Source organism: Tamandua tetradactyla, chromosome 7 (genome assembly GCF_023851605.1).
Source record: "Tamandua tetradactyla isolate mTamTet1 chromosome 7, mTamTet1.pri, whole genome shotgun sequence".
Lineage (NCBI taxonomy): Eukaryota > Metazoa > Chordata > Mammalia > Pilosa > Myrmecophagidae > Tamandua > Tamandua tetradactyla.
In genome coordinates, this window is record NC_135333.1 from 93,414,639 (window position 1) to 93,558,817 (window position 144,179).

The 144,179-nt window shown below is 38.4% G+C and overlaps 1 non-coding gene and 3 pseudogenes across 1 annotated transcript; 3 read left to right on the forward strand and 1 right to left on the reverse strand.

The window, feature by feature from the left end:
• Nucleotides 1–22,099: 22,099 nt before the first annotated feature.
• On the forward strand, nt 22,100–53,976 carry LOC143690533 (signal recognition particle subunit SRP72-like; annotated as a pseudogene).
• Nucleotides 53,977–90,249: 36,273 nt separating this feature from the next.
• On the reverse strand, nt 90,250–122,869 carry LOC143690534 (ubiquitin carboxyl-terminal hydrolase 3 pseudogene; annotated as a pseudogene).
• A 9-nt stretch (nt 122,870–122,878) lies between these two features.
• LOC143690535 (AP-1 complex subunit sigma-2 pseudogene) lies at nt 122,879–123,435 on the forward strand (annotated as a pseudogene).
• Nucleotides 123,436–135,462: 12,027 nt separating this feature from the next.
• Nucleotides 135,463–135,565, forward strand: LOC143642946 (U6 spliceosomal RNA). The gene has a single exon (XR_013156004.1). It is a non-coding gene; the product is annotated as a U6 spliceosomal RNA (small nuclear RNA).
• The last annotated feature ends 8,614 nt before the right edge of the window (nt 135,566–144,179 follow it).

Sequence of the window (144,179 nt, forward strand, 5' to 3'; positions counted from 1 at the left end):
TTAGCAAGGTTGACAAAAAGAAGAGAGAGGATGCAAATAAATAAAATCAGAAATGGAAGAGAAGTCATAACCACTGACCCCAAAGAAATAAAGGAGGTAATGAAAGGATACTATGAACAACTGTATGCTACTAAACTAAACAATGTAGATGAAATGGACAACTTCCTAGAAAGGCATGAACAACCAACATTGACTTGAGAAAAATGGCCACTATCAATAAAACAGAAAACGACAAGTGCTGGAGAGGATATGGAGAAAGAGGCACACTTATCCACTGTTGGTGGGAATGAAAAATTGTACAACAACTGTGGAAGGCGGTTTGTTGGTTCCTCAGGAAGCTAAGTAAAGAATTGCCATATGATCTGGCAATACCATTGCTAGGTATCTATTCAGAGGACATGAAGGCAAAAGGACACAAATGGACATTTGCACACCAATGTTTATAGCAGCATATTTACAATTGCCAAGAGATGGAAACAGCCCAAATGTCCATCAACAGTTGTGTGGCTAAACAAACTGTGGTATACATATACAATGAAATATTACATAGCTGTAAGATAGAATAAAATCATGAAGCACTTAACAATATGGATGGATCTTGATGACATTGTGCTGAGTGAGATTAGCCAGAAACAAAAGGACAAATACTGTATGATTTCACTGGTATGAACTAATATTAATGAACGAACTTGGAGAATTTCAGTTAAGAGCAGAGGCCATCAGGAGATAGAAATAGGGTATATTTTGAGTAATTGGAGCTGAAGGGATACAGATTATGCAACAGGACTGATTGTAAATTCAGAAATGGATAGCACAATACTGCACTGTTGTAGCACAGCAATGTTAGTATACTCAAAGAAGCTGAATGTGAGCACAAATGAAACCAGAAGGGAAGATAGATAATTGATTTGAACAGTGAATAAAAAAGTATTTGCAAAATGTCCTTGAGTGAACGGTGAGAAAGGGGGAAAATTCAACTTCCCCATTTGGAGAATTTCTGATGTTCTTGCAAGCTGCGGGGACAACCAAATCAATAGGCTGAGCCCTCCATCTTGGGGTTTGTTCATATCAAATGTATCCCCCCAAAGGATAGGCTATGCCTACTTAAAATTAGGCCTAAGAGTCACTCCCAGAGAACATCTTTTGGTGCTCAGATGTGGCCTCTCTCTCCAGCCAACATGGCAAGTGAACTCACCACCCTCCCCCTCTCTATGTGGGACATGATTCCCAGGGGTGTAAACCTCCCTAGCAATGTGGGACAGAAATCCTAGTATGAGCTGGGACTTAGCATCAAGGGACTAAGAAAACCTTATTGACTGAAAGGGAGAAGAGAGAAATGAGACAAAATAAAGTGTCAGTGGCTGAGAGATCTCAAACAGAGTTGAGAGGTTTATCCTGGAGGCTCTTCTTATGCATTTATAGATATTCCTTTTTTAATTTAATGTGCATTAGAGAGGCGAAAGGGAAGTGCTTGAAACTGCAGAGCTGTGTTACAGTAGCCATGTTTCTTGAAGATGAATGTATTATTATATAGCTTTCGCAATGTGACTATGTGATTGTGAAAACCTTATGTCTGATGCTCCTTTTATCTATGATATTGACAGATGAGTAAAAAAATATGGATTAAAAATAAATAATAGGGGGAACAAATGTTAAAATAAATTGTGTAGATTAAAATACTACTGAACAATGAAAGGGAGTGGTAAGGGGTATAGAAAAAAATAGGGGGAGCAAAGGTTAAAATATATTGAATGGATAGAAATACCATTTCTATCCATTTCTATCTCACTGACTAGTGGTCAATGAGAGGGAGGGTAAGGGGAATGGTACGTATGAGTTTTTCTTTTTGTCTCTTATTCTGGAGTGATGCAAATGTTCTAAAAAATGATCATGTGATGAATACACTACTGTGTGATGATATTGTGAGCCATTAATTCTACACCATGCATGGAACATTTGTATGTTAAGAACGTTCATGTTTGTATGTTGTTTTGGTTTGATGATAAAAAATAAATTTGAAAAATATATATTGAATACAGGAACACAAATCCTTTTGGGAGAAAAGTATTAACCATTATTTTACACATTAACATACAAATGATTTGGAAAATATGCCACTGTATTTAGTCAGGGTTTTTAGGGAAATGGAACCAACAGGAGATATCTGTATATATGAGATTTTATAAACTTGTTTCATACAACTGTGGGGACGCACAAGCCAAAATTCCATATGGCATGCTACAAGCTGGCAACTCTGATGAAAGTTTTCAATGATTTCCCCCAAGAAGAGCTGGCTGGCTGAAATAGAGATGAAAATTCTATATTCTAACTGCTGAAGTCATCACTTCTCCTTTTAAAGCCTTCAACTGATTGGATTAAACATCTATTATTGCTAAAGATATTGTCCCTAGTTCACTGTAGATGTAATCAGCCATAAATTCAATCAACCTCCTGATGATTTAAGTCCACAAAATATCCTCACAGTAACAATTAGGCCACTTGCTTGACCAAACAAATGGGCATCATTCCCTGGCGAACTTGACACGAGAGCCTAACCATCACAACTATGATCAGCAATAGAAAGACTGAATACCATAATGATATCAACTTTCTCAAAATTGATCTATAAATTCAATAATTTTGATAGAAAAGTTATAAATTTGGAACAGTCAACATCCAAGAATATCCAAGAAACAATAACAACAAAACTACTTTAAGGGAATCTATGTACAAGATATCAATAATTATTATAAGACTATAATAATTAAAACTACATGGTATTAGCATGGGAAAAGTAAAAATGGAACAAGAGATATATGAAAACTTCCTCCAGGACAGGCTGAATAATTAGTTTTTCACATAGTAAAAGAGCACTGCACTCTCAATTTACTCTATACATACACAGATGCAAAATCAATTCCAGGATATTCAAAGATTTATACATGAAAAAGAAAAACCACAAAATAAATAGAAGAATATTTCAGGAAGATATCTTCATGACTTGGAAATGGGGAAGGATTTCTTAAATAAGATACAATAAGTGCAAACCATAGAGGAATGGACTGATAAATTCCACCACATTAAAAATTAACAAGAGAAAAATATGGAAAAGATTTAAACAGACACTGCACAGAAGTAGAACACACATGGTAAATAATGGACATGAAAATATGCTCAATCATATTAGTATTTTTGGAAAAGCAAAATAAAACCCTCAATGACACACCATTTCACACTTCACCAAATTGGCCGCAATTTTAGTCTGACAGTATCAACTACGGACAAGGATATTGATCAATTAGCTCATCTTAACTCAGCTGATAGATGGTGCACAGTGTTGCAATGGCCAAGAAAAAAGATTTGGCCTACCCAGTAATGCTGATGTTATCCATGCTCTATGACCCAGAAATGTCAATCCTGGAATTAACCAGAAAAAAGTTCCATACATTTATATCAATTAGTATGTAAAAACTGTTTATAGCAGTACTTTTTGTGTAGCAAAGTAGTAGAAACCAAAATCTCTGTTGATAGCATTATGGATACATAATGGTACAGTCCTACAATGAAACATTATATGCCTTTGAAATTGATCAATTACCGCTAGAAGCAAATATAGTGGGATCTCATGAACATAAAGATGAGCTAAAAAATCATTTCCCAAAATAACTACAGAATAACTTGATTTATATCATGAATTTCAAAAACATGCAACAAAGATATATTGTTCAGGGATACAAAAACAATAAATGTAAAATTCAGGAAAATGTTACCTCTGAGGAAGTGAGAAAAGAAATGGATTGTGGGATGGGCACATTGAATATTCATTGTAAAGGCTTTTTAAATATATTTTTTAATTAGACAAGTTGTAGGTTTGCAAAAAAAGTCATGTGAAAAATACAAGGTTCCCATAGACCCTATTGTTGACACTTTTTAGTATAGTATGTTCATTATAACTAATGAAAAATATTGAAATATTACTAACTATAATGTATAGTTTATATTAGGTATATTTTCACATATATCACCCTATTATTAACATTTTGTAATAGTGTGATGCATTTTTTATTAATTCATGAAGGAACAAGCTTATATTTGTTCTATTAACCACAGTTCATCTTCCACAACAGGGTTCACTGTGTTATACACTCACATTTTATCTTCTAACTTCCCATGACCTGAAATTGCCCATTTCATCCACATTCACCAACATAATTCAGTACTGTTAATTACATTCACAATAATGTGCTGCCATCACCACTATCAATTTCCAAACACTTACAATGAAACTGATTAGAAATTCTGCACAAATTAAGCATCAGCTCCCCATTCTCCAGGCCCATTCTAGAGACCAGATTCTAACTCAATAAGTTTGCTTGTTATAATTAGTTCATATCAGTGAGATCATACAATACTTGCTCTCTTGTGTCTGGCCTATTTCACTCAACAAAATGACCTCAAGGTTCATTCATGTTGTTGCATGCATCAAGACTTCATCCCTTCCCACAGCTGAATATTATTTCATCAAATGTATATATCACATTTTTTTATCCTCTATCAATTGATGGATACTTGGGTTGCTTCCATCTTTTGGCAATTATGAATAATGCCACTATGAACAGTGGTGTGAAAACGTCTGCTCGAGTTCCTGCTTTCAGTTCTTATGGATATAAACATAGACATGGATTGCCAGATCATATGGCAATTCTATACTGAGCTTCCTGAGGAACTGCCAAATTGTCTTGCACAGCAGCTGTACCAGTTTACATTTCCACATCAATGAATGACTAATCCTCTTTATCAACATCCCCTCCAACACTTGTAGCTTTCTGTTTTTTTAATAGTGGCCATTTTCATAGGTGAAAAATATTATCTGATGGTTTTGATTTTCATTCCAAATCAAATGCTAGTGATGTTAAACATCCTTTCATATGCTTTTTTTTTTTTTTAGCAGTTTTGTACTTCCTCTTTGGAAAAATGCCCATTTCTTAATTGAGTTGTTTGCCTTTTATTAACAAGTTGTAGGGTTTCTTTATATACATTGAATAGCAAACCCTTAATAGATATCTGGTTTCCAAATATTTCTTCCCATTGGGTAGGCTGCCTTTTCACTTTCATGACAAAGCCCTTTGAAGCACAAAGTTTTTAATTTACATGAGGTCCCATTTATCTATTTTTTCCTTTGTTGCTTGTGTTTTAGGTATAAAATTTAAGATCTTGAAGATGCTTTCTTATGTTTTCTTTTAGGAGCCTTATAGTCCTGGTTGTTATATTTAAATCTTTGATCCACTTTGAGTTAACTTTTATATAAGGTGTGAAACAGGGATCTTCTTTCCCTTATTTGCATATGGGTAGTCAGTTCTTCAAGCACCACTTGTTGAAGAGATTATTTTGTCACAGATGAGTGGACTTGGCAACCCTCTCAAATATTAATTGTTCATATATGTGAGGGTCTATATCTGAACTCTTAGTTCAATTCCATTGGTCTGTGCATCTATACTTGTGAAAGCAGCAGGCTGTTTAAATCACTGGAGCTTTGTAGTAAGTTTTAAATTCAGGAAGTGTGAGTCCTCCAACTTCATTCTTCTTTTTTAAGAAGGTTGTGGTTATTTGGGGCCCCTTACCCTTCTAAATAAATTTAATGATTGGCTCTTCTTTTTCTAGAAAGGAGGCTGTTGGAATTTTTATTGTGATTGCATTGACTCTAGAAATCAATTTGGGTAGAATTGGCATCTTAATGGTATTTAGTCTTCCAATCCATGAACACGGAATGTCCTTCCATTTATTTAGGTCTTCTTTGATTTCTTTTAGCAATCTTTTGTTCTTTTCTGTGTACAAGTCCTTTACATCTTTGGTTAATTTTATTACTAGATATTTTAGTCTTTATTTGCTATTGTAAATGGAATTTTTCTGTTTATTTCCTACTCAGCTTGCTCATTACCCATATATAGAGAAACTACTGATTTTTGCATATTGATCTTATACCCTGCCACTTTGCTAGACTTGTTTATAAGCTCTAGTAGCTTTGTTATAGATTTACTGGGACTTTCTATATATATATAGGATTATGCCATTGGCAAATACTGAAAGCTTTGCCTCTTCCTTTCTAATTTGGATGCCTTTTATTTCTTTTTCCTGCCTAACTGCTCTGACTAAAACTTCTAGTCCAATGTTGAATAACAGTGGTGAGAGTGGGCCTCCTTGCCTGGTTCTCAATCTAGAGGGAAAGGTTTCATTCTTTCACCATTGAGTACAATGCTGGCTATGGATTTTCCATATATGCCCTTCATCATGTTGAGGAAGTGTCCTTCTATTCCTATCTTTAAAAGTGCTTTTTGTCAAGAAAAGATAATGGATTTTGTCAAATGCCTTTTCTGTGTCAATCAAGGTGGTCACATGGAGTTTTTTTTCCTTTTACTTTGTAAATGTAATGTACTGCTTTATTTGCTTTTCTTGTGTTAACCACCCTTCCATACTACTCGAGCATGGTGTATCATTCTTTTAATATAGCAGTTGGATTCAATTTGTAAGTATTTTGTTGAGGATTTTTGCATCTATATTCACTAGAGAGACTAGTCTGTAATTTTCTTTTTTTTTTTAGTATCTTTATCAGGCTTTGCTATTAGGGTGATTTTCACTTCATAGAATGAGTTAGGTAGTGTTCCCTCCTCTTCAATTTTTTGGAAGAGTTTGAGTAGAACTGGTATTAATTCTTGGAATGATTGGTAAAAATCACCTGTGAAGACATCTGTTCTGGGGCTTTTCTTTGTTGGAAGGATCTTGATGATTGCTTTAATCTCTTTACTTGTAATTGGTCTGTTGAGATCTCCTATTTCATCTCAAACCAGTGTAGGTTGCTTGTGTGTTTCTAGGAATGTGTCCATTTCATCTAAGTTGTCTAATTTATTGGCATACAGTTGTTCACAGTATCCTCTTGTGATTTCTTTTATTTCTGTGGGGTCAGTAATGTCCCCCATCTCATTTCTTGAAGGAAGGATATGGTTAAAGCATTTGTAAGTGTTCTAGTTTGCTAGCTGCTGGAATGTAATATACCAGAAACAGAATGGCTTTTAAAAAGGGGAATTTAATCAGTAGCTACTTTACAGTTCTAAGGCTGAGAAAATGTACCAATTAAAACAAGTCTATAGAAATGTCCAACCAAGGCATCCATCCATGGAAAGATATCTTGGTTCAAGAAGGCTGATGAAGTTCAGGGTTTCTCTCTCAAATGAGAAGGCATATGGCAAACACAGTCAGGGCTTCTCTCTCATCTGGAAGGGCACATGGCAAACACAGCGTCATCTGCTAGCTTTCTCTCCTGGCTTTTGGTTTCATGAAGCTCCCCTGGAGGCATTTCCTTCTTTATCTCCAAAGGTCACTGGCTGATGGACTCTGCTTTGTGGTGCTGCAGCATTCTCTGCTCTCTCCAAATCTCTCTCATTCTCCAAAATGTTCCCTCTTTTATAGGACTCCAGAAACTAATCAAGACCACCCAAAAGGGTGGAGACACATTTCCCCCAATCCAGTTTAACAACTCTTGATTGGGTTACATCTCCAGGGAGATGATCTAATTACAGATTCAAATATACAGTATTGAATAGGGATTATTCTGCCTTTATGAAATGTGATTTAGATTAAAACAATCAATGGCTCACAATATCATCACATAGTAGTATATTCATCAGCATGATCATTTTTTAGAACATTTGCCACACTTCAAAAAAGAAATAAAAAGAAAAAAGAAAAAACTCACATATACCATACCCCCATCTCTCCCCTTCATTGACCAAGTATCTCCAACTACTCAAAAGATTTTAACCTTTGTTCCCCCTATTTTTTGTCTATGCCCCTTACCACTCCCTTTCATTGTTCACTAGTGTCATTTGCATATCTCTCTGCTTTGCTTATCTGTGGCATTTGCTTATCTGGAGCATATCCTCCTACTCATGGGAAAATTCCTGCTTTGTTCTTAAAATTAAAGATACCTTCTCAAGGCAAAAGGAACCTCCCCTGCTGTTCAATGAATAGCTTAACTCCAAATGGCCCCATTATCCAATAAATAGCTAGCAGAAAATAAATTCGAGGCTCTGGATCAATCTTGGGATAGAGACTTCCTTGCTTTCTGACTTTGTGTCATAGGGTTTTTCTTCTCACACTGATTCTTTGTAGGACAAAGGATAATTGCCATAGGCAGTGTTGCCCACAATTTCTGATTTTATTTATTTGCATCTTCTCTCTTTTTTGTCAGTCTAGCTAAGGCTTTTATTGATCTTCTCAAAGAACCGGTTTTAGGTTTTGCTAATTCTATTGTTTTTTTTAATTCTCAATTTCATTAATTTCTGCTCTTATTTTTGTTTTTTTCTTCTGCTTGCTTTGGGCTTTCCTACTGTTTGCAGTTCTTTTTTTTCTAATTCTTCCTTGTGCAGTTATGTTTTTTATTTTAGTGCTCTCTTGTTTTTTAATGTAAGCATTTAAGGCTATACATTTCTCTCTCAGCACTACCTTTGCTACAACTCATGTTTAGATGTTGTATTCTTGTTTTCATTCATCTCAAGATATTTACTGAATTCTTCTTGACCCACTGATTGTTTAAGAGCCTGTTGTTTGACCTCCATATATTTGTGAATTTTCCAGTTCTCCACCTATTATTAAATTCTAGAATTCCATTATGGTAACAGAAAGAGCTTTGTATAACTTCAATCATTTTAAATTTATTGAGACTTGCTTTGAACACAACATGTGGTCTATCCTGAAGAATAATCCATGGGCAATTAAGAAGAATGTATAACCTGCTGTTTTGGGTACAATGTTCTTTAAATGTCTGTTAAGTCTAGTTCATTTATCACATTATTCAAGTTCTTTGTTTCCATATTGATTCTCAGTCTAGATGTTCTATCTATTGATGATAGTGTTGTATTGAAATTTCCACCTTTTTTTTTTTTTTTTTTTTGAGATATCTGTTATTCTGTTCAGGTTTGCCAGTGTTGGCCCCCTGTATTTTGTGGCAACCTGGGTTAGGCACATACATATTTATGATTGTTATTTCTTGTTGGTAGATTGACACTTTTATTAATATATATAGTGTAATTCTTTGTCTCTTATAACATCTTTCCATTTAAGGTTTATTTTATCCAATATTAGTTTAGCTGCCCAGCTCTTTTTTGATTACTGTTTATGTGGAATATCTTTTTCCAAACTTTCACTTTAAGGTGAGTCCCTTGTAGAAAGCATATAGTTGGATTTTACTTTTCTATTCATTCTGCCAATCTGAGTTTTAAGTTTGAGCTTAATCCGTTAACATTTAATGTTATTACTGGAAAGACAGTCCTTACTTCAACCAATTTATCCTTTGATTTTTATAGGTCATATCTTATTTTTGTCTCTCGTTTTACTCTTTTAGTTAACATTACTGATAATCTTCATTTCTACACTCTCCTCCAAGCCTTTCCTCTCCTCTTTTCCTTTCAGCCTGCAGAGTCACCTTTGGTATTTCTTATAGGGCAGGTCTCTTGTTGATCAACTCTCTCAGTTTCTGTTTTGGTGAATATTTAAACTCACCCTCAATTTTTAAGGACAGTTTTGCAGATTAAGAATTCTTGGCTGGCAGTTTTTTTCTTTCAGTCCCTTAAATGTATCACACCACTGCCTTCTTGCTTCTATGGTTTCTGATAAGAAATCAACATTTAGTTTTATTGTAGTTCCCTTGTATGACAAATCACTTTTCTCTTGTTTTCAGAATTCTGTCTTTAGTTTTGTCATTTAACATTCTGGTTAATATGATTAGTATATGATTTATTCTGTTTGGAGCATGTTGCACTTTTTTAGACATATATATTTATGCCTTTCATAAGTATTGGGAAATTTTAGGCTATATTTCCTTAACTATTCTTTTGGTCCATTTTCTTCTCCATCTGGGATACCCATGTCATATATGTGTGTGCTTCATGGTATCACTCAAATCCTTCAGGCCTGCTCAATTTTGTCCATTCTTTATCTGTTCTTTATTCTATAAGATTTCAATTGTTTTGTCTTCTAGTTTGTTGATTCCTTCTTCTGCCTTATCAAATCTGCTATTGCATGCCTCAATTGCACTTTTAATTTCTTCTATTGTGTCTTTAACTCCTATCATTTCTGTTATGTCTTTTTATACTTTCAAATTATTCTTTATGCTCATATGGAGTCTTCCTAATACCTTTTATTTCTTTAGCTATATTTTCCTTCATCTCATTGAACTGATTTAGGAGATCTGTTTGAACATCTTTGATTAGTTGTTCCAAATTCTCTGTCTCCTCCAAAGTTTTAACTTGTTCTTTAATTGGGCTACATGTTCCTTTAACTGGGCCATATCTTCCTATTCCTTAGTTTGGCTTGTAATTTTTTGCTGATGTCTAGACATCTGATTATCTTGATGAGTTTACTCTATCAGTTACTTTCTGTTACCTAGGGTTGTACTGTTGTTTGACTTTGTGTTAAGGTTCTTTCTTGACACTTGATTCAACTTATTCAAGACTTTTGGAGTTGCCTATGATAAACTCATCAGATTTTTCCAGCTCTTCTTCATCTGATTCTTGCCCTGGATATGCTGTATCACTTTTAAGATTGCACTGTTTGTGCAATTGTTTCTCCCAAAGGAGAAAGGGAATCTTCAACTGTTATGCTTTTTTTTGTTTTGCCTTTATATTTTTTACACTTCTTTCATTGCCTCTAGCTGCTCTTGCCTGGAGGGCAAATTCTGGGAGGAGGGTCACCCCCAGAGAGGATGTTTCCATATCAGTATTTACCAGCTAAAACAGGTCCTGAGACCTGTGAAGGGGGTGCAGAGCTGTTCCAGAGATGTTGCTGTTCAGCAAACTGTTCCCCACAATCACAGGGAGGCATTGTGTCTTTAAACCTCCATGCCTCTTCCCCTGTCAGGGGTGGGGTTGAAATAATGACTGCAGCTATCTCTACCTGGTGCTGGGCTGAAACAGCAATTCAGAGCAGGGACCCAGCAATATGAATTCACCAGTCAAAAGCTATAATCAGTGCTCAGCCATATCCGCCCTCCCATTCTTGGGGAAGAGGTCTCCCATGTCCTTCTCTGTCTGCAGCAGCCAGCTGCCTCAAAAGTAGGGGATGGACACCAGCAATCATGGAGAGAGAGTTACTCACAGTTCTTTAGCTCTTCCTCCCACTCTTTGCTGGAGGCTGTACAGTATTTTTCTGTCCTCCAGAGCCCCAGAACAGTGGTCTCAGACAGTCTCTTCCTGTCCATTAGCTGTTTTCAAGAAGGAGTGTGTCCTGGAGCTCCTTATTCTGCCATCTCCCTGGCAAGTCTCTCTCCACTGTAACATTTTAAGGCTTATAAAATGCTTTATTACAATTTCTGTTATTTATTCAATATTTTAAAAAATATTTTTAAGTAAAAAAAACAGATTACATAAAGATGCTTGAAAGAATGTGATTAAAGTGCTATATAATTTTTATTTGACATTAAACTAAATATCTATATAACGTGGCTATATCTCTGACAAGTTATAAATGTGGTCCTATCTCATTTTAAATTGTAAGATCAACATGTAATAAAAGCAGAATTGAAAGACTATTAGTGCAAAATCTTGCTTATAAAACACTGCATGCAGATGAATGCAAAGGGACCTGCGATGCCTGGTGGTTATGTATCCCAGAAAACTTAAGTTCTTAAACTTTACCCATTTCTATGGGTATGAACCCATTATAAATGGGGTCTTTTGATGAGATTATTCCAGTTTAATCATGACTGGTCTTAATCCTATTCCTCAAGGCCTAATAGAGAAGGCCACAGAGGGAGAAGCCACAGGGAACAGCCAGAAGCTGGAAGTCAGAAGAACCTGGAAGAGAAAGGAGAAGACACTGCCATATGCATTGCCGTATGACAGCAAAGCCAAGAAACCCCAGTTTGCCAGTCTGACAAAGATACTAACCAAGGGAGGAAGAAAGTCTTCCAGCCTACAAAACAGTGAGCCAATACATTTCTGTCGTTAGGCCAACCCATTGTAAATGCATTTCTTTTAGCAGTCAGGAACTTAAAACAGTACTATGAAAGGTATTATGTCCCCACAACTCTCAATTAATTGAATGCTCTGTGAGGACATGGTGCACCAATATTAAATTCGTTATTTTTGAAAAGATGCTCATTTGATCTATTTCACAACACCAGCCTATTATGCGTAAGCATATACCATAATCCATGCATAAAATTTCAGAGTTAGAAGTGTAATGGGATTGACTTGTGTGTCTGTCTAGATGATGGGGGGCTAACATATATGGGCTGCAATTTTTTTAAACCAAATACGCAAGTTCAAAATGCGAATATGTGTAAAATCATGCCAAGTGACATCTGGAGGAGCTGCATCTAAATCTGAATCTGAATACCTGACTGGTAGAGGGACACAAATTCCATTCTGCCTATTAACTTTTAGCAATTTAAGCCTTCATATACAGACCCACCTAGGCCCAAGATTTACAGCCTAAATTGCCAACTGTGGGCCCAAAAGAAAGAGGAAAAACCATAAAGTGTGTTCTGTGTTCTAATTTACCTCTGGGAAAACATTGTGCAGTCCCAGGGGACACTATCTGCTCTGCAATCCTGGAAGAGTTGCAGCCTGCAACCAGATTTCTCTGCTAACCTCTGCCTGTTCAATATGTGTTTTTGATATTTTTATTATAATTCAATAGCAATTAACATGAAAGCAACTTTCAGAGACATAGGTGATATTGAAATTCAATATTTACTCTTTTAGTAACAGGGACTCCACCATCTTCCCAATCTTTAAAAAAACCCAAAAAAGTGCTTCCTAGATTTTTAAAAGACTTCTTCTACCTATTTCAGATTTTTAGCTCAAGTGGGAATGAATGAAATATTCAACCAAGACAGATATATAGACAGACACAGAACTATAATTCCCTTCGTCCAAGAATTTTTGGAACGAACCTCTCCTCTCCATACCCATCACAAGCTTTAAAACAATTTGCGATTCCTAGGCATAACATGCCTAAACCACAGCAGAAATAATTCTTCAAAATCAATAGCACATAATAAAAACATCTCTGAACAAAGACCAGAAAACATTAGAAGGCTGAGCCATTCGATACCCCCAATATAGAGATCATTCTAAAGTTGGAAAGTCTTGTTTATATTAAGAGATTAAATGTATGCCTAGAAGATTAGTCCTTGCAAACATATTCATGACTTACTCTTGGATGTAGTTAAGATAAAATGAATTACATAAACAGGATCATAGAATAGCAAATAACCTTCTCCACAACTTGCAGCAGATCCCATGAGTACAGCTGGAATATAACACTGTTCCGTCCTGGTCAGGCAAAGAACATCATCAAATGCAATCAAATCACATAAAATGTCAAAATATAGCAAGGAAACCATAGCAAATAATGTTCCTATAGTTCTGCATCTCAAGACATTCTTTGCATAATTTATGGAGTTTAGGTTATAGCACCGCATGATCAGAGTAAAAGGAAGAAGAAAAGCCTTCTATCATGGACCCAGAACAAAGGTCTGAAACACAAATCTATAATTTGCATAGTGAGGATAAAGTTGTGGATTACAGTGAAATAGAGCCCTAAATCACAGACAGAATGCTTGGAGATTTAGGGAGCCATAACAATGAAACTTTCTTTGAAACTCAAGTTTTAAGAGGGTTTATGACTTCATGTTCATAGGTAGATCTTCACAGATAATTACAAGAGCAAAGAAATTTAAAAATTAGAGTTTTGAGCAGAATATTGGTATGCCACACTAAGCATTAAATATCTTCTGTTAATCTAATAGTAAAAAAATCTTTTTTAAAAAAGGACCTTTATTAAGATTGTAGAGATTTTCTTCAAAGTATCAAAATTTCTAGCTGAAATGACAGGGCACAAAATAAATCATACAATGTGACCCCCTAAGTATCGGGCTCCATTTTCAGATCCAGCTTCCAATCCCCTAGGACGGGGGTGAGAATCCATGAGACAAAAGGGAGCAGCAGAGCCAGTCTGTAAGATCTCTCTGACTTGGAGGGAAGGAACTGGTACCAGAGCACGCCCTGTCATTCCAAATGCTCAGAGCAGAGTTGGTATCTGAATTCAGCACTTGGGAAGCAGGAGGCTGTGTATACCAGTAACTCTTAACAATGTAGACTTCTAGATGGCCATGTCCAGGAAAACTGCAGCAATGAGAGCCGAAGGAAGCAACCCACATGCCTGACATCAGGGGAGCTCAGTAGCTCTGGAAGCTTGAATCAGTTTTAAAAACCATACAACTCTCTCGCTTTACAAAGAGATGAATTGGGTAATCCACTAACCTATAGGACTAGTTTTCTAAGTCTAGGTCCTCTGTCGCTTACCACTCATGGTAGACCAACAGCATGTGATAGAAATACAAACTTTTGGGACCCGTTTCAGACATACTAAACTAGGAACTATCTGTAAACAAGATTCCCAGAAGGTTCTTATGCACAGTAAGGTTTGAAAAACACTGTTCTACAACATACTGCTTTAACTCTATTAGTCCAGCAATGCACGCTCTTGAAACAAACTTCCTGTGTTCACAGCTCAACTCCTCACTTATTAACTATGTGACCCTGGACACTCTCTGTATCTCAGTTGTCATCAGTAAAACCTTTGCAATATCTACTTCATAGGGTTCTTGTGAAGGTTAAACAAATAAATTATGGAAAGTGCTTAGCAGGATGTCCAGCATAAAGTAAACGCTATATAAACTTTAGCAATCACTATTCTAGTATTATTTTTATTTATGATGGTCTGAAAAGAAAAGCAATAAAGTAAATTGACAACTATAAACTTCTGCATATGTATGTGTCTCCTTAAGTATATGGATTTTGCAAAGCTTTTAAGACTTGATAGAGTGAATTGCTGCATCTTCAGAGAACAATGGAAACTTCCTGGCTCAATTTTTGAAAAAAAAAAAAAAAAGGCTGTTAGCTCTCTTATTCTTGCTTTCTACTCCAATCTCATCTCTTACCACAATTCTCTCAGAATTCTGGATTACCCAGCAGGCTGATTAAACAGTACATCCACAAAGCAAGCCACACTCCGATCCCACCCACCCCTAAAATTAGGAAAGTACAGCTGTAGGAATCTAACTATAATTTTGTAATCAGAAAATCTAGGAAGAAACTATTTTAACTGTCACTTGCAGGCAAATTTAGAGTAATTTCAAAATGTAAGATCATTTTTTCCAATTTTTTTCCTTAGTTTTTTCCTTGCTTAATTACACTAGTAGATAAAGTTTCACTAACTAGAGGAAAAATTTATTTTGAATTACATGCATCAGAGGCATGTTTGCAGCTTCTCATTGACTTAGTGCCAAACATTGTGAGCTGCTTCCAATTTCACCACTGCACAAAATCTCTCCTCTCTATGCATCTTTACATGCTGTATCATTAGCCTTAAATCCCCCTTCTCATTCTTAACCAGTACCAGTACCCTCCAGTCAGCTATTACCAGAAATACACCTGTGGTTGAACAGGTTGAGTTTACTACTTATCGCGGTGAGGGAAAACCACACACCAGGAAGAATGATGAGATGTCTAAGAGGATGTTAGAATACACCTATTATAGGATTTGGTCTAGTACCAGGTGATTGTCAGTAGGCTCAAGGGAGAAGGGCTTTTTTCTGGACTGCAGACCATCAGGAAGTGGGAGTAAGTCTATAAATCTTATTAATAAGATGGGAGGAATGAAGTGACATTAAACCTGTAATTTGTAAACAAGTGGCAGGCAGTGATATCATCCACAATAGAGGGATGCTTGGTCATTTTTGTGTTTTGAAAAATATCCATGTTTTTTTCTGAGTTCAGATTATGATTACAGAGTGCTCTTGTGTTTGACCTGATCCATCCAGACCAACATTACCTGGTGTTGAGGTTCTGTAAAATTGTTTTACGTTCAATGGGAGAATACCAAAGACTAAACTGTGAGTGCCAGGTAAGTTCCTGGCTGTCAGGGGCTAGGTTTATCACCAAGAAAACTCTTCAGCACTCAAAATTCAGGAATGCCTCCCTTAAACCCCTCCAACCCCACTCCCTCTGAAGTAAATATCTGTCTTTAGAGTCCAATTGCCTGCAGTGGGTACCACTTCCAGAACTCACATCAAACCAGACTGTCAATGTGTGTTTACACCTCTGTCCCCTACCAGATGTGGAGCTCTTGCTGGCTGGACATTTTAACTGTCTTTTCTGGATATCTCTGTTTGCTCTTGAGATCCTTCCCCCACTCCCTGCTCCACTCTGCTTTCTGTCCAGGAGGCTTCCCTAGTTGGCTCAGCAATGTATTTCCATATTCTCTGGGTTCCAGTTTGATTTTAATGAAGAGTCATGACAGGAGATGGGAGAAAGGAACTGGAGGACAAAGTATATAATCTCCTGCCAAGTTGATGCTGGATGGATAATCATTCCTTGTTACTCTGAAGGGGACATTTCTCCAAGATTCTCTCCTTCCACATTTGGGTATCTGACCTTTCCTCTCTTCCCTTCAGGCATAGGGACGAGAATAGCAACTCAGCTCTCAAAATCCTGGAATATTGTATTCTATGGGGTCCTCTATCTGCCTTTGTGAATGAACCCTTCTCCAATTATCCTACTTTGAATATCCCTTCTCTTTACTGCTGGGATTCTGAGCCCTACACTGTCCCTCCATCTGATTATGTGTCTATCCTGTGCCAGACATGATTCCAGTCACTGAGAACATGGCAGTGAAAAGACAAAGACCCTGATCTCATGGATTTATATTCTGGACCTAGCCCAGCGCCTGCCCTCATGTGGATGGATGGATGTATTTACATTTTGTATTACATCTTTTTATTTAATTCTGTATTAACAGTGCTTTCCAGGTGAGTGGGAGATTCAGTTGGTTATATATGGCAGATACTGCTGAAAGAACTAGGGGCAGAGTAGGAGAATAAGCCACACAAGGAAAATGTCCCTGGAACCTGTGGCTGGGAGGACTCAGGGAAGGGTGCTATAAATTGAAACAAGAACTAATAATTATTATTTCTATCTAAATCCAATTATTCCTAATAAATAACAACACAATTTTCACCATCTTCCCTTTGGGAAGGTCTTAGGTATTTTTTTCAAAATGCATTTTTTAGAAAACAGCCTCACAACTTCCATTATCGCCCCAAGAATTATCCCACCTAAAAAAGTCTTAGGTATTTTTTTCAAAATGATTTTTTTAGAAAAAAAACCCCATTTGCTCACACAGAAGGCAGATGGATTAAGCAAAATGTGTTATTAGTAACATATATCACTTAACGTCTGAAACTGAGTGCCTTTCAAAACCACCTATCCATATCTGTCTACAGTTTTAACAAAATAATGCCCACACCTGGAGACTAGAAGATACTATCATGTCCCTTCTCCCACTTATCCTTTAAAATAAAATCAATTTGCTACAAGCAGGCAGAAATTCTACATTTAGAACCATCTTTGAGAAAGATCACTGGAGGATGACAGCACTGCCATCTGCAGCAGAGGATGGTGGGTATTGGCACTGGGAGGATTTAATTATTTTCTGATGCCAACAGAGGGTTCACCTGATCATTCTCCAGCTGTTCCCTATTAAAAGAAATTGCACACATGTGAAAGTGCTGGTAAATAGGATAATAATAACTCATGCTCTCAAGGTCTTAATAGTCAACTTTGTACAGAATCATTTGGGATACAAGTAAGACAGAAAGCACATTGAGAAATCCCACGTAATATTTGTTCAAAAGAGTTCTATTCTCTTTGAGAATAATATTTTTAAGTCCTTGTTTTATGCATGGTATTATGGAAATGATACAAAATAGCTACAATCCGCCTCTAAAAACAGCTAAGGCACTTGGTAAATCCTCAAAGAAGAAGAGCATATTGGGATATTTGGAGATTTCAAATTCTCTTGCAAATATCATGTGTGTTGTGAGGATTTTAGGAGCATATGCTACAAATTCCTGAAGGAAGTTTGGAGGAAGTTGTGAAAAAGAAAGTAAAATAATGAAAATTTGTATTGTGCAATACTTTATCAATGAACTCTAGGTCCTATTAAAAGAGAATCTAATTCAGCAGGCAGAGAAGTGAGTTGAATACTAGCCTCCATCTCTAGTAAAACAGATTTTTTTTTTTTAAACATGGGCAGGGACCAGGAACTGAACCCAGGTCTCTGGCATGGCAGGTGAGAACTCTGCCACTGAGCCACTGCTGCCCACCCCAAAATAGATTTTAAACACACATCAAAACAACAACATAATGGTAACACATCAGGGAATAAATATTAAGTTCTTAAAGAGAAAGAAAAAATTAGATAAATATTGAAATTGACATAATTGTTCAGAAATTACTGACTTTTTGTTCAGTCAAATACTGGAGGAAGACACAATAAGTTCCTAAATCTATATTTACATAAATGAAATCAAGTAATAAAATTTAAAAATCACACTCTAGGGCGGGCCACAGTGGCTCAGCGGCAGGAATGCTTGCCTGCCATGCCAGAGGACCCGGATTCGATTCCCGGTGCCTGCCCATGTAAAACAAAAACACACACTCTACATTAAAAGCACCAGCGAACACTTTTTGAGCCCTGCTCCATGCCAGACACTGGGCAACATCTGTTTTCATCATCCTGACAACCCTGTGACAGAGATGCTGCAGTCATTCCCATTTTAAATTTGAGAGAACGGAGACGTAGAAAGATTCCATACGTTGCCCTAAATCACAGATGTCGTGGTTGGCAGAGCTGGATCTGAACTAGGCAACCTGTTTTAGGCTTCTGCATCATCCTGTCCTTCTCCACCTTCTCAGAACCACTAGAGGGAAATACATTGGCCACCATCCGCTCTCCCAGGCCCAGGGCCCCGCTGATCTTAGTCAATTTCCCATGAGAAGGTCTTCAGTAGACATAAAAGCCATCGTCAAAGGGAAGTCCTTGTGTTCTCTAGGAAGTCAGTTACTTATATCCTATGTTTTATCCTTCAGGTCAGAGAGCTGCCAGCCCTCGCCAGTGGTGGAAAAAGGCCCTGGGAGTCAGCTAAGGTCCCAGCTGTTCTCATCACTTGCGTCTTCTTTTCCTTCAGAGTAACGCATTTTGGTTACAGTTACTGTCTTCTGCACACATTCGTCTCTCTCTCTCTCTCTCTCTCTCTCTCTCTCTCTCTCTCTCTCTCTCTCTCTCTCCCCTGAATCGTAGTAAAATTTGCACTCAGGTTGCCTTCTTGCCTGTGTGTGGGCCTGGACTTCATATGTACCTCTTTTCTGCTCAAACCGTTATATCATATCAGTCTTTCCCTCAGTTTCTGTGAGAATGGTAATTTTTCTGTACTCAACATATCCTGATTTTTTTTTTCTTTTTTTTTTTTTTTTGCCTAATTCAGTATTGCTTGGCTTTCTCTGATTTATTTTGGGGAGCTTCCTTTTCCTTTGCTTAACCACACAGGCTTATTTTATGGCAATTACCATAGAATATTAATACCTAAAACCATTCACTTACACATCTTTGAAGACATACATCGAGCATTTTACTGGCAAAAGATAACTTACTTCTGAGAATAAGTATGAGAAGAGGGCTCAAACCTGTCTCGGTACCTTGTTATAGTACAAGAGTAAACTATTCTCTTTTCCTCTAAGTATATAACAAATTTGCAATATATGCTGAAGCATCTATTGCCTCACCAAGCCAACAAAAGCTATCTGTTTAAACCATTATTCACTCCTTTCTGATCTGGTGTGACAATCTGTCATTTTCCTCTTCCACATGCATCTTGTGCTTTGGAAAAGAGGAAGTATGATGCCCTCAGGATGATGTATTTCTTTTGAAACCCTGAACCGGGTTGACTTCTCTCTAATAACTTCACATGCCTTTACTGACCTGAAGAAGAGAAGCATGATCTGATATTTGCACGTGGGCCTAAAAGACGGCTTTTTCTTTTTTCTATGAATGAACCCCTAACCCCTACCTAAGATATGAATATTTAAGTTTCTCTCACATTTCCTAAGTCCTTCCTTTTGGCTGCCTCAATAAGCAGATCAATGATGGGTGTCAATAAGTTCAACAACAGTAAGTTATTTTGAGAGTTCTGCAAGCCAAATGGGGGAGGGGAGGGAGTCTTTTGAATCACTTATGGAAATACATGAGGAATGAATCTTTTGGAATGAACCACATGTCCCATATTATTCATTTTACACTGCCAATAGTAATTTTTTATGAATCTCGATTTTATTTCACATCAATTTCAGTTATTAGTAAATTGGGTTTCTACTTTAATTTTTGCTCTTTGCTGCTGAAACAGATATAGTAGATAACCCTAGAAATCACAGATCCTTGTGCCCCAAGACATTTTGTAGTTTAATTACAATTGCTTTAAGCTATACTGTGATTATGGGGATTACCCGTGACCTCTGGGTTATTTCAATTCTGTGTAAACATTGTCAGAACATAATTTGGTGGGTCGCTGCGTGTGAACTTTGCTTCTCAATGATACTTGGCTTCTGTCGAAAGCATTAGCCTATTCCAGGACAGTTAAAAATGGATAATTGTTAATTACCAATCACATAATAACTTGGTCTCATTAAATGCAGAAACAAGCTGAGCCTGGGTTAAGAGGTAAAGCACAAGACAGAAAGAGATGGCACCATCCATTCTGCATATGGTGCTTAATCCTTGATGATTGCCAAGGAGGTACCATCTTTATGTGGAAATTCTGTCTACTTTAAAAATGGTGAGATGTCCTGCCATAGCTGGCTTTCTCTTTCCATAGGTCAGTGAAGTGAATTTGTTAAGAAGAGAGCCTCAGAAGCCAGGCTATAGAGGTTTGATATCTGGTTCACCACACATTTGTTGTGTGATCCTGAGCAAGTTACTTCCACTTACCATGCCCCACTTTTCCTGTCTGTATAATGAAGACACTGTTAGTACCATCCGCACAGGATTGTTGTGAGCATTACATAAGTATGAAAGCATTGAGAACTGTGCCTGGACAGAGTAAAGACTCAGTAAGTCTTAGCTACAATTATTATTCTCAAAATGCCTAAAATGTCCTGGAGAATTTTTATGGTAATTCAATTTTGCATCCGATTAGTAGGTTTTGAATAAATATTTGTATAATTAAACTAAAATAAATGACTATGTTTTGTAAAACACTCTGGCATAAAATGTGATGGGAATGAAAGGAAGTTAACTCCCACACAACTCAGATGCAAAGCCTCACAAGGTGAGACACGTCGCTTGGAATCACTGTTAGCTTGAGTGTGTTCTTCAGGTGAACACAATCAGGAAAGGTGAATCTACCTGTCCCCCACCCCCTGGGCTGAATGTGAGCTGTGCAGCATGTATCATCTCAAAGAACAAACCTTCTAAAAGGGAAACAATATCAGAAAATTGATCAGCATTATTGAAAAACAGAACTGAACATTGTACATTGGCTAAAATGACAAGGTAAGGAGAGATACACTTAAAAGGAAGGAAGTTTTGCGCTGAGAAGAATTAGGGTAGGGTATCATAAGCTTCTAAATCTCAGGATCATTCTAAAGGAAAAGGAGAGTGGCTTACTGCAAAGAATCAGCATCATTCTGAAGATAACTTAAAAAGAACAGATTGTGGTGGTTGGGGTGGGGGGGGTGACAGTTAAATGGTATCTCTACAATTTAGATCTGGATTTAACAATAAATTTGACAACAAAAAAATTGAAGCCCAGATTTGTTGAGAATTACACTGGCCCCAAAAGAGCTGTAGCAAACAGCACAAAGGCCCATGCATTTTGGTTAACATAAGATGCCTTAAAACTATCTAGCACCCCTAAAATATAATCATCTAAAAGTGAAATTGCAACATTCTTAAAATGTTGGCAGAATTGCTGACAGGTGCCAATAACATTAAGGACATTCTCACAAAAGAACCCAAAAGAAAGGACAAATGTTGGGTGTGAGAAGTCAATATTTATCTCACAGAGTCAAAGAAGGTGTCTTTCTCTGGAACGGAGCACACTAGAGAATTCTACTCAGATATGGATAATTTTTCATCCTGTATAAAACTGAAATATTCCAGGAACAATTCAATCTAATGTGATACTAGAAGAGCACCTTAGATAATGGTCAGTTACCAACTATTGTTTACTCACTATGACATCAGTGAGCTCTAATTAGGCTCTATTCTGGAAGCTGGGAGCAGAGAAGTTGACAGGAGCATCAAAGCCTCTGTTTTTATGCAGTTTACATTCTAGTGAGGGGTGTGAGCAACAAAGAAACAAGTAAGAAATCGTAGGTGGTGTTAAGTGGTAAGAGGAAAATACAGCAGGGTGATATAATAAAGAATGACCAGGAACTGCTTTAGATTGTATGGCCAGGGATGACTTCTCTGAGAAAGTTGAACTTTTAAGCTGAGAACTGAATGTCGAGAAGGAGCTGATCACACAAAGAGCCAGGGGAGAGCATGTCGGGTAGAGCGAAAGCCAGTGCAAAGGGCCCTGGGCTGGGAATCTGCTCTGCGTGTTCCAAGACCAGAAGGAAAGCAGATATGGTTAGGATGTTGTGAGCAAGGGAAAGAGTGACAGAAAATAGTGTCAGGGAAGTGTGAGATGCATTCATGGAAGGCCTTTTAGGCTGGAGGAGCATGAGAAACCAGCAGGAATATTTAAGCATTGTTGAGTTATAACACAGAGCTTTCTTAAAGACCACTCTGCCTGGAGGTCACATTCTTTTCCTCTCCAATCACAGTCATAATCTCACAGGACTAGGTATTCTGCTTGCATCTCATCACCTCTCCTCAAACTTCCTCCAAAAGGCCAGGGCCACCAGTAACTCTTCTGCTGCTTTTGTTAGCCAAAGTAGGCAAAGGCATAAAAGAGTTTGCTGAAGACAAGCTTGAGTACATGATGGAAGTGCCTGGGAAGGCATAGAGAGATGGGAGGACAGATCACATTAGGGGATGTCCAGAAGAGAGATGAGAATCTGCATGTTGATGTGTAACCTGGGAAACTTGGATTTCTGGGTGCAACAGAAACAAATGTTAATAAGAGGCATAATGGAATGGGTCCCGTCATTCTATTGCAAGGCACCACTGGGCAACTCTTCTTGCATGTAGTTACCACTGTCACGATGACCAAGGGACGAGTGAAAGCCACCTGGTGATCAGGTGCTAGGAACTCTGACAAGATAAAATCTAGGAATTTCTTCATTGTTATACTTGGATGAAGATGCTGAGAGAAGCTAGATATCTAGGGATAAGTTAAAGGGCTCTGAGACTCTTATAATTTCAGTGTCACTTCAGAAATAATTTCCTTAACTTAGCCGATCACTAAGAATTCAGAGCTCCTCCAGCATAGATGTCTCTGGGTAATTTGAGATCCAGAGAAAGTAGGTCCTATAAAACCTTACAGATTTAAGAGACCAAGAAAGGGGAGTCCTATGGTATATTTTCTTCTATTTCCATTTCATTCTCTAAAAGAGACCTGATTTCATGACCTCATTAACCGAGGTTAAAACGATTTGCTGGATAATTTAGAAAAGATGTACGTTCTCAGAAGTGAAAGTCATACACCAAAACCATAGTTGTTGTTCCTAAGTAAAGGGGAAAGGAGTAAGTTTTTTTTTTTTAATGGAGTTAAGGGAGACTTTAAATGTGTCCACAAAGTTTCATTTCCTGGGGAATCTGGAAGAATTTCCAAATATTCAGTTGTTGTTTGAGGGCAACAGAAATATGGTTGATTCGTTTTACTTTTCCTTCCTATTTTTTCTGTTTTTTACCTTTCCAAAAAAAACCAGGAAAGGCAACCACAAAACAATTACTAAAAAAATATGCTTGAATAAGAAATGATGTGTTCAATGTAAGGAATTTAAAATATACATACATAAAAATTAGGATTGCTGTACATTTCAAGTAAGGAGCCTGCTAGACTGCATCCACCTTTTCCTTTTGCTCACATTAACTGCCTCACTTTGTTTGTCTTTCAAAAAACTAATGAATCGCTAATGTACAACCATTCCAATTACAGTGAAACATTGCTTTCCCATGCCCATAGCAAATGCTTGCACAGACATGCATTCACTTTGAAAAGTCCAGCCAAAAACCAAGAACACAAAATGAACTCTGAAAAAAAAAAAAACATGCCCCAGAAATGTTACACATAAAGATATTTCACTATGAAACAGAACTACTCAACATAAAACACATCAGATATAATAATCAAGGTCCAGGTTCATTCTATCAGCAAGCAGTCAGCTGTCACTTTACCACTCTACAAAAATGTGTTAAAGGGCTGCTTAGAGATGAAATGAGACACATTTCACATTTCCCTTCAAGATGAAGAGGGTCCTTCTGAAAAGTGATGAGACCGAAGCTCCGGACAGTGAAATCCCACTTATCTCCGGCATGGTGATGGCATGAGTAAGAGCAGAACAAAGTAGCAGTTCCCAATACATGTAAATGGAAGCTAGCCCCACTCAGGCCACAAGATAAGGAGAAAATACATTAGAACAATGCCTTTAGTGTCTATAACTGTTTCCAGTTGTCTAAGACGTCACCATGAGGGGTTCAACCTCCAGAACTTGGGCCAGCTTAGATAGTGGAATCAGAGGGATCTGAGTTCAAATACTCGATCTTCTACATTGTAGCTGCATTACACTGTACAAATAATAAAATCTCCCTTAGCTCTGCTTTTCACATGTGTAAGTGTAGTAGGAAGACTTACCTCAAAGGGACACAGATGGCAAGTTATATCAACCTCCTGGCCCATAACAGGCACTCTGTGACATTTCCCTTTTCCCTCTCAATGGTAGAGAGGTAATGAAAAATTAATCCAAAACTGTCAAGAAATTGAAAAATAGCATGCTAGATGCATTAGACAGGAAGCTTATCAAAACTTATACTCTATCCCCCCAAGTCCCAACTCCCAGAGAAACAAATCAATTCCATGAGGGTTCTCATACAACAATAATAGCAGTATCAATGACTATTTATTGAATGCTTAGGTTGTGCTGAGCCTTCTGTACAACTATTCCTAGATTTTATCTTGTTTAAAACTTACAACTACCTCATGAGGCTGGTATAACTGTTATTTCTATTTTCCATGTAAGGAAATGACCTAGGCTCTTACCGCTTCTAATGATAAAGCTGAGGCTTGGACACAGTCCTTCTGACTATAGAATCCCTGAACCTAACAGTTCAGCTATGTTACTACTCCATCATCATTCAAGATAAAGGAAGGAAATTCAGAACCACTTCGCAGGAAAATTCTACCAGGAAAGCTGTTCAAGTCAGTTTTCAATTTTCCTTATGTGGAAACTAAACTCTGTTTCTTATTTTTCAAGCCCTAATTCTAAGAGTTTTGAGATTGCAGTCTTTGTCAGACATAATTTTGCTCCAAGTGAATTCTTGAGAGTTAATAACTAGTAATCTGATTTGAGCAGCGCTGGTTGTATCACTTAAGAGAGTACAGTAAACAATAGGTAACAGAGCTTCCAAATGATCAAGCCAGTAAAATATATTTATCTTGTGTCTGCTTATTTTCTTTGCCAGGTAAATAAGCAATCATCTTCTCTAACATAGAGCTTACTGGCCAGCTGAATACAACAAACATGAGTTAAGTTCCATGACATACAAGAACAAACCAGATGGAAGTATGTTTAATAAATGGTCTGAGTATTTTTAATTTTCACTGGCAGAACCACTACTGAAACAAATTATTTTTCTCCCGAACTTCAAGGGAATTCAGATATACTTTATTCGGCATAAACTAGCTGCTGTTCCACTATTGCAATAAAATGAACAAAACTGGATATAGCAGACTTTGAAAATAAACCTATGAATTTTTAATGAATTTACAATAACAAGAAAACAAGGCATTCATTTTGTTTCTAATTACAAATTTTGTGGGGTATATCTCTCCTCTTTCAACCAATATCCCAAATGTTATTTAGCTGGTAAACAGCTCTCATTTTATTCAACTATACCCAAATATAGCAGTTCAGAAAAATGATATTAATTAAAAGCTAAAACTCAAACTAAAATTTACCGTACTGAATAAATAATAATTTTTTCATTAATTTCTATGTTCTTTGGAAGAAAATAAATGTTTAGAGGCTTAAATCAATTAATAGGTATGGATAATGGCATATTTCCTCCATCCTGTGGGGTAAACAAATTAAAAAATCACAACCCGAAGATTCCTGATAACAGCTCTTAAATATTAAAATTCTTTTAAGCCACAAATAGCTGTAAAAACAGACTTATTTAAGAAACAAATAAATATTGAGCTTCCACAAATAAGCACCATTTAATTATGGTGAAAACCTGAAAAATACTGCCTTGCATTATCTAAATTACATTTAATATCAAATGGCTTGATTTTTTTAAGTCTTCACATTTAAATAATATATTCCATCTGGCTTTATTATCACGGTTTCTTACATAGGCATCTAAACCAAAATGAGCTTGCCACTGCACTGGTTACCCCCTTTAACTACAGAAGTCTTTTTCGCATCTTCCCCAACTTTCTCTACATCAGGGCTCCACCTACCTACCTCCCCAGCCTCATGTTCCACTAGTCATGTATTAAGCTATTTGTAATTACACACATGCATTTTGCAGTTGCCTACATCTCAATTTGTTCATCCCACACTTTCTACACAGAAACTTTCCCATGTTTCTTCAGCTCACTATCTAGTAAGACTTACCCCCAGGTTCCCAAATTGGGTGAAGTACAATCATAGGGTTTCATAGTAGCTTATGCATGTCTCTATCATTGCAATTTTTATTTGTATGAATTTCCCTGCAGGGTAAAAGCAGACATCTTAACTATGTGGTCCAATTAGTCTCTTTTATGAGAATCTGGAATCAGAGCACAGCTCTGGGTTTCAGCAGAGATGGAAACTATAAAAAACATTAAGTAGAAATTCTAGAAAATAAGTATATGTATATATGCACATATAATTATATATATATATGTTTTTGTGTGTATGTATGTGTGTATATATATATATATATTTGAGATGAAGAATTTCTTGCAAAGGCATATCAACAAATTGGATGCAGAAGAGGAAAAAATCAATGAATGTGAAAATAGGTCAATAGAATTTATCCAAAGACAAAGAAATCAAAAGAGTGAGAAAATTAAAAAATAGACCATCCAAGAGATGCTGGACAATATCAAATGGTCTACCACATGTGGACTTAGACACCCAGAGGAATAAAAGATAAAAAACAAAACAGAAAATTTATTCGAAATACTTTTCAAAATTATTGGAAGACTACAAACCACAGATCCAAGAAGGTTAGAGAACCCAAGCAATATAACCACACTGAGACATGTCATAGGCAAACTGCTGAAACCCAATATAAAGGGGAAAACCTTAAGGCATAAAGAGAAAAAGAAATAATTCAGAAAGAGGAACAAAGATAGAAATTAGAATATATTTCTTGTCCAAAATAATTCAAGGCAGAAAACAACGGAGTAACTTTCTAAAACACTGACAGGAAACAAATCTGTCAAACCAGAATTCCATATCCAGTGAAAATCACTCTCAAAAATGAAGGAGAAATTAAAGTTTTTTCCAAAGAAAACAAAATCTGAGATAATTCATTACCAGTGCACCAGCATGACAATATATGCTAAAGGAAGTTCTTCAGGCAAAAGGAATATGATACAATATGGAAATTATGTCACCACAAAGTAATAAAGAGACAAGAAAAGGAAAAGCGTGGGTAAATATAAAAAGACACTCTTCTTGGGTTTAATAACTTAAAAAATATAATTGTCTAAAGTAAAAATAATTAAAAGCATTGTACATTTCATAGAACATTGAAGAGAAACTTATGAGAACAGTAGTACAAAGGACAGGAGAGAGGAAATGGAAGTATTCTAAAATAGGGACCTTAAATGACGCAGGAAGTATTACAGTTTTATTTGAAAGTGAACTGTAGTAAGCTAAATATGTGTGTTGTAAGATCTAGATGAACCTAAATAATGAAAAGAAGTACAACTAAAAAGCCAATAGGGAAAATAAGTTTAAAAGAATCACTGAACCAATTCAATAGGCCATGCCCTTGATCATGAGGCGTACTCTTGTGAAACTTATGTAGGTAGCAGAGACACTTAAACTACCTATAGGCATGTGTTCTAGTTTGCTAGCTGCCAGAATGCAATATACCAGAAATGGAATTGCTTTTAAAAAGGGGAATTAAATGAGTTGCTAGTTTACGGCTCTAAGGCTGAGAAAATGTCCCAATTAAAACAAGTCTATAGAAATTTCCAATCAAAGGCATCTAGGGAAAGATCCCTTGGTTCAAGAAGGCCAATGAAGTTCAGGGTTTCTCTCTCAAGTGGAAGGGTACATGGCGAACACAGTCAGAGTTTTTCTTTCATCTGGAAAGGCACATGGTGAACACAGTTGGGGTTCCTCTCTCATCTAGAAGGGCACGTGGCAAACACGATGTCATCTGCTAGCTTCTTCTCCTGGCTTCCTGTTTCATGAAGCCCAAGAGGCGTTTTCCTTCTTCATCTCCAAAGGTCGCTGGCTTGTGGACTCTCTGCTTTGTGGGGCTACAGCATTCTCCGCTCTCTCCAAATCTTCTTCATTCTCCAAAATGTTTCTTCTTTTATAGGACTCCAGAAACTAATCAAGACCCACCCAAATGGGTGGAGACATGTCGTCACCTAATCCAGCTTGACAACCACTCTTGATTAAATCACTTCTCCAGGGAGATGATCTGATTACAGTTTCAAACATTCAGTATTGAATAAGGATTATTCTGCCTTTATGAAATGGGATTTTGGTTAAAATGTGGCTTTCCTAGGGTCCATACATCCTTTCAAACCAGCAAAGGATGTCTAAGAGTTACTTCTTGAGGACCTCTTTTGTGGCTCAGATGTGGCTTCTCTCTTTCTAAGCCCAACTCTGCAAGTGAAATCATTGCCCTCCCCTCCTATGTGGGACATGACATCCAGGGGTGAAAGTCTCCCTAGCGACATGAAAGATGACTCCCAGGAATGAATCCAGACCTGGCACCGTAGGATCAACAATTCCATTCTGACCAAAAGAGGAAAAAGAAGTATAACTAATAAAGTATCAGTGGCAGAGAGAGTTCAAATAGAGTCAAGAGGCTACTCTGGAGGTTGCTCTTACACAAGCTTCAGTTAGACCTGCCAACCCCAATCAGGACCATTCCAGCCACTCCTAAAGAATACCTAAGACAATATATAAGATTCCACAAGGGTTCCATGTACTAGAGTAACTTCCCAGAAACCTACAACCTCCAGATGGATCCCTGGTCCAGATAAATCCTGAAACCTAGCCCAGCCTCTCCAGAACATCAGATAATTCCATCTCCCTACCCCATATTAGTGACAGACCCTTCCAATATGAAAAATTTAGAATTACCATAGCCCAAACACCCCTGAAGAGAGGGATGGATAGATCAAAGTTGATGGTGGAGTTATACAGAGAAGATAGGATTTAACAAATGAATATGAATGCTGAGTCATTAGACTGATATTTCTTTTAGTCTCCAGTATTTTAGAGCAGCTAGAAGCAAAAACCTAAAATTGTGAAATTATAACCCACGTCAAACTCTGAATATTTTCTACAACTACTTATGGTACTGTGCTTTGAAATTTATATCTTTTTTTTGTATATATATTATTTTTCATTAAAAAAAGAAGGAAAAAAGTCAATTGTGATGATAAAAAAATATTTAAGCCCTCTAACCACATATATTCTAGAAAGGCTAGAAGGAAAAATATGAGAGGATCATATGGTAGCCCCTGACAAACTCTGGGATCTGTTCTGTAAGTACTTGTTGGCAAGTGCTTTGAAAACTATTGCTTTTTTATTTCTTTGCTTTGTATATATGTTACACTACATAATAAAAAGAAAGTTAAAAATAATTTTTAAAAAAGAATCACTGAAAATGCCCAGCTAATCCCAAAGAAAGCAAATAAGAGTAGGGGATGGAGAAGCAAAAAGTAAAGTAAGCAAATAGAAAACAACTAGCAAAGGGAAGATTTCAATAAAAACACACATGAATGGTCTAAATGCTTCAATTAAAAGGCAAAAGTTGTCAAACTGGATAAGAACAATTACATGCTATTTAAAAGACACCTATTTTAAATATAAAGACAGAGAAAAAAGTGAAAGGATAAGAGAAAATATACCAAGAAGTGCTTATCAAAAGAGAGCCAGAGTGGCTATATTAATATAAGATTTATTGGACTTTTGAACAGGAAATTATACTATTGATAAAAAAAGAACACTATGCAATGACAGAGTTAACTCTTGATAAAGAGTTAATTCATGAAGAAGATGTAACAATCTTAAATGTGGATGTACTTAATTTCAAAGTTCAAATATACAAATAATAGAGATGTGACAATAGTTTTGTAATAATTGGTTTTGGTTTGTGTCATTAACCAAATGCTGTCACAAAGTGACTACTCCCTTATCAGCAGCACCACCTTCCTGCTTTGCCAAATTACGTTTTTAGAGTCTAGATGTATTCACCATAAGGTGTACAAGACTGGAATGTCCTGTGTCTAAAGAAGAGAAAAATGCCATAACCTATGACCCAGCACAACTTTAAATGAAGAAAAGTCCTATAAGATGAACAGAAAGGAAATGGGGAAAAAATAGAAATGGAAATTACAGAAATTGTAAAAAAATAAGTCCTTTAAAACAACTCAGGGAATTATTAGGTTGTATTTATGGTATTAGAATAACTTTTTTAAAAAAATATATGGAACTGCACAATACAAATAGTAAATCCTAAGTTAAACTATGGACCATAGTTAATAATATAATTATAAAAATGTGCTTTTATAATTATAACAACTGTACTGCACCAATATAAAGTGTTAATATTAGGGTAATAATGGGAATCCTGTAATTTATGAATGATTATTCTGTATATCCACATCTTCTTTATTAATATATATAAATGTAATATAGTTATATGAAGTTAGATCCTCTCATGACATTGTTTGTGCTCTGAATTAAGAACATTTATTCATTATTTGGCTTCAACTTTTATCAAGAAACTTTAAAATAAGTTGCAAGTCTACAGTTCTAACACTGTGAAAATGTCCAAATTAAGGTAAGTCTATAAAAATGTTCAAATTAAGGCATCCAGGGAAAGAAATCTTGGTTCAAGAAAGCTGACAATGTTTGGAGATTCTCTGTCAGCTGAAAAGGCACATGGCTAGCTTTCTCCCCCATCTTCTTGTTTCATGAAGCTCCCCCTGGAATGTTTTCCTTCTGTTCCAAAGGTCTCTGGCTCTATGGGTTCTGTTGGTTCTGGTGGCTCTGTTGGTTCTGTCTCTCTCCAAAATATTCCTCTTTTAAAGGATTCCAGTAATCTAATCAAGCCCCACCTAGAATGGTTGGAGTCACATCACATTGGGCACTCAACATCACCATGGAGATGATCTAATCAAAAGATTTCAATCTATTTTATTGAATCAAGGTTAAAAGAAATGGCCTTAGTCAATGATACCCTTTGTCAAACTCCTCTCAATGAAAAGTTATAAGAAGTTTTTCTTAACCATATAAGTATTCTGTCTAAAAGATAAAGATTCTGTCATATCAGAATAATATCCTTGTTGATGCTTTTGCTAATCTTATCAACCTTTATTTTAAAAGACAAGTCTTCTCTTAAGAGAACTGTTATGAAAAATTTTGTTTTTTCTTGTAAAAGTGAAATGCTAAAATAGTTTAACATATTAAATATTACAATAATTCAATGAAATTTTTATCCTGTTAAATTAAAATTTGTCATATATTTAGAAATTATATAAAATTCTTAAAACAACAATATTTTCACTTTCAATGTTGTGTCTTAATACTGATTTGTATACTAACTAAATTTACTTGTCAGTTACACTACTCTAAAGCTTCTCTAAAGTACACATGATTAGCTATAAATTAGAATTTCATCTTTAACAAAAAGAACTTTAAAAAAGAAGCAAGGCAGGCAGAGCAAGGGTGGCTCAGTGGCAGAATTCTTGTCTGCCATGCCTGAGACCCAGGCTTGACTCCTGGAACCTGCCCATGCCACAAAAAAGAAAAGAAGAAGAAGAAGCAAAGCAAGTATATAAATTGTATTCTATCTGCTAATTAACATAATCTTAGTAAATGTGTAAAGGTGAAATAAGACAAAACTGCTGTAGTTTGTCAAATATGTTTATTTCTAAAAGTCACTTCATTAACCAAAAATAGAGAAAGCAAAGTATGCGATAGTCAGCCAAACCAAAATGAAGCTAGAAGTCCTGCCTCCAGGACTTTAGCTCAAAAAGCAGAACTATTAGCCCTTACTTGAGCTTTAGAACTAGGAAAAGGAAAAAAGCTAAATCTCTACAGTAATACCAAGTATTCTTAGCTAGACCTGCATGCTCACACAGCAATGTGTAAAGAGCAAACCTTTTTCACAAAAGGCAGAGTCACAATTAAACACTTCCAAGAGATACTCAATCTCTTAAATACTATACTCTTACCACCACCACCAACAACAAAATAGTGGTAATTCATTGCCCTGGCCATCAAAGAAATAATACTAACATCTCTCGAGGAAATAGTGGGCTAACATAGCAGCTGAGGTCACAGCTTGATCAATCGAGCTCCTTCTAAGCCTCATTCCTGCATCCCTTATCTTGGCACATGTGCCCTCTTATCCACCAGTTAAGCAGGAACAAGCTGCCCAGCTAGAATTCACTTCTGGACTGAAGGACTGTTGTTTCCTTTCCTCTTCCCTGGTCTCTCTTAGCTCATGCATCTCTTAGGCCTGCTCATTTCTATCCATCTCTTGTTATTGATTGGTTCTTGATTTTTACACTTCTCATCAAATTTGTTTCTTTCAGATTAGAAACTTTTCACAACAAACTTCTCGCTTTTTCCCATGCTCAACAAGCCAGCATCAAAACATTGCCAGAAATTTCTAAATGCCCACAAATAGGGCTTGCAACCCACTGACAAATTGAAGCAATTACAGAAGATGGACCATCGGCCCAAATTCCCTTAAGCTTAAGGGGAGTTAGAAGTCTCTGAGGGGGAAATGATGCAAGATTAGAATTAGGGTGGTGACTGGAAAAGCAAAGGACAAACTCCAAAATCAATCAGGCCTCAAAAAGAAAGATATAGCTGAGAAGAGCAGCAATAAACAGCACCTGGGGGCAAATGACCCCCATCTAAGTGAATCCTCTATGGAGAAGAGTAGAGCCATCCAACCCACCCAAATGCATTATCTACCACCAGGCACTGCCCTGGAAAGAAGGGGATGTAGGAGAAAGAGCCCTGAACGCAGAAGGGAGAGGGGGAGTAAGTGAAGCTAATATACAAAAGCAAATGGCCCCATATTGCTTATTGCCTCTCACCTTTCTCACATCTGTCTCTGCAAGAGTGCCTGCACATACTCTCATAAGATTTCTTTTTTACGTTTATTTTTTATTGTCGAACCTTAAACAAACACAAACACTCTTGACATACAACATTCTATACATAGTGCATAATCAATGGCTCGCAATATCATCACATAGTTGTGTATTCATCACTATGATCATTTTTGAACATTTGCATCACTCCAGCAAAAGGAATAAAAAAGAAAAACCAAAAAACTCATATATACCATACTCATGACCCCTCCCTCTCATTGACCACTAGTATTTCAATCTACTCAATTTATTTTAACCTTTGTTCCCCCTATTATTTATTTTTATCCATATTTTTTACTCATCTGTCCATACTCTAGATAAAAGATGCATCAGACACAAGGTTTTCACAATCGCGCGGTCACATTGTAAAAACCATATCATTATAGAACAATCTTCAAGAAACATGGCCACTGTAACACAGCTCTACAGTTTCAGGTGCTTCCCTCTAGCCATTCCAATACACCATAAACTAAAAAGGGATATCTATATAATGCATAAGAATAACCTCCAGGATAACCTCTCTAACTCTGTTTGAAATCTCTCAGCCATCAACAATTTATTTTGTCTCATTTCTCTCTTTCCCCTTTAGGTTGAGAAGGTTTTCTCAATCCCTTGATATCAAGTCTCAGCTCATCCTCATAAAATTTCAAAAGTTTCTATCTGCTTAAAAACAAACAAACAAACAAAAACTGTTATAAGACTGTTATGATTATCTCAAACACATTTGGCCTCTGAGAATCATATGTATAAAACAAAACCTTAACATTCCACCTTAGGATATTAAACAGTATAATCATTTATACATTCATTCTTGCTTTGGGGAATAAAAGAGTAAGACACAAGGCCTATGAAAATAAAATGTTAAAATGACACTCAAGAGTTTGGTTACCCATTCCTGTCAAAATATTGATGCCACTTTACATCCCCTAAAATTTAAATGTCCCACAGTTTCACTTCAATGCCAAACAAGAAACTATTCTCTAAAACCAACCCTGTCTTGGTAACTTGATTTGTACGATCTTTGTAGAAGGTAATTACAGTACTTTTAAGTTTCAGTGAGTAAAAGTCTAACGTATGTGTCATCTATAAAAGTTAGAAAATGAGCTCATTTTAAGCAGGAATATCATAACCTATTTTTAAGTAAAAATATCACAACTCATCAATCAACTAAGTTCCAAGAAGGCAGGATTTCACTTCGTTGACTGCCATATCTTCAGCACCTAGAATAATTTCAAACATATAATAGATGCAATAATTATTTTATAATGAATTGTGGAACAATAAGAGATCCTACAGCAAGGCTTCTGCTCTTTCTCTTCCTTTTCCTCCTCCTCCCCTCTCCTCCTCTAGAACCTCATTCCATCGCTTACCCTTCTTGGCCCAGCATCCTTCATAAGTCATCTCTAGGGTTTTTATTCCCTGTGAATATGACTCCCCTCAGGAATCCCCTATCCATTAAATTTAAAATAAATATAAAAGCCTGCCATTGCTCCATCTAATATCCTCATTCTCCTCTTTCCTTCCTTGCCAAACACTACTTTACTATCTACTCATTCATTCATTCATGCCCCAGATATTTGAATAGCATCTTCCATTCTGGCTCTGTGCTAGGAACTAGGAATAGCCATAAGCAGAAGTGGCATGATCCCTGCCCTCGAGGAGCTCACCCACTCCTTGAAACCTGACTTCTTTTCCTTTTCCATTGCCTGGTAAGACAAATTCATGAAACCCTGTTCTTGCCTTCTCAGGGATCTCATGCCTTCCTGTGACTTCACCCTCCCCTAGATCCCACTCCCACAAGATCCCTCCTGTAGTCTTCCGATATCAATAACTTGTACCCTCACACACTCCATGTTCAAGCCAGAAACCCAGGAATCCTTGGTTCCTCTTCACCCTCATCCCATCCATCAATATATCCCCAGACTGTGCTTATCTCTTCATTCCCATCACTACCACCTTTAATCAAGACCCTTTCACCTCTCACTCAACAAAGTCACAGCATCCTACCCAGGTTCCCTGCATCACTTCAGCCTCCCTCTTAGCCCCATGGCGATCACATGCTCTTGAAACCAAAGCTGATTGTGTCAACCCCACACTTTTTTTTCAAGTTCTCTGTTTATTTTTATTTTTGTGCAATAGTCATTTTTTACATTTAAAATTTGTCATTTTTACAAGAGCACAAGACCTTTATAGTTTTATAGAAGCAAACCTTAATATATACAAATATTCAAAATGGCAAGCTTTTACAAGCCTTTATTCTTTTTTTTTAACTTTTTTTATTGTATAATATAACATATACACAAAGCAATGAAAGAAAAAAACAGTAGTTTTCAAATCCCTCTTCAACAAGTAGTTACAGGACAGATCCCAGAGTTTGTCATGGGCTAACATACCATCATCTCAGATTTTTCCTTCTAGCTGCTTCAAAACACTGGAGGCTAGAAGAAATAAATATTTTTTTAATCATCACAATCAACGTTTTTTTTCTTTCTTGTGAAAAACAATGTATGTACAAAAAAGCAATAAATTTCAAAGCACATCACAAAAATTAGAACAGTTTTCACAGTTTGGTATGGGTTACAATTCCACAATTTTAGGTTTTTACTTCTAGCTGCTGTAAGATACTGTAGACTAAAAGAAATACCAATTTAATGATTCAGCAATCATATTTGTTTGTTAAATCCTATCTTCTCTGTATAACTCCACATCACCTTTGATCTTTCTAACCCACTCTTTAGGGGTATTTGGGCTATGGCCACTCTAACTTTTTCATATTGGAAAGGGCTGTCGATAATATGGGCTAGGGAGACAGAGCTAGCTGATGTTCTGGAAAAGCTGGCCCCTCTGCATTTCAGGATTTACCTGGTCCAGGGACCCATCTGGAGGTTATAGGTTTCTGGAAAGTCACCCAGGTGCATAGAACCTCTGTAGAATCTTATATGATGCCCTAGGCATTCTTTAGGATTGGAAGGAATGGTTTTGGTTGGGGTTGGCAAGTTATGATAGGTAGCAATGTCTAACTGAAGTATGTGTTAAGAGTGGCCTCCAGTGTAGCTTTTTGACTCTATTTGAACTCACTCAGCCACTGACACCTTATTTGTTACACTTCTTTTCCCTCTTTTGGTCAGGATGGCATTGTTGATCACATGGCACCAGTACCAGACTCATCCCTGGGGGTCATTCTCCACACTGCCAGGGAGACATTCACCCCTGGATGTCATGTCCCATTTAGGGAGGATACACCCACACTTTTAAAAGCTTTTAAAATCAGAATTCCAAGGTCTTCTCATTCCAGTCAAAATAAAATCCAAACTGCCTTCTACTGCCAACCTGGCCCTTCATTTTCTGGACCCTGCCCACTGCTAACCTCACCCCTTCTACTCCCTACTTGCTCATTACCCTCAAACCTGGAACCCTCTGACAGGTCCTTCAGACTCCTCATTCAGGTCTCAGCTCAAATCTCACCTTCTTCCCTGACCAATCAACACTACTTTGCCCCAGACCCATCCATCACTGTCCACACCCAGTTTCATTTTCTTCTTGGTGCTTCATTGTGTGTTCATTTGCTCATTACTTATTCTCTGTTTTCCTCTACTGGAAAGGAGGTTACACAACAGTGAGGACCTTGCCTTCCTTCTTCACCTCAGCCCCACAGCAGTGCCAAGAACATGCTTACCACACACAGACAGTAAGTATTTACTCGTGAATAAAACAATGAATCGCTGGGGCAAAATCCCAAAACAGACAAAGGAGGGAATAAGTAGTAAAAAAGACCCTTAAAAGTATGAGTTTTCTGGGACTGCACAGAATTAACTTGAAGTGGTAAAGTACTAATGCTATTCATAGAACTTTCATCTATATAAAATTTTGCCTTGTCTGTTAGAGGCATCCCAATTTAGCAAAAACCTGTGCCAACAAATCTCCTTACACTTTTTTTTGGCATTTGAAATAAAATATAGCACTGTAAAGTCTGTGTTGGTACATAAACTAATTTAAATTTAAACCAACTAAAAATTGGTTACATAAATTTAAAATTAAGGCAAATGAGGAAAAGCTCTCCACACACAGATATCAGCATTTCTTGAATTATAAATATTAAACCCGAATTTAAATACCATATGATTCACTATCAAAACCATATACATTCCCAAAATATCAAGTAGAAAGTTATTGGAAACATCAACTTTACCACAGTTAGTGACCTATGTTACTGAATGTTTTCAATTTTTGATTTCAGGAAAATATACAGATACAAATGTTTTTTACAGTTAACATAAGAAAATTTTATCTCTTATGATATCATAACATTTAAATTTTATTTTATCTGATATTATTATAGTTACTTGTGCTTTTGGCTACAGCTTATACAGAACATCTATTTCCGTCCTTATACTTTCAATCTGTTTGTATACTTGGGTCTAAGATAAATCTCTTATGAGTAACATATGGATAGATCATATTTAATTCATTCTGTCAACCTGTGTCTTTTAATTCAAGAGTTTAGACCATTAACATTCAAATTTGCTATTGTAAAAGCAATTCTTGGGTCTTGAATATTATCCTATAGTTGTTCTTTTTTTAACTTTTTAATTGTATAGTATAACATATATACAAAGCAAAGAAATAAAAAAGCAATAGTTTTCAAAGCACTCTTCAACAAGTAGTTACAGAAGAGATCCGAGTTTGTCATGGACTACCATATGATACTCTCAGATTTTTCCTTCTAACTGCTCCAGAATATAGGAGGCTAGAAGGCTTAAATATTTTTATCATCAAAATTGACTTGTTTCCCTCTATTTCTTTTTATTTTTAACTTATTTTATTGTATAATATAGCATACATACAAAGCAAAGAAACAAAAAATAGTTTTCAAAGCACTCTTCAACAAGTAGTTACAGGATAGATCCCAAAGTTTGTCAGGGGCTACCATACGATCCTCTCAAAATTTTCCTTCTAGCTGTTTCAGAATATAGGAGGCTAGGAGGCTTAAATATTTTTTTTATCCTCACAATAGACTTTTTTTTCCTTCTTTTTTGTGATAAATAACATATATACCAAAAATGCAATACATTTCAAAGCACAGAACCACAATTAGTTGTAAAACATATTTCAGAGTTTGACATAGGTTACAATTTCACAATTTTTTTTTCTACATGGGCAGGCACCAGGAATCAAACATGGGTCTCCAGCATGGCAGGCAAGAACTCTGCCTGCTGAGCCACCGTGGCCCACCCAGAATTCCACAATTTTTTTATTTCTAGCTACTCTAAAATACTGGAGACTAAAAGAGATAACAATTTAATGGTTCAGCATTCATATTCATTTGTTAAATGCTGTCTTCTCTGTATAACTCCACCATTACCTTTGATCTTTCCATCTCTCTGTTCGGAGGTGTTTGGGCTATGGCGATTCTAAATTTTTCATATTGAAAGGGTCTGTCACTAATATGGAGTAGGGAGATGGAACTATTTGAAGTTCTGGAGAGGCTGGGCTAGGCTTCAGGACTTTTCTGGACCAGGGACCCATCTGGAGTTTGTAGGTTTCTGGAAAGTTACTCTAGTGCATGAAACCCTTGTGAAATCTTATATATTGCCCTGGGTATTCTTTAGGATTGGCTGGAATAGTCCTGGTTGGGGGTTGGCAGGTTATGATAGGTAACAAGGTCTAACTGAAGCTTGCATAAGAGCAATCTTCATAGTAGCCTCTCAACTCTATTTGAACTCTCTCTACCACTGATACTTTATTAGTTCCACTTCTTTTCCCCCTTTTGGTCAGAATGGAATTGTTGATCCCACAGTTCCAGGTCTGGATTTATCCAGGGGAGTCATCTCCCACATTGCCATGGAGACTTTCATCTGTGAATGTCATGTTCAACCTGGGGGGGTGGGGGGCAATGATTTCATTTGCAGAGTTAGGCATAGAGAGAGTGAAGCCTCATCTGAGCAACAAAAGAGGTTCTCCAGAAGTAACTCTTAGGCATGTCTATAGGCAGTTTAAGCTTCACCACTACCCACACAAGCTTCACAAAAGTAAGCCTCATGATCGAAGGCATGGCCTATTGATTTGGGTGTCCCTAAAATTTGACACAGTATCAGGAGATTCCTGGATGGTAATGTTAAATAGTTCCATATTCTTTCTCCCATCCCTCAGGGAACTTTGCCAATACTTTTTGATTATCTGCTTAATATACTCTAGGATGTATCCAGGCATTACAATAATCTATATAGGATTAAAGGAACTTATTCTAGTTTCCTAGCTGCTGGAATGCAATATACCAGAAGCAGAATGGCTTTTAAAAAGAAGAATTTAATAAGTTGTTAGTTCACACTTCCAAGGTTGAGAAAATGTCCCAATTAAAACAAGTCTATATAAATACACAATCTAAGGCATTCAGGGAAAGATACTTTGGTTCAAGAAGGCCAATGAAGTTTGGGGTTTCTCTCTCAAGTGAGAAGGCACATGGAGAACACAGTCAGAGTTTCTCTCTCATCTGGAAAGGCACATAGTGAACACAGTCAGGGTTCCTCTTTCATCTGTAAGGGCACGTGGCAAACATGGCATCATCTGTTAGCTTCTTCTCCTGGCTTCCTGTTTCATGAAGCTCCCTGGGAGATATTTTCCTTCTTCATCTCCAAAGGTCCTGGCTGGTGGACTCTGCTTCTCATGGCTATGCCATTCTTCTCTGCTCTCTTTGGATCTCTTCCATTCTCCAAAATGTTTCCTCTTTTATAGGACTCCAGAAACTTATCAAGACTCTCCCAAATGGGTGGAGACACATCTCCTCTAATCCAGTTTAACCACTCTTGATTGGGTTAAATCTCCAGGGAGATGATCTAATTACATACAGTATTGAATAAGGGTTATTCTGCCTTTACAAAATGGGATTTAGATTAAAACATGGCTTTTCTAGGGGACATACATTGTTTCAAGCCAGCACATTCCACTCTCTGGACCCTAAAACAGACATGTTTTCTCCATATACAAAATATGTTAATTTCATAACAATATCAGAAATCCTTAAATCATTTCAGTAGCAATACACATGAAATACAAAGTTAAAAATGTACAAACTCCTATCAAAGTTAGTTACAGGTATAGTCTGTTCTAAGGCAAAATTATTCTCTGTCTCTGGACCTAGAAAAACTCAAAACAAGTTATTTGCTGCCAACATATAAAGAAGTAACAGTCATAGGATACATATACCCATTTCCATAGGGAGGAAGGAACACATACAGTTTCGAAAACCTGCAGGGCCAAGACCAGTCGACTTCAAAGTATGAGAGTCATTCATCTTCGGGGCTTTAGAAAATGGCAGTCCCACCCTTCCCAAGGGCCTATGCAGTGGTTTGCCTCTCTTTGAATGCAACCTTGGGGGACTTTGGGGAGACCAGTTTTTCTTGGCTCCATCCTCTCCAAGCATTGGGGCTGCACCCAGGTTTTCTGCCATCTTCGGGGCACATGCTCAACCCCTCCATGTGGTGACAGCCAGGCTCTCCCCAAACCCCAAGGAATGTGCTTCACCCTCTCCAAGGCCTGAGGTGGCATGACTCTTCCACTGCAACAAGGTGGAAGGCCCATCCTCTGCCATCAGGGCAAACTCACCCTCTCCATGTGTTAGGGTGAGTCTGCTCTCCTGGCCTGAGGCTTCTTGACTTCAGATCCCAGCCTCCCTGGCTTTGCCTCTGAAGTTATTTTCCCTTCAATGTGTCCCTTCTCTGAACTCCCCCCTCCCCCCAGTCCAGACTGGCAGCAGCTCTGTTTATACAGGTCCCATAGCTTTGGCTTTCTATGCAGTAACCTTGGATTATGCCCATCAGACATAAGGAGTTTCCACAAATCCTTCCTGGATAACTCCATGTCCAAGCCTGGCTTTCTCTGAAGTGGCTGGCTGGTTCCACATTTGGTTAAATCCTCACATGAGGCACTTTTCTCTCGGGTCTCCCTTCCTGGAGGCCCAGAATTTTCCAGAACTTCTATTTCTGGTTTCTTTAACTGAAACCAAGAGTTCAGTTGTCAGCTTATCTCTTTCTTGTTGCATTTCACTATAAGCTATGAGGAGAATCCAGGCTTCACTTTCCACATTTAATTTGGAGATCTCTTCTGCTAAATATCCAAGTTCATGGATTTTAAAATCTGTCTTCCAGCCAAAGCAACTAGTCAATTTTGCCAGATTCTCTGCTATTTTAAAACAAAGGTCACTTTCCTTCCAGTCTACAATTATACATGCCTCATCTCTGTCTAAAGCCTGGTCAATCACTAGTCAACTTTGCCATTATCTGCTATTTTAAAACAAGGATTACCTTCCTTCCAGTCTGTAATAGCACATGCCTCATTTCTGCTTAGGTCCTGGTCAGAGATATCTTTAAAGTCTATGTTTCTACCAACAGTCTCTTCAAAGCATTCTAGACCTTCTCTATCAGCATTTCTCACAACTCCTCCAGATTCTTCCCCTTATCCATTTAAAAAGCCATTCCAACATGTTTGGTATCTGCAAACGGCAGCAGCACCCACTCCTCATACCAAAATCTATTCTAGTTTGCTAGTTGCTGGAATACAATATACCAGAAACAGAATGACTTTTTAAAAGAGGAATTTAATAAGTTGCTAGTTTATACTTCCAAGATTGAGAAAATGTCCCAATTAAAACAAGTCTATAGAAATATCCAATCTAAGGATCCAGAGAAAGATACTTTGGTTCAAGAAGGTCGATGAAATTCAGGGTTTCTCTCTCAAGTGAGAAGGCACATGGAGAACACAGTCAGGGTTCCTCTCTCATCTGGAAGGGCACATGGCAAACATGGCATCATCTGTTAGCTTCTTCTCCTGGCTTCCTGTTTCATGAAGCTCCCTGGGAGATATTTTCCTTCTTCATCTCCTAAGGTCCTGGTTGGTGGACTCTGCTTCTCATGGCATTGTTATTCTGCTCTGCTCTCTATGGATCTCTTCCATTCTCCAAAATGTTTCCTCTTTTATAGGACTCCAGAAACTTATCAAGACTCACCCAAATGGGTGGAGACACATCTCCTCTAACCCAGCTTAACAACCACTCTTGATTGGGTTACTTCTCTAGGGAGATGATCTAATTACATACAGTATTGAATAGGGATTATTCTGCCTTAATGAAATGGATTTAGATTAAACATGGCTTTTCTAGGGGACATTCATCATTTCAAACCAGCACAGACCTCTTTTTTATTCGGGCTTCCTGTGTTTCAATTGTTCAAATGAGCTATACAGATAGGTTGAGTTACTTTATACATTACAGAAAACTTCAGTTCCAGATCAAATAAACCTTTCTTCCATTGGTCTCAAAGAGTATGTGTGGTTCTAAAATAAAGACACTGTCTTCCTTACCCCTATGTTCTGAATTACTTTAACCTCAACCTGTTAAGCTTCATTCTTATCTCTAAACATCAGGTTACATATATAAAACAGCCTCTCAAAATCCGGAAATAATAATCACCACTCTGAACTTAATGTATCTGCTCTAAAAGTTTACAAACTAGGCCTCTGTTTCTTATAGCATTTTCTAAAGGTAACCATACCATTGTTGTTCTTTTATTTCTGGCTTATTTTGTCTCACCAAATGCCTCACACATTCATTCACATTGTTGCATGTCTCACAACTTTTCTCCTTTTTGTAGCAGCACAACTTTGTACATAAGTATACACTATTGTTTGTCAATCTACTTCTCCATCAGTGCATCCTTCAGCCACCTGCATTCATTGGGCATCACATATATGGCCCAAAGTCCACAGTCCATCAACATTCTCAATTTTCAATACCTTCATTGTTCCCAAGAGAAAGAAAACCAATAAACACACCCTTGCCAAATAGGAAATCTAAATCTCCTCTTAACTCTTGTCCCTCCCCACATTATTTCCCTCTGCTGTTGCTGTGGTAGTGCTGATGGTTTCTTTTTGAACAAAGCTCATAGCATGCAATAGAAATTTTCCCCCATACCCTGGACTTAAACACTCTTTGTACAAGAATCATATCATTTGAGTAAGTCTTGCAAGAACTAATTCATATTTCTACTGTAAATCAGTGGGACACGTAGGTCTATACAACCCATTTCAATCTTGTTCATCTTCAATATGGTAATATTATTTATAGACCCATTAGAGGACAACCTTCACACCTATCTATTCCTTTACATACATTGGAGTTCAACCTCATTAGCTAATGGTTCACCCATTTCCAGCTTCTATGTATCTCTAAGTCCCATATATTTTGTTTTATAAGCCTCTGATTATACCTTTATGCTGGTCATAAAAGTAGAATCATACAGTATCTATCCTTTTGTGTCTGGGTAATTTCACTCAGCATTATGTTCTCAAGGCTCATCCATCTTGCCATGTGCTTCAGGACATCATTTTGTCTTACTGCTGTTTAATATTCCATTGTATGTAAATAACGCATTTTTTTGATCCACTCGTCTGTTGGTGGGCATTAAAGCTTCTAGAAGGAAGTTGGTGGGCATTTGGTTTGTTTCCATCTTTTGGCAATTGTGAATAATGTTGCTATGAACATCAATGTCCAAATGACTGTTTGTGTCATTGCTTTCAGCTTTTCTGGGTTTATACCAAGTAGTGCTAATCCTGGCTCATAGAGCAACTCATTATGCAGCTTCCTATGAACCATCAAACAGTCTTCCATAGTGGCTACACCATCACACATTCCTACCAGCAGTGCATAAATTTCCCAATGTCTCCACATCCTCTCCAACATTTATAGTTTCCTGTTTGTTTCATAGCAGCCATTCTTATAGGTGTGAGGTGGTATCTTGTAGTCTTAACCTGCATTTCCCTTTTAGCCAATGAAAATAAGCATCTCTTCATGTACTTTTGGGCCATCTGTATTTATTCTTCAGAAAAATGCCTATTCATATCTTTAGCCCACTTTATAATTGAGTTGTTTGTTCTTTTGTTGTTGAGTTGTATGATTTCTTTGTATATACAGGAAATCAAACCTTTGTCTGATATGTGATTTCCAAATATTTTCTCCCACTGAGTTGGCTGCCTCTTCACCTTTTTTGACAAAGTCTTTTGAGGTGCAGAAGCATTTGATTTTGAGGCACTCCCATTTATCCATATTTTATTTTTGTTGCTTGTGCTTTGGGTGTAAAGTTTAGGAAGCCATCTCCTATTACTAGGTCTTAAAAATGTTTCCCTACACTTCCTTCTAGAAGCTTTAAGGTGCTAGTTCTCATATTTAGGTGTTTAATCCACTTTAAGTCAATTTTTGTGTAGAGTGTTAAGATAGGCATTCTCTTTCATTCTTTCAGCTATTGATATCCAGTTCTTCCATGCTGAATTATTGAAAAGACTGTCTTGTCCCAGTTCAGAGGATTTGGGAGCCTCATCAAAAATCAGTTGAACATAGAGTTGGTGCTCTATTTCTGTACTCTCAATTTGATTCCATTGGTCAATGCTTCTATCTTTGTGCCAGTACCATGCTGTTTTGACCTCTGTGGCTCTATAATAGGGTTTAAAGTCAGGGAGTGTTAATCCTCCCACTTCATTCTTCTTTGTTAGGATGTTTTTAGCTATCTGGAGTCTCTTTCCCTTACACATGAATTTGGTAATTAACTTTTCCAAATCTTCAAAGTAGGTTGTTGGAATTTTTATTGGTGCTGTGTTGAATCTGTAGCTCAATTTGGGGAGAATTCACATCCTAATTATGTGTAGCCTTTCATGAGCAGGGAATGTCTTTCTACCTATTTAGATCTCCTTTGATTTCTTTTAGCAATGTTATGTAGTTTTCTGTGTACAAGTCCTTTATGTCCCTAGTTAAGTTCATTCCTAAGTATTTGATTCTTTTAGTTGCTATTTTGAATGCAATTTTTTTTTCTTAACTGACTCCTCAGCTAGGTCATTGCTTGTGTATTGAAATGTTACTGATTTTTGCACATTAACTTTATATCCCACCAATTTGCTGAATTGTTTATTAGCTCAAGTAATTTTGCTGTAAATCTCTCAGGATCTTCCAAATATAGTATCATATTATCTGCAAATAGTGAGAGTTTCACTTCTTCCCTTCCAATTTGGATGCCTTTCATTTCTTTGTCATGCCTGATTGCTTTAGCTAGAACTTCTAACACAATGTTGAATAAAAGTGGAACATGGGCATCCCCCCCTTGTTCCTGATCTCAGGGGAAAAGCTTTCAGTCTCTCTCCATTGAATATGATGCTGGCTACCAGTTTTTCATATATTCCCTTTATCATATTGAGGTAGTTATCTTTGGTTCCTAACTTTTGAAGTGTTTTTATCAGAAAAGGATGCTGAATTTTGTTGAATGTTTTTTCTGCATCACTCGAAATGATCATGTGATTTTTCCCTTTCGATTTGTTAATGTGCTGTATTACATTAATTGATTTTCTTGTGTTGAACCATCCTTGCATTCCTGGGATAAACCCCACTTGGTCATGGTGTATAATTCTTTTAATGCGTTGTTGGATTTGATTTGCTAATATTCTATTGAGAATTTTTGCATCTATATTCATTAGGCAGATTGGCCTGTAGTTTTCCTTTCTTATATCATCTTTATGTGGTTTGGTATTAAACTGCTATTAGCTTAAGAAAATGAGTTAAGTGGAGTTCCTTTTTCCTCAGTTTTTTGGAAAAGTTTGAGCAGGATTGGTGTTAGTTCTTTTTGGAATGTTTGATAAAATTCCCCTATGAAGCCATCTGGCCCTGGGCATTTCTTTGTAGGAAGCTTTATGATGACTGATTGAATCTCTTTACTTGTGGTTTGTTGGCCTTGTCTATTTCTTCCTGAGTTATTGTAGCTTGTTTGTGTGTCTCCAGGAATTTGTCCATTTCATCTATTTTGTCTACTTTGTTGGTGTATAGTTGTTCATAGTATCCCCTTATGATTTTATTTCTTCAGAGTCTGTGGTAACACACCCCTTCTTATTTCTGATTTATTTGCATCCTATTGCTTTTTTTCCTTGTCAGTCTTGCTAGTGTCCCATCAATTTTATTGATTTTCTCAAAGAACCAACTTTTGGTTTTATTTATTCTTTCTATTGTTCTTTTGTTCTCCCATTCATTTATCTCTGCTTTAATCTTTGTTATTTCTCTTCTTCTGTTTGCTTTGGGGTTAGTTTGCTGTTCTTTCTCAAGTTCCTCCAGGTATACTGTGAAGTCCTCAATTTTTGCTCTTTCTCATTTTTTAATATAGGCATTTGGGGCAATAAATTTCCCTCTCAGTGCAACCTTTGCCACATCCCATAAGTTCTGATAAGTTGTCTTCTCATTTTCATTAATCTCCAGATAGGTACTGATTTCTCTAGCAATTTCTTCTTTGACCCACTGGTTGTTTAAGAGTGTGTTATTTAATTTCCATGTATTTGTGAATGTTCTCATTCTTTGGTTGGTTATTGAGATCCTGCTTCATCCCATTGTGATCAGAGAAAGTGCTTTGAGTAATTTCAAAGTTTTTAAATTTATAAAGACCTGTTTTGTACCCCAGTATATGATCTATCCTGGAGAATGTTTCATGAGCTATAGAGAAGAATGTATATCCTTGTGCTTTGGGGTGTAATGACCTATACATGTTTGTTAGGTCTAATTCATTTATCAAGTTATTCAATTTCTCTATTTCCTTGTTGATTTTCTGTCTGGTTGCTCTATCTATGCAGGAGAGTGATGTATTCATGTCTTCTATTATTATTGTTGAAACATCTATCACTCCCTTCAGTTTTGCCAATGTCTGTCTTGTGTACTTTGGAGCTCCTTGATTGATAGCATAAACATTTATGACTGTTATATCTTCTTGGTTAATTGACCCTTTAATTAGTATATAGTGTCCTACTTTGTCTCTTATGATGTCTTTACATTTAAAGTCTATTTTGCCCAATATTAGTGTAGCTACCCCTGCTTTCTTTTGGTTACAACTTGCATAGAAAATCTTTTTCCATCCTTTGACTTGCAATCTGTTTGCATCCTGTGTCTAAGATGAGTTTCTTTTAAGCAGTACATGGCTGGATTATGTTTCCTAATCCATTATACTAATCTGTGTCTCTTAATTGGTAAATTTAGTCTGTTAATATTTTAAGTTATTACTGAAAATACATTTCTTGATTCCACCATCTTATCTTTTTTATTTTATTTGTCAGATCTATATATTCTTTTCCTTCTTTCTCCTTATATTCTTTAAATTATCTTTTGTGGTACTTTTCAATTCTGTGCCCTCCTCCAGATTTCCCTCTCCTGTCTTTTTCTTTTCAGCCAGCAGAACTCCTCTTAGTATTTCTTGTAGGGCTGGTCCCATGTTGACAAATTCTTTCAGGACTTCTTTGTCTGTGAAAATTTTAATCTCTCCGTTAGTTTTGAAGGACAGTTTAGCTGGGTAGAGAATTCTTGGCTGGAAGTCTTTCTCTTTCAAGATCTTGAATGTATCAAACCACTATATCTTGCCTCCAGAATGCTAGTTGAGTAGTCTGAAATCAGTCTTATTTGGTTTCCCTTATATGTAGTAGATTGTTTTTCTCTTGCTGCTTTCAGGATTTTCTGCTTCTCTTCAACATTTGACAGACTGATTAGTATGTGTCTTGGTGAAGGCATATTTGGATTTATTCTATTTGGAGTTCATTGGGATTACTTGACTTGTATGTTTATGTTCTTTTTGAGGATTGGGAAATTTTCACCCATTATATCCTCAACTACTCTTCCTAGCCCTTTACTCCTCTTTTCTCTTACTGGAACACCAATGATTCTTATATTTATGCACTTTATTTTGTCTAACATTTCCCTGAGATCCAATTCAATTTTTTTTTTTTTTGCTACTTGCTGTTTTTAGTCTTGGAAGTCAGTTACCCTGTCCTCTATATTACTTATTATTTCTTCTGTCTCTTCAAATCTGTTGTTGTATGCCTCTAGTATGTTTTTTCATTTGGTCAACAGAGTCTTTAATCTCTGTGATACTCACTATTTTTCTATTTATTGTTTCAAATTCTTCTTTAAGCTCTTCCACTGTCTTCCTGATCTCCTTTATGTCATTTGTGATCCCACTTATTTTATTAAGTAGAGTTGTATGAACATCTTTGATTAGTTGTTCCAACATCTGTGTCTCCTCTGGTGTTTTAATTTGGTCATTATGCAGGGCTATATCTGTCTGCATTGTGGTATGCTTAGTGACCTTTCACTGTCTTTGTGGTATGTAAATATCTTGATTGATTTACTTTGGGAGTTGATTTCTTTCAGCAGTCTAAGGTCTTGTGTTTGTGGGATGATTGTACAGCAGAGAGCAGGGTACAGGGTGGGGCATTCAGTGCAATGATTTGTTTCAGGGCAGGTATAGGCACAGGTTGGGGATGTTACACTGCTCTTTGTGAATGTGGGCACCCAATAGCCAGGGAGGATGTAGCTGTGCAGGTGCACCAGTCTGGGGGGCATAACCCTGGTGTGCACTAGTCTAAGGCATGGGGCCCTTTGTGCACATGTGTAGAACTGCGGTAGCAGTTCAGCATTATATTTTTGTGAATTCAGGGCAGATGTGATCCAGCTGCACAGGTCATCACTTTCTCAGATCTGGGAATTGTGGCTAAGGACTGCTGTAAATTGAGGTTTCCAGAGCTGAATGGTGTGATTAGGGGCCTGTGCTCATGCATGGGTCTAAGAGTGCTGTAAACTGATGCACAGTGCTCAGGGGGGACATTGTGAGGCTGTGCAACACTATGAGCAGGGGGTAGGGATAGCCTGGGTATAGAGGTTAGTGCCTGCAGCCTTTATGTGCTGGCAACAGCCTGCAGGGAACAGGGAGGGGGAGGTAGTCCTTGGGAGAGGTACAGGAAAGATGGGTTGAGCTGCACTTGGGGTGGGGGTGGGGGGCAGGTATGTGTACTGGGAGCTGATGGGGTGGGGGTGCCTGGAGCATAGGGAATGGGAGCAGGTGATAGGGTTTAGGTACATGGAGTGTGAGGTGAGTCACTGGTCATGGAGCTGTGCTGGTGAGGGTAGCATGCCCAAGGAACATGGCCTAGCTTACTTCCCCATCCCTGGCTCCCGTCCAAGCACTCCTGTGAACTCTGCAACTCCGCACCAGGTTCCAGCTTTCTGCCTCTCAGTTCCTCAGCCTCTGCACCTAGGGCTGCCCTATTGTGATGCAGAAGGCTCTCTCAGGTCAGCTGCATTCCCAAATCATGGCCTCAGTCACTCTCATGTTCCTTCTCTAACTTTTCCATGGAGGAGGGCTAATCACGAGCTACTCTATTTGGTAATCTTCCCAAAATTCTCCCTATCCTATAGTTTTTATTTATCAAGTCTATATATTCTTTTTCCTTTCTCACTTTTAATACTTTAAGTTGCTAATACTCTTCAATTCTGTACCCTCCTCCAGACCTTCCTCTCTAGTCATTTTGCAGTCAACAGAGCTCCCTTTAATATTTCTTGTAGGGCAAGTCTCTTGTTAGCAAATTCTTGCAGCCATTGTTTATCTGTGAAGATAAACATAGACTCCTCCTGTGCAGCCGATGAACCTATTTTGCAGGACAACTTGGCAAGACAAAGAATTCTTGGCTGGAAATCTTTCTTATTCAGAATCTTAAATACATCATAACACTGCCTTGTCACCTCCATGGTGCCTATTGAGTAGTCTGAGCTCAGTCTTATATAGTTTCCCTTGAATGTAATAAATCTCTTTTCTATTGCTGTTTTCATAACTTTTTGCCTCTCTTCAAGATTTGGTATTCTGAAAAGTTCTATTTGGATTTATTCTATTTGGATTTGTTGGGCTTGTTTGGTTTAGACGTTCATGTCTTTTATAAGGTTTGGGAAGTATTCCCCCATTATATCGTCAACTAGCCTTCCTATACCTTTACTCTTCTCTTCTCCCTCTGAGACACCAACAATTCTTCTATTTGTACACTTCATGTTGTCTATTATTTCTCTGAAATCAAGTTGCATTTTTTCCATCTTTTTTGCCATTTGTTCTTTTGAATGTTCAAGTTCACTTGCCCTGTCTTTTAATTTGTTTATTCTTTCTCCTGTCTCTTGAAATCTACTATTATGGATCTTTAGTAGGTTTCTAATTTAGTCTACAGTATCTTTCATCTCAGTGATGTCTGATATTTTTCTATTTATTCTTTCAAATTCTTCTTTATGCTCCTCTAATAACCTCTTGATATCTTTCATATCATTATGAACAACCTTAATTAGTTCTGAATCCTGAGTCCCCTCAGATAATTTAACTTGGTCATTTGGTTGAGCCATATCTGCCTCGTCTCTATGCTTCCCCAGTATCTTCATGTTATTCTTTGCTTCTTTCTGAACAAGTTTAAATACCTGTTCCATGTTCTGTGTCCCCTTGGATGATTTAATTTGGTCATTTGGTTGAGACATGTCTACCTGGACCATCACATGCTTTATAGCCTTCTGTTGTGGATGGGGCATGTTAATGTCTTAATAAGGTTACTTTGTAGGTTATTTCCCTCCTACATCTAAGATTTGGAATCTGAGGCTCTAGCCAGGGCCGTTGACCCCAGCATTTCCCAAAATTCACCAACTCTTGGGCTGGGAAATAAATGACACATACCCCAACAGAGACTCCTCCTGTGTGGCCAATGGATCTAGTGGCCCCCAGATTCTGGCCACCCCCTTCCACCCCCAGGGATGATGCTGGGTTGTGTGACTGGGCATTGCAGCTTCACACATCTGTGGTCTTCAGGCCTCTGTGGGGGAAGGGGAGTGACACCAAGGCCCAAACACGTCTCTTTCATCAGTTGGATGTCAGACTGGCACACTCCACATCTCCCCCTTTCCCCCCTCCTCCCCTGGGAAGGACCCCCTGTTCTTGCCAAAAAAAAGAAAAAAAAGAACAGGCACCCACAGCAATGTGTCACAAGGTCAGGGAGCAGGCACTTTATGCTGACCGAGTGGAGTCTGTGCACAGGGAAAGCTCACCAGCTATTTTCCAAGTTTGCCATGGGTACTCCCAGCTACAAAGCTGAAGGGAAAATCACCCCAAGCCAGCTGCAGGGGTAGGCGCAATCATGACCAAGCACATTCACCCTGTTCTCTCCATCCCAATTTCCCTGTACTTCACCCAGGGCCTCCCCATGCAGGGCAGAAAACCCTCCATAATCACTTGCACCCAGGATCCACCACCCAGGTCATTTTTCTATCACGTCTCTCATTGCACAGAGATGGGACAACCTGGCCTCTTCTACTCTGCCATCTTACTGTAAGTCCCTGTGCTGGTAAATCTTTCTCAATTTTCATGCTTGATTCAGAAAAGACAAAAATAAATCAATAAAGCCTGCAGAAAATCCCATGCTTTAAAAGTGTTTTCCTGCCTCTTCAAAAAATTTCTCAAAGCCAGAGTCCCCTGGGCATATACTTGTACTGTAACAAATTCAAATCAAACATAAAGAACAGAGAGGAGGTAGAGGATACCTTTTCTCTGATGCCCAGTGCTCTTCCACCAGTAAAGCTTTAAAATGTTCGTTCTCCCCATACCTCCTCCAAGGTTGTGAGTAGCAGTAGGGGGATGAGGGTGGGAGTGGGTGCCTGTGCTCTGGGGCGAAATGCACTGTTATGGCCAGAATAATGACTTCACTTCCTTTCTCAGGACAAGATACTACAGATCAACAAGGATGATGTTACTATCCTGCACTGTAAAGTGGGTGCCTTACCCAGAATGAAAATTTCAAGGAATCCTTGAATGTTATCAACACTCACACTGAAGTGTTAGCCAATAGCTCTCTTTCCTTTGAGAAGGCACACTGGGACTGTAGGCTGAACAAGAATTGAGAATATCTTGAAGACAACAGAAAGTGCCAGCCAGAGGCAAACTAAAGGAGCTTTATGGGCAAATGTTATGTTTGTTGGAATGCTATGATGAATGCTTAGCTGTATACAGACATCTTATCTGAAACTCCCAAGATGATTATGATGAGGAGAGAAAAATAAACCTTTCAGCAGTTGTTGCAGCTCAAAGCATTTGGGAAAGGGTGGTTCTAGAGAACTTGGGTCTCCAGGAAGGCATACATGAACGGTGCTACAGTGCTGCATGAGAACTGATAAGACAATGCCAGCTGAACCAGGAAATGAAAATCTTACAAAATGCTAGAGATATTTCCTGCCATTCATTATCAGAAGACAGTGATGGAACTTAGGAAGACCAAAGACAGACTGGACATTATTCACAGTCAGCTGGCCTTTATTCTGCAACTTCAGGGTCATGGGCAGATTTGAAATTTTACAATCAGATAATAAAATTAAAGCCAACAGATATGAGATTACTAGTTGTAACTGCAAATAACATCATTACAGTTAACAAGGACCAAAATGTCTTTGACTCAAAGAAGTAGGTGAAATTAGCCAATGCAGAGGGAGTAGAGTTTAAGCTTTCTAAGAAACAACTACAAGCTATAGAATTTAACAAAGTTGTACTTGCTATATACACAAACCAGGCAGAACAATGCTGCAAAGTATCTGCCAGACTACAGTCCCAATGTCCTGAGAATCTTCTGTCTGTGTTATACCAAGCTGTCCAGCTGTGCTGTGAAAAAAAAAAACATATAAAAGCAATAGACTTGCTCCAGGAATTTTCAGATCAGCACCCAGAAAATGCAGCCGAAATTAAGCTAACTATGGCACAGCTGAAAATTTGCCAAGGTAATATTTCCAAAAGTTTCTTTAATATTGAATATATAGAGGTGTTAAAACATAAGCAACGCATGGTATCTGCATAACTGACCTTGTTAACCATGAGGAAGATACTGATAGTGTCATTGAGGTCTTCCACGAGCTATCCACTGGCATCAAAACCCTTAGCCCATATCTCCTGCTCATTTGTCCTGGGTAAGAGAAGTTACAAACTTCCAACTCAAATGTGGGTGGACAGATGAGGAAATTAGTGACAGCAAATAGTTATGGAAACAAAATCCAATAGAGATTCACACCCTGGCACAGTTTATTTCTACTTACTCACTTGCAGATACAAAAAAAAAGAAAATGTTCTTACTAAACACTTACCCTGGTTGGATAGCGTGTCTCTAAAAGTAGATGTTGAAGCTCTTAAAATTCTCCTGACACTGTGTACATTTGGAAGAAGGGTGGAAAAGTCACTGGCGATAATTATCCAAAGGAGCAAAGACAGGGAGATCTGAAAAATACGAAGACTACCTAAGGATCATGACCCAAACATTAGCCCAGATCCAGAAAGATAATTACCAATGAGAGAATGTTTTCACTGCCAAGGAAGAATAAAAGGGTAAAACTAAGAATCGGGTTGGGAAAGGGACCCAGGAAACAACCGCAGGAACGTCATCTGATCTAGATGTCAGCTGAACTGTGAGCAGTCCACCCACCTCTCCAAGACCTGGCAGCACAGCCACAGTATCTGCCTCTTCAAGTAACATCACACCCCCAGGACACCAGAAACCTGTGGGGGCTCTAGCAACAAAAGAGAAACAGCAGCAGAAAAAGAAGAAATGTGGAAAAGGTGGCTTAATGAGAACACTTTGTTGCAGGCTGTTTTTAAACTAGTATCAGTGACGCTAGGACCATAGTAAAGGTAACACAGCAAGAAGTATACAACCGCTGCTCTCCATCCTCACATTTTCATAAAATTATTTTCTTTTTTTCAAATAAGAAAACATCTTTCTCAAACTTGACGTCTAGTGAGACTTGGCCTAGTTGTACCATCAAACATTGCACAGATTTTGAGGACTCAAAATAACTGGGCATTTACTCACCTTGGTATTGGTGAATTTTTGCCTCTTTGTATGCTAATCTGGTCTTTTTTCTGTTTCATAAATGAAGCATGTTATCTTTTTTTTTTTTTTTTAACATGGGCAGGCACCAGGAATCGAGCCCAGGTTTCCAGCATGGCAGGTAGGAGCTCTGCCACTGAGCTACCATTGCCTGCCCTTCCCAGGATTTAAACAGAAACTATTTCTGCTTCAACTGAGTCTCAAAGTACTAGCTCCTATTCAAATCCTACTTAAATTATGTCCTAGGAGAACTTAGGAGACTGAAAGTGGAATCTTCTGAGTGTTCCAAATGATTAGAAATACCATGTGATTAAAAGGGACCTTTATCAATTAAACAAAATGATGTTTGCTTTTCTTCATTGAGGTTTCACAGACCCAAACCTCACCCCCCTGCTTCCAAATGATGGCAGGCAGTAGGGCTTTCACTCACTTCTCTTTGTCCCTTCTGTTACTCCTTTTTCTAACCTAATATAGGAAAGGAAAGAATAAAGGGAGAAGAGAGGAAGGAAGGAAGAAAAGGAGAGAAGGAGGGAAGTAAGGTCACTCAATGCTTCGCTCCTCCAGCCATCACACATAACACTAGCTAGACACTGGAAATTCACTGTTGTTGAGTTCCAGCAGCAATGGGAATGACAGGCACCCGAGTCTTCCTCCTGTTCTGTCTCCTGGTAGGAGCACACTAGCAGGGGGTAGAGATGGGGGCTTCCAGGCTGTGAGGGCTGTGTTGATGGATGGCTCCATTGTTCCTGATTGCACATGTAATTGAGGGAAAACTAAGTCAACCAGTACCTCAGGCCTTGCACCAAGACACAGGATCCCTCAGTCCACTCCATCCCTTTCCCAGGTTCTACTTCCTTGAGGTAGATATTTTCAATTATTTTAGTTCTGTTTTTTTTTTTTTAACTCTGGTATTTACCTCCATGTTTTAAAACAATGCAAGTATACTGTTGGTACCTGATTTTTCAATTTTCAACACTACATTGACTTCTTTTTAAAGAAGACAAGGATTTGGCTGTCTTACATCATCATCACCATCAACTACCCTCATGCACACGCACACACAAACTTCCCTTCTCCTGCATCCTCCAAAGTTTATTCTCTCCCAATATTTAGTTTAATCAGTATCCATATGTGATCATTATGGCATAAACTATAGCTCAGAATATGATTACATATTCTTTCTTGAATCATTCTGAGCTACAAATACATGCCTATAAGACTGTCAAAAGTTAAAACAAATGATATCATAAAGTATTGATGAGAATGTGGAGCAAAGAGGACTCTCATGTACAGCTGTCATTACTGTGAAAGGCTGTGGTCCTGTGAAGAGCAATTTTACTGAATCTTGAATCTAGAACAACAAAAATGTCTCTATCCTTTATCTACATACTTCTGCTGCTAGAATTCTAGGTACACATGCCAGAGAAATTCTCATACATGTGCAGGGACATATGCACTAAAATATTTATTCCTAACAAAATAAATTATAATCACGTAAATGTCTGTCAACAGAAGACTGGATTGACTATTTGTAGCAATAATATACTATACAGCAATTAAAAGTTAATAAACAATGTTTACATGTATCAAGGATATATTTCAAAATGAAATGTGAAATGGAAACAGACAGGTAATCATGTACATACTAAGTGACAGTATAAAAACAAACATATAAGTGATATACACCAAATTCAGGACCAGTTTCTTCCAGGAAGGGAGGTGACTAGGATCAGAGGGACTATTCAAAGAGTTTCAACTTTAAGTACAATTTTCTTTCTTAAAAAAATGATGAAGCAAGTATGGCTTATGATTTCATAGAGTAAAGGGTATGTATGCAGGTTCTCTTTATGGGATTCTACTTTTAAACAAATTAAAATACATGATAATTTTTAAAAAGAAAGAAGAAAAAGTGAGCTTTCAGGTGCTTGTCTTTCATTAAAAATATTTCCTGTACCCACATGTCTATGGTTCATTGATTCCTGACAAGGATCCTATGCATATGCAGTGGGAAATGAATAGTTTCTTCAACAAATGGTATTGGGAAAACTGGATCCCCACATGCAGAAGAATGACGTTAGACCCCTACTTCATACCATATACAAAAACCAACTCAAAATGAATGGAGCTTTTAAATATAAAAGCTCCATGTGGCCAGCTTGAGCTTCATTAGAACACAGCATGAGTTCCAAGAGATGGGAAAGAGAAGTTGTCAGATTTTTAAGCCCGAGGACAGAAAACTTTCTTAGTGAAGCTTTCTCTATTACTGTTGACTTAGAAGTCACAGAACCCACAGAATTAAAGGAAAGGTAGACCCTGTCATTCAGTGAGGACAGTATCAAAGAATTTCTGGCTATCTTTAATCCTACCACAGGACACTGACCCCAAAACCCTCAGAACTGTGGAGGTGGTGTAGTGTCCCAAGGTATAAATGTGAGATCAGGCCCTTAGCAGACATGCTGGGAGGTTTCCTTATTCTGGGTACTATCTGCCTTCCATGGAGGCAGTGTTGATCAGTGGCAACCATTTGTCTCTGCAGTCACAAAGACATCAGTCCAAATCTTGGCTCCATTGGGCTGTTTGACTGTAGGAAGTAACGTTCTGCATCTCTGTTTTCTCTTTGATGAAATGAGGATAACACACCACTGAGAACTGTTGTGTGCATTCAATGACAATACCTACTAACAGTATAGCCCTGTGCCCAGCATATGGCCAGCACTCAATAAATATCAGTCATTACTGGTCAGGTCTCCATGTAACATGCTCTCACCCTACCTACCTCCTTTATAGCAATTATCAAAATTACAATCAAGTATTCCTGTAATTACTTATTTGGTATCTGTCCCCCCACCCCTCCCCAGATTATAAGCTCTTCAAGGACAAGAACCACACCTGTTTTATTTTCTGTATGTTTTTCTATATCTTTAATACCTAGCAGGGTGATGTGCACAGAATGAATATATATTGACTAGATGGATGAGGAAAGAATGAGCAAATGTCTCCACTTACGCAGGGATGCTGGATGTGAATGTGAAGCATGATGGTTGGGTTCCGGTGTCAACTTGGCCAATTCATGATGCCCAGTTGTCTGATCAGGCAAGCACTGGCCTGACCATTTCTGCAAGGATATTTCATAGCTGGTTGATAAACCAGAAGTCTGGTGTATTAAATCATCAGTCAGTTGATTGCAGCTGTGGCTGATTACACCTGTGATCAACTAAGGGATGTCTCCCACCAACAAGACAATCCAATCAGTCAGAGTCTTTTAAGGGAGAAGAGAGACTTTTTCACTGCTTATTCATAGCTAGCCTCTCCTGTGGAGTCCATCCAGACCCTTTGATCTGGTTTATTAAGCTGCTGGATTGCAGTATACCAGAAATGGAACAGCTTTTATAAAGTGAATTTAGTAAGTTACAATTTTACAGTTTCTAAGCCAATGGAAATGTCCAAACTAAGGCATCCAGGGAAAGATACTTTAATTTAAGAAAGGCTGATACTTCTGGAACACCTCTGTCATCTGGAAAGGCACCCTGGTCCCTTGCTGGTCCTTGCTCCTGGGATCTGTGCTTTCAGCCTCTGTTTCTGTGGGAATTCCTCACTTTGCTTCTCCATGGCTGGCTTTCATCTCTGGGCTTCCCTCGGCTCTCTCCACATTCTGGCTTGCTTAACATTTCATGGTGATGTCTGCTGGGCTCCAGTATCTCCAAACATCTGTGTCTCTGTTCTCCAAATGTCGGCGTCTGTGTTAGCTCTCCTCTGAAGTTTCTGTTTGCTCGCTCTCTGTCAGCTCTGAGGTTTCTGTTGTTTCTGGCTCTTTCTCCAAAATGTTTGCTCTTTCAAAGAATCCCAGTAAATTAATCAAGACCCACATGGAATGGGTGGAGTCACATTTCCATCTAATCAAACATCACACTTCTGTGGTGATACTCTAATCAAAAGATTCCAACCTACAGTACTGTATCAAGATTTAAAGAAACAGCTGTCACCACAAGATTGAATAAGGATTAAAACATGGCTTTTCGGGGTACATAATACTTTCAAATTGGCACACCCTTCATCAGAGCTGCCAGCTTCTCAGCCTGCCTTGTGGATTTTGGACTCTTACATTCCCACAGTTGCGTGAGACACCTTTGTAAATCTCATATTTACAGATATCTCCTGTTGGTTCTGTTTTCTAGAGAATCCTGACTAACACACTGAGTTTCTTTAAAAGAACAGAATTGGAAGTCATGAATTATGAGGCTTCTTATGTGATGCATCAGTAGTAGTATTCCTTCTATGACCTAGAAGTTTGCTATGATGAATTATTTCTTAAAAAAAAAAAAAGTCTTGTCTCTATAATGATAAGATGAAAAAGAGAAAAGAATGTAGCTAACAGTGGCTGGAGAGTCAAAAGACCACAGGAGATACTAATTCACAGATAAAATTAAAACAGCTCTGAAGTGGACCAAGTGAGAGAGTATCAGGTTAGAGTCAGTCATCACATCAATTTACTGTCAGCACAGCAAAGTTGAAGAAGTTAAGAGGGACCTAAAAAGGTACATTTGGGTAGAAAAATGATAGCAAGGGAGTTGGTTGATTGACTTCTGATAAGTAAGGCTGACTGGCCAATCATTCCATTTCTACAGCACAACCGACCCATTGGATAAGGAAAAAAAAGAAAGAAAGAAAGAAAATCTAGTATAAGCCCAAATTAAGTCCTTGAACTCAAAGCATTTGGGTACTAGGGTATTTGGCATAAAATCCTGCTCAAAATGAGCTTCAGTCCAAATGGTTCTTCGTCTTTCACAGAGAGCCAACAGAGATCAGGCACCATTAAATGATCTCCAATTATGAACCTCACAGGCAGGAAGGTGATTAAAATTTAACAACATATCCCAGCTTGTTGCCATTCAGTAGAGCTACTGTCATCTTTCTGTCAAGGAAAATAAAGAAGTGGGAAACGTTAAAAGGGGAAGGAGGAATATTTTTAAGGTAAAATTCTTCATCTGACAAGGAAAGAGAATAAATCAGCCATGTAAAGAAAAAGATCAAAAGTGATTTCACCTTATAATTACTGACTTGGAGTCTGAATGTCAAATGGTTGCTATTTATGGATTTAATAGGGAAAGAAATTTTCAGTATGTGCTGAAACTTCCCATATGCCATGCCATGATGTTCTTATTACTATTCCAGACATTAAAATGCCTATACTTTGCAATTTTTTAATTAAATGGACTACCAAACAAAATTGTGCTTTGGTTTCAATATGATGTATGACAATAAAGTAACAATTTTCGATTGTGACTCACACTGGCCCTCTGAGGAATTCTAATAGGCAACTCACAGTTTTTCTCAGCAGCATCACTAAAGGAAATGAACAGGCTCCAATGTAAGCAGTGCTGCTTTGTGGATAACAACCATTGGCTATTTTAGTCATGACTGATGTGTTTATCTTTAATCATAATAATAATGTGCCTTATTGCTGTATAGTCACAGCAGAAGTAATGCCAAGGGGGTTTCACATTGGGAAGTAATGAGTGGATGTGCGGTAAGAAAGCCCTAAAGACAATATATGCCAGAATCTGGAGAAGGGCACATGACATAAAGAGCTAGAGGCAACGGATATGTGTAGCACCTTTTCACTGGTGAATCTTAAAGTATAAGTTACACTGATGAGATTATAACCTGTGACAAATATGATAGCTTTCCCTTTTTGATCAACTGCCTAAAAACTATTCACGGTGAAGCAAATCATGCAGGTTACATGATAGATCTTTAAAAGTATTGATCATACCTAGTCCTACTGCCATATTATCACAGAGACAGATCTTAGAGTATCATTTACTTATTTGGAAGCAGCACCAGCCAATCTGGATAGTCCTGGGAGAGTCATTCTCACTCCATGTGACCCCAGATTACTGCTCCATTCAACAGCGTGCTTCCATTTTTATCTTTCCCACCCTCAATCTCTTTCTTCTTCTATTGTGCCTTGTACTATCAACTATTAGTGACATCTATGGGCACTGGCTAGGCTCACTAACCATACTTAGAAGGAGCAATTTAGGAAGTATGCAGATGCTTAGAGAACATTACTTCAGAGCAGACAGAGATGCTTGGAGTGCCAACAGAGAGAGCAGATGCCTAGACAGGGACATCTGGAGCCCAGAAAACATTGCTGTGTGTCTTTCCATGAGATGCTAAGCAAGCCAGAACCCAGAATTGTGTCCCTAGGAGCTACGTGAAGGCCCACAGACACTTAGAGAGGAAACCACTGGCATCAGAAGTTAGAAGAAATGGAACCAGGAACAAGGACCACCAGATGCCAGCCACAAGCCTTCCCATGTGACAGACTTTGGCCTTTCTTTGGAGTTAAGGTATCTTTATCTGAATGCCTTAGTTTGGCCATTTCTATGGCCTTAGAACTGTAAACTTGTAATAAATGCCCTTTATAACAGCCATTCCATGTATGGTATATTGTTTTCTGGCAGCATTAACAAACTAATGTAGACACTCTTCAGGAAAATCTTGCAAGTTAAACCTAATTTCAGAGTATGTTACCTGGAACCCAAACTACAACACTTAATACCATGAGTGGTGCCCAAAACAGGTTCCAGTTTGTGTTCTGGATCTGGATCTTGGATCACTCCCTGTTCAGATAGAAGAACCCTCTCACAATGGTAGATGAAACACGGAGAGCTCCTAGCATAATGTGGCAGTTCAATTTTTTTAATTTTCAGCAGTAGCCAACTGGAAGAGTATACTAATAGAAGGAAATAGATTATCTGGTGATTGATATACATAGGGGAGGTACAAGGTAACTGCTGGTTATTGCTATGCTAAATATTACAGGAGTGGCAGGAGGTAGGAAAATAATGAGGATTATGCCAATTGAAAGCTACTGCATGTGAGAGCCAGAGTCTCCTTGGTAGCCTACAAACAGGCTCTCACCCCTACAAGGAGAGCAGAGGAAGCTGATGAACAGACCCAGGACCTAGTTGTCAGAGTAGCAGCCCACCTCCCAAGAAAGTTAAGTTCTCATTCCATCCTGATTTGCCATGCCAAGGTCAGGACCCTGGTTAGGGAAAAATAGGACCCTGACACATACGATGAAATATCTGGGTCAATGACCCCTTGTTGTGGATTGAGTTGTGTCCCCCAAAACAGATATCTTCAATACCTAACTCCAGTCCCAGGAATGTTACCCTATCTGGAAACAGGATCTTTGATGATGTTATTAGTTAAGATGAAGCCAAACTGGATAAGGATGGGCCCTGATCTGATATGACTGATGTCTTTGTAAAGAAGGGAGAAATGGACACAGACAGGCAGACATCTGTAAGAAGGTCATATAATCAACGAGACAGAGATTGCCACAAGCCAAGGATCACCAAGGGTTGCAGTTGACCAACAAAAGCTAGGTAAAAGCAAGGAAGGATTCTCCACCACAAGTTTCAGGAGGAACATTGCCCTGCTGACTTCTTGACTTCTGACTTCTAGCTTCCAGAAATTTGAGACAATAAATTCTGCCATTTGAAGCCATCAAGCTTGTGGTATTGGTGTAGTTATGGTAGCCCTAAAAAACTAAGACACCTCCAGAAAATTTTGAATCCCAAGAATGCTCCAAATCTAGAGAAGTGGACTCACCCCTCCCTATTGAGTGCTAACAACCCCCCACACATACTCTTGATTGAAGATAATGCTGATCTCTCCCCTCCACAAGGCAACATTAGCTCCCTCAGAAAAAAGGACTATATCTCAAAGTTGCTGCAGGATCTAGCCAGTTTGAAACAGCATAAACCATAAGATTACACATATGGCTGTACTCTGATGGTGCTTGATCAACAAGGCCAGAACATAAGGTTGGACAAGGAAGAGATTAATAATTTGGAATCATTCTACTAGGATACACTATCTAACACTTGGTAAGGATGCAAAGACATGGTTTGAACTTTCTAAGGAAGGTTCCAAGAATGGAACAAGCCATGGTCCATGCTAAGTGAGAAGGAACTTCCAGAGATGTCATAACAGATGGTAGAAAATGGATTAAGTCTTGGAGCTGGACACACAGAAGTAGACATACTATGTGTGATGGGTGTGATGGTTAGGTTCTGGTTTCAACTTGGCCACATTATGATGTCCACTTGTCTGGTCAGGCAAGCACTGACCTGACCATTGCTACAAGAATATTTCATGGCTGGTGGACAAACTAGAAGGCTTGTGTATTAAATCATCAGTCAATTGATTGCATCTGTGGCTGAAAACATCTTTGATGAAGTAAGGCAAAGCTCCCACCAATGAGATAATCTAATCAGTTGAAGGCATTTAAGGAAGAAGAGAAACTGTTTCACAGCTTCTTCAGTCAGTGAGCCTCTCCCATTGAGTTCATCCAGACCCTTCATCAGAGCTGCCAGCTTTACAGCATACTCTATGGATTTTGGACTCTTCCATTCCCATGGTTGCATGAGATATCTTTATAAATTTCATGTTTATAGATATGTCTTCTTGGTTCTGTTTCTCCAGAGAATCCTGACTAATATATTATGTAAAGCCTGAAAACCCACCAGATGTCTTTTTTTTTCCCCAGGAAGGCCTAGAGGGCATACCATTTAGTGGAGCCATAAGGAAAAACTCATGAGAGTATTGCCAAAATCACTAAGAGTTCAGTACTGGCTCTCCTCTGTAGACCAGGGCTGACAGTTGGAGAGGCTGTTACACTGCTAGATTCACTGATAGCAATGTGAAAGATTGGATCTCAAAACAATAAAGTACACTTAGTAGTGTTTAATTGACAAAACCCAGGTGAGTCCAATTATCATAACGAGCAGCAAGGTAGAAGGACAGCTAGAGGGACCTGAGTCACAGGAAGTTTAGATAATTGAATACAGTATCACTAGGGTCCAGAAAGATGGAAAGTCAGTGAAAGTACTAGTCAGATTGTATCATCCAAATAAATCAGGCATGAATAATCAGGACTCTGAGGGAGGAGGCTTCAATAAAAAGTCAGTATGCATTTCTGAATTTCTAGACATGAACGAGTTTTCAGACACAGAACCCACTAACTGATGAGGAGGATAAATCCCTATAAAGAAGTACCCTCTAACAACATAGCAAGTGAACACAGAAATGATTACCCCAATCCCACCCTAAGGAACACATGGCCATTTACTTGAGTAACTGTACACTGGGAAAAGGAAAATATCCAAATATTTTGAGAACCATTGCACATAGGGTTTGAGCTGACCTGGAGTCCTGAACCTTCACCATAGCCTATTTTGTAATATGTGAGCATAAGGGAGTGAGATAATAAGGGGATTCCTTGTCAAGGTCCAGTTCACAGTGAGTACACAAGATTCATGGATCTACCTGATTATCAAATCCCCAAATATATTATTGGAATATACATATTTAGTAGTTGGCACAACATCCATCTGAAATCCTTAACTAATGTGGTAAGCACTATCATAATGGGGAATGAATATCAAATGGAAGCTTCTGAAACTGCCCCCTACCCCCAGCAAGAATGGATGATAGCTAGTATAGCCCCACTCAGGGGTAGCCTTTAAAGAGAATGACAAGATAAAATCTTTACAACGGGAAGAGCTTAAGGTAGTGTACGCAGTTGTCCAAGTTGTGTTGAGAAGTAGATTAGGATTAATGCTTATATGGAATTATGGCCAATGACAAATGGCTTAACTGGTTGATCAGGAGCCTGGAAGAAGTAAAACTGAAAGTTTAAAACAAGGATGTTTTGGGTAGAGGTGTGTGTACAGTTATAAGGAAGTGGGTATGAAGTATGATGTTCATTCTGCATATTAATGCCTGCTAGACAATACTGTACAACCAGGGAGCAAACTGATTCAGACCGTTGACATAAGGGAACCTCTGCAATCAGCCACCCTAAATGCTGGCAGAATGGGCACATGAAAGAAATATCCTTGACGGCTGAGATGGATACTATGCCTGGACCTTTTTGCCCAGCCAAAGCTGACCTAACTACCACCACTGCTAAATATCCAACCTGATTTTTTATGGGAGAGGAGGAATTTGTGGCCGTTTTTGTAATCCTCCACTTGGTTTTCTTATCTGTAAAAATAAGAAATCTCATACAATCATATTAAATAGAAAGCCGTATAAAAAACGCAGTATATCATAAGTACTCAATAAATGTTCATTCTTTTCACTCTTCCACTCTCTTTCATACTAAGGATTTGGGGCCATAAAGCAATATGGCAAGCTTCCTTGTGTAGCTTGTGGACAGCACATTATTAATTTAAGGTTCAAATGAATGCTTGTTTTGGGTTAAATTCATTAGATTATTTGATACATCTATTATATGTCTATATAAACATTTAATTATATGGAGAAATATGGATGGATACACAGACAGAAAAATTCTGTACCAAGCTATACACCTGTCATGCTGGTGTGAAAGGATTATGTGCCCTAGAAAGCCATGTTTTAATCCTAATCCATCTCATGGAGGCAGCCATTTCTTTAAATTCTATTCAGCACTGTAGGCTAAAAACTTGATTAGAATATCTCCGCAGAGATGTGACTTGCACAATTGTGGGTATTAACATTGGGTTAAAGGGAGATGTGACTCCACGCATTCCAAGTGGGTCTTGGTTAGTTTACTGAATCCTTTAAAAGAGGAAGCATTTTGGAGAGAGCCACGACAGATCTACGAGAGACAAGAGAGCCCATGCAGTCAGAGACCTTTGGAGATGAAGAAGGAAATGCCCCTAGGGGAGTTCATGAAACAAGAAGCCGGGAGAGAAAGCTAGCAGATGTTGCCATGTTCACCATGTGCCTTTCCAGTTGAGAGAGAAAACCTGAACTTCACAACCTTTCTTCAGTGAATGTAATTTCTTGTTAGTGCCTTAATTTGAACATTTTTATAGACTTGCTTTAATTTGGGCATTCTCACAGCCTTAGAACTGCAAATTTGTAACTTAAATTCCTCCCTTTTAAAAGCTGTTTCATTTCTGGTATATTGCATTCCAGCAGCTAGCAAACTAGAACACCTGTGAAAGCTTGATTTCCAGTGAACCACTTCCTTGAATCTCAGCTGGCCCTGTAACTCAAAGTCAAATGAATATGATGAAAATAGTGCCAGTTTCCAGGTATATACATTAAGGGGCTCCCTGCTTTCACTCCCTCTCTTTGGCCACCACATTCTGCTGCTACTGCTGCTGAAGCTTCCCAGCAGCACCTAACTGAAACTTGGGGTGAGATGCAGGCTTCATGCAGTGCTTAGAGCACTGAGCCTCCACCTAAGTCCAACTATGCCCAGCCACCTCCAATTGTTCCAGGGTTCAGCTATTGGGGGCATCACAGATGAGACTCCCCACATCATGGAGCAGAATAAATGATCCCTCATGTGCCTTAAGTACCCAACCCACAAAATCATGAAATATAATAAAAATTTTCTTAAGACACTAAGTTTTGGGGCAGTTTATAATGCAGCAATAGACAATGGGAACAAGCTGGGAACCCATAGACATAGCTGAATATTTTCATTGGGAGCAGAAAGCTGGAAGCTGTTACCACATTGCTGCTGATAGACCACATGCTGCCCAGTGATCCATGAATCCATGAGGAACAGGAAATAAGAAGGCTGGAGTGATTTAAAGGAGGTGGGCAAGGGGAGTGCAGTATCACTGTGGTGTCAGGCCCCACAAACTTATGGTCTGTGGGAGGGCCAGATCTGCTCAGTCCACACACCCAGATCCTTAAGCACTTAGTTCAGCCTCACCTGCAAGGTTGAACAGAGAGCCAGACTCATAAGCAATGAGTCTGAAGCAAAGCCAGGGCCCTGAATCTAGAGTGACATCATCACAGTCTGACTGAAGATGTACAAAACACAAATGACACCACAAACTCCAAGTGGATGCTGGGAGAAGCAAGCTGGAGTGAGACAAACACAAGCTGGGCAAGCATAACTAATAATGTTCTCATGACACCATGAAGCCTGCATCTCACCCCACAGTCCAGTTAGGTCCTACTGGGAAGCTTCAGCAGCAGTAGCAGCAGAATGTGGTGGCCAGATGTGCCCCACTATGAAGAATTTAGCATCCCTTGGAGCAGAGACTCAAAAAGGGGGATAAAATGTCAGACCTGTTAGCACTGATGCCAGAGCCAAATCAATTATCATGTGAGTGAATACACTAAGAAGCTGTTTATCTGACCTCTTAATACAAAACCCACAAGCATGTATTGAACACTGACTTTGTGTCCCATCTTCTTCTGGGGCTTCTGGGCCAGGGGGATAGCCACAGAGGGGATAAATTTGTGGCAAACAAGTTGCTTGCAATCAACCACAATATGTCTACACAAGGCACAAACTGCAATTCAATTAGTGTACATTGCCAGATTCAATAACTAAACATTTTATTCCAGTGAATAATTATCTATTACTAGTTTCACTGTAGAATTTCTTTTTAAATAGCTATTTGTTGGACCCTGTGCAAGGAATTTTTTATATGATGACACCAGGAAACTGCACACATCATAAAGCTAACTAAATGACATAGGAAGATGCAGAAGAAAGTGATTTTGACTGGAGGACTGGGAAGTCATTTTGGAAGGGCTGAACTGTGAACTGAGCTATAAGGATAGATAAAGAGGTCTACAGGAAGCAAAAGTCAGGGACACACACATTCAAGGCCAGAAAAGAAATGCATCTAAGGTAGAGAAAACAACAGGAACAAAGGAACAAGAGCCTAAAACAATACGTAGAAGACCAAAAAGTAACATCACTAAGATAAGGAATAAGACATGGATGCCTGCTTTCACCATTATTTCTCAACATTGTTCTGGAAATTCTAGCCAGGGAAATTAGCCAAGAAAAAAATAAAAAACATTTAAACTGGGAAGGAATAAGTAAAACTATCCATCCACAGATGGCATGATCCTATACAGAGAGAATCTCAAAGAATCTACAGGGCTACTGAGCTAATAAATGAATTCAGCAAAGTGATAATGTACAAAGTCAACACACACAAAAATTTGTGGTATTTCTATATTCTAGAAATAAACAATCCAAAAGGAAAATTGTGTTGGTTTGAAACTGTCATGTATACCAGAAAATCCATGCTCTTTAATCTTCATTCAATATTGCTGGGTGGGATCATTTTTATTGTTCCATGGAGATGTGACCCACCCAATTGTGGGTGGTAACTTTTGATTTGATGGTTTCCATAGAGATGTGTCTCTACCCATTCAAGGTGGGGTTGCTTACAGAAGCCCTTTAAGAGGGAACCATTTTTTGAAAAAGCTCAGTGCCAACAGAGCCCATATGGTCAGAGATCTTTGGAGATGCAAAAGGAAAATACTCCTGGAGAAACCTTATGAAATGAGGAGAGAAAACTAGCAGATCTTGCCATGTGCCCTCTCAGCTGAGAGAGGTGACCAGAAGCCAGAGACCCCAGCAGAAGCCAGCCAGGTGCCTTTCCAGCTGCAGGGGGCTCTGGACATCATCGGCTTTTCTTGAGTGAAAGTAACCTCTTGTTAGTGGCTTAATTTGGACATTTTCATGACCTTAGAATTGTAAACTTGCAACTTAATAAATTCCCTTCTTAAAAGCTCTTCTATTTTCTGGCATATTGCATTCCAGCAGCTTACAAACTAAAATAGAAATCAGATAACATTTTATTGTTTTAGATGCTAGTAAAAATGAAATTATCCAGGAATAAATTTAACCAAGAATGTAAAGGACTTGTACATGGAAAACTATATATAATTACTGAAAGGAATTAAAGAGGCCTAAATAAATGGAACGATATCCTGTTTCATAGACCAGAAGACTTATATTGTTAGGACATCAATATCACCCACAGTGATTTAAAGAGTTAAGCTATCCCAATCAAAGTTCTAATCAGACTTCTTTGCAGAAATCAAAAAACCCAATCATCAACTACATACAGAAGGGGAAGACACCCTAAATAGTCAAAAACATCTTTAAATAGAAGAGAGTTGAAGGACTCACATGTCCCAATTTCAAAACTTATTTGAAAGCCATAGTAATCAAAACTGTGTGGTAGTGGTACCAGGATAAACATATAGACCAATGTAATAGAATTGAGTGTTCAGAAATAAATCCACACATCTATGACCAAGTGATTTTTGACAAGGGTGACAAGCTTCACTTAATGGGGAAAAAAGAGTCTCCTCAATAAACAGTGCTGGGATAACTGGATACTCACAAGCAAAAGAGTGAAAATGGACCCCTAGCTCACAACATATACAAAACTTAATATGGGTTAACAATCTAAATATAAAACGTAAAACTATAAAACGCCTAGACAAAAACATAGGGAAATATCTTCAGAACTTTATATTAGGCAATGGATTCTTTGACTTTACTCCAAAAGTTCAAGCAAACGTCATCAAAATTTTAAAATTTTGTGCAGATGGCATTAAGAAAAAAATACCCTATGGAACAAGAGAAAGTATTAGGATACTACATATCTGATAAATATATCTAGAATATACAAAGAACTTGAACTCAACACAAAAAAACAAACCACCCAATTAAACAATGGGCCAAGGACTTGATAGACATTTCTCCAAAGAAGATAAACAAATGACCATTAAGCACACAAAAAGATGCTTGATATCATTAGCCACTAAAGAAATGTAAATCAAAATCACAATGACATACCACCTCACACCCACAAGAATGACTATTGTATTTTTTTTTTAAATGGAAAATAACAAGTGCTTGTGAGAACACAGAGTAATAAGAACCCTCTTACATTGTTAGTAGGCATGTCCAGCTATTGTGTAGGCACAGCTGCTATGGGCAATTTGGCAGTTCTTCAAAAAGTTAAACATAGAACTACCACATGACTCAGAAATCTCACCTCTAGGTATATACACAAAATAATTGGAAGCAGGACTCTGAGGATATTTGTACATCAATGTTCATAGCAGCATTATTCACAGTCACCAAAAGGTGGGAACAACCCAAGCATCCAACAGATGAATAAGCCATAAAAGCATGAAGTTCTGATACATGCTACAACATAGAAGGACCTTGAAAACCTTCTGCTGTATGAAATAAGCCAGACACAAAAGGACAAATACCATAATTCCACTCATATAATACATCCAGAATAAGTAAATTTACAGAAACAGACAGTAGATTAAAGGTTACCAGGGGCTGAGGATGGGGGAGGTTAGGGAGTTAATGCTTAATGGGTACCTAGTTTCCATTTGGGGTGATGGCCAAGTATTGGTAATCGATGGTGGTAATAATAGAACACTGTGATTGTGATTAATGACATAATGCTATGCTTAGGAGTGGTTGAGATGGGAAATTTTACATTACATATATGATGCCCCAATTTTTAAAAAAAGAAAATAAAGAGATAGTGACAATTGCATTCAATAAACGATCCTGGACTGAATCTAGCAATGAAGGAAAAAAATGCCCAAAAGAACATTATGGGGATAATAGAAAAAATTGGAATATGGACACTATACTTTATGTCAATATTAAATTTCTTGAACTTGATAACTGTACTAAAGTAGTTACATAAATGAGTAGAAATGTAGATAGAATTGTTTAAGTGTTAGAGCAACATTATGTGGGTGACTTACTCTCAAATGTTTAGAAAATTGATGAAAGATATTGATGGATAGATGGCAGACAGATGATAAACCATAACTGCGACAAAAAGCTAATAGTTAAATCTATGTACCAGGTGGGGGTACATTGGAGTTCTATGTACAGTTTCTGAAATATTTTTCTAACTGTTCCGGGAACTTGAAATTATTTAAAAATGAAAAGTTAAAAAATACCATAAAGTAATATTCCAAAATACTAATAGTAATTATTTCTGGGTAGTAGGATTGTAAGTGATTATCCTCTCTTTGATTGATTTTTAACCTTTTTTTGCAAAGAATATGCATTGTTCAACATAATAAGAAAAAAAATTTTTTTGTAAAAAGGAATAAAGGGAGTGAGAATCTCTGTTTTAGAGAAGGAGGAGGAAGAATATCTTAAACTTGTAGATTTAAAAATAAATATTTAATATTGTTTACAGAACATGTTTGTATGTAAAATAATTTTTAAATTGACTGGAAGGATAAATGCCAAGTCAATCACGGTAGTTGCCTTTGGGGAGAGCAAGGGGGAAAGAATCATATAGGCATCACAAGGGACTTGATCTGAGGTATTTTATTTCTTTTACTTATTAAAGCAATTCCGAGACAATATTAACATTTTAGATGATAGGGCTGTGGGATGTTTGAAAGTCTCTTATTTTCTGTGTTTTTTTAAAAAAGGGAAGGAGCTTAAGGGTAATGGAGGGGAACAGTATGGAATACTTATGGAAGGGAAGGTATCAATTGTTAAAAGTATGGAGTGAATGAAGGGGGGGCAAAACTGGAAGGGATATTCTATGAAATGCTTTGATGTCACACTAGTATAGGTGGACTTAATTCTCTAATAAAAAAGTTCTGAACTATAAGATTCTGGAAAGTACAAAAAGATCAACTCAAAATAAAAGAAAAATGCATGCAAATGGATAGCATCTATTTTTATCTTAAGCTGTAAAACACCACCATCCAAGGGGTGGATCTGAGCTGGTAGAACTCCACATGTCATCAGTACAGTCAAGGCACCCCTCCTTGCCTTACCAGGAGGGCAGTTCTGGGTCTGGGGTCATTACCGCTACACCCCACACCTCTCTCAGTGCTGCCCCATAACGGGCACATGAATATTTGTGAAAAGGAGTAAGTGTAATGAATTCTTCCTTGTCTACACAAGTAGAAAATCATAACATACCAATAGCTCTTATACTCATTTACATGTTTTTCTGCTTCTCTCTCAGATTTTAAGCCTGTGGGCAGGGACCAAATTGTGTCTAAATACAAACCCACTGGCACCTAACAGAGTGCTTTGCAAGCAGCAGTTTCTCATTATTTGTTGTGTGTGTAAATAACATGGAATATAAATTTAAAAAGTAATAACAGGGAATATAATCTAATTACATCACATCAACACATTAATCTAAGCCAAAAAGAAAATTACTTAAATTTGCCATTGTTTCTAGTATCATTTATTATTATTTATTTATTGTTTTTCATTTTCCACTTCAAAGAGGGAGACTTCCCATTACTCCTTTTCTCCTATATTGTTTGTGTGTCTCTATGTATATTTTTCCCTCCTTATATTATACATAATGCATCATTTTTACTATTTCATGTCTTCCTTCTCAGAAACCTGAACTGGGGACTACTTAAATTATTTTTTTGGTTTTCATTTCCTAGTATAATTTGATTTTCCAAACAAATTTCCTCTCCTCCTTCCTATGCCTCTCTCATATTCTTATGAATGCAAATGGGCTTCTCTAACATTCTTTTCTAAACAAATATACAACTCTTTTATTATATTTCTGTGGATTCTTTTCAACTAGTGTCAAAGTCTGTTGAAACCATTTAGAAGGTTCATTTATTAAAGGATATTCACCTTTTCTTAGCCTTCAGTTTAAGCTCAATCTGTTTGTGACCACATTGCCCAAGTTTCCTTTCAGTTTTAAGCACTCTTTCTCTACAAACTGAACTAGGCAAGTTACCTGTCCTATTCATTTGTTTCTTCTTCCAATAACTGTCACCACATTACTATTAGCACAGATTTTTAACTGGTCTATATTTTTTAATAAAAGGAAGAAACCTCTTATGACCCACCATCAAGCATTCTGTAGCACTTAGAATGGTGGTCTTTTGTCTTTTTTCCCCTCACATACTTCTTAAAATAATTTTGAAAACCAACATACTCAGTTTCACCTTTTAAAACTGATACCAAAAGTTTTCTGCCATAATTTTAATTAGTTAAAAGGATCTAATTTCCAGTGCATAAGTGACAGCCTTATAAAATAAGCAAAGATCACTCTTTTATGTATAGTCAGTGATAGTTAAATGCAATAGTGATTTGAAGACCATGATATTCTATTTACACAAATGTGAATGAGCTTATTTTACAAACTTTTCCTCCTGAAACTCCTATTTCCATTCATTTCCTCCCCAGCAGTTTACCTTAGTGTAAAACATCTGTATATCTGAAATTCTTTTGTTGATTGTCTTATATGTCTACATGACAAATATGCAAGTAAATTTATTTTTTCCCTTTGACCATAAAGTTAACATTAATTGGATTAAGTTGTCATAGTTACTCATTATATTACTTAGGGTTCTCTAGAGAAACAGAATCAACAGGGAACACTCAAAAATATAAAATTTATAAAAGTGTCTCACATGACTGCAGGAATGCAGAGTTCAAAATCTACAGGGCAGGCTGTGAAGCCAACAATTTCAATGGAGGGTCTGGACAAACTCCTCAGGAGAGGCTTGCCGGCCAAAGCAGGAAGAAGCCTGTCTCTTCTGAATCCTCCTTAAAAGGCTTCCAATGATTAGATTGAGCATCACTCATTTCAGAAGCCACTCCCCTTGACCGATTACAAGTAGAATCAGCTGTGGATGCATCCGACATGGTCATGATCAAATTCTATGAAATATCCTCATTGCAACAGACAGGCCAGCACTTGCCCAACCAGACAAACAGGTACCACTACTTGGCCAAGTTGACACATGAAGCTGACCATGACAGTCCACCCCTTGTCAACTTGGTGGTTATATATATCACCTTAAACCACACCTAACTTCTAAATAAAAACATTAAAACACATATCTTTTTCTTTCACCTAACAATACTCAACTCTGCATATAACTGGAAACACAGTAACTCTCTCCAGGATAGGGTGCAAGTCCTTGGGTAATATTCATTCTTAAATTTGATATATTACAACTTAAATAGTATAACAGGAACAAAACAACATCACAGTCCTCATTTCTGTAACTGATCACATGGTCGTAGTTTATGTTTATCACTACCTTCTTCCACTACCCATTCCATGTTCCCTTTACCTTCAGCAAGCACTTCAGCTGGCCATGGTTCTTTGCCTGGTGGGGTGACCCAAACCTTCATTCCTGAAGTTTCAGAGCCATTGGTAGTCCTGCCTGGATTGGGTTGTTGCAGTTTTCCATTGATTTTAATCACAGGGCATGGTAGTACTAAAAGATGCCCTAGGGGATCTCCTATATTCCAAGAGAACTTTTCTTTACCTCCATTGTATAGCTGCAGTCCTATTTCTCCCTGATAGTCAGGGTCAATCACCCCAGACAATAATGTAATCCCCTTCTTGGCTTGTTGATCCAAGGGCATGAGTAGCCCAAAGTGACCAGGTGGCAGTCTTAGATTCCAGTTCAATGGAATCACTGTTGTTTCTCCTGGTAGAAGCACTCCCCCTTTTGGAACCAAAACCTGTAGACCAGCAGACCTCAGGGTCGCAGGGACAGGAAGCAAAAGTTTTCTGAGTGGATCACTAGGGGTAATAGTGAGTGGTACCACTCCTATTTCCACCCCTAGGTTCCTGGACCCATGGATCCTTGTTATAGGAGAAACAGCACCATACAGCGGACACTGATTCAGAGCATACACAGCTTCCTGGATAACATTACCCCAGTCTTTCAAGGCATTGCCATCTAGTTGGCACTGTAATTGAGTTTTCAAAAGGCCATTCCACCATTCTATTAAACAGCTGTCTCTGGATGACAGAGAAAATGGTAAGAGCAGAGAATTCCATACTCACGTGCCCATTCCTGCACTTCATTTGCTGTGAAGTGTGTTCCTTGATCAGAAGCAATGCTATGCAGAATACCATGATGATGGATAAGGCATTCTGTAAGTCTACGGATGGTAGTTTTGGCAGAAGCATTGTGTGCAGGGAAAGCAAACCCATATCCAGAGTATGTGTCTATTCCAGTTAGAACAAATTGCTGTCCCTTCCATGAAGGGAGTGGTCCAATGTAATCAACCCGCCATCATGTAGCTGGCTGATCACCTCAGGGAATGCTGACATATCGGGGGGCTGAGTGTGGGTCTCTGCTGCAGATTGGGCACCCAGCAGTGACTATAGCCAAGTCAGCCTTGGTGAGTGGAAGTTCACGTTGCTGAGCCCATGCATAACCTCCATCCCTATCACCATGACCACTTTGTTCATGAGACCATTGGGCAATGACAGGAGTTGCTGGGGAAAGAGGCTGACTGGTATCCACAGAATGGGTCATCTTATCCACTTGATTATTAAAACTTTCCTCACCTGAAGTCACCCTCTGGTGTGCATTCACATGGGACACAAATATGTTCATGTTGTTAGCCCACTCAGAAAGGTCTATCCACATACTTCTTCCCCAGACCTCTTTCTCACCAATTTTCCAATTATGGTCCTCGAAGTCCCTGACCATCCAGCCAAACCATTAGCAACAGCCCATGAGTCAGTATAGAAATGCACCTCTGGCCAGTTTTCCTTCCAAGCAAAATGAACAACTAGGTACACTGCTCGAAGTTCTGCCCACTGGGAGGATTTCCCCTCACCACTGTCCTTCAGTGACATCCCAGAAATGAAGGGAGTGGTCCAATGTAATCAATCTGCCACCATGTAGCTGGCTGATCACCTCGGGCAATGGTGCCATATTGGGGGGCGGGTGGGGGGAGAAACAATCAAGGTCCCTGTGGACAAGATTATGACATAGGGCTGAGGAGTTTATTTATCCCTGAGGTAGGACAATGAAAGTATATTGCTGACCTTGCATCTGCAAACCATCTGTAAACCAGGCCCAGGCTTTCTATTCCTCAGTCAATTCACTGTAAGGAACTCCCCAAGAGGCCATATCTCTGGTCTGGGAAACAGAAGGTAATGTGGCAGGAGTGGAGACCATGGGCATTTGGGCCACGTCTTCATTTAACTTACTTGTGCCTTCAGGACCTGCTCTGTACCTATGTCATATATACCATTTCCATCTTACAATAGAGTGCTGCTGTGCATACCCAACTTTATGGCTTGTTGGGTCAGACAACACCCAGCTCATGATAGGCAACTCAGGTCTCATGGTAACCTGGTGGCCCATGATTAAGCATTCAGTCTCTACTAAGGCCCAGTAGCAGGCCAAAAGTTGTTTATCAAAAGGAGAGTAGTTATCTGAAGCAGATGGTAAGGCTTTGCTCCAAAATCCTAAGGGTCTGCATTGTGATTCTCCTATAAGGTCCTGCCAAAGGCTCCAGACGGCATCTCTATTTGCCACTGACACTTCCAGCACCATTGGGTCTGCTGAATCATATGGCCCAAGTGGCAGAGCAGCTTATACAGCATCCTGGACCTGTTGCAGAGCCTCCTCTTGCTCAGGTCTCCTCTCAAAATTATTAGCTTTTCTGGTCACTCAATAAATGGGCCAGAGTAGCACACCCAAATGAGGGCTATGTTGTTGCCAAAATCCAAAGAGACCAGCTAGGCATTGTGCCTCTTTTTTTGGTCATAGGAGGGGTCAGATACAGCAACTTATCCTTTACCTTAGAAGGGATATTTTGACATGCCCCACACCAATGGACACCTAGATATTTCACTGATGTGGAAGGCCCCTGTATTTTTGTTGGATTTATCTCCCATCCTCTGACATACAAATGCCTTACGAGTAAGTCTAGAATAGTTGCTACTTCTTGCTCAGTAGGCCAAATCAACATGATATCATCAGTATAATAGACCAGTGTGATATCTTGTGGGAGGGAGAAATGATCAAGGTCCCTGTAGACAAGATTATGACATAGGGCTGGAGAGTTTATATACCCCTGAGGTAGGACAGTGAAAGTATACTGCTGACCTGGACAGCTGAAAGCAAACTGTTTCTGGTGGTCCTTACTAATAGCTATTGAGAAAAAAGCATTTGCCAGGTCAATAGCTGCATAGGTAACTAGGAGATGTATTGATTTGCTCAAGCAATGATACCACATCTGGAACAGCAGCTGTAATTGGAGTTGCACCTGGTTGAGTTTATGATAATCCACTGTCATCCTCCAAGACCCATCTGTTTTCTGCACAGGCCAAATAGAATAGTTGAATGGGGATGTGGTGGGAATCACCACCCCTGTATCCTTCAAGTCCTTAAGAGTGGCAGTAATCTCTGCAATCCCTCCAGGAATCCTGTATTGCTTCTGATTTACTATTTTGCTAGGTAGGGTCAGTTCTAGTGGCTTCCACTTGGCCTTTCTTACCATAATAGTCCTCACTGCATGAGCTAGAGAGCCAACGTGGGGATTCTGCCAGTTGCTCAGTATGTCTATGCCAATTATACATTCCGGAACTGGGGAAATAATAACAGAATGGGTCTGGGGTCCACTGGACCCACTGTGAGAAGGACCTTTGCTAAGACTCTATTGATCACCTGGCCTCCATAAGCCCCCACTCTGACTGGTGGACCAGAGTGATGTGCTGGGTCCCCTGGAATTAATGTCACTTCTGAACCAGTGTCTAAAATTCCCCAAAATATCTGATCATTTCCTTTTCCCTAATGCACAGTTACCCAGGTAAAAGGCCGTTGGTCTCCTTGGGGAAGGCTTGGAGGAAGATTAACAGTATAAATTTGTGGCAGTGTTATAGGGTTCTCCCCCAAAGGGACCTGGCCTCCCCTTCATTCAAGGGGCTCTGCGTCTGTAAACAGTCTCAAGTCTGGAAATTGATTAAGGGGCCATGACTCTGTGTTTCTGTAATTCAGGTTAGACTTCTGTTCACTTGACCTAGAACTCTTTTGTTCATACAGCTTGAACAAGAATTTAGTAGACTGCCCTTCTATTGCATTTCTACATACCACATCATTTACTAGCCAATGCCACAAATCTCTGTGAGTCATATAATTTTGACTCCTGCTTTGAGTTTGCTGTCTGTTATAATAGCCACGTCTACTCTGTCTTTGGCAATTAAGTGCTGCCACCTGGCTTCTGCCAACTCAGGGTCCCATCATTCCCATTGTGTTTAAGGAGTCCAGCTCAGTGACAGCAGTTCCTACAGTAATATCTGACCTACAGAGAAGTGCAACTACAGAGCTCTTCAGGGATGACGGTGCTGGTCTCACAAATTTATTTCTCACCATTCTGGTAAAAGGTGCATCCTCCAGACATTCCTGGGGTGTAAGAGTAGGCTTTGCATGATAAATCCACTCTAACATTCAATCTCTCTAAGCCTCTGGATCTCTTCATCTACATAATACCAGGGCAGTTCTGGCATTTCAATCTCAAGTAATGCTGGCCACCTTTTGATCCATGTTTCAACCAACCATCCAAACAAACAGTTAATATCTTTTCTAACCCATCAAACTATAACATTGAATGCACAATCTCTGTTTAGTGGGCCCATATCAATAAATTCAGCCTGATCCAGCCTTATATTCCTCCCATCATTATCCCATACATTAAAATGCATTGCCACACATATTCCCCTAATTTTTGACTATGTAAATTGGAAAACTCACACAGTTCTTTTGGAGTATAATGTACCTCCAAAATACTTTGTACCTCACCTTTATGGGCCTGTTGGGACTTTAGTCTATTGATAGGTCTTGAGGAAATGAGGGTTGGTGGGGGTGGGTCATAAAAAGAAGTAGAAATATCTTCCAAGTCATTTGCTTCAGGGCCTTCATTTACAGTTTCATCTGATGAAACAGGATTAATCACTCTAGGGCTAATCCCTTCAGGAGAAGGTTGGTGACATACTCCTCAAGGCAAGCTGGAGTGGGGTGGCTATATTCTTAGGGCAAACTATTACAGGGTTATCTAAAGAAGACTCAGCATGACCTAGGGTTTCAATCTCACCCCCAACATCATTATCAATCCATATGTCACCATCCCATTTTTCAGGGTCCCACTCCTTTCCAATCAATGCCCTCACTTTAATGGCAGACACCATGCAACATTGAGATTTCAGTTTATGTTGTAAAGTTGCTACTCTAACAATAAGATTCTGAAATCTCAAGTCTATTGCTACAGGAAATAATATTTTCCTTTACTCATAGAAATGTCTACATCTGTCAGATGGCATTTAAGCTTCTCATATTAAGCCTTAAACCCATCCCGTTCACCCTTAATGTAGCCAGTGTATCTAACAACAATCAGCCAACATCTCATTTCCACAAAACTCTGTAAAGGTATCAAAAACATTATTCCCCAGAGTCTGGCTTCACACAAGCAAAGCATTAGGAGAATCAAATGATGATATTTTGACTATCTCTTTTGCCAACTCACTCCATGGATTGGGAGTGTCATTCTGATTATGGGAATCAGAGTTCTTAGTGCCTTTGAATCTAGTCAGAGTAGAAAACCATTCATAAAAACCCATTTTTAAGATTCTGTTTCTTAAGAACCTCTCCTGGTACCAAGATGTATTAATTAGAGTTCTCTAGAGAAACAGAATCAACAGGAAACTCTCACAAATATAAAATTTATAAAAGTGTCTCACATGACCGCAGGAATTCAGAGTCCAAAATCCACAGGGCAGGCTGTGAAGTCGACAATTTCGATGCAGGATCTGGACGAACTCCTCAGGAGAGGCTTGCCGGCCGAAGCAGGAAGAAACCTGTCTCTTCTGAATCCTCCTTCAAAGGCTTCCAGTGATTAGATTGAGCATTACTCACTGCAGAAGACACTCCCCTTGATTGATTACAAATGAATCAGCTGTGGATGCAGCTGATGTGATCATGATCTAATTCTATGAAATGTCCTCATTGCAACAGACAGGCCAGCACTTGTTCAACCAGACAAACAGGTACCACCATTTGGCCAAGTTGACACATGAAGCTGACCATGACACTCATATATAATAATGCAACATAAATTTTGATAAATAAATACTAAATATAAAATATGGAGTGGGCCACAGTGGCTCAGCAGGCAGCATTCTCACCTGCCATGCCAGAGACCCAGGTTCAATTCCCAGTGCCTGCCCATGTGAAAAAAAAAAAAAGAAAAAGAAAAATATCTATAAAATATGCACCTCTTAATTAGATGGTGTGGCTGTTTTCAGTGTCTGAGAGTTTTGTTGGGGTTAATTCTTATATATGGCACCAATATTACTTATTGCTAGAATAAAATAGCATGCCAAATCAACTCCATTGCTAGTTTTAATATTTATAGAAAATGGAAGAAGTTGTATTCTTGCAGTGATTCAATTCTTTTCATTCCTTCCATGTAATAAGCAAAAAAAAAAAATGTTTACCTATGTCAGACACTTAATAGCTACTCCTTCCACTTTGTTGAAAGCAAATAATTGGATTCACCACCATACTTGCAAAATGATTTGCTACCCTATTTTTAGAGTCATTCACCATCTTGGTTTCTGTGAAATACATCATAAAAGTTTTTCTAAGACTTAAAAAAGGTGTCGCTTATGCCTATTACTCTTTTACATAAAAGCACCTTACTTAACCAATGTGCTCAGAAAGGGGTGTATGTCTCCAAATCTCCTTCGAGGGATACACTATCTGTAGCTTCCAAGGCTGTTTACTGTTTAGACATGTTCTCAGCTAGTAAGGCTCAGATATACAGAAACATGATATACTCAGGGCAAACTGTCTCCTAACAGACAATCTGTTGAATATATTTTCATCAAAATCTTGCACCTGTGAATTAGCTCATTCAATTTATTGAAAATGTCCTCCTTATAGACTAACTGGCAAAGCCAATGTTCATTAACAAATCAATTAGCCAAATTAAGATTTATTTGTTAAAATGAAGCTGGCTTCACTTTTTTTCTATCTAAATAAACATTTTCAGGCATCCTTTAACAGCTAACTGCCTTCCAAATTCTATTCATGGCTATACCAATGTGAGTCAACTATCTGATTCCTGATGTCCTTTATATTTTATCCTTTACAGAAATAAGATTAGAAAGGGGAAGCACAAAGCACAAAGCTCTCTGTTGGGTTTTTGGTGTCTGCAGTAGTTAGGGTTCTCTAGAGAAACAGAACAAACAGAAGATATCTGTAAATATGAGATTTATAGAAGTGTCTCATGCAACTGTGGGAATGCAAAAATCCAAAATCTATAGGGCAGGCTGTGAAGCTGGCAACTCCAATAAAAAATCTCAACTAACTCCACAGGAGAGACTCACTACTGAATAAGAAACAGTGAAAATTCTGTCTTCTCCTTTAGAAGTCTTCAACAAATAAGATCAAATCCATCTGTTTGGACTATCTCATTTACAGGAGACACTCCCTTAGTTTACAAATAGATGAATCAGCCACAGATGCAATCAACTGACTGATGACCTAAAAATCCAGTCCTCTGGTTTATCAACCAGCCATGAAATATCTTTTTAACAATGTTTAGGCCAGTGCTTGCCTAACCAGACAACTGGGTATCATTACCTGGCCAAGTAGACCCCAGAATGTAACCATCACAGTTCACCTCTTGTAAACTTGAGGTGAATCATCTAGAAACATGCTTAATTTTTAAGCAGAACACAATAAACACATATGTTTTGCCAAACATCACTCAACTGTCATGCATACAACTGGGAATGCACTAAATCTCTCCAGAATAGGGTGCAAAGTCCTTAGGTAACATTCACTCTTAAACTTGATATCCTATAACTTAAATATAACATGAACAATACAATTTATATCCTATGATAAGAGGAAAACAAAATATTTGCTTTATGTGCAAATACAAACATACTTATAACAAAACAAGGGGGAAATATTCATACCATCATGATCCTCATTTCTGTACTGGTCACAAGGTCATAGTTTATATTTATTACTGCCCTCTTCAGATTGATAATGAAGGCCTAGAATACTTTGACTGTTGGTAGAAATGTGAACTCTAAGGATAGTTCTGATAAGGCTTTAGACAGAAATGATGAATGTGTCATTGCAAACTGGATGGAAGGCATTCTCTGTGCATGGAAGGCAGAATTTGAGAGTGATGAACTTGGATATTTAGCAGAAGAAATTTCCAAAATAAATGTGGAAAATTTGGCTGCTTCATGCAGCTCATAGTAAAATGTGAGAGGAATGAGATAAGTTGAGAATTGAACACTTGGGTACAAAGAAAACAGAAATTGATAGTCTGGAAAATTCTGGGCTTCCAGAAAGGGAGATCCCAGTGAATAGGACCCCATGTGAGGATTTAACTCACATGGAAGCAGTCAGTCATTACAGGAAAAGTTAGGACTGGAAATGGAGTTATCCAGAAAGGGGTTGTGGAAAGTTCTATTGTCTGATGGATAAGATCCCTGTACACCACATAGAAAACTGACAAACTGTGGGATCTGTATAAATAGAACCACTGCTGGTCTGGATTAAAAGGGACAGAAAAGGGGAAAATGGAAGGAAAAATTACTTCAGAGGCAGAACCATGGATGCTAAGGTCTGAAGCAAAAAAACCTCAGGCCAAGACAACAAACCCACCCAAGCTCTTGGAGAGATGAGTTTTCCCCAAAGGCAGAGAGCAAGTCTTATACCTCAATGCTCAGAAACAGTTTTGCTGCCCCAGGCCCTGGAGAGGGTGGAGCATGTAAACTAGGAATTAGGGGAAGCCTGGCTGCCACCCCATTGTTCTGAAGGGGTTGAGTGTGTGCCTCAGATATAGCAGAGATCCTGGGTACTATCCCAAAGCTTAGAGAGGGTGGAACCAAGAGAAAGGTGATCCCTCCAATGCACCCAGTATTGCAGTTCATCCCAGCATTAGGAAAGAGAGAAAAGCCACTGCATAGGCCCTTGGGAAGGGTGGGACTGCTGCTTTCAAAATTCCCAAGGATAAATGACTCTCAGATTTTGAAAACCAATGGAGTTTTTCCTGCAGGTTTTCAGAACTGTTTAGGTCTAGGGACCCCTGTTTACCTTTCAATTTCTCCCTATGGCAATAGAAGCATATATTCTATGACTGTGCATCCTTTGTATATTGGAAGCAGATAATTTGTTCTGAGTCTATCATGTCCACAGCAAGAGGAGAAATTTCTGCCTTAGGACAGACCATGCCTGACTTTGATAAGATTTTGTACTGTTTTTTTACTTTTATTGTATTTGTATTGTTACTGAAATATGTTAAGGCTTTTGTAAAATTGTGATGGAGTGAATGTATTTTGTGGATGGAAAGAACATGGCTTTTTGGGGATCCAGAGGATGGAATGTGCTGGTTTGAAATCATTACATACCCTATAAAAGCTATGTTTGAATCCTGATCCAATCTTGGAGGGGGAGCCATTTTTTTTAATCCTGATGCTATATTGTAAGATGGAAACTTTTGATTAGATTATCTCCACAGCGATGCAGGATGCCAAATTGTGGGTGTAGCATTTTGATTAGATGGTGTGCCAGTTTGAAAGGATTATGTACCCTAGAAAAGCCAAATTTTAATCCTGAGCCATTTTATGGGAGTGGCTGTTTCTTTTAATCCCTATTCCAAGTTGGAAACTTGGTTAGATTATCTCCATGGAGACATGATGCGCCCAATTGTGGGTATTAATCTTTGATTAGAGGGAGATTTGACTCCACCCATTCCAAGTGCATTTTGATTAGTTTACTGTAATTCTCTAAAAGAGGAAACATTTTGGAAAAAAGCTTCAGAGCCATGAGAACCATGAGAGCCCACTCAGCCCAAGACTTTTGGAGGGGAAGAAGGAATATACCCCTGAGGAATCTTCACGAAAGAAGAAGCTGGAGAGAAAGCTAACAGACGTTGCCATGTTCACCGTGTGCCTTTCCAGCTGAGAGAGAAACCCTGAACTTCACTGGCCTTTCTTGAGTGAAGATAACCTCTTACTGGTGCCTTAATTTGGAAATTTTCATAGCCATCCCTTAATTAGGACATTTTCGTGTCATTAGAACTATAAACTTGCCACTTAATAAGTTCCTCCTTTTAAAAGCCATTCTGATTCCTGGTATATCACATTCTGGCAGCTTTCAAACTAAAACGGATCAAGATGTGACTCCACCTATCCAAGGTGAGTCTTAATTAATTTACTGGAGTCCTTTAAGAGGAGAGACGTTTTGGAGAAATCTCATGGGCAGACCCTTGGAGAAGAGTTGTTTCAGAGCTGATGGAGTAACCAATGTTTGGAAATGCTTGGAGGGCCAAAAAAGAGAGCAGATGCCTAGACATGGACAGAGCCCAGCAGACATCACCATGTGCCTTCCCATGCGATACTAACCAAGGCAGAGCCCAGAGTTGTGCTCCAGAGAAGCTAAGTGAAGGCCCGCAGGTGCTTAGAAAGGAAACCACAGAAAGCAGAGACTGAAAACAATGGAGGCCACGAGGAAGGGACAAGGAGATGCCACATGCCTTCCCAGCTGACAGAGGTGTCTGGACAGCATCAGCCTTTCTTGAATGAAGGTAACCTCTTGTTGGTGCCTTAATTTGGACATTTTTGGCAATAGAACTGTAAACTTATAACATAGTAATTCCCTTTATAAAAGCCATTCTATTTCTGGTATATCACATTCCAGCAGCTTTAGCAAACTAAAACAGTATCTTGATGAAAGGAGGCTTTTCTGACACCATTATTTCATAGTGTGTGATTCTTTAGTCACTCAGCTGATTTTACACGTGTGGCACAGCAACACTCTGGAAGGATGAGAGACATGCTTTACATTTGCAAGTTAAGAGAAAGGCCATTGTGAAAATGTAGAAGGGAAAAAAGAATGAGTTTGGGGTCATGATCACAGGTAATTTTAGGAAAATTGAGGTTGGGGCAGTAAAAATATCTTCTTTCATACTGGTTGTGCTCATAAGTCCTTTGTAAAATCTCGTTGTATCTCCAGCAATATACACAACCCAGAACAACTTAGTATAAATTAGTTGTGATGAGAATGAAAGTGATTTTATAACACTATCTTGGTACAGGATGAAAGGAGAATCATAGGGTCAGATATCTATATCTTCTAGATAAACAACTGTCATTCCTTACAGTATAACTGTGATCAAATTTAAATAACTTCAAATATAACATACACATCAGAGGAATCTGTCTTATAATTTGAAGCAAGTCATACTAACTTTCTTCTGGTACCCAGAGCATTCACAGTTCTGAATCAAAAATATTATTAAAAATAAGAAAAAATAATAATTTAGAACAGGGATAATAAATAGCTTCATATGACATGCAACTCCAAGATGCTTGCTGCTTAAAACACCTTCAGTCTTGAAATTTCTGTATTAAAAACTGTGGTCCTTTTTCTTACTTATAATGATAATGGTGGCTAATTTAAAAAGCAGTTTATCCTGGAGGTATGATTTTGAACCCTAATGAAGGAAAACTGTCAAGCAGATCCAGTTAATGATTTATAAAGATAAAGAAACTACTTCAGTGGAGTTTTCATTTTCCCCTTCTCACCACAAATTATTTCAATTCAAGTGGAACATTTGATTTTGAGAGAAAAAAAGGATCAATTTAGCTGTTATTTTTGGTCTATTATTCCATATTCCAATTATACTTAACACCTTAGTATGAACAGGGTACACACAAAAAAGTAACACAAAAGGCAAGTCCATAATTCTTGGAGACAATTTTGTCACAGATGTATATCAGCAGAAGGGTCACTAGGCAGTATAAAATTATGTTTACTGCATGGAAATATATTAGTGAATACATTGATCAATACTATAACATGAGATTCTTGTATTCAAAGAATACCAATAAATACCATGAAAAAAAAAACCAAACAGAATCTGTTATTTATGAAAATAAGCTATTCAACTGATAAATTAAAAATTATTCCAAACACCTGTTATTCTGTATATGAGTAAATATCACTCTGTATCCTAAACCATATAGTGGGAAATAATTGAAAATGAATCACAAAACTATTTCAAGAAACTATGGTTTTACTAAAATAGCAAACACGAAGATGCTGCCAGTTTCTCCCCTCATTCCATTGTGTAATCCAGAACATTGTGTCCCTGTTTCTCACTGCAAGGCTCTTCCTAAGTTGCTGAATATTGTAAGGCAAGTCCTGTAGTGCTATGGGTCAGTCACAACTATCAAAGATAAGGCAGAAACCACCCTGCCTGTTCTCCTGTAATCACACCTGCAAGTGTGACATACTAGGTATGAATGTGCCCTCTCACCATGGTGCCACCAGGAATCAACTTTCCAGGTTGTGTATCTGTCAGTAGCATCTAATTACCAACTCAAAATGGAAACGTCATTGCAGCAAGAGGCTTATTAGTAGCTGAAGCTGAAATAAAAAGGTTGCACAAAACCAGAATTCTTTGGCATTTAAAAAAAATGCTACTAATATAAATTCCAACTGATATATGTCACTAAATTCCAAGACTACAAATGACTAAAAGAAAAAGAAACCTATTGTGCACCCCATTAACAGACACAGACACACACACACATATACCTAACATAGAAATGTAGAACACAGATACTTCTGAAGGATGCCTTAGACTTCTTTAACAGGACATAACATACCCAACTGAGTTGTTACCTATATTTGTTTACATTCAAACTGTTTTACCAAAACACTAGCCCCATGTCATCTCATGCCTTTACTTGCTCCTTCTATGCAAACACTTCCTCTTTGTCAAATCAGTTAAGAATGTGAATGTCGGGCGGGCTACGGTGGCTCAGCAGGTAAGAGTGCTTGCCTGCCGTGCCTGAGGACCCGGGTTTGCTTCCTGGTGCCTGTCCATGTATATAAAAAAAAAGAATGTGAATGTCTATATAACATTCACTTATTCTAAATACCTAATGTGCGTACAAATTATAACCTAGAGAATTTTTAACATCCCTGACCACAGTTTGATAGATTTATCTAACCAGAATAGAAAATAAATTGCTGTCCTTTCCATTTCCATTCCCATTGGAATAAATTGAAGTAATCATACTCCCACCAAATGCCAGTTAAGTGGGATCTAAACGCAGGGCTCTGAAGTGAGACTTAAACCACTTGTGTATTTGCAGACATGCTATGTGTGAACATAACTCAGCTTTCTTAAGACCAGACCATGGTGTGAAATAAACAACTAGCCATAGACCTCACATAGAGGAAATGAGGAAAGGGCAGTGGACAGGATGATTAGGAGGTATAATTAAGTCACGGAACAGCAACACTTTCTGTAAGGTGGAATGGTCAGAGAGTTGCTGGGAATTAGAAAGAGCAAGAAAACAAAGCTGTAAGAGGAGGGCAAGTTGGAATTCTCGGTCCTCAAAGAACTTAGGTTCAGCTCTCTTAGACCCACCTTGCTGTGCCTACTTTTATGCTATTTCTACTTCATCAGGCTGAACGTCCCACACTACCTAAGTCATTTACTTAATTCATTCACACCTGCAGTCATGATGAGAGGAAATGGGCAATCTCATAGCTGCTGGTCAGTGTCCAGGTTGTACAAAGATACATGTGTACAGGAATCCTCCCTACCATATTAATTATAATTATAAGGGGGGGAGACTAAATGTCCAACAAAGAAATTATTGTTATATATTAAGCATGTTACATTTGAACCCCACCATAATTACAAGAAAAATAGATGGAAAATATATCCAGATAGAAATGAGAAGGCACTCAAGATTGTAAATACGAATATATATTTATATATATGTATGTGTATGTATGTATGTTAGATATATATTTATTAATGCAGGTGTTAACAGAAGAATTGAGAGCCAAAAAAGGTATAATACTTACAAAGATTAAGTAGCAAAATGGGAAAAAGAAGCCCTACTTTATCAGTAATGACTTTCAATGCAAATGGATTAAACTCACCAGTCAAAACGCAGAGTTTGGCAGAATGGATCAAAAAGCATGACCCAAGTAAATTGTGTTTGCAAGAAACTCACATTACATTTAATTACACACATAGGTTGAAAGTGAAAGGACAGAAAATAACATACCATGCAAGCAGTAACCAAAAGAGAGCTGGGGTACCATATAAAATAGACTTTAAGTCAAACACTGTTATGAGGAACAAAGATGTTCATTATATCACTGATATAGGAGTCAATTCAACAAGAATATGTAACCATTATAAATATATAAACACCTAATAGCAGAACCCCAAAATATATGAAGTAAATACTGAAAGATTTGTAGGGAGACAGCTCTGCAATATTATAAGACTTTAATAGGCCACTTTCAATAATGGATAGGCCACCTAGTCACAAGATCAATAAGGAAATACGAGACTTGAAAAATACTCTAAAACAACTAGACCTAACAGGCATAAATATAATACTTACTCAGCAAAAACAGAATACACATTCTTCTCAAGTGTACATGGATCTTTTTCCAGGATAGACCATATCTTGGGTCACATAACAAGTTTCAATAAATATAAAAATACTGAAATCATATCATGTATATTCTCTTACCATAATAGAATGAATCTGGAAATCAATAACAGAAGGATAAATGGAAAATTCACAAATATGCAGAAACTGAGCAATACACTCTTAGATTCACCAATGGGTTAGAGAAGAAATCACAAACAAAATTAGGAAATATCTTGAGGTAAATGAAAATACAACATAAATTTTTAGCAGGCAGAGAAGCAGTTCAAGAGGAAAATTTATAGCTCTAAATGATATCTTTCAAAAAGAAGAAAGACTTCTAACCATAGACCTAACTTCAAAATAGGAAGACGAGAAAAACAATAGCAATTTAAACCCAAAGCAAGGAGAAGGAAGAAAATAAAGAATAGAATGAATATGAATGAAATAGACCACAACAAAACAGGGAAAATCAAGGAAACCAAAATTAGTTCTTTGAAAAGATCAACAAAATTGAAAAACTTTTAGTCAGACTGAAGGAAAAAAAAAGAGAGAGGTTACAAATATCTAACTACTGACTCCACTATAGTAAAAGTTACTGTAAGAGAATACTATAAAAACAATTCTATGCCAAACAAATTAAGTAAACTAGATGAAATGGACAAATTCTTAGAAAGATACAAACTATCTACATTGACTCAAGGGAAAATACAGATCTCAACAAATTCATACTCAGAAAACAATACTAGTTATTTTCAATAACTAGCAAAGAAATTGAATCAGTAATCAAAAGCCTCCCAAAGAAAAGCTCAGGACCAGATGGCATCACAAGAGAATTTCACTGAACACTCAAAGAAGAATTAACATTAATCCTACTTAAACTTTTCAAAACTATTAAAGAGGAGTGAACATGCTCAAATTCATCCTACTAGGCCAAAATCACCCTCATTCCAAAGGTAGATAAAGATACCACAAGTAAGGAAAATTGCAGACCAATATCCCTCATGAACACAGATGTAAAAATCTTCAGCAAAATACTAGTGAACTGAATCTAACAGTACCGTAAAAGGATTATCCCATGATCCAGTGGGATTAAGTCTTGTGTATGCAAATGAACCAGCACATTTTTTTAGTTAGTACTGAAAGACAGCAGCCATCAGCCTTCAGAGATATCAAGAGCGGAAATTACCAGGTCTACTTAATGATGCCCTCTTAGTTATCTTTTACAGGCAAAAAGAATGTTTACTAAGCAGTCACTCTGAATCTCATGGGCCACAAATCATGTGTGCACATGATCCTTGATTTAGAGTCAACCTGATATCCATTAAAGTTGTGAAAAAGCAGCAAGCATTTATGTACATTGCTCCTCATAATTAGAACACATCATGCTTTAGGCATGTGAGAGTAACAAAAGCATTGATGTAAATATGCCTCAAAGTGAGAAATGAAAACATTAATATAAAAAATCAAATAATAGAACCAAGTTCTGAGAACTACATATAAAAACTGAATTATTACAACTAAAGCAGCAAATCAAAATATCTGCTGAGGGTTTCAGGAAGGCCACTGTGGCTCAGCAGGCAGAGTTCTCACCTGCCAAGCTGGAGACCCGGATTTGATTCCCAATGCCTGCCCATGTGAAAAAACACACACACACACAAAAACTAGTTGGTGCCCATGTTCAATAAGTCACTACCTGCACTGGTTTGAAATGATGTATGTACCCTAGAAAAGTCATGTTTTAATCCTAATCCCATTTTGTGAAGGCAGTCATTTTTTCTAATTCCTATTCAGTATTGTCTGTTTGAAACTGTAATTAGGTCATCTCCCTGGAGATGAGACTTAATCAAGAGTGGTTCTTAAACTGTATTAGCTGGAGGCTTGTCTCTGTCCATTTGGGTGGGTCTTGATAAGTTTCTGGAGTCCTATAAAAGTGGAAACATTTTGGAGAATGAAGGAGATTCAGAGAGATCAGAGCTGAACTACATAGCCACAAGAAGCAGACTCCACCAGCCAGGACCTCTGGAGATGAAGAAGGGAAATGCCTCCAAAGGAGCTTCATGAAACTGGAAGCCAGAAGAATCTAGCAAATGATGTCGTGTTCACCATGTACCCTTCCAGATAAAAAAGGAACCCTGACCGTGTTCACCATGTGCCTTTCCAGATGAGAGAGAAGCCCTGACTGTGTTTGCCATGTGCCTTCTCACTGGAGAGAGAAACCCTGAACTTCATTGGTCTTCCTGAACCAAGGTATCTTTCCCTGGATGGATGTCTTTGATTGGACATTTCTATAGACTTGTTTTAACTGGGACATTTTCTTGGCCTTAGAACTGTAAACTAGCAACTTATTAAATTCCCCTTTTAAAAGCCATTCCATTTCTGATATTCTGTATTCTGGCAGCTAGCAAACTAGAATACTGCCATTGACAAAAACAATTCAAAATAGAAAACTGAAAAGTGCATAGTGAAATGAAATCTTGGATCAAGTATCAATGGAAAATTGGAAATGTTTGTCCAGTTGTGTTAGTTAGATTCAGTTGTCAACTTGGCCAGGTGAGCATACCTAATCTTGTTGCTGCGGACATAAGCCAATGGTACGTGAACCTCATCTGTTGCCGATTACATCTGCAGTCGGCTAGGAGATGTGTCTGCTGCAATGAGTGACGTTTGACTTAATTGGCTGGTGTTTAAATGAGAGATTGCAACATAGCACAGCCTAGCAGCTTGGCATTCCTCATCTCAGCACTTGCAGCTCAGCCCAGGCCCTTGGAGATGGAGAAAGAAATCATCCCGGGGAAAGTTGTTGGAACCCAGGGGCCTGGAGTAGAAGACCAGCAGAGACCATCCTGTGCTTTCCACATAAGAAAGAACCTCAGTGGAAAGTTAGCTGCCTTTCCTCTGAAGAACCAACAAAATAAATCCCCTTTTATTAAAAGCCAATCCGTCTCTGGTGTGTTGCATTCCGGCAGCTAGCAAACTAGAACACCAGTATACTTGATGAATAATGATTTAGATGAGGTATTAAAGTTTATCAGATCCAGCTCTGGTCTGGCATTCCATGTAAAAAAAGGATGTAGGCTTTTGCCTTCACAATGGTCTCTTCATCTGTCAGTGTTACACTATTGTCATCAAAATGGAACCAGTGACCTTCATGAGTTGCCTATGTACCTGGAACCATGGTGCATCACCACTGCAGCAAGGTTGTAGAAGCAGTTGTCTGGGCCACTGTCCTCAGGCTTTAGTAAGAAGTATTTCATGTTTAATATGTAGGTCACATGAAAGAAATTGTACAGATGTGTCAACTTTGTGTCTTAAATATGCTGTCTAGTGAAATCTTTTCCCATGTAAGCATAGCACCTTGGGTAGTTTTTGAATCCAGACTTTATTTTCTTTTTGCATTTGTGGCACATACATAACCCCATCTCATTAAATTCTTCTAAGTCAGTAAACTGTAAAGACAATCTTGTAGTGAACAAAACTGGTGCATTTCTTGGTTCTTAGAGCACTTATTTCAGAAATTACTTGGAATATGTAATGAAATGTGTAGGGATGAATCAAACTTCCTAGATTCTGTTACACATCTGAGGCCATTAACCTCATGTAGAATGCCTGCAAATATAGCTGTAACAACAGTAGATCCTCCAGTTAAGCAGTATTTGTTACTCACAGACAGAGGATCATTCTCCTGGAAAATTGCTGACTGGGAAACACCATCGAACCTCCCTGCGGTTCCAGTTGTAGGTGGTCTAAATGGTAGCACATGAATTCATGGGCATCCTACTGCTGATAGTCCATAAATTTGGCATCAACTTCAAAACAATATAAAATAAGTTAATGTAATACACCACATTAACAAAATATCCATGGATAAGAACTCTGTTCTAGTTAGTAAACTGCCAGAATATGATATACCAGAAACAGAATGGCTTTTAAAAAAGGGAATTTATTAAGTTGCAAGTTTACAGTTCTAAGGCCATAGAAGTGTCAAATTAAGGCAAGGCTATAAAAATGTCCAAATTAAAGCACTAACAAGAGGTTACCTTCACTCAAGAAAGTCCAATAAAGCTTGGGGTTTCTCTCTCAGCTGGAAAGGCACATGGTGAAGTCTGCTAGCTTTCTCTCCCAACCCCTTGTTTCATGAAGTTCCCCCCCAGGGGTGTTTTCCTTCTTTATCTCCAAAGATTTCTGGCTGAATGTACTTTAAAGCTTTTTCCAAAATGTTTCCCTCTTGAAGGGCTCCAGTAAGCAACCCCACCTTGAATGGGTGGAGACACATCTCCATGGAAACCATTGAATCAAAAGTTACCACCCACAACTGGATAAGTCACATCTCCATAGACCCAATCAAAAAGATCCTACCCAGCAATATTTAATGATGATTAAACAACTTGGCTTTTCTGGAGTACACAACAGATTCAAACCAGCACAAACACTAAATATTGTTAAGGTGGCAATACTACCCAAAGCAATTTATAGATTTAATGCAACCCCAATCAAAATTCCAAAAACAGAAAAGCCCATCATTGAATTTATATGGAAATACTGGAATAGGGAGTTGTAGGCCTCTCTCCTCTCCTGAACACAGACAATGGGCAGGCAGATGCAGTCCAAACAACTGTTCTGGGGACCCAGAAACCAGGGGAGTGCTGCACAGCAGTCAGAGAAGAGACTGAGAAACTGTGGTGAAAAACTGTGAGTAACTCACATGGCTGAGATTCCTTGTGCACATCCCTCATCAAATCCCTCATCCTTGAGGCAAGAACCTTTGGGTCAGCCTGCCAATCCCTGCAAAGCAGACTGCTATGGACTAGGAGGGACATAGAATCACTCATACTCAAAAACATGGCCCAGTATGGAGCCTGGTATTAGTCAGGAAATTTAGACCACTGAGTCTTGCTGCTTTAGCCCGTCAAGAACAAATGCAGTCCACACAGTGTTCCAAATCATATGAGAGGCAAAATCCCAGAAGGCTAAAAATACCCTGCCTTTTTAAGGATGCATGGAACAGGTTGCCAGAGCATGCCACATGCTGGGTAAACCAGGAAAGCACACCATTGAGGAGCTAAAAAAAAAAAAATACTTTTTGGTATTATTCCTGCCCTCTCTGTAGGGCCCTTTTGAACTGGTCTGCTCCCAGCATGTGTACCTGGGCTTGTTTTGGTTAGTAAATATTGATAAAAGGGGGGGGGGGGGCGGGCGGGGATCAAAGAAGAGCTTTAATACAAACCCAATGAATAACAAATTCCAAGATAAGAGAGAGAAACTGATCTTCAGAGTAAACTCATCAAGATAATCAGATACCCAGATATCAACAAAAAATTGCAAGTCATACTAAGAAGCAGGAAGATATGGCCCAAAGGAACAAATTTAAAAATCAGAGGAGGATGTGCCACAGTGGCTCAGTGGCAGAGTTCTCACCTGCATGCCAGATACCTGGTTTCAATTCCCAGTGCCTGCCCATGTAAAGAAAAAAAAAATCAGAATAGATACTGAATATGAAAAGACTAATAAAAAATATTCAAACCAATCTGTGAAATCAACTCAATGAGATAAAGGTAAATATGGCAAAAGAGATAAAGAATATTAAGATGACATTGGGTAAACATAAAGAAAAATTCAAAAGCATACAAAGAAAAATAGCAGAATTTATGGGAATGAAAGGCTTGAAAGATTAAATTAAAAGTATATTAAATTACAGGCCATGGTGGCTCAGCAGGCAGAGTTCTTCCCTGCCATGCCAGAGACCTGGGTTTGATTCTCAGTGCCATGCAAAAAATAAAAAATTCACTACAGTCATACAACAACATATTGGAACAGGCAGAGAAAGGATCAGTGACCTAGAAAACAGGCTATCCAAAATCAGACAAAAGAGCAGTAGAGAAATGCATGGAAAAAAAAAATGAGCAGGGACTAAGATTTGAATGACAGAATGAAGCACACAAACATAAGTGTCATGGATGTCCCTGAAGGAGAAGAGAAGGGAATAAGGGCAGAAAGAATATTTGAGGAAATAATGGCCAGAAACCTTCCAAATATTATGAAAGTCATAAATATACATATCCAAGAAGGGTAACGTACTGCAAATGAAATAATTTCAAATAGAACTTCTCTAATACATATTGTATTGGTCAGGGTTCTCTAGTGAAACAGAACCAACAGGAGATATCTGTAAATATGAAATTTATAAAGGTGTCTCACACAACCATGGGAATGGAAGAGTCCAAAATCCACAGGGCAGGCTATGAAGCTGGCAGCTCTGATAGAGGGTCTGGATGAACTCCACAGGAGAGGTTCACTAGCTGAAGAAGCAGTGAAAAAGTCTCTCTTCTCCCTTAAAAGTCTTTGACTGATTGAATTATCAGACAAATGGGCATCATCACTTGGCCAAGTTGACACCAAAACCTAACCATCACATACGTGTTAATCAGATTGTCAATGCCAAAGCCAAAGAACTTTGGAAATAGGAAGACAAAAGTGATCCATCACGTTCAAGTAAAACTAAATGCTGATTCCTCAACAGAAACCATAGAGGTGAGAAGTCAGTGTTGTGATATATTAAAGATACTGAAAGAGAAAAACTGCCAGACAATAATTTTTGTGCTTCAAAAATGAGAGTTTAAAATATTCACAGATAGCTAGAAAGTGAGAGAGTTTGCTAGCAAAAATTCTACTCTACAAGAAATACTAAAGGGAATTCTGCAGGCTAACAGGAAAAGATAGGAGAGAAAGCTTGGAGTGGAGGTAGAAATGAAGATTATCACTAAATGTAACTAAAAGAAGAAGAGAGACAAAAGAAGATATGACAAATGAAAGACAAAGAATAAAGTGGTTGAAGTACATTGAAGTAAACACTGCCTTTAAGTAATAACTGCAAAGAATTTCATTACTGTATGTTATCAGGGATTAAACTCCTCAATCAAAAGACACCGACTGCCAAAATATATGTATGTGTGTGTGTGTGTGTGTGTGTGTGTGTGTGTGTGTGTGTGTGTGTATAAATGACCCATCTACATGTTGTCTAAAGAGATCCACCTTAGACTCAAGGATACAAATAGATAGAAAGTGAAAGACGAGAAAGAAATATTCCACACAAATTGTAATCAAAGAGAAAAGAGCTGTGGTAGTTATGCCAATAGTGGACAAAATAGACTTTAAATGCAAAATTTGCTGTAAGAGATAAAAAAAAAAGAACACTATAAATTAATAAAATGGGCAATCCACTGAGAAAAATAACAATCATAAATATTTATGCACCTAAGCAAAGTACCCCAAAGGACATGAAGAAAACAGTGGCCAAACTGAAGGGAATAAAAGATGTCTCTATAATAATAGCTGGAGAATAAAATACACTACTCTCATGAATAGATAGAACATCTGGAAAGGTGATAAATAGGAAAACAGAAAACTTGAACAATGTGATAAATGATGTAGACCTAAAAGTTATACACATAACATTGCACTCCAAAATAGCAGGATATATATTCTTCAAGGGCTCATGGAACATTCTCAAGGTTAAACCACATATTGGATCACAAACCAGGTCTCAATAAATTTAAAAAAGACTGAAATTACACAAAGAACTTTCTCTGATCATAGTGGAATAAAGCTATAATTGACAACAGGCAGAAGACTGGAAAATTCACAAATTCATGGAGGCTAAACAATACACTTTTAAACAATCAGTGGATCAAAGAAGATATTATAAGAGAAATCAGTTAATATTCTGAAAAAGTGAAATGTTATTAGGCTTCAAAGAACGAGTTAAGTAGTTTTCTCTCCTCTTCAATTTTTGTAATTTGTAAAATGCAGGATCATTTTAATTCTTCTTGGAATGATTGGTAGAATTCACTTTTAAAGTCATCTGTTCCTGGGCTCTTATTTGAGGGGATGGTTTTGATGACTGATTCAATCTCTTTACTTGTAATTGGTTTGTTGAAGTCTTATATTTCTTCTTGAGCCACTGTGGGTTGTTTGTGTTATCCAGGAAATTTTCCATTTTATCTAAATTGTCTAATTTGTTGGCATAACTTTTTTCATAGTATGCTCATGATCTGTTCTATTTCTGTAAGGTCAGTATTAAGGTCCCCCACCTCATTTCTGATTTTATTCATTTATATCTTCTCTCTGTTTCTTTGTCAGTTAAGATAAGGATTTTCAATTTTATTGATCTTCTCAAAGAGTCAACTATGGTTTTGTTGATTCTCTCTACAAATACTGATCCTGCTCAAACACAAAAAAAAAAAATTGAAGAAGAGGGAAAACTACCTAACTCATTCTATGAAGCCATCATGACCCTAATATCAAAGCTAGGTACAGATACTGCAAGAAAGAAAGATTATAGGCCAATTTCTCTAATGGATATAGATGCAAAATTCCTCTACAAAATATTTGCAAACTGAATCCAAGAGCACATTAAAATATTATACAGGATGGTGTGATGATAGCTCAGAAGGCAGAATTCTTGCCTGCCATGCTGGAGACCTGGGTTCAATTTCCAGTGCCTGCCTGTGAAAAAAAAAGAGTATACACTATGATCAAGTGGTCCTATATTTAGAAAGTATCAAATAATCTACAAGAAAAATACTAGAGCTAATAAATGAGTCAAGCAAAGTGATGGGGTACAAGATCAGCACACAAAAACATCAGTACTATAAAACATTGCTAAAAGAAATAAAAAATTAATGGAAGGACAGTTCATGTTCATGGTTTGGAAGACTGAATATTATTAAGATTCTAATGATGATTTGATAAATTCTACCAAAATTCATTTACAGATTCAATGCAATCCCAATCAAAATTCCAACAGCCTACTTTGCAGAAATTAAAAAGCTAATTATTAAATTTATGTGGAAGGATAAAGGGCTCTGAATAGCCAGAAATATCTTGAAAAAGAGGAATGAAGTGGGAAGACTCATGTTTCCTGACTTTAAAGCATAATATAAAGTACAGTAGTCAAAAAAGCATAGTACTGGCATTAATATAGATATACTCACCACTGGAATTGAATTGAGAGTTCAGAAATAGATCTGCACACCTACAGCCAATTGACATCTGACTAGACTGTCATGTCCACTCAACTGGGACAGAAGAGTCTCTTCAACAAGTGGTACCAGGAGAGTTGGATACCCATATGCAAAAGATTAAAAGATGACCACTATCTGACAACTTTATATAAAAATTAACTCAAAATGCATCAAAGACCTAAATTTGAAAAGCCAAGACCAGCAGAATTCTTGCCTACCTGGGTTCAATTTTCAGTGCTTGCCCATGAAAAAAAAAAAAAAAGCAAAGACAATTAAATTCCTAGAAGAAAATGTAAGAGGCAGCTTAAGGATCTGGTGGTACCATCAAAGTATAATCCATGAAAAAAAATACATAAATGGGACCTCCTCAAAACTGAAAACTTTTGTGCTTTGAAGGACTTGTCAAAAAGGTGAAAAGGCAGTCTACTCAATGTGAGAAGATATTTGGAAACCACATATCCAATAAGGGTTTAATATTCAAAATATATAAAGAAATCCTACAACTGAATAATAAAATGCAAACAGCCCAAATAAAAAAATGAGCAAAACTCTAAATAGACGTTTTTCCAAAGAGAAATATAAAATGTCTAAAAAACATTGAAAAGATGTTCAACATCATTAGTTATTAGGAAAATGCTCATCAAAATCATGGGATATCATTTCACACCTACTAGCATGGCCACTTTGAAAAACACAGAAAACTACAATTGTTGGACAGGCTGTGATGAAATAAGTACACTTATTCACTACTGGAGGAAATAAAAAATGGTACAGCCCCTGTATAAGACAGTGTGATAATTCCTCAGGAAACTAAATATAGAACTTCCTTATGGTCCAGCAAACTCACATGTATTACAGGGGTATTTACCTAGTAGAAGTAAAAGCAGGGATATGAACAGACAATTTCACTCTGATGTTCATAGTAGCATTATTCACAGATGCCAAAAGATGGAAACAATTCAAGTGTCCATCAACAGATAAATGGGTAAACAAAATGTGGTATATACATATGATGGAGTATTATGCAACTGTAAGAAAAAATGAAGTCCTGATGCATGCAATGACATGGATGAACCTTGAGGACATGAAGTTGAGTGAAATAAGCCAGATACAGAAGGATAAACATTATATGATCTCACAAATATGAACTGAATATAAAGAATAAATTCATAGAGTTAATATGTAGAATATAGGTTACCAGAGGATAGAATGAGTATAGATGATGGAGAGCTGATGCTTAATTCATGCAGAATTTTTAATAAGGGTAATTTTAAACATTTGGGAATATATAGTAGTAATGGTAGAACATTATTGTGGGTGTAATTAACAGCGCTACATTGTGTTTGTGATTGTAGTTGAAAGGGGAAGTTTAGGATCATGTATGTCACTAGTAGGAAATGAAACATGTGGAGGATGAAACATGGAACTATATAACATAGTAAAACCTGTTGTGAGTGACAAAAGTGGTTAATAGTACAAATTTAAGAATGTTATTCTATGAAGTAGAACAAATATATGTCACTATTACAAGTGTTACTAGGGTGATATGTGGGAAAATTAAACCTAATACAAACTATGAACTAAAGTTAAAAGTATCATTATAATATTCTTCCATCATTTTTAACAAAGGTACTAGACCAATGTTAAGTATCAATGATAGGGGTTATAAGTGGTATGGGGTATTTCTTTTTGGAGCAAAGAAAATGTTCTACAAATTAATTGTAGCAATGAAAGTGCAAGTCTGTGATTATACTGAGAGCAACTGACTATGCACCTTGCATGGATTATATGGTGTATGAATAAAACTGCTTTAAAATATATATATGGGGACTTCTGGGGAAGATGGCTGACTAGAGTAGCTTGAGATTAGGCCTGCTCCATGGGCAAATTAGAGAAGGGACAGGAGGGTGACTGAGGTGGCAATTCAGGAGTGTGGCTAACATGGGAGAGCCTTCTGTACCACATGTGGCAACCCTGGTTGCAGAGGACAAGGAACTGAGAGTCAGAAAGCTGGAGCCTGGCATGGAAGCACAGAGCTGCAGAGCCTGCAGGAGTGCATGGAAGGGAACACAGGACTAGAAAGTAAGCCAGGCTGCATACCTTGGGCGTGCTACCCTCACCAGCATGGCCCCATGACTGATGACTCACCCCACACCCCACGCACCTGAACCCCATCACCCACTCTCATTCCTCATACTCCAGGCACACCCACCCCACCAGCCCCCAGTGCACTTACCTCCCCCACACCCCATCCCAAATGCAGCCCAACCTACCTCTCCTGCACACCTCCCAAGCACTACCTCCCCCTCCCTGTTCCCTGCAAGATATTGCCAGCACATAAAGGTTGCGTGCACTAACTTCCATACCCCTGCCTCCCCACCACCCATAGTGTTACACAGCCTCACCTCCCCTCCCTTAGCTCAGCACATGTATTTATGATACTCCCAGGTTCACACATGTGCACAGGCCCCCAATCAAGTCATTCAGCTTGGGGAACCACACTTTACAGCAGTCCTAGAACCATGCATGTGCACAGCCCTCAGCCTCACTTCTCAGCCCTAAGAAAGTGCTGACCTATGCAGCTGGGTCATAGCTCCCACCAATCCATGAAGGCATAATGCTGACCTGCTCCCACAGCTCTGCATATGTGCACAAAGGGCCCCATGCCTTAGACCAGTGCATACAAGGGCTACACACCCCAGACTGGTGCACCTGTGCAGCTACATCCTACTTGGCCACTGGGCACCCATGTTTATAAGCATCAGCATAATATGCCCAACCTGTGCCCACAATTGCACTGAAACAAATCACCATACTGAGCTCTCAACCCTGTGCCCTGCTCCCTGATATCATCCACCCAACAAACACAAGGCCTTAAGCTACTGAAAGAAATCAACTCCCAAAGTATATCAATCAAGATATTTACATGCCACAAAGACAGCAGAAGATCACTAAGAATATCACAATGTACACAGATATAGCCCTGCATAATGACCAAATTAAAATACCAGAGGAGACACAGACATTGGAACAACTAATCAAAGACAGTCATACAACTCTACTTAATAAAATAAGTGGAACAGCAAATGACATAAAGGAGATCAAGAAGACAGTAGAAGAGCACAAAGAGGAATTTGAAAGAATAAATAGAAATAGAGCAGAAATCATGGAGATTAAAGACTCTGGTCACCAAATGAAAAACATACTAGAGGCACACACACCACAACACCAGATTTGAAGAGACAGAAGAAAGAGTAAGTGATACAGGAAAACAAGTGATACAGGAATAAGTGAACAGTAAGAATTGACTTTGAAGACTTAAAACAGCAAATGGCAAAAAAAAGGGGGGGGGGGAATTCAATGGGAACTCAGGGAAATGATAGACAAAATAAATCACCCAAATAGAAGAATCATTGATGTCCCAGAAGAAAAAGAGAGGAGTAAAGGGCTAGGAAGAGTAGTGGAGGATATAATGGGGGAAATTTTTCCAACACCTATAAAGGACATAAATCTACAAGTGAAGGAAACCCAAAGAACTCCAAACAGAATAAATCCAAATAGGCCTTCCCCAAGTCTGTCCAATGTTGAGGAGAAGCAGAAAATCCTGAAAACAGCAAGAGAAAAACAATCTACTACATACAAGGGAAATCAAATAAAACTGAGTTCAGACTATTCTACTAGCACCCTGGATGTGAGAAGGCAGTGGTATGATATATTCAAGATCCTGAAAGAGAAAGACTTTCAGCCAAGAATTCTGTACCCAGCTAAACTGTCCTTCAAAATTGAGGGAGAGATTAAGGTTTTCACTTTTTCAAGACTTTTAAGGTCCTGAAAGAATTTGTCAACAAGAGACCAACCCTATAAGAAATACAAAAAGGACTTCTGTCAGCTGAGAAAAAAAAAAAAAAGACAGAAGAGGGAGGTCTGGAGGAGGGCACAGAATTGAAGAGTTCCACTAAGGGTGATTTAAAGAATACAAAGAGAGAGAGGGAAAAGAATACATAGATCTGACAAATAAAATACAAAAGATAAGATGGTGGAATCAAGAAACACATTTTCAGTAACAACTTTGAATGTTAACGAACTAAACTTACCAATTAAAAGATAGAGATTGGCAGAATGGATTAAGAAACATAATCCAGCTATATGCTGCTTACAAGAGACTCATCTTAGACACAAGGATACAAACAGATCGAAAGTGAAAGGATGTAAAAAAAATTTCCACGAAAGTTGCAACCAAAAGAAAGCAGGAGTAGCTATACTACTATCGAACAAGATAGACTTTAAATGTAAAGACATGATAACAGACAAAGAAGGATACTATATACTAATTAAGGGCCAAATCACCAAGAAGATATAACAATCATAAATGTCTATGCTCCCAACCAAGGAGCTCCAAAGTACATGAGACAGACATTGCCAAAACTGAAGGAAGTGATAGATATTTCAACAATAATAGTAGGAGACTTCAATACACAACTCTCCTCTATAGATAGAACAACCAGACAGAGGATCAACAAGGAAATAGAGAAGTTAAATAACTTGATAAATGAATTAGACCTAACAGACATATATAGGTCATTGCACCCCAAAGCACAAGGTTATATATTCTTCTCTAGTGCTCATGAAGCATTCTCCAGGATAAATCATATGCTGGGGTACAAAACAGGTCTTTATAAATTTAAAAACTTTGAAATTACTCAAAGCACTTTCTCTGATCACAATGGAATGAAGCTGGATCTCAATAACCAGCAAAGAATGAGAACATTCACAAATATAAAGAGATAAAATAACACATTCTTAAACAACCACTGGGTCAAAGAAGAAACTGCTAGAGAAATCAGTAGCTTTCTGGAGACAGATGAAAATGAGAATACAACTTACCAGAACTTATGGAATGTGGCAAAGGCTGTGCTGAGAGACAAATTTATTGCCCTAAATGCCTATATTAAAAAACGAGAAAGAGCAAAAATTGAGTACTTCACAGCATACCTGGAGGAACTTGAGGAAGAACAGCAAACTAACCCCAAAGCAAATAGGAGAAGAGAAATAACAAAGATTAAAGCAGAGATAAATGAATGGGAGAACAGTAATACTAGAGAAGAATGTATAACCTTGTGCTTTGGGGTGCAATGACCTATATATGTCTGTTAGGTATAATTCATTCAAACCAACCAAAAGTTGGTTCTTTGAGAAAATCCATAAAATCGATGGGCCACTAGCAAGAATGATGATGGAAAAAAGACCATATGCAAATAAAATCAGAAATGAGAAGGGGTGTGTTACCACAGAGCCTGAATAAATAAAAGAAATCATAAGAGGATACTATGAACAACTGTACACCAACAAATTAGACAACTTAGATGAAATGGACAAATTCCTGGAGGCAAAGCTACCCTGACTCAGGAAGAAATAAAAGATCTCAACAAACCAATCACAGATAAAGAGATTCAATCAGTCATCAAAAATCTTCATACAAAAAAAGAGCCCAGGACCAGATGGCTTCACAGAGGAATTTTATCAAACATTCCAGAAAAAACTAACACCAATCCTACTCAAACTTTTCCAAAAAAAAACTGAGGATAAAGGACCTCTACCTAATTCATTTTATGAAGGTAATATCATTTTAATACCAAAACCACATAAAGATGCAATAAGAAAGGAAACCTACAGAACAATCTCCCTAATGAATATAGATGCAAAAATTCTCAATAAAATATTAGCAAATCAATTCCCACAACACATTAAAAGAATTATACACCATGACCAACTGGGGTTTATCCCAGGAATGCAAGGATGGTTCAATACAAGAAAATCAATTAATGTAATACAGCACATTAACAAATCAAAAGGAAAAATCACATGATCATCTCAATTGATGCTGAAAAAGCATTCAACAAAATTCAGCATCCTTTTCTGATAAAAACACTCCAAAAGATAGGAATCAAAAGTTGCTACCTCAAAATGATAAAGGGAATATATTAAAAACTGACAGCCAGCATCATACTCAGTGGATAAAGACTGAAAGCCTTCCTCCTAGGATCAGGTACAAGACAAGGATGCCCACTATCACCACTATCATGAAACATTGTGCTAGAAGTTCTACCTAGAGCAATCAGGAAGGACGAAGAAATAAAAGGCATCCAAACTGGAATGGAAGAAGTAAAACTTTCATTATTTGCAGATGATATGATACTATACTTGGAAGATCCTGAGAAATCTATAGCAAAGTTACTTGAGCTAATAAACAAATTCAGCAAGGTGGCAGGATACAAAATTAATGTGCAAAAATCAGTAACATTTCTATACATAAAAAATGACCTAGCTGAGGAGTCAGTTAAGGAAAAAATTACATTCAAAATAGCACCTAAAAGAATCAAATACTTAGGAATGAACTTAACTAGAGACATAAAGGACTTGTACACAGAAAACTACATAACATTGCTAAAAGAAATCAAAGGAGTTATAAATAGGTGGAAAGACATTCCCTGCTCATGGATAGGAAGGCTACACATAGTTAAGATGTGAATTCTCTCCAAATTGATCTACAGATTCAACATAGTAGTAATCAAAATTCCAACAACCTACTTTGAAGATTTGGAAAAGCTAGCTACCAAATTCAACTGTAAGGGAAATAGATCCCCAGTAGCTAAAAGCATCCTAAAAAAGAAGAATGAAATAGAGGATTAATACTCCCTGACTTTAAAACCTGTTGTAAAGCCACAGTGTCAAAACAGCATGATACTGGAACAAAGATAGAACCAATGGAATCAAATCGAGACTGCAGAAATAGACCACCAAATCTATGGTCAACTGATTTTTGACAAGGCCCCCAAATCCTCTGAATTGGGACAAAACAGTCTTTTCAATAATTGGGCATGGAAGAACTAGATATCAATAGCTGAGAATGAAAGAGGATCCCTATCTTATACCCTACACAAAAATTAACTCAAAGTGGATCAAACACCTAAATATAAGAACTAGCACCTTAAATCTTCTGGAAGAAAATGTAGGGAAACATCTTCAAGACCTAGTAGTAAGAGGTAGCTTCCTAAATTTACACCCAAAACACAAGCAACAAAAGAAAAAATAAATAAACAGAACTCCACAAAATCAAATGCTTCTGCACCTCAAAAGACTTGTCAAAAAGGTGAAAAGGCAGACAATTCAATGGGAGAAAATATTTGGAAATCAAATATCAGACAAAAGTTTGATTTCCTGTATATACAAAAAGCACACAACTCAACAACAAAAGAACAAACAATTATAAAATGGCTAAAGATATGAATAGGCATTTTTCTGAAGAGCAAATACAGATGGCTCAAAAGTACATAAAGAGATGCTCATTTTCACTGGCTAGAAGGGAAATGCAGATCAAGACTACAATGAGATACCACCTCGCACCTATAAGAATGGCTGCTATTAAACAAACAGGAAACTATAAATGTTGGAGAGGATGTGAAGAAACTGGGACACTTATGCACTACTTAGGAATGTATAACGGTGCAGCCACTATGGAAGACTGCTTGGCAGTTCCTTAGGAAACTAAATATCAAGTTTCCCTATGACCCAGCAACAGCACTATTTGATATATACCCAGAAGAGCTAAAAGCAATGACACAAATAGACATTTGTTCATAGCAGCCTTATTCACAATCACCAAAAGTTGGAAACAAATCAAATGCCCCTCAATAGATGAGTGGATCAACAAAATGGTATATGCATATGATGGAATATTATGCAGCAATAAGACAAAATCATGCCCTGAAGCACATGACAAGATGAATGAGCCTTGAGGACATAAACTGAGTGAAATTAGCCAGATGCAAAAGGATAGATACTGTATGATTTTACTTTTATGACCAGCATAAAGGTATAATCAGAGGCTTATAATACAGAAGACAGGGGACTTAGAGATACAAGAAGCTAGAGATGGGTGAACGATTAGCTAACAAGATTGAATTCCAATGCAAGGGAATAGATAGAAGCGAAGGTGATTCTCTAGTGGATCTAGAAGTAATATTACCATATTGAAGATGAACAAGATTGAAAAGGGTTGTACAAACTTACATGTCCCATGGATCCACACTAGAAATATGAATGAGTTCTTGTAAGAATTATTTCAAAGATATGATTCTTGTATAAAGAGTGTTTAAGTCCAGGGTATGGGGGAAAACTGCTATTGCATGCTATGAGCTCTGTTCAAAAGGAAACCATCAGCACTACCACAGCAACAGCAGAGGGAAATAATGGGGGGAGGGACAAGAGTTAAGAGGAGGCTTAGCTTCCCTATTTGGTGAGGGTGTGTTTATTGGTTTTCTGTCTCTTGGGAACAATGAAGTTATCTAAAATTGAGAATGCTGATGAACCTGGACTTTGGGCCCTCTACATGATGCCCGATGAATGCAGGTGGCTGAAGGACACACTGACAGAGAAGTAGATTGGTGAACAATGGTGTATACTTATGAATGAAGGGGTTGTGCTGCTACAAAAAGGAACAATGTCATGAGGCATGCAATAATGTGAATGAACATGTGAGACATTTGGTGAGACAAAATAAGCCAGAAACAAAAAGAAACCAATGGTATGGTCACTTTTAGAAAATGCTTACAAGAAAACAGGATCCTAGATTGTAAGCTTTTAGAGCAGATACATTAAGCCCAGACTGGTGATTATTATTTCTGGATTTTGAGGGGCTAATTTATATACATAACCTGATATTTAGAGATAAGAATGAACTTGAATAGGTTGGAGTTGAAGTAATTCAGAATATAGAGGTAAGGAAGACAGTGTTTATATTTTATAACCACACATACTCTTTGAGACGAACAGAAGAAAGGTTTATTTGATCTGGAATTGAAATTTCCTGTAGTGCGTAATCTAATTCAACCTATTTGTATACCTCATTTGAACAACTGAAACACAGGAAGCACAGAATAAGACAGAGGTCCTTTAATCCTGTATGGATTATTGTAATGCCTAGAAACATCCTAGAGTATATTAAGCAGATAATCAAAAAGGATGGGCCAAGTTCCCTGAGGGAGGGAGGAATAATATGGAACTATTAAACCTTACCATCAGAGAATCCCCTGATACTGTGTCAAACTTTAGGGATACCCAAATCAATAGGCCATGCGCTTGATCATGAGGCTCATTCTTGTGAAGCTTATGTAGGTAGCAGAGAAGCTTAGACTACCTATAGGAATGCCTAAGAGTTACTTCTGGAGGACCTCTGATGCTCAGATGTGGCCTCAGCCTCTCTGAGCCCAACTCTGCAAGTGAAATCATTTACCTCCTGCCTATGTGGGGCATGACATCTAGGGGTGAAAGTCTCCATGGCAACATGAGAGATGACTCTCAGGGATGAATCCAGACCTGGCACCATGGGATCAACAAGTACACCCTGACCAAAAGGGGTGAAAGAAGTGTAATAAATAAAGTATCAGTGGCAGAGAGTTCAAATACAGTCGGGAGACTACTTTGGAGGTGGCTCTTGTGCAAGCTTCAGGTAGAACTTGCTCCCTATCATAACCTGCCAACCCCCAACCAGGACCATTCCAGCCAATCCTAATGAGCACCTAGGGAAATATATGAGATTCCACAAGGGTTCCAGGCACTAGAGTAACTTTCCAGAAACCTACAACCTCCAGATGGGTCCCTCATCCAGATAAGTCCTGAAACCTAGCCGAGCCTCTCCAGAATATTAGACAGTTCCATCTCCCTACCCCATATTAGTGACAGACCCTTCCACTATCAAAAATTTAGAATTGCCATAGCCCAAACAACCCCAAAGAGAGGTATGGGAAGATCAAAAGTGATGGTGGAATTATATATAGAAGATAGGACCTAACAAATGAATATGAATGCTGAATCATTAAATTGATATCTCTTTTAGTCTCCAGCATTTTAGAGCAACTAGAAGTAAAAACTTAAAATTGTGAAATTGTAATACATGTCAATGTCTGAAATATGTTCTACAACTAATTGTGTTGCTGTGCTTGGAAATTTATAATTCTTTTGTATATATGTTATTGTTCACAAAAAATGAAGGAAAAAAGTCAATTGTGATGATAAAAAAAAATTTAAGCCCTCTAGCCTCCTATATTCTGGAACAGCTGGAAGGAAAAATGTGAGAGGATCATATGGATGCCCATGATGAACTCTGGGATCTTTCCTGTCACCGCTTGTAGAAGAGTACTTGGAAAACTATTGCTTTTTTATATCTTTGCTTTGTATATGTTATACCATGCAATAAAAAAAGTTAAAAATAAATAATAAGAGGGACAAAGCATAGAATAAATCGGATAGATGGGTCAACAGGAGTGAGGGGAAGGGGTACATTATGTATGAGTTTTTTCTTTTTCTTTGTTCCTCTGGAATGATGCAAATGTCCTAAAAAAATGATCATGGTGATGAATACATGGTGATGAATATGTGAGCATAGATTGTACACCATGTATGGGATGTATGTGTGTGAATATCTATAAAAATATTAAAATATAAATAAATAAATACTTTAAAATGGATAGTATATGGGAAAAATACAATAATGCAAACTAAAGTCTATAGTTAACAGTAACATTGTAATAGTCTTTCATGATTATAACCAAGGCAGTATATCAAAGCTGAATGTCAATAATTGGGGGTTATAAGGGATAGGTATGGTATTTTTTCTTTCTTTTTCAAATAAATAGGAAACTGTTCTCATATGGATTGTGATGGTGAATACATAACTATGTGATTATGCCAGGCATCATTGATTGAACACTTAGGATGGGTTGTATGGTGTGTGAATAAAACTGTTTGGGAAAAAAATTGAGATATTTCAGACATGCTACAGTGGCTACTATCAATAAATGGAAAATTACAAGTGATGGAAATGATGTGGAAAAGTAGGAATTTGTTCAGTGTTGGTGGGAATGTAAAATAGTGCAGCCACTGTGGCAGACACTTTGGCGGTTCCTCAGGAAGCTAAGTACAGAATTAACATATGACTTGGCAATTCTACTTCTAGGTATATAATCAAAAGAATTGAAAGCTTGGACTTGAACAGGTATTTGCACACTGATATTCAGAGTGGCTTTATTCATAATTACCAAAAGTTGGAAGCAACCCAGTGTCTATCAACCGATAAATGGATAAAATGTGTTATATACATACAATAGAATATTGTTCAACCATAAAAAGGCATGAGGTCTTGATATATGCAACATCATGGATGAACTCTGAAGACATCCGGTTGACTGTAATTAGCCAGACACAGAAAACAAATACTATATGGACTCACTGATATGAAATAATTAGAGTAAGCAAACCCACAGAGTCAGAATTTAGTATAGAGGTTACCAGGGGATGGGGTGGGAGAAAAGAATTAAGAGTTAAGGCTTAAAATGTTAAGAATCTCAATTTGGGATGATTAAAAAGTTTGGTAATAGGTGGTGGTAATGGTAGCACAACACTATGAATGTAATTAAAAGCACTGAATTATATATCTCAATGTGGTTCAAATGGGAAATGTTACATTGTACTTATGTTACTAGAATAAAAAAAAATTTTAAGCCATGAATTTCAGTATTAAAAAAGTGAACTCTAAACTATAGACTAAAGTTAGTGGTGCAATTATAAAAATGTGATTTCATCAATTGTAGTAAATTTATCACACCAATGCAAGTTGTTATAATAGAGTGGTTTATGGGAATTCTGTATTTTATGCATGATTGTTCTGTAAACCCATAATTCCTTAATAAAAAAGAATGCTAACAATGATGGGATTGCACATGGGTTTTATTTTCATTTTTATGTATTTCTGCATTTTCCTAATTTTCTATAATTGCTTACTTTTTGTGATCAGAAAAATAAACAATGATTCTTTATATCTTATCCACATCATTATTGCTCATTCCCTTGCCAAGGAAAGCCATACACAGACAATACCTGTTTTCATGTTTCATAACATCTAAAGACCAGTCATTCCACATGTTTCCTATTAGCATTAAAATCCCAGGTACAGGACAAGAGGAAAATGTGCAGAACACTCAAGGGAAACAAGGACAAGACATCTACCAGGTCAAATCTCTGATGCTGATTCACCTAGCTAAATCCCCATAATAAATAATGTAGCAGGCAGCCCCTGTTTGCCCAAGCCATTTCCTCTCACAACAGGCAGGCCCCTGTTTACTCTGGCCATTTCCCCTTTCAGAAGTCTCACTCAACCTGGGAATGTTTCAAAGTTCCCATAGGTAGGATGGGAAAAATTCCTGTAGGGACCCCCTCCCCCTTCTGCAAATCAGCATGTAGCCAAGTGCTTCCCTTAAAACCCTGTGACAACCCCCGTTGGGGGCTCAGACTTTCAGAGGCTACTCAGCTGAGCCCTATGGCTATAGATGAATAAAATCTGCTTCCTGAAACTTCAGAGCCTCCACCCTGGTTTGTTCTGTTTCCACGTAACATTCCTGGAGGCTTGCAGCCTTATTCCTGGTTTCACACAACATTTCTGGGGGGGTCTCCGGGATCGAGAGGCTGGTGATATTCTCACCTCCTTTGCCCATAGCAGCGGCATTGCCCAGATTGGAGACATGCTGGAATTCAGTGCCGGCAACAGGGCTTTTCCCCATCTTTTGGATTCCTGACCTCCCTGGCCAGGGCATCTGTCACTGCTGGAGCAGCAACAGATCTAGGACAGATCTGTTCCTGGGAGCACCGCCAGTTTAACTGGTAAGCACCTGGGTGTATCAGCTTCAGCCCACTCATAAAAGGTTAGGGGAGCCTGAGTGGAAGGGGAGGCTCATCACCTCCCAGAGACTCTCTGAGTACTGGTCTCCAATTGGGGGACCAGGGAAAACGGAAATCTTCAGTTTCAGTTTCTGGAAGGCAGTGTGGAAGGGGTATTGGAGTGTGTGCATGATCACGTGAGTGAGAGGAAGTCCTGGGCTGTAGGAGCCGTGCACCAGGCCGCAACTGAGTTTGGACCCTGTGGTTCCTGCGACCCTGCTAGGGGCCAGGCCAGACTGAATGAAATGATCATTTGTTCAAAATCCTTTGTTGTTTGTCTGTAAGCCCTCTCCCTGACTGTTGGCACCACCGATATGGGAGGGAAAGTCAGTAAGTCACCATTGCAGTGCATGATGTCCAACTTTAAAAAAGCTTTTACTGATTACTGGGGTGTCAAGCCAACCTCTGACCAACTTAGGAAACTGTGTGAATTAAAGTGGACCACTTTGGGGGAGGATAAAAAGAAATTATCTTTTATTATGGCTTATCATTACTCTGTCATATAAATTAAAATTTTCACATTTCAGAGTAAGAGGAGAACATCTGTGTAGGGGTTTTAAAATTTATCTCATTACACAAACAGGCCTGTAACAGTGTTGATACAAGATTTTGCTACACACAGTAACAATTGCATAGTCTACCAAGGAAATGTTACAATTACCCTGTTATACAAACATCCTTTAATTTATATTAAAAAGTATGAGGCATTTTATATGTATATATATTTGCATCATTTCATTCATGTATGCATTTGGAAAACTGTGTACCTACTATACACACAGTACTCCTTAAACACTAATGAGAAAACAAAGATGAATAAGGCATCATCCCTGTCTTAAGGGAAGTATAACCTAGTAAGAGAAAAATAAATTTGTAGAGTCTGTTCTGTACAACTGATGTTGCCATTGCATGACCTTGGTAAGGAACAGCTGAAATGTGTGCTCTAGCTGGGAGGACTGGCAATCCTCCCAGAAGGAGGGGCACTTTAATAAAGATATCTAGGTCCTAAGAAGTTCCTCTTGGTCCCTAGCCAGTTCCCAGAGGACCAAACTGGGCCCAGTCACATAAGCTAGTTGGAATTTGGCCACTATTGTGTGAAAATATCATAAAAAAAAAATGCATGCAAGCAGTTAGAGAAAGAAAGAGGAAAAACTTAGGAAAAGAAGAAGGGAGAGAAGAACCTTATGAGAGAGGAAGTGCACCTCATCAGAATCTTATGCTCTGTTATGAATCGTTACTAAGGAGAGGCTGAATGTTGTCTCCAAATTTGCTGTGAACCTTTACTAATAAGAGTTGGAATGCTGCCTCTGAAACTCTCCAGCATTTCACTTCAGGTGTTGGTGCCATCTGGTGATGTAACAATGCTTTACTTTTGAATACTCTTTTAATTAATATCTTTTAATTATTTTCTTTAATTACTTTCCTCATAAAATCTGTTTTTATATCACTGAAGTCTGTGTTGTCCATGAATCTGAACCTATAAATTAGGTGGCCACAAATATCACGTTGCCTTTGGTGTGACAAAATTGGTGCTGTGAGCAGGATTCACATTTCAGCAAGGCTTCACAGTGGTGAAAGTGTGTATGACAAGCTTTAGAAAATTTGTGCAGAAAATATGGACTGTGTTCTTCTGAATATTGTAATGCTTTATTAGGACCATTCTTGATAAATTTCTTTCTGGTTTCTTGTCCTTTTTGTATGCAAAACATTTTGAATTTAAATGGTTTGTCTCCCTGGTTTGTACTTTCTAATGCTATGAGACATTTGGGAATTTTTAAGTCAGTAACCCCTCTTCAAGATTTACTTGAGATAGATTAATAGTGGGTGATAAGCTTTGGACATAGATTAGGAGATAATGTCATTTTTGAAAAAGTCCCCTAAGCTCAAGGTAAAGAACCAAGAAATCCCAGGATGGGATGATTTACCTTTCTCCTCACTTGCAAAGGAATAGGCAAAACGCACAGGACCCTGTAAAGACTGGGGAAACAGAATTAAACAGGGAAAGCCTATTCAGGTTGCTCTGTGCCTAGAAAACATTCCATTAGAAAAAGGGAAAGAAATAATTGGAGTGTGTAGAAGGGATGGGCTTTGTTAACAGAATATAGAAAAATGTGTGAACAGAGAAATCAAGTAATCTCTGAAAAAATGAATTATGAAAAGGAATTGACAGAATTACAGGAAAAAACTGTCCATGCTGCAGAATCAAAATTTTATTTTGGAAAATCAAATTTATAATTATCAGTCAGAAGCTGAGATGGCCACAGTCCCTGTGGCCCAATATAAATATAAAAAGAGATGAGGTAAAGTGAACAAAGGGGAAGTACATATGGTACTAGCCACTGCCACTGCTGATTGGGATCCTGATGAGTGGGATGGTGATGTGTGGGATGAGGCAGATGATGAAAATATGGGAATATTTTAGATGAGAAAGTTTGTCGGAAAGAAAAGAGTAAATATCCTCTAGAAATTGGAGCTCACCCAATACAAAGGCAAAAAGAAGAAAAACAGCACAATCAGACTACTTTCAAAACCACTATAAAAGAACAAGAAATAACTGACATTCTTAGGCATTTTACTCAAAAACTCGTGAGCCACTGATTGCCTGGATGGTCAGAATTGCTGATGCAGGGGCTGGAGGAGCCATGCTGGACTATGCTGATTGCATAAAACTTGTAGGAATTAGTATCAATCCCTTTTACAGACTGCTTTTCAGGAGAAAAGCTTTCTGCAGACTAGGGAAAGTTCTAACCTGCTGGTATCGGCTGCACAAGGGTGTAATGAGCAATGACCTGCTGACACTATGTGACCATGATATAATCGACCTTGGTACACTTTGCGAGATGCTATGCAGAAATTTAATAAGTAAGTTATTAAGTCAGCAATTGTATTGGGAGAGGCCAACAAGTATCACCTCCTCCCTGTCAATGCTTCACACAGAAATCCTATCATTAAGGTAGTATCTCTAGAATATAAACACTTGATAATGACTTTATTATTAGGAAAAACAGGCTATCCACTTAACAATGTCTTAAATAAAATGGCAGAGCTGGGAGACATGGGAGACTGGAATACAGGGGAAGGAGAGACCAAAAGATATAATAGGAGATGGTTCCCCAATACCAGTAACAGGATTTCCCTCAGAGACGTGTTCCAAGTATCTGAGATAAAGAGTATGTATGAAGGAAAATGTAAACCGAGTTATAATTGTAAAGTGAATAGTGGTCCTACTCCTGGCAAGGCAGAAGACCTGTGTCCAGCTCCCTTGGCATCACTGTACCCTCATTTAGTCCCTTTCTTCCAGACAAAGGGATTAAGCCAAACCTCATTATCTTTGACTCCAAATTTGCAACTCCCCTTTGGTTTTATGTTTCATATTTTTAAAATGGGGAAGCTGCTTAATATGGAGAAACTTGTTGCTTGAAAGTTTTATCCTTATGTTTTTTTTAAAGTCATGATAGGTACCATTAATTATTATTTTTAAAATTGTATATTAATGTTTCAAATATGCATTGAGTAAAGCATCTTAAGCACTTAACTTTATTCTGACAAATTCGATTTTGATGGTAATTGTATGTGGCAAAACGTTTGCTTAAGGTAATGATTTAAGTATGAAGGATATAAGGAATGTGGTTTTACTAAAAGGAAAAAGAGTAGTTTTGTCCTAAGATAAAATAAATGACTGTTAAAAAATGAGGGAATTGTAAAACAAAGCCTGAACAAATATAGTAAGTTGCCTAAGTTTTGTGGAAAAGGAAATTATGGTCAAAGTTAGGAAAACTTTTAGGTGAACCAAAAAGGAAGATGTTGGAAGCAGTACCCTAACTTTTTAGTATTTACCCTTCCTACATGAGTTTAAGCTGGGAACTTGGTGTGGCTAAAAGACTGGAAAAAAAGAAGGCTCCCTCCAGCCTCAATGGAGAGGCCCTTACCGTGTTGTTTTAGCAACACCAACACCTGTCAGAGTAGTAGAGACCATCCTGTGGATTCACCACTCTCGGTTCAAGAGGGCCACCACAGACGAACCCTGGGAGTGCACCCCTGAGCCTGAACACCTGACGCACATCATTCTCTGGAAGCCACTCCATCCTTCTCCATTGCAGCCAAGATCAGCTGACCAGCCCACGACTGAGGTCTGAATGACCATTGTTGCCCTGCTCTAATTCACCGGAAGCAGCTAGTCAACGTACGGCCAAAGGCTGAGGAGACCTCCAAGTCTCCTCAGTCACCCTGGAAACTGACTGATCAATGCACGGCCAAAGATTAGAGAATCAACACACGGACATCCTGGCCTGCCAGGTCTGTGGACCAATTGTCTTTTCTTGTCCTTTGCATTTGTCTTTCATTTAACAGTTTTAGCCCTCCTGGAAATAGGTCTCCTGGTGTTCTCCCCGAAAACCAACTTTAATTTGGTAGGATCCCTCTTACCCAGGTAACTTCCCCTTCCTAGCCACTGTCCAGTGTGTGTCTCCATTCTTTCAATGCGGCTAATTGTACATTCATGTGGTGGCACTCCCCACAGTACCATGCACCTCACTTCTGTTTCTGCTCGGCATGGTCATTACCCCTTCCAAGGGGGATGATGCATGCCAGGCATGCCTCAAGACCACCTATGTTGGGGAAAAGGTGGAAACTACCATAGTTTTCTATAACCAGTATTCATGCCAGGGCAGTTCTCAGACCTGCATTAATCTGTATGCATCCTAAGGAAGGTCCCCCAATATGCTATAATCCCACCTTGCCAGGTTCAGTAATGCTGTTTTTGCTGCTCTAGGGCAGCAGGGTGATTGCCATAACCCTGAGAAAGGGAAGCAGTTTCCAAGTCGCCTGACCTTCCACACATGCACAGTTTTACCCCCTCCAAATCTGACACCTTTCGTGGTGCAGTTCTCCTGGTAGTGCAGTGTGTATGAGATCAGGGGGAGGTCTTGGTTGTGCTGAGGTGGAGTCCTCCTGGGAGCTGGTGCCATGCAGTTTGCCTATTGCCCAAAGCTATGAGCTGGACCTCAATGGAAAAAAACCCTGGGTTCCCCCAAAACATGTGACCAGAGCAAGGCCCTGCCAGCAAGTGAGGGAATCCCAAAGCAGGTACTGGGTGTGGAGACCAGGGGACATAGGCTGTCGAGGAAACAGATTGGACCCTCTCAGGGGGTGCTGCCCCTTCTTCAATTGCACACCTCACTTGGCCCCAGAGGATGGCTGGTTAGCCAAAGACGGGTAAGATTCCTCAGGAGAGGAACAACCTTAGATAGGCATAGTTGCAAAAGGGCCATCAGGAGAAAACTTGGGGCCAACAGAGGTGGGGCACAGACCCTCATCACCACCCCCCAGCTTTGCAGGGGCCTAAACCCTGCATGGCTACCTTGTTTCCTCTGCTCAAATCAGGATATACTAACACCTGCAACAAGAAAAAGATGAGATATAGGTGATGGCGTGGGCAAGCATCAAACAGGGTTAATGTAGCAGGTAGCCCTATTTGCCCAAGCCATTTCCTATCACAACAGGCAGGCCTCTGTTTACTCAGGCCATTTCCCCTTTCAGAAGTCTCACTCATCCCCCAGGAACATTTGAAACTGCAAATAGGCAGAATAAGAAAAATTCCTGTAGAGATCCCTCCCCTTCTGTACATCAGCATGTAGCCAAGCGCTTCCCTTAAAACCCTGTGACAACCCCTGCTGGGGGCTCAGACCTTCAGAGGCTACTCAGCTGAGCCCTTTGTCCATAGACGAATAAAACCTACTTCCTGAAACTTCAGAGCCTCAACCCCCAGTTTCTTCTGTTTCCACACAACGCTCCTGGAGGCTTACAGCCTTGTCCCTGGTTTCACTCAACAACAAGACCATCCATTTAGATTATGAAATAGAACTTTTCTTTGAAAGAAGACATAGAACTACTTAGTTTTCTTAAATAAAAAAGTATCTTAAGAGATGGTATTATTACTCTATTACTATACTCTCATGGATTATATAAATGATATAAATGGGAAGGTACATATCACCGCTGGTGGTACATAGCAATCCTGTCCAAAAATGAACAGATGCAATCTTTAGATATCATTTTTGTTTCTGTAGTACAACAGGAGAGAACACCTGGTGTTTGAAGTGTGCTCAATTTCATTATAGAATATTAAAAGGGATTGGCAAATATTGAACCACAGCAGTAATCAGATACTATGTGAAATAGTTTCATGTGGTATCTGAGGTATTGTTAATCTATTTTTAGAAATCATTGAGAAATAAAGAGAAACCAGAAACCAGGAGTAAGAAAAACTTCCCCCTTTTCTAAAATGTAGGTAAGTGCGCACAAACCATTTGTTGAGTAATCTATTCTACAATGTTTCATCCCTGGGTATCAAGCTCAATTAAAAGGGATCTGAAAGCTATGGCAAGACTAACCTCATTTTTTAAAATAAGATCATTAAACTGGCGATTCTATAAATATGTTCGCATATTTATTTTTTGAAAAGGCATTTATCAAAGTCTCTCATAAAATCCCTGCACAGAAGAAGGAGAAATGTGAGTTAGATGAAAGCCCAGTAAGGGGGACTTGTACTATACAAGAGTAGTGATCGATGAGCCTGTCATCTTGAATGGAAGCCTCCAGGGTGTAGGTATGTGTGCCTGTGCCTGTATTCATGAATGGGTGGATGTATGGGGATTTTTAAATCTGCACAGGGTACTGTCACGCAAATAATCTTTTGAAGAACACTAGAGCATTGTGCTTAATGGAAGAGTGCTGTGCTTAATGGGAAACTACTAAATGACCTGTGCTTATGCACATACAAATCTACATATATATACACACATTGTGTTGCAAATTTTCCTAAATTCCTCTTTTTTCTTTACCCAACACGTTCAAGTGTTCTTTGGGTCCTTGTAATTACTCCTCCAATGGGTGTTTCTAATTTGTCTATATCTCACCATATCTATTTTACCACCTGGCTGAAGCTACTACAGTCTCTCACCTGGCCTCTGCAACTGTCTGGAAGGCAATTGTCTACTTCAACTATTGCTCCCTACAATCAATTCTACACACAAAGTGAGCTTTTAAAACTTAAATTACATCACCACACTCCCCTGTTTAAAACTGTCCAATTTTTTAGAATCAAATCAAAAGGCCCTACCCTGACTCACAAAGCCCATGCGTGGACATCTGGCCACTGCCTGCATGTCCCCTCAGCTATAAATCCCTCCTCCTTGGTCCCTGCACTCCAGCCATTTTCAGCTTAGGGACTTTGCCTACCATACCCTTTGCCTGGAATATCCTTTCCCCAGTGCCTTTTTGTCTTTCAGAGCTCAGTTTAAATGCCACCTCTATACAGGGTCCCCTTCTGAATACTAAATTTTAAAAAGCCATCCCATTGTATCCCCTTATTTTAATCCTCTGTATGGCACTCTATCAGTCAGGGCCAGTCTGGGGCCCAAAACCAGTCTGGAGTCAGGGAATTTCATATAAAGAATTATCCAGGCATAAAGTCATTAACTATTGTCTTTGTTTCCCTCAGTTACTATCACAAATACCACACAATGGGAGGGTTTAAAGCACAGACATTTTCTGGCTCACCCTTTCAACACTCAGAGAAGTCTGAAATTGTGGCGTCAGCGAGGCAATGCTTTCTCCCCAAAATGTGTAATGTTCTAGTGCTGGCTGCCAGCAGTCCTTGGGGTTGGCAGGCTTTCCCCTCACCTGGCAAAGTCTTGTCCTTTCTCTTTGGGTTCCACTGACTATTGCTTCAGGCTACCCTCTGGGGCTTTCTCACCTTCTGAATTACTTACATTTATAAAGCCTCCACTAAACCGGATTAAGACCCATCCTCATTCAGTTGGCCCAGTTCTTAACTAAAATAGCACCTTCAAGAGATCCTATTTACAATGGGTCACACTCATAGGAATGCAGATTAAATTAAGAACAAGTCTAAATGAGGGTATATAACTCAGTTGAGAAGATAAAAAGAGAGCTGAGATAGCAGTTGCTAGAAGCAGCTTCACTCCTGGGCCCTGAGACACAAAAGGAAGAGGTTGAAACTATGCAAAAGAAGCTTGGAAGAGGGAGCAGAACTGATAGTAGCACCTTAGAAGAACAGGCTTTCCTCATCTGATACTGATACTAGACGGAAAAAAACTACAAACTGGATTCAGGTGCTCCTGTGGGGAGGAACTGCTGCTGTAAAGAAGCCTGATGGGGGAAACTCACACAGACAGGAAGCAGAGAGTGGGAGCCAGCCTCTTCTTCCTCCCTAAGCCTGCAGCCTCTCTCTTGCCCCCTCCTGGCATAGGTAAGCACGGAGCCATTCTGCAAAACAGAAATGTGGCTTGCAGAGTCCAAGCCGCAGAGCCACAAAGAAGAGTAGAACAGGGAACGGTTTAGAGGTGAAAAAGTTTAATAACTGGCACAAACACTTATATCTTTTTTTTTTTGCATGGGCAGGCACTGGGAATCCAACCCAGGTCTCTGGCATGGCAGGCAAGAATTCTACCACTGAGCTACCGTCACACCACCCTATAACTGCCTTTTTTTATTTTTCTTATTTATCCCTTTATATATTTATTTCTCTCCCTCTGCTATTAGATTGAACCACATGAAATTACCATTTTTGAAAATCAAAAAGCTCAAATATTACCAACCCCATATGGTTCTTTTTGAGAAGAAATCTCATGCATTTTATCTGCAACACCAAGATCAGTGCCTAATACACAAAATGTATTCATTAAATGTTTGTGAATAGTATTATAGTAATAATATTATATTCCTAATGAAGTCTTTATCCTTAAAAGCTAAAGAATATCATTTTATCTTTCTTTGACAATCAAAAAAAATGCTTGAAAATCTTTCCTTATTAATTATAACACACTTTGAGATACGATATATGTGAGAGTTAAAGATATATAGAATTGATTAACAGGATGTCAAATAATATAAAGTCAGTTGTATAAGGTTCACAGCTTGAAGGATACCAACCTGAAAAGACATATAATGCTTCCTTGAGGTCCAGTCTGTTTTGCTTGGAGTTGAACTCCTTTTGCAGGCAAGCAATCTCAATCTAATTTTCAGGAAAGCAATGAAATGTTCATGAAAGTTTCTCTCGGTTTCAATTTCAGAAGTCACCCTTCAAAATTAAATCTCAGCCTTTTACTATCGAAATAAATGACAAGACCAGGATTGTCAACGTAGAGCTGATTTCACTAGATGTCAGACAGATTTCACACAGGCAGACATAGAAGTCCTTAAATCCCTCCTTCACCTCTGTTTAAAAACAAAATAAAAGATGAATTTGCCTTTGAAAAAAGGGAGGTATGGCCCATTTCCCCTGGCTGTTCCATCCCATGAGGCTGACAGGATTTCACACTTAAATATCTTCAAGGAGGTTGCTGGATGGAGTGGTTAAGAATGCCAGGAAAGGTACAAATCCTGGCTTGCTGCTTCTTAGTTGTATCAGTTTGGCAATTCACTGAACCACTGTGTGCCTCAGTTTCCTCATCTGTCTACTTTAAATAATCATTGAACATAATTCATAGAGCAGCTAGGAGGGATAAATTGAGTTAATAAAAGTACATTGCTTAGAACTACAAGTGCCACATACACTTCCTGTGCCCAACTCACCTCTCCCCCATACCCCTTCTCCCTCACATACCCTCTCCCCAGGCAGGGATGCACCGAGGCACCAGAATAGTCACTATTCATCCATGGCAAGGATCCACTCCGTGAGGTCTCCACCAGAAAATTACAAATTTAATCAAAGCAGCCCAAGAAATCAGCCCACTCACACTAGCAGATGCCTTGGTTGTGTTTTAGAAATTTTACTGACCACAAACCATGCTCCCCTCAGCTGCGTGCCAAAGACGAAGCACCTCACACCAGCGATCTTGTAGGAGTTCTGATGCCTGATGGCTTGAGGAGGTTGTCAGGAAATGACCATTTGCTTACAAGGAATCCTTACCAGTCACCTTTCTACATTAATAACCACCAACTGTGTTTCCCCTTGTATCACTGACTACTTGATAATGAGAAAAGCTGGGACTTCAACATCTTTGAACTGGAAATCATTGTACATGACATGTCATTGGTTTACCTGGACCTGAAATCTTTTCCCTGTTTTGGAGTATGTGAATTTTTAAACTGCTCTGAAACCACTCTTTGGGCCTGACTTCAAGTGATGCTATGTCTACCATAACCCCACCCATGCCACAGAGTTACTGCAGCCACTGCTTCTTCCTTGAAATGGAAAGAGTGAAGGGGAGCCCACATGGGTTAGACTAGTGGGGAGAGTCAATGGGGTTTTCAGCTGGGAAGAGCCACTTCTCTCCTGTGAAACACAGGCAATGAGTTCACTGTAGTCTCTAATGACACTGCTGTCTTGAAGAGTTACCAGACAGCCCTGGCTTTCCAGCTCACAATCAAGTGCAATATTTTCAATAATATTGCCAAGAACTGTTACTGAACATTGCCTCAGGTTATTAATGATTTCGTAAGGTTAACTGACCCTTATCAGTAGGATGAGGTAAAGCTGCTATTGCCTAATTGAGGCAGGATAGAATATGTGTGAAACTCAGGTGATCCACTGGGGTGCCCTCTGATATTCCTTTTCTCAAACACTTTGCATGCACAGCAACCTGGCCTGAGAAGGGTATGATTACCAATGGGTCAGACCATTCAGGAATGGGGGTTTCAGTCACACACCAGATAAACCGCAAGACCTGCAGAGGTAATAACTGAGCATGAGAATTTAGACTGGATAATGGACAAGTAACAATGAGTATCAACTGCAGAACAACTGCCAAAATGGAAGCTACTAACCTTTCTCGTCTGAGCAGCCTCTCAGGAAGAGAGGCCTATGGGAACAACAGAATCTGATCATTCATGGAGAACTGGATTGGCAAGGTGCAAGGGGTGGACTATGGAAGCCATCACCTCCAAACATTAAAATTTGGAGGTAAATATAACAAAAGAGACAATCAAAATAATTGGATTGTTTCTGGCGAGTGAGAATGTGATGAGAAAGAAGGGACTCGGATCTCCCTTCAAGCAAGAAACTTCCACAGGGTATGCACTAGCTGCAGTGCTTAAGGGGCCTGTCACAGAATTTGGTCCAGGACACATTGGACTCAGCCAATAACTGAGCACAGCAGGCATTCTGGAGTCTGGCCATTTCTTCTAGTGCAGGATTGTTCTAACAGGCAATTTTTGCTCTAAAGCTCTCCATTAGACTACTCACATTTTTCTCAGAACTCCAAGGCGGTCTGAGTCTTTTATTTCACGTTCCTCCTCCTTTCCCTCTCTCCTTCCATAAGCATCCAAATTGCACAAGTATGAAGGCTTTCCCTGCCTATTTCTAACTCTTTTCAAATTTGTCTTTCTTTTAATCTGTCACTCCCAATAAATCTCTGCTTCTCACTGCACCTTGCCATCTTCTTCTCAGACAATCGAAACTAACTCATAGGGTTACTTGATTTATGACAATGATACAACTTCAGTTAATAGGGAAATAACTGCTTTTTAAATAAAAAGCACCGGGGCAGTGTGACGGTGGCTCAGCAGGCAGAATTCTCACCTGCCATGCTGGAGACCCCCGGGTTTGATTCCTAGTGCCTATCCATGCAAAAAAAAAAAAGAGTAAATAAATAGCACTGGGTCAATGAAATATGGTGGGGAAAAAAAAAAAAGCCATGAATCTTGACCCCCACCTAACTCCATACACTGAAATCAATGCCAAATGGCTTTCAGACCTAAATGGTAAAAGTAATATATGGAATTTCTTAAATAAGCCCCCCAAAGCACTAACCATAAATGAAAAGTTTAATAAATTGGATTTCATTAAAATTAAGAACTTCTGATAATTAAAAGATACCATTTAGAAAGTGAGAATGCAAGGTCCTAAATGAAAGATTTTTGCAATTTATGTATCCTTCAGAGGTCTCGTGTCCAGAATACATAGCAAACTCCTTTAAACCAGTAAGGAAAAGGCAAACCAATTTTTAGAGATTGTAGTCTTTTCCCATGCCTGCTGTAACCAATCAGCACAAACTAGGTGGCTTGAAACAATGCAAATTTATTCACTCACTGTTTGGAAGCCAGAAGTACAAAATCACTATCACTGGGTCAAAATCAAGGTGTTGGCTGGGTTACACTTCTTCTGGAGGCTGTAGAAGAGAATTCTTTCCTTGCCTCTTCCACCTTCTGATGGCTGTGAGCATCCCTGGCTTCTGACCGCATCACTCTAATCTCTGTCTCAGGTCACATGGCCTTTTCTTCTTCTGTCTCCTTCAGCTTCCCTCTTATAAGAAAACATGTGATTGCATTTATGGTCTATAAAGGTAAGCCAAGACAATCCTAAAACTTTAATCACATCTGCACATACCCTTTTTTCTTCAAATAAAGCAACATTTACACATTCCAAAGAGGGAGCTGATAACTTCAGGGGTCATTTTTCAGGGAGCAAAACTTTGAAGGGGCACTTCTCAATGAGGATGTCCAAATGGTAATAAACATAAAAACATGCTCAACCTCAGTAGCAATTAAGGAATCAAATTGAAACCAACCACTGCATACCAACCAGAATGGCAACAATTTTTAAATCAAATAATACTAATTATTGCCAAGAATGTAGAACAACTGGGACCTTGATATGCTGCCAGTAGGTGTGTAAATTGATACGACCACTTTGGAAAACTCTTTAGTAATATATTTTTTTAACTGAGCATACATACAGCCTATCATCTAGCAATTATACTCCTAAGTATATATCTAGCAGAAGTGTATATTTGTGCAATAAAACACATGTACAAATATGTTCACAGTAGCATTATTTATAATAGCCAAATGTCTATCAACAATAGAATGAATAAATAAATTATAGTACATTCATTCAGTGGAATACTGTAAAGCACGGAGAACAAATATATTCCTGCTAAATGTGAAAGTAACTATGAATCTCCTAAACATAATGTTGAGCAAAAGAAGAAAAACAGATGGGTTAATTCTGTAGATTCTATTTACATAAAATTCAAAAACAGTTTAAATAAAACTATGGTGAAATCAAAATAGAGGTTACTTGGGGAAGTGGGTATTACCTGGGAAGTATTATTAAAAAGGCTCTGGACCAGTGTAGAGTTCTATTTCTTAATCGATATATTTTATTTTGTAAAAATTAAATGAGATCTACACTTATGATTTGAGCAATTTATATAGACAATTTTACATTAGTTTTATATATATAAATTTTTAAAGTTTGCTTTAAAGAAGAAAAAGGGAAAAAATGTCAATGTCACCCTTCAAGGTGGAAAGTCAATATGTTCTACCTGAAACTGAAAGGCCAAGAAGTAAAACATCTTCTTCAGAAATTTGGAGGTAAATATAACAAAAGAGACAATCAAAATCATTGGAAGTGATTGTTTCTGGCGAGTGAGAATGTAGTGAGAAAGAAGGAGTCAAAAAACTCTTAATAAGTTTTGTAGAACTATATGCCTCTTTAAATGATATGCATGCATAACTTGAATAAAAGTTAAACTAACAAGTATTTTTAAGTAGATAAGGACTAGCTCTTAGAGGGGCTTAAATATCATCCTAAGGAATTTAAACATCATTCTATACACAGTATTTCCTAAACTTCAGGCCCTCATGAACTAATTTCACAATTTTTGCTTATGTGCAATGTCTCTTCTATTATTATTTACTTAATTATATTCTTAAAATTTGAATCTCTTTATATTTTAAGCTGGAAAAAAAACATTTTAAAAGGAACTTTGTTTCACAATTCTTTGTGCTAGTTTCCTTTTGATACACTTGAACATGTGTTCCTCCTTCATGCTGCAACAGGGGCTTCCCTCAGCGGCTGGGGCAGCAGAGCTCCGCATGCCCGGCTCATGTCTTTTAGTTGTCAGGGGAAGCTTCTACTGTGGAAATGGTATGTCCCACTGTCAGACAAAGAGAAGAAAAAGATCCCAAGGGAACTAGTTCCAACCATTTTAGCACATAAACCTAAAATGTGCAACATTCTTGAATGGCGAGATCTGAAGATTATTTACAAAAGATACGCTAGTCTGTACTTTTGCTGGACAATATATGGAGGACCAGGGCAAGGAACTAATTACCCTGGAAATAATTCATCATTAATTGGAATTACTTGACAAGTATATAGGCAGTGTGTGTGAACTCGATATCGTCTTCAATTTTGAGAAGGCTTATTGTATTTTGGATAGTTTATTTCTCCTGGGAGGGGTAGTTCAGGAAACATCCAAGAAAAAAGGTCCTCAAAGCAGTTGAGCAGTCAGATATCCTGAAGGACGAAGCTGAACCCCCATGTCGTCTTCTTGAAGAGATTGGACTGACAGCACTCTCCTTCCTTGTTGACAACTTCTTGTGGCATTTCACACACTGCAGCTGTTCACTGTCTTCGTGTCCACGTTGGCTAATGGGGTGACATTTGTCAGTATTACTGTGAGCAAAGCCACTTCATTCAGACCTTGAAACTGAGAATTAGGATTTAAGGATGATTTTGATTGCTGAATCATTATATAGATAATCCTTTTTGCTTTCTGGTATATCAGAGTAGACAGAGGGAAATACGTCAAATCTCTAAATTATAATCCAGCTGCCTTAAACTTTAACCTACAAATCACCTATACCTTGTCATAATACCAAAATTCATGCCCATTATCATACTAAGCCTGCCATTTTCTTACTCTTCTCGACTAAGCTTGTGATCAATCTGCACATGCTTAACAATCAGATCACCTCTGATTACATCATCTGGAGGCACTGTGCTCATTATCCTAAATGCTGCCCAACTTTTTTTCCTAATAAAACTGTCAGAATTACTACAATTCATGGAGAAAGATTTGGGACCACTAGGCCATCTGCTCTCCTGCTTTGCACCTAGCAATAAACTTTTTCTCTTTTTGAAACCCAGGTGACTCAGAAATTAGTTATTTGAGTGCATTTGGGCAAAAGAATCCACTGCCTTTGTCCAGAAACAGACCTACAGAAAAATACTTTTTTTAAAAGGGAACTTTGGTTAATCAAGTGAGAAATCCTGAGGCTTAAGTATGAATTAGAATGATGCAGAATAGTTGAGAGTCTGAATGTCAGTTTGTCTTCATCTGATTACCTGTATATATGAAGATTACACAATCAGGCAATGTGCATTTATTACACTACTGTATTTGACAAAAATAACTTTTAAGTTATGATGTGAAACTGAAGGGGCCCTGGTGGGTCCTTGGGGTACTTGCCTGGCACAGAAGAATTGACACATATAGGAAAGTTATTTAATAGTTGTGGAGACAGTGACCTCATAGTCTGAGATCTGCCTCTCCATGTACTACAAGAACCAGCCTTATGTGCATTATTTAGGTCAAGGAGAATTGGGGAGGAACAAAGGAAAACCAAGAAGATGACATTTATGGATTCTTCAGGAACTGAGAAAAGTCAGAGAGCATAATCTGAAGTTTTAGGGGGGCAATCTAGTTTCCTACTAAGGTTTGCTAAAATGTAACCAAGATGCATAGGGATGAACAATTGGTCAAGGAACCTTCTCTTCAGGCCTGCAAGTTTACTTTCCAGTTGACCTGTCCTCAGTGCAGAAAAGGTCTGCGCAGCTGGGAGAGGTTAAAGATAACAGTATCGTGTTATTACTTCCACCTGGAATAAGGGAGCTTAATTAGGGGCTTTTAAAAAGATTAACACAGTGTCCAGTCATCAAAGCTAGGAACGCAGAGACCTAGTTGCAAGGGCTTTTCAAAATCTGATTTTATGAAACCAAAAATCAATGTAATATTTCAGTATATATGAAAATAAATGGAATTGACGTGTTACATAACAAATGAATAAAAATTTAACTCCATGTTGAGAATTTCTAAAACAACAAATTTATACCAAAGACCCTTGTTAGAAGCTGCATACCTTAAAACACAAAGGGAATATAGATTTTAAATGGCTTAGTTAGAATGGTACTGTTTTACACACACAAAAAATATTTCTGAACCTCGATGAAGAACATAGGATCAACTGTTACATAATAAGGAGCACATTCTATTTTGAGTCCAAGGCACATTTGACTGCTGAAATGAATTCTTTCTGATCATAATCATCTAGTCACTTAGCTGCATTGCTTAGATGCCCCAAATAAAGTGGAAATGTTGATTTATTAAGACTTCTTTAAGTAACGCATCTTAACAGAAAATGTGTCGTTCTCTCTCTTGTTTAAAACATGATTATTCCTTCTGGGGTGCCTGTTAATGCCAAATTTATTTTGCTTCCCCATTGTTGCCCTCCATTTAGAAAAGCTACAAACTTTATGGCATCTTCTTTCCCTTCCACAGTACTGCCTGGCTATCAGAAGTTTTAGAAATATAAAGAAGACACCTTTCATAAAGAAGTGAAAGTTGAGTGAGGTGAAATGGCATTAGTGGTCTCTGTATTTTTAAAAATATATTATCCAATTATCCCTGTATAATTGTTTCAAAATCACTTTTATTTGTATTTATACATATTTTTATGTCTCCACAGTTTGCACTTATACTTGTATATGCTGGGCTGGATTAAACTTTGCTGCTATGGTGACCAATATTCAGGCCACATGATCATTGTCTTTTTACATCATCAACTAGATGCAATAACTGTTCAGTGGACACCAAAAATAAAATAAAAACAAACTACTGAATAATATCTGTCCATATGTCACCTAGTATTAACTTGCATCAAGCCAGAGGTATTCATAATGCACTTTGGGAACATGCTGCATGCTGCACAAACCATGAGAACTACTGATGGTTTCAGAGTGGGGAATGGCATGCTCAAAGCAAGACTTCATGAAGATTAGTTTGTTTAACCAAATTAAGTAGAATTTGTTTCCATCTTTAACTTAAGAAAAAAAGTAAAATAAGAAAATAAGTATTTAGAAGATGAATGGGATCAGCACTGATGCAGCCCCATACTTCAAGTCTAACCTTCTACAGGTACAGATTTATTAACAAAATATCATCCTGTAAAACACTACAACCATGAGAAACTTTAAAAAACAGGGGTTGGAGGTGCATGGCCAAGTAAGTTTGGGAAAGATGACAAACTGTTTAGCCCTCTTAGAGGTTTACTGTGACATTATCATATTAAAAGCTTCAGAAAGACTTGCAGTAAACATATTTGTTCAACTTTTGCTAGTTTTCTCCCAAGCACACTTTTTTCATGCAACAAATATGTATTGAGTGGTAACCATGAGCAGGCTCTTTTTTAGTCAATGGTAACTAGGCAGAAAAGGGCCCTGCATTCCTGGAGTTTACACTGTAGTGTGGGAGACAGAAATAAACATAAATGAGCAAGGTAATTGCATAAAATGGAAGCTGTTATAAGAGAAATGGAGGATGAGGTAGAAGAGAGGACCTGGGGGAAATCTTCAGATAAGGTGGTTAGGAAAAGCCTGTCTTTGAGGGGTCATATAAATTAAGAATGAGACAGACATGTGAAGAGCTAGAGGAAATCATGCTGGATAGATATCCTGAGGCAAGGGAGGGCTGGACAAGCTTATGAAATTGAGAGGATACCACTGAGGAGCAAGGGAGAGAGGGCCATGGAATGGTTAGAGGAAACATGAACTAGATTATGCAGGGTCTTTATTCTAAGAGCAATGGGAAGCCATGGCCAGGGATTTGTTTAAGAAAAGTAACAGGATCAGATTTACAATTTTAAAAGATAACTCTGGAATGGGTTGGTGAGGAGCAAAAGTGGAAAATAGTACACCAGTTAAGAGAACACTGTAGGTGTCCAGACAAGAGATGATGGCAGCTCAGACTAAGGTGGTGTATTAGCTAGGGTTCTCTAGAGAAACAGAATCAGCAGGAGATACCCATAGATTTAAAATGTATAAAAGTGTCTCATGTAACTGTGGGAATGTAGAGTCCAAGGTCTGGAGGGCAGGCTACAAGCTGGTAACTCTGATGAAGTCTGCAACGAATTCTCAGGAGAGGCTGGCTGGACAACCGTGGGGATGGAAGAGTCCAAATCTATAAAGCAGGCTGTGACGCTGGCAACTCCAACAAAGGGTCTGGACGAACTCCACAGGAAAGGATCATCAGCTGAAGCAGGAAGAGAAAGCTAGCGGACTTTACCATATGCCCTTCCAGCTGAGTGAGAAACCCTGAACATCACTGGCCTTCTTGAACCTAGATATCTTTCCCTGAATGCCTTAGATTGGACATTTCTATTGACTTGTTTTAATTGAACATTTTCTTGGCCTTAGAACAGTAAACTAGCAACTTATTAAATTCCCCCTTTTGAAAACCATTCTGTTTCTGGTATATTGCATTCCGTCAGCGAGCAAACTAGAACAGATTTTAGTACCAGAGTGGGGTCCTGCTGCGGTTTGCAAATACCGAACATGTTGAAATGGCTTTTTAAATGGATAAGGGGAAGAATCTGGAGGAGTTGTGAGGAGCTTGATAGCGAAGGCCTGGAATGCTTTGAAGAGACTGTTCATAGAAATGTGGACTCGAAAGATACTTCTGATAGGGCCTTGGACAGAGCTGAGGCACGTGTTACCGTAAACTGGAAGGAAGGCAATCCTTGTTTTAAAATCCAGATAATCTGGCAAAACTGACTAGTGGCTTTGGCTGCAAGACAGATTTTAAAAGCCATGAACTTGGATATTTAACAGAAGAAATTTCCGTATTAAGTGTGGAAAGTGCAGTCTGGTTTCTCCTTGCAGTTTATAGTGAAATGCAACAGGAAAGGGATAAACTGAACTCTTGGGTACAAAGAAACCAGAAATTGATGTTCTAGAAAATTCTGGGCTTCCAGGAAGGGAGACCCCAGAGAAGAGTTCTCCACGTGAGAACTTAACCAAATGTGGAGCCAGTCAGCCATTTCAGAGAAAGCCAGGATTGGACATGGAGTTATCCAGGAAGGACTGTGGAAACTCCTTATGTCTGATGGGCATGATCCAAGGCTACTGCATAAAAAGCCAATGAGAGTGTTGTGGGATCTGTATAAAGAGAACCACTGCCACTCGGGATGGAGAGTGACAGAGATTGGAAACATTGGAGGAAAAATAACTTCAGGGGCAAAACCATGGAGGCTGGGGTCTGAAGTGAAGAAGCCTCGGGCCAGGAGAGCAGACTCACTGTAGCACATGAAGAGGGTGAATTTGCCCTGATGGCAGAGGATGGGCCTTCCACCTTGTTGCAGTGGAAGAGTCATGCTGCTTCAGGCCTTGGAGAGGGTGAAGCACACTCCTTGGGGTTTGGAGAGAGCCTTGCCATCACATGGAGGGGTTGAGCATGTGCCCCAGAGATGACACAGAGCCCATATGCAGCACAGATGCTTGGAAAGGGTGGAGCTGAAAAAAAGGTGGTCTCCCCAATGTCTTCCACATGTTGCATTCAGAGAGGTGGGCCACTGCATAGGTCCTTGGAAAGGGTGGGACTGCTTCTATCTAAAGCCCTGAAGATAAATCACTCTCAGACTTTGAAATCCAATGGAGTTTGCCCTGCAGGTTTTCAAGACTGCTTGGGTCTAGTGACCCCTGTGTTCCTTTCTCCCTATGGAAATGGGTATATGTATCCTATGACTGTTCCTCCTTTATATGTTGGCATCAAATAACTTGTTTTGAGTTTTTACAGGTCCAGAGCTAGAGGAGAACTTTGCTTTAGGACAGACCATGACTGTAACTAACTTTGAGATTTTGTACAGGTTTTAACCTTGTATTGTATTTGTAATGTTACTGAAATGATTTAAAGTTTTCTGATATTGCTATGGAATGAATGTACTTTGTATATGAAGATGTCTTTTTTAGGATCCAAGGGTGGAATATGCCAGTTTGAAAAAGTTTATGTACCCTAGAAAAGCCAAGTTTTAATCCTAATCAACTTTGTGGGAGCAACAGTTTCTTCTAATCCCTATTCAGTACTCTATGTTGGAAATTTTAATTAGATTATTCCCATGAAGTTATGACTCAATCAAGTGTGAGTATTAAACTTGATTAGGTGGAAATGTATCTCCACCTATTCCAAGTGGGTTTTGATTGGTTTCACTGGAATGCTTTAAACGAGGAAGCACTTTGGAAAAAACTAGAGAACAATGAGAGAGAAAACTACAAGATTCTGAGAGAACAGAGAAGGCCACAGAACCATGACGGAGAGCCCACCAGCCAGTGACTCATGGGGATGAAGAGGGAAAATGCTTCCCAGGGAGCTTCATGAAACAAGAAGCTGGAAGAGAAAGCTAGTAGACTTTACCATGTGACCTTACAGCTGTGAGAGAAACCCTGAACATCATTGGCCTTCTTGAACCTAAGTGTTTTTCCCTGGATGCCTTGGATTGGACATTTCTATAGACTTGTTTTAATTGGGACATTTTCTCAGCCTTAGAACAGTAAACTAGCAACTTATTAAATTCCCCTTTTTAAAAGCCATTCTGTCTCTGGTATATCACATTTTGGCAGCTAGTAAACTAGAACAGGTAGTAAAGTTGGAGATGGGACAACATGGACAGATAAAAGATACAATTCTGGAAACAAAACCGACAGGATTTGCTGAAAGCTTGAATGTGGAAGGTGAAGTAAAGAGAGAAATTATGAGTGCCTTATAAGCTTTTGACCTGACAAATTTGCTGGATTGCTATGCCATTTATTATTAAGATAGCTGTTACAAACACATTAAATTCAAGATGTCTGTAAGCCAAGAGCAATTTGGAGCTGAGGGAAAAGGACTGGGTTGGAGATATAAATTTGATGGGTATCAGCTTAGAGAAGGAATTTAAATTTGGAGGCATGAATGAGACCACTTAGAAAGAAAGAGTAGATAGCATCAACATTTAGACTCTGTTAAGGAAAAGGTGACAAGACTCAAAGGAAAGATGCAGTAAGTTAGAAGAAAACTTACTTGATGATAGACCACATATTATCAACAAGTGGAACCCATACTAGAAAATGAAGTTATATCCTACATGAACCTTAGATTTGAGTAGAGTCAAAATTACTCTTGAAAATTTATCAGGAGGTATCCATAATGGAAAATGACATATGGTCCATTAACCGATCCAACACACATAAAGAAGTGGCTTTCTCTTCAGTGAGCATCATATGCAGTAGGCAGCTTGTGTTTGGGAGCAGTGTTGAAGGAGAATGCCTTTCCTTAGACTCCAGAATCACACTCAGTGCCTTGAGGTTCTCACACCACAGGCAACAGTGACCAGTTGAGGAATAGAGGACTCATAGCTCCTGCAGTTACTAGGCAAAGGCCATGGATTCTTTTGCCCAACACACTCAATAGCCAATTCCTGAGACACAAGGGTTTCAAAGAGAGAAAGAATTTATTAACAGGTGCATAGTAGGAGAGCAGATGGCCTAGTGGCCCAAAATCTGTCTCCACAAACTACAATAACTCTGATAGTTTTCTTAATGAAAAAGATGGGCAGGGTTTAGTTAATGAACACAGTGGTCCCAGATGATGTAATGAGACGTGATCTAATTATTGAACACGTGCAGATTGATTACATGCTTAGAGAATGTATGAAAGAAAATGACAGAATGAGGTATAGGTGACTTGTAGGTTAAAGTCTAAGCTACTGTGCATGTCAGGCAAGCCCATTCTGGTAAGATCCAGTCTTGGTTATCAAGATTACTTTGGATTTGGGGTGGGTTTGTTCTGAGCTGACCCAAGACTCTTCATTATTTAACATTAGGAGCTGATTTTGGTGATTGCAAGACTCTAAACTTGAAAAACTGGATAATGGTACAAATAAAGGTTAGTCATAAGGTTTTTTGCAATCTCAGGGGCAGAAGACAAAGGCTTTACAATCATTATCAGAGATCAAGGTGCTGGATTACAATTTAGAGATTTGAGGTATTTCCCTCTGTCTACTCCAATATACCAGAAAGCAAAAAGGAATATCTATATAGTGATTCAGTATTCAAAATCCTCCCTTAAATCCTAATTTCTTGGTTACACCCCCATCCCATGTCTAGGACAGGGGGTCATGGTGGGGAAGAGCAGGCAGAATTGCCCACATGATGTAAACAACTCTCTCTGTGTGGTTCTCTCTGAAGTGAAAAAAAAAGCACTTCTGATGCTGTATAAGGCTCCATTATAGGTGAATATAAATTGATAGCAGTAACAAAAAATAACAGTCTGTCAGTCACTATTTCAAATGCTTTACATGCATTGCCTCATTTAATCCTCACATCAACCTCATTATTATAGATGAATAAACTGATTAGCAAAGACATATAGTCCCTTTCCCAAAAGCATAGTGCTAATGAGAAAGATTAGAGCCAAAATTTCAACTCAGGAAGTTTGGTTCCTGTAAGAATCAAATGAAATTTTCTTTGATGGGAGACCACTGCTTCCCACCCACCCCTCCTTAAGGTGTTTCCTTGAAAACATAATAGGCCCTATAAGAGGTCCAATTGTAGAAGGGGCATTTCCCAAATCTGGGTTCATGGTTCAGTGGCTAACAGAAGTCACACCAATCTACGGGGGTGAGGAGGATAAAGAGGTTTAGTTACTCTGGCAGAAGGACTGGGGAGATTTCTGACATCAGCCTCCCTGAAGTGATTGTTCAGTTGGTTTTTATATCCATCAGAGACAAACAGAGATGATCATCTTAGTTAACAGGTAATAGAGGTTTTGACAATTTCAGTGGCTTATTTTAGTTATTTTCTATGTACTTCAGGATTGACATCCTGTGACCTTGGGAAAGGTGTCTCCCAGTCTAGAGGATTGTGCTGGTTTGAAATGATGTATGCACTCTAGAAAAGCCATGTTTTAATCCTAATCCCATTTTGCAAAGGCAGCCATTTCTACTAATCCTTATTCAGGATTGTATGTTTGGAATTGTAATTAGATCATCTCCCTGGAGATGTGATTTAATCAAGAGTGATTGTTAAATTGGATTAAGTAGAGGCATGTCTCCACCCATTTGAGTAGGTCTTGATTAGTTTCTGAAGTCCTATAAAACAGGAAACATTTTGGAGAATAAGAGATTCAGGGAGAGGAGAGCAGAACAACATAGCCATGAGAAGCAGAGTGCACCAGCCAGTGACCTTTGGAGATGAAGAAGGAAAATGCCTCCCGGGAAGCTTCATGAAACAGGAAGCCAGGAGAAGAAGGTAGCAGATGACGCTATGCTTGCTATGTGCCCTTCCAGATGAGAGAGGACCCCTAACCGTGTTCACCATGTGCCTTTCCAGATGAGAGAGAAACTCTGACTGTGTTCACCCTGTGCCCTTCCTCTTGAGAGAGAAACCCTGAACTTCATTAGCCTTCTTGAACCAAGAATGCTTCCCTGGATGCCTTAAATTGGACATTTCTATAGACTTGTTTTAATTGGGACATTTTCTCAGCCTTAGAACTGTAAGCTAGCAACTTATTAAATTCCTCTTTTTTTAACTTTTTTTATTAATTAAAAAAATTAACAAACAAAACATTTAGAAATCATTCCATTCTACATATATAATCAGTAATTCTTAATATCATCACATAGTTGCATATTCATCATTTCTTAGTACCTTTGCATCGATTTAGAAAAAGAAATAAAGACAACAGAAAAAGAAATAAAATGATAATAGAGAAAAAAAAACTATACGCACCATACCCCTTACCCCTTGCTTTCATTTACCACTATTTCAAACTGAATTTATTTTAACATTTGTTCCCCCTATTATTTATTTTTATTCCATATGTTCTACTCTTCTGTTGATATAGTAGCTAAAAGGAGCATCAGATAGAAGGTTTTCACATTCACAGAGTCTCATTGTGAAAGGTATATCATTGTTCAATCATCCTCCAGAAACATGGCTACTGGAACACAGCTCTACATTTTCAGGCAGTTCCCTCCAGCCTCTCCACTAGATCTTGAACAACAAGGTGATATCTACTTAATGCGTAAGAATAACCTCCAGGATAACCTCTTGACTCTGTTTGGAATCTCTCAGCCATTGACACTTTGCCTCATTTTACTCTTCCCCCTTTTGGTCAAGAAGGTTCTCTCAGTCTCTTGATGTTATAAATTCCCCTTTTTAAAAGACATTCCATTTCTGGTATATTGCATTCTGGCAGCTAGCAAACTAGAATATGGATAAATGAAAGGCCTCTTCATACCTGGGAGTTTCAGGACCATAGAGGAAAGCTTATTTAATTCTGGGTGCACACTTTACCTTTACACATTGCTCCTTTGTGAGACTAAGAGCTCCCATTAACAGCCTGCTTCTAGCTTAAATTACATTCAAAGACTGTTTTAAAGGTTACATTCTAAAGCTATTTTACAATTTCCAGCTTGCTTACAGTTTTAAGATTATATTTAAAAGTTACTGTTATACAATCTTTTGACTTTATAAGAGAAGGTCACAGGTCTTCTGATTCATCAATGCATACCTTCAAAATTAACTTAAGGATATTTCACAGGATATACAAGAGACTGTCCTGACCTGCAGCCCATTATCTCTCATGGAAATAAGAGAAGTTATTGTTCTTTCTTCTGCTTTGCTATATGAAGTATGTGAAATTTTGTCCAGACTTAGTAGTTGCTAGCATGCAACCTTATGTGCATGCAAATCTGATAATGCATACCCAATAATAAATTGTATTCTCTCCCTTCCATATTGGTTCACAGGAGTCTTTTGTTAGCAACAACTCACTCCACTACTGCCTCTCATGGATGGATATTTACCTTACAGAGATATAAATCATTGTAACAATGATCTGAACCATTTCAAAACTCTCAAAAGACTAATAAAGTGTGCTATACTTTATTCCTCTAAAGACATGAAAATATTTGCTGGATTTTCTAGAAGAAAGTTGAAATAAAAAGTCAACATATTCAGTTATGTGACTGGACAAAGACAGTGTGTTCTTTTGCCCACTCAAATGACCAATTCCTGAGACACTGGGGTTTCAAAGAGAGAGAGAGAGTTTATTACTAGGCATGCAGTAAGAGATCAGATGGCCTATCCGCCCAAAATCTGTCTCCCTGAATAACTCTGATAGTCTTATTAGAGAAAAAGATGGACAGAGTTTAGGCTAATGAGCACAGTGGCCCCAGATGATGTAATTAGGGGTGATCTAATTATTGAGCATGCACAGAATGATTACATGGTTAATCACACAACATACATAAGAAAATGGCAGAATGAGGCATTGAGGTAGTTCATAAGTGTGGCCCCAGTATTATTGCCGTGTTTCCTTACTAAAATGGCTTTATGATATTCTTACATGCTTTCTGAAAGAGGTAGTGAAACAAAACATCTGCTGCATCTGCCAAGCATGCCCAGGCCCGCCTGCATTCCAGACTAAGGAAATTAGCTATGAGCCAGCACTTATAGCACTATCCCTATCCATTCCCAAAGTAACTCCCACCCTGCTTGCTTTCCTATATAATCTGTAGATAAAGGATTTTCAGGGCTCAGACTTTGGACAAAAGTCCTCTGGAGTCTGCGGCAGCAATAAAAAGCTTGTTCACTGCTCAAAGGCTCAGGTGCTTGCTTGAGTGATGTTCAGAGATTTCCCTACTTCATGTCAGGTGACTTATAGGTTAAAGTATAAGGCCCATTTGGTTAGATCCAGTCTAAATTGTCAAGTAACTTTGTACTGGGGTGGGTTCGTTCTGGATTGACCCAAGACCCTTCATTAATAAACATAAGGGGTTGTCTATAGTGATTACAAGACTCTAAAGTTGAAAAACTGGATAACTGGGTACAAATGAAGGTCAGTCATAAGGTTTTTACAATCACAGGGGCAGAAGATAAGCTATACAATCATTATCAGTGATCAAGGTGCTAGATTAAATTTAGAGATTTCAGGTATATCCCTCTGTCTACTCCAATTGTAAAAGGGAATTTTATAAAGCTTAACAGTAGCTAACTTTTCTTATGTAAAGAAGGATTTTATAAAACTTAACAGTAGCTAACTTTTCTTATGCAAAGAAGGATTTTATAAAACTTAGCAGTAGCTAACTTTTCTTGCCTAATTTAGCTATTTACATATATTTTAGCTTCTAAATAACAGAAATATTCAGCAAAAACATTTGTGTCATCTTATATGCACTGCTATACATTTGGTGTGAGTTGAAAAGAAAAAAGTTATGGGCCCCATCAGGCTGAAGATAAACAATCCTGGCGCCAAGATTACTTGTTGTAAAACTGTTAAGAAATGCTTGTTGTAAAACTGTTCGTTATCTGCTTTTTTGCAAAACAGCACCTGTGACCCATGCTCAACCCCCACCCCCCTCATCTTACCCTTTAAAAAGCTTTTGCAAACTCAGACTGGGGCTCTCTGTTCCTGTGTGTTCAGCGAGCCCCACACATGTGTGGAAAATAAACCCCTTGCGTGTTGCATGAGAGAACGTCTCTTGGAGTCCTCCTTTGCGTGGCAAAACTCTCGAATTCTTACACAATATACCAGAAAGCAAAAAGGAATATCTATATAATGATTCTTGGTAATCAAAATCATCACTAAAGTAGTTGCTTCAGCAGCACATATACTAAAATTGGAATGATACAGAGAAGATTAGCATGGCCCCTGCCCAAGGATGACATGCAAATTCATGAAGCATTCCATTCTTATAAAGAAAGGGAAAAAATCATCACTCAAATCCTAATTTCTTGGTTACAGTTTGTCAGATCCCAGCTCAAGATTCCGTCATTGCTCTGGCCCAGTAGTGAATTGAAAAAAGCACGAGGCACCCTCGGTAGAGTGGTGAGGCTTAATCATTCCCCTCTCCACTGCAAGTTATGCAGTCACGGGTTTTTATACCATTGTTACACACAGGTGGCAACGTGCCAAAAAGTACATAACACATGCTGAATCATGGTTACATACACAGCTGAGTCATTTTTCCCCAGAAGTTCAGACCCGAAGCTCTTTAGGCAACCATTTTAGCAGGCTGTTTATATCTTCAAATACCTGGGCCACGCTCTGTTTTTCCAAATCAAATTGTAATTGTCAGAGTCTCAGAAGTTTCTTCCAATTCTAAAACTCTATGAAAATGGATTTTCCAAGAATTAGGCATTGTAAGAAGAAGATGACAGTGTTTTGCTGTTTAAGTTTTTATTACTTGTTTGGAAAAATAAGGGAAGTTTTAACAACAAAGTTTAAAAATGGAGATGAGTATAAGGAATAAGATTGGAACTAAAAACAGAGAAACTGAGAATAAGAAAGTTAATGTGGAATCAAGGGAATAAGAAAAAGGAGACACCCGTATCATTTAAAAAAAAATTTATTAAGTGAGCTGAGGTCTGCAAGTGTCCTAAGATGACAGCAGTGAATAAATTCATTTCCCTACGGCAAATCTCAAAACCAAAGGTGTGACTGCAGAATCCTAAATAACTGAGCCAGCACATTTAACCTCCCTAGGTTGTGGCCAGTGCCTACTTAAGAACAATGCTTAGTTTTTTAGAGCCACAAAAAGCAAAGAACACATTGTGTAGGTTCTTTTTGTTATTGTGGTTTTCAGTATAAGGATCCGGAAGGACTTTCCCACCCCTACCCCTGGGCTCTTTTTTGTTGTGTTGTTAAAACACTGACTTACTTATTTAAAAGCACCTGACTACTTAAACTGCCTCTGTTTTCTAACTGCTGGCAGCTGTTTCTTCACAGGGGGCTGTGAAGACCAAAGACCTCAGACCCCACCCAAGGGGAAGAACTCATTTGCAAGTGCTCACCCGAATGCCCTTCAAAGTACCGCGATAACATTATTGCAGCCCCAGAGGCGCCTCAGCTCCTCCCAAAGAGTAGTTCAAGCCCTGGAGTATTAGGTCATTATTAGAAAATGCTCCTGTAAGATGGTTATGAAATAAAGTGTCAGTCCTTTGGGGTGCTTTAATCTCTCCTATTATGTGGTGAGGAGGAACTGAAAATGGTTTCACCAATAAATCCATCTAAGCTCATTTGTAACATTAAGCATCAGCTTTACTTTCCCCATTAGCAGGCGTTTTAGTGCAAGGCTTCCTGTTGAAAACCGGGCCAATCACCATATAATGAGCCACGCCCCAGAGGCCCTTAATTTTTACTTCAGAAAAAACAGCTCTGTACAGAAAAAGTCCACAGCCCAGAGGAAAAAGAGCTGACCTGGGAATCAAGGGACCCAAGCTCTGGTTCTGGAACTAGAACTAACACTGATGAACTCTGAGCCTGAAAAAGTCACCTCCCACCCCTGTGCCTACATTTTTAATTCTGTAAATGAGAGAATAAGATAGTACAGTTTCTAAGACCTCTTCCAGTTCTAAGATGACATGATTTTGTCCTACGAATATAAATTATCTGCTGTAGACTAATCAGGAAAGATATAGTAGTAATACCAGCAGCTAATTTTCACTTAGTTTCTATCATATGCCAGACACTGAGCTACAATCTTTACAGGAATTATAACATCTATATAAGGTGGGTACTATCATTAAATTTATTTTATAAATGGTAAAAACTGAATTAAAAGAAAACATTTACATGATCACAACCAGAGAGATAGGTCACATGGCTATAAGAGGATGTGAAGATAAAAGGACTGGTAGGAAATTTTGGGAACAGAAATTTGTGTTTCTGAAGGGGGCACACACCTCCTAAATAGGTTGAAAAAAGCATGTATTTTATTCCATCTGCATTGCCGAGACCCTGCTTCAAGTTGCCACCATCTCCTGCCAGGGCTCCTACACCCTGGCCCCCGCCAGACAACCCCTTCCCATACCCAGCCCCTGATCTAGAGTGATCTGCCCAAAACACTAATTTGATGTTGTCTTTTTCTCAATAAATATTTGCTGAACACATACATGAAATGTATAGCTTATATATGTTAGAGAATAAAAAGAATTGTTGCGAAAAGAAGAGAGGAAAGAATAGTGGAGGTATGCAAAGGTAGATAGAAGAGTTTAGATTTATGTAGTGTCTTAGTTTTCCAGGGCTGCTGTAACAAAGTACCACACAGACTAGTTGGCTTCAACAATAGTTTGTCATCTCACAGTTCTGGAGGCCAGAAGTCCAGCATCAGGGTGTTGTTCAGGGCCACGCGTCCTCTGATGTCTGTTGTCTGTAGGGTTCTGGCAAGACCTTGCTGGCAGCCCATCACTCAGTCTGTCTCCATTCTGTGGTCACGTCTCCTTTCCCTTTCTCTGTCTCTCTCTGTCTCTCCTTACCTCCCTCCCTTCTGTTTGCTTGCTTTGTGGCTCACTGCACATTTCTTCTCCTAAATGGGCCCAACTTCAAATGAGTTCACATTCACGGGAGCAGGGGTTAAGACTTGAACACGTTGCCTTTTGTGGGGACACAATTCAAACCATAACAGGTAGTAAAACAAAAGGATCCTCCATAGATTCTCGAGCCAAGAAATGACATGAGCAAAACTACTTAAGGAAATCAGTTTTAGCAGCAAGTATAGAATACATTAGCAAAGGGTAAAAACAGCCGAGAGACTGGCAAGGAGCCATGGCTGTCTTCCAGGGTGGGGCTGATGAGAGCCACCAGGATCAGGGTAGGTAGCCAGGGAGGGGTGGAGCCTGGGAAACAGTCCCTGAGAAACTATTGCAAGGACAGGGTGGTTGGGGGGAAGTAAACATAATTTCATGGTGACATCAAGAACAGGTGCAAAATGGAGGCTAAGCACTTTGGGATTACTCCTTTAGACCTTAAATAACTGAAATTTCCTAGGAAATGTACTTGGTAACATAACCTCAGTTTTATTGAGCTCTTCTACATTTATAATGTTTTTAATAATTAAACTAAACAGAATTAGAAATACTTTTTTGTGATAAAAAGATCATTTAAAAATAAATTTTTCTGTTCAACTGATAGCGGATTAGTGATGAACATCATTAAATAATCCATTCCTCTAATGTTTTATAATTCCAATCATGTCAGGTCACACCCAGCATTTTATTTTTACATTGCACATACTTTTGCGTAAGTATCTTGTTGTAACTAAGTCAAAGACCCAATTTTCAAACTTCACCTATATATTAACCCCCTAATATAATATTTATGCCACTATGAATGATAACTTCATCTTAACTTTAAAAGTAATTCCAACATGTGAAACATATTCCCTTAATTCCTAGCGCATTGATCCCCCCCAAAAAATGTTATACTATTTCTTTATGATTCTATCTATTGTAGGTCAGGACACAATTCAGAAACACACTTTTCAATACATGTTATTTTGGTTCAGTGAGTTTCATTTCAATTTTTTCCTGTGTCTAGTTTCATAATATGATTAATGGCCAAACTTGTATTGGTCTCTGCATAATTGCCTTGAGAATTTGTGATACTAGACTTATTTACTTACTATGAATGCAAAACAGAGATGCAATTTATAATGTTAATGTTGCCCTTAAAAGTGCACAGATATTTATCATTGTCTGTTTTTTAATCAACTTCTTGGATTTAATACACAGAAGTGTTCTATGTGGTTACCATTTGCTTTTAAAAGTTAAATATCACCTGTGAGAAGTATTTGATCAACAACATTGTAAGTTAAACTTTCGTTAGCTAAAGTGATGACAGCACAATGGTAGAACCCATCCCAGAGGGACGACCTATAAGACCAAGCATTATTTTCCCAAGGGAAAAACATACTAATTAGAATTTCAATCTTAAAGTAAATTATACAGTAAATATCACAAATAAATTGACATTGTGTTATTTCAAAGGATTGACCTGAGAAACCAATGACCTTTTTCCTCTTTGAATTTGCTTACCAATCCACTGGAATTCAATTTTCTGACTCTTAGCAGATGGGTGCTTGTGGAACATCACTGCCATTCCAAGATGCACAGTATTCCAAAACCCATCCTTAAGATCCAAAATGCAAGTCTCCATGGTGGTTCCACCCCAGCTCAAGCATGGGTTATCACAGTTTGTCCCCTCTCAGTTTCCCACTCTAGATTGAGAAACCCAAAATCTTTTCTCAGTTCCTCCTTTCTACCAGGTCCCTTCTTACCCACAAGCCCGCATATGTTATTCACTTCGGAACATTCTACAGAAACTTTTCTGGCTTAGCTAACCCTATTTGTTCTCCAAGACCAAACTTAAAGGTTACTTCTTCAGTAAGGTTTTAGCTGCTTTCTACATGAGATTAGAACACCCCGATATATGTTCCCATGGCTTCCAGTCCCAGCATAACAAACATCATGCTCTACTCTTTGTTTTTGTTATCAAGGCTGCTCAAGCAAATACCATGAAATGGGTTGGCATAAACAATGAAAATTTATTCGTTTATGGTTTTAAGGCTATCAGAATGTCCAAATCAAGACGTCATCAAGGTGATACTTTCTTCATGAAGACTGGAATTCTTGGGTTGGCTGCTGGTGATCCTTGGCTCCTATGTCACATGGCAAGGCTCAGGGTGACATCTCCTTGTCTCTCCCTCCTCTATCAGGTTTCTTTCATTTCAGCTTCTTACTTCCTGTGGCTTTCTCTCTCTCCATCTGAATTTAAGGACTCCAGGAATAAGATTAAGACTCATCCTGACTGAGGTGGTACGCATCTTATCTGAAGTAAAAAGGTCCTACTTACAATGGGTTTATACCCACAGGAATGGATTAAATTTAAGAATCTATTTTTCTGGGATACATAGAGTTCAAGCCATCACACTCTCTTTAATGTCTGATTTTTCCTTTGGACTATAAGCTCCATGACAGTTGGTAGGCAATTGTTACTCACTTGATATGTAGGACTACTTATAAAGATTAAATTAGGTAAGGTAAAGAGTGCTTAGCCAAACCGGGTAAGGGTTTAATAAATGGAACTTATTTGTATTATGGCAGTTTGCTGTCTTGGTGCCAAAATGATAATATGACAGCAATTCTATAAAGCTGTTTTTATAGAGCAGAATGGAGGCCACTTCAAAATAGGAAAATTTAGGTAGGAAAGTAGGTCCAGGAATACTGGAGTGATCATATTTCCAAAAGATTATCAAAGCCAAGCTCAATTATCATGGCATCCCATTGATCCGATTTTTGCAGCTCCAGTAGCTTTTTTTTTTTGCATGGGCAGGCACCAGGAATCAAACCTGGGTCTCCAGCATGGCAGGTGAAAACTCTGCCTGCTGAGCCACTGTGGCCCACCCTCCAGTGACCTTTTAAGAGCATTTTATGAAAACTGTTTCACTGTACATTTCTGCTTTTTTTGGTTAAAAATGGTAAGAAATATGATCAAAACAAGTTAATGAACTATAGAACATTTTTGAAATAATTTTGCTTCTATAGGATAGAACAAATGAGTAAATATATATATATATATATATAGTTCAGTAAAAGGATTCTCACCATGGGAAGAAAGAGATACAAATACAACATAAAAGAAGATGTTGGCTTAAATGGGAAGTACCAATATGAACACATGATTTTTTAGAAAATGCGTATTCTAGCTCTGTCCACTGAAATGTCCAAAGAGCAATAACACACCACTACAATGAGCACACCAAGTGCCTAGGTCTAATTTAGAAATACTGTTCCCCATAAAAGGAGCCAGAACTCTTCAACAAATGGCTCACTCCAGGAAGTTGGCAGGGAAGTTTAAAATGAATCTAGAACATCATATTGTGCCAGAAAGCAAAGACTGTTCAAAATCTTCTGAGGACATGTCAAAGGATCTGGGACCTATTTGAAGGGGCATTTGCTGGCCAAATATGGGCAATTTGAGCATCAAAAAGCATAACGATAGAAATGTATAATAGCCATTGAGTAGCAAAGAAATCCATGAATTCATAATGATATACAAAGTAAGGAGGAAGAAAATGGAGGAGAAAGCATGTTTTATATATTAATTCCAATTAATAAATGTAGAATGAATGAGTGAATTTTAAAAATCATACTTTTGCAGCCCCCAGTGTAAAAGATTGATTTAAGCCAAAATCATCAATGGATACTAAATCCTTAGAATGAAATGTTTGTAAAGAACAGAATATTCACACAGCCTCCGAGTATTGATTTCTGATTAATTTTTAATTTCAAATGGGTAAAAACTTTACAATAAAGGATATGGTGATCTTCTGTATTGAGAAATGAGAAATTGGCATTATATATAGTTTGATGCAATAGAAAGTCTACAATAGGGCCTCTCAAGTATTTTTGTCAAAAATATTTTACCTGAGTTCTAACAAAAAAAAAAAGAAAACTGTCAGATAATCCTGATAGTTGGATAAGAAAAGCTGGTCTGGACCCTTCGAATATGTCAGTCATGAATTTTTTTTTAAATAATTTGCTTCAAGGAAATGTTCTATTAGGAAGGTGGCTAAAGAGATAGGACAATCAAATGGAATGATCTTTGACTGGTTCCTAGATTTAAAAAAACATAAAAGACATTTTAGACACAATTTGAGAAATTCAAATATGGCCTGTGTTCTAGTTTGCTAGCTGCTGGAATGCAATATACCAGAAACGGAATGGCTTTTAACAAGGGGAATTTAATGAGTTGCTAGTTTACAGTTCTAAGGCTGAGAATTAAAACAAGTCTATAGAAAAGTCCAATCAAAGGCATCCAGGGAAAGATACCTTGGTTCAAGAAGGCCGATGAAGTTCAGGGTTTCTCTCTCATCTGGAAAGGCACATGGCGAACGCAGTCAGGGCTTCTCTCTCGGCTGGAAGGGCACATGGCAGACACGGCATCATCTGCTAGCTTACTCTCCTGGCTTCTGGTTTCATAAAGCTCCCCAGGAGGCATTTCCCTTCTTCATCTCCAAAGGTCGCTGGCTGGTGGACTCTCTGCTTCGTGGTGCTGCAGCATTCTCTGCTCTCTCCGAGTCTCTCATTCTCCAAAATGTTTCCTCTTTTATAGGACTTCAGAAACTAATCAAGACCCACTCAAATGGGTGGAGACATGTCGTCACCTAATCCAGTTTAACAACCATTCTTAACTAAATCACATCAACCAGGGAGATGATCTCATTACAGTTTCAAACATACAGTATTGAATAGAGATTATTCTACCTTTAAGAAACGGGATTTATATCAAAACATGGCTTTTCTTAGGGGGCATATATCCTTTCAAACCAGCACATTCCACCCTCTGGCCCCTAAAAAAGACATGTTTTTCCCATATACAAAATACATTAATTTTATAACAATATCAGATATCCTTAAACCTTTCAGTAGCAATACAAATGAAGTACAAAATTAAAGACAGTATAAAATCTCATCAAGTCAGTTACAGGCATGGTCCGTCCTAAGGCAAAATTCTCTCCATTTGCTCTGGACCTTTGAAAACTCATAACAAATTATTTGCTGCCAACATATAAAGGAGGAACATTCATAGGATACATATACACATTTCCATAGGGAGGAAGGAACACAGGGGTCACTGGACCCACACAGTTTCGAAAACCCGCAGGGCAAAGTCCATTAGATTTCAAAGTCTGAGACTCATTTATCCTCAGGGCTTTAGAAAGTGGCAGTCCCACCCTTTCCAAATGCCTACGCCTGCCTCTCTCTGAATGCAACCTTGGGGGATATTGGGGAGACCACCTTTTTCTCGGCTCCACCCTCTCTAAGCATTGGGGCCGCACCCGGGCTCTCTGCCATCTCCGGGGCACACACTTAACCCCTCCATGTGGTGGCAGCCAGGCTCCCCCCACACCCCAAGGAATGTGTTTCACCTTCTCCAAGGCCTGAGGCGGCATGACTCTTCCACTGCAATGAGGTGGAAGGCCCATTCTCTGCCTTTGGGGCAAACTCACCCTCTCCATGGGCTTGGGTGGGTCCACTCTCCTGGCCCGAGGCTTCCTGACTTCAGACCTCAGCCTCCACGGTTTTGCCTCTGAAGTTATTTTTCCTCCAATGTGTCCCTTCTCTGAACCCCTCAGTCCAGACTGGCAGCGGCTCTGTTTATACAGGTCCCACAGCACTCTCGTTGGCTTTCTATGCAGTAGTCTTGGATCATGCCCATCAGACATAAGGAGTTTCCACAAATCTTTCCTGGATAACTCCGTGTCTGATCCTGACTTTCTCTGAAATGGTTGGCTGGTTCCACATTTGGTTAAATCCACACTATACTCTGTAGTCTCCCTTTCTGTAGGCCCAGAATTTTCCGGGACCTTAACTTCTGGTTTCTTTTTACTCAAGAGTTCAGTTTTCAGCTTATCTCTTTCCTGTCGCATTTCACTATAAGCTGCAAGGAGAAACCAGACTGCACTTTCGACATTTAATTTGGAGATCTCTTCTGCTAAATATCCAAGTTCATGGCTTTTAAAGTCTGC